The sequence below is a fragment of the Marmota monax genome, unplaced genomic scaffold, assembly GCF_021218885.2.
Source record: "Marmota monax isolate L192 unplaced genomic scaffold, Marmota_monax_Labrador192_F-V1.1 WCK01_AAM20220418_F8-fsc00073, whole genome shotgun sequence".
Taxonomy (NCBI): domain Eukaryota; kingdom Metazoa; phylum Chordata; class Mammalia; order Rodentia; family Sciuridae; genus Marmota; species Marmota monax.
Window position 1 is genome coordinate 8,440,591 of NW_026692846.1, and position 144,179 is coordinate 8,584,769.

A 144,179-nucleotide genomic window follows, 5' to 3' on the forward strand; every position below is an offset into this window, starting at 1 on the left:
CTATAAAGCTCACAGAAGTATTTAAGCACACACCTCCTGGAATTAACAAGTTTGGGTTTGGTGAGTTGGCCGGCTAAAAACGCTATATTTTATTTCATTTAAAAAAAGAAAGCAGGCTAGAAATGGAAGCAAAAGAATAGTTTCAAAAGCTATCAAATACTTTAGAAATAAAATGATCAGAGTGTATGAGACATGTATGAAGAAGCTATAAAATCTTACTGAGGCCATTAAATTGGATCGGAATTAATGGAAAGAGAAATTGTGTTCCTAGTTGAGAATATTGAAAATAATAAAAAAGGTCAGCTCTTCAATACTGATGTATGTATACATTAAGTGAACTGTTAATTAGAATACCTTTGCTTTTGGGAATTACATAAAACAATATCAAAATTTAGATGGAAGTATACTGCCTGAAATTTACAAGAATGTTATCAAAAGAAAATTGGAGAGGGATTCATAGACAGTAGAATACAATGCAGCCAATTCAGCCCCAATAAGTATGAGATTTGGATAGGAACAAATACTTAAGTAAAGTAGAACACAGATTTCAGGATGAAATACCATTAAGGACAGAACACAAGGATCACAAAGGTGACATTTACTACAATAAGGGAGATAGTAGGTCTATTCAGTGAAGAATTTTGACACAATAGGTCATTTATCCAAAAGAAAACTGCCTCCTATCTCTCCCTTTACTGACAAACAAAAGTAGCCATAGATTAAAATATAACTACAAACAAATAAATGGAATTCTCAGCAAATTTCAATATATCCATTAATAGAATAGAAAAGATTTTTAAAAGTCAGAATAGAAAACCCAAAAGCTACAAAATAAATAAATCCTATTAAAATGGAGATGTCAGGGATTAAATCAATAGATGAATTTTTAAAAATTATTTCAAAATAAGATAATTGCCATACATATGACTAATATTATTATGGATGTAAAAATCTTTTCAAATAGATAATTAAAAGACCTGATACAAACATGGGCACTGGATATGAATAAGCAATTCACAAAAGAACGACCTTAATTGTTACTAATGAAATCACGAGAAGCATTGAGCCCATGCACCAACCAGAAGAATACAAATTCGACTCCCCGCAATACAACACTTCCTACTCCTAGCGAGACAAAGACTACAGAAATCAATTTAAACTACTGCTGGTGGAAACACAAGGAAAAAGAAGAGTTCATATTATACATCACTGCTGGCAATGACCCACACTGTGTGTCTCTACCGATCAAAATGGCAACATCTTTTACGAGGCCCCAGTAATCACATTTCTGGGCTCTGTCCCAAATGTGTTAAGACACCAGTTAAGTTTTTAATTGGCAAAGAAATCAAAAACATAGTGTTTGTTCACCAACAGGAGATCTGATTACCATTATACCCATTCCATATGGTGGGGTGGGCGTACTATATAAATTTTCACTGTGGATTCTCTTATAGTTAATTATGAGTTCACCCATGGCAGTTCATATAGACCTAACTCACTGTGCTTAATGACCATGTGTATATACATGTACATACATACATGTGTATACACACGTACATGCACACACTTACATATGACCTATATATGGTCACATATAATTTTAAAATAAAATGGTGATATGTTTTTAAACCTCTGTATACGTGGTAGGGAAAGAGAGAGGGAGGCAGGAGAGAGATGTTATCTGATTATCTGTAAATGGTGGGAAGGAAGGGAAAGAGGTTCTGTCTCTGATAAAATACAGCAATGTAGCAGCAGGCAGCAGGGGGGATTCCTGTTTCATGAAGGTGCTTCATAAACTTTGATGTGTCAAGTTTAAAAAGGAAGTCCTAGGTCCCAAGGAAACATTTTATGGGACAGAAACATTTTATGGGACAGAAAATGAAAAGTCATTGGTTGTGGTGGAAGAAGGATTGGGAGGTCTTGAGGACACTCTACAACCCAGCTGAGGCCCCAAAACAACTCCTGAAGAGGGTTTGCGAAACTGCAGGTTCCCAGAGAACAGTCTTTTCAGACCATTTCTCTCCAAGGCTCCCTGAGGACCCTCAGGACCACAGCTCCCTATCGTGGCTCACAGAGCTCCTGACTCAGTTTAGTTTAAGGAATCAGGATTTGGTGTGTCAGTAAAAGCAAGAGCTGCTATCCAATCAATAGTAGGGACTGCTCATGAGCAACAGCAACAGGAAGCAGACTGCTTCAGTTGAGGGGTTATGTAAAAAAATATAAGAATCGCTCAAGCTCCGAAAATATCAATTTAACACTGCCACTTAAAATTGCTATAAGATATACATAATGTGCATGCATGCTTATTTTAAGAACATGTCATTATGACTGCCTATATGTATATGCACTGCAAAATGTCTTATGAAGTCAAAATAGAAAATTTAAAGAAATAACACTGTGATTTTCCTTGATTAATTTATTCATTAAATTTTTTCTAATGATCAAACACTGCTTAATGATTCTGTTCCTTTCCTTTTGGGGGATAAAAGTCAATTTTTTTCTCATTTATATTACAGTTAAAAATTAACATGAGCACAACAAAGAGCTTACTAGGTCACTGATCATTGCTGCAGAATTTATTATAACAGACAATTGGAAGCCATCCAAACAGTAAAATATGGGGAATATGGGGCACTTGATAAAGGAAATCCTAGTGTCCTCCTTTGATTGTGTAGTATGCACATAAGCACTGATGGTTACCCAGAGTTAGGCTGAAGTGTGGCTTCCCAGCTCTTCAGTAGAGTATACAATAGGAGTACATCAAAAGTCATTAGCTTCTGACTCCCTGCTTATGAAGTCTCTCCCAATCACTGCTGAGTGTTCTAGGAGAATGCGTCCTGCATGTTCACCACAAGTATGGACTTGAAAGTCTGAACTTGAAGCTTACAAGTGGTATTTTCTTTCTGCCTGCTTCCCGTGTTCCTTGAGGTTTGCAGATGTCCACCACCTTCCAACATCCTGCAACCAGGGTTCACTACACCCACATTTAAGTCTGGCCCCAGATGCTTCTGAAACCACAGTTCTCCTGGGTACTAGAGAGGAGCAAAGACCCTAGAGCTCTAAGTCAATGTCTTGTTGTATTTCCTTAAGAAGTGGGGTAAACCTTAACTTTCATGAAGCTCTCCCTTCAAATTTAACTGCAACGTCCTTTAACCCTCAAGTTCAGGACTAAGTCCATGTGGTCCTTCAAGAACATGAGGTTCATGTCACCTCACTATTTTTCTTCTGCCCAAGGAGTCTGGTTTTTATCATCAAAGCAACACATGCAAATATGTATGTGAGGACTCTTTACACCTTCTCTCCCCTGATGCCTGACCCTGCCTGTGGTCCCTGATCAAGTTCAAACCATCCTCTCCTTTACACACCCATGTAAAATTACACTTGGGAGTTACACTAAGCAAAAGGACAGGCTAAGAGATTTCATGCAATCATGTATAAGACGTCACAGTGATTAAATATAGATGACTTGTTTTATGAACTTTTTCAATTTCCCATATTTCCAAAGATGAGCATAAATTACTTCAGTCATAGGGTAAAAATGACAAAAATGTATGAAAGATAAAATAGTTTAATGTATGAATAATAAAATGTATTGTTTATGCATGAGATGCCAGATACACCAGTGTTATTGCATCAAATCCTTGTGCTAAACCTGGAAGGTAACATAGAATTATTCCTGATTCATGGAAGAGAAAACTGAAGTTAGATAGAATCCCCTGGGGGATACAGTAAGTGATGTGAGCATGCATTGTTTCCCTCTGATCCCCCCCCCTATATAATTTTTAAATTTGTTTTATTTATTCTTTTACTGGAACTTCACAATTCTTCTGGTGTTTCCCCCTCCACTCGGCCTATGCGCTATCAGTGCCATTGAGGAGTCCGCCCACCAGGCCACAGTTCATTGGTCCAGGGTGAGCATGTGACATGTGACCCAATCAGACTCTTCCTGAAATGCATGAATGGGTACTGAGGGACGCAGCCAGACCCCTCCATGGTGGTTAGTGTGTGAGCTGTGAGGCTCTGCAGCCCAGGATCCCATTTCCATGGCCCCTGGAAGGATCAGTCCAAACCCAGACCCAGGGAGAAAAGACAAAGGAGAGAGACCAGCAACACTTTCTCTCTGAGTTGCCCTGGAGCTTAATTCTCCAGCGGGGTGTCCCAGGTTTCTCACTCCTCTCCTTGGGTAGTATAAGCTATTTTTCTGATGTTTGAAACATTTGCAACCCCCAAATAATATTAGGACTCTGGGTTAAGTGGAAAGCCAGGACTCAGGCCTACTTCCAAACCTCGTTCTTCATACATATAATTGCCTCCCATGAGACAGGTGCCTCCCAAGAACCCTGGGTGGGTGGGGGACAAAGAGCAAGGGGCATGGTGGCTACAGTTCACAGATGGTCCAGCCAGTACCCCTCCTCCTGGCTCCACTTTAAAGAGATTTAAGCTTCTCAACTTTCATAAGCAGTGATCTCAAACTCGGCTCCCACCCTCAGGATCATCTCAGTTCTCAGATTGACTCTTGTGTTCCTCTGGTCTTCACATTGCCTTGGGCTCAGGGATGTTTCTGACTGCAACAAGCTGCCCTGCAGGAGGGTCGGGCCCTAACAATGCATCACAATTTCTCAAGCCCTGGGAAGCGTCCCTTTGTCTGGAGCAGATCCCTGCCAGGCCTGAGCACTGACCCTTAAGTACAAGGGAAGTCCTGCCCTGACCGGCTCCACCATACACCCTTCCCTTCCATGTCTTTAGATCCCAAACCCTGGAGCCTCCAGGCCAAATGCCAGAGAGTTGAAACTCCCTGAGGGTAAACATGCCTTAAATTGAGAAAAAATGGGCTCGAATTCAGTGACCAATGATTCGACCTTGAACTGACCTGCTTTAGATTTTTTTTTTTCTTTAAGAAAGAGTGCGGTCAAGCTGCTAGGAAAACATCATGGCCTTTGTACTGAAAGACTCCCTTCCCCTCTGTTCATTTGTTTCTGCTTGGAATGTATAAAGTTTTTGACAAATATTTGTAGAGTCCCTGAATATTTCTGTTTGACACTGTCTTGCATGATAATTAAGAGTGCACAGCTCTGACTGTCCCTGAGCTGTATGTTTTGGGGAGGGTGTTTGTTGAGCATATACTATGTGCATCCTTGCTTTTCATCTCTGGATCTCCCATATCACCTCGGATAATATTTGTGATAATGATAATAACTAATGTGCTATAGGAGGAATCCAGGGGCTAGCAGCAGAAAGAAGCTACCCTCTCAGAACACAAAACAACTTGGTTAAATGAAAGGGGGATTTCCTTTCTGAACCCCACAGCTTGTACCTGGACATATTCAGAACCAATCTACCTGGACAGACGCACTGCAGGACATAACCTGCCCTGAAGACCCTTTGCTCTGTGGGCTGCTGTGTGGGGTGCATGAGAAAATGTCCGTTTGATCTCAGCTCACATTAAATTCTCAATTGCTAGGCCATTGTGATTATAATTTCACTATTGTTGCATTTCTAGAACAAGAAGAACATGGTAACCAAGTGAGTAGCAAGTTAATTTAGAACAGCTAAAGTTTTTTCATTCTCCTTTTTTTTTTTCATTCATCTGATTTTTCCTCCCTTCAATTCGGGCTGTTATAGGCTAATTGAGGGTAGGTGTGGAAGATGCTAAATTAACTTTTTAAATGCACAAACCCCCACCTGTTTTAATCGGCCATGTAGGCTCTGAAAGACAGCAGCTGCTCCAGATTCCTCTGTGCTGGAAAGGGGTCAGAAGAGCAGAGCCATGTTTTGCCGAGCCTCTCTTGCTTTGGACGACCTCTACCGACATTTGTCCCCGAGGCTTGACCTCTCGCAGTGCTCAATCAGTAGCACTCCAGATTGCTTTGCAAAGGCCTCATAGGAATTTGAGCTATCAGTTAGGACTGGTGCTCTATGATTTGTGTTACTGTTGGCTTAGAGCTTAGTCTCCTAAGAAAAAACCCTCTGACCTGTGGCCGAATCCCCAGAACTGGAAGTTGTTCAAATAACAAAATCTGTGCTGTGGAAGTCAGACAAGACTGAGCTCCATTCCACCTTGCCTCACGCAGGGTGGGGTCTATGCATGCAGGGCTGGGGGCTCCCCTCCACCTGATAGCAAAGGGGGAGGTTGCTGACCACAACCTGTCCAGAACATTACAGTGGCCTGAGCATGGTGTCTGTTTTAGAATACCCTCTTGCTGATGAGTTCCTCCAGGGAAGAGCTGCTGGGATGCAGAAGTGATCAAAATCATGTTAGAGCAGAAACATTGAAATTGGAACCAATTAGCATAAAGACAATGGTCTGTGAACTTGTTGATGTTTGAAATATCTCAAGGACTGTTAGAGCAAGAACAGTGTGTTCCAAGTGCACCTGGTGTAGGTTTAGGGTAATTAGATAGAAAAACAGGGAAGACATTTGCCTAAGGAGGATTTTCATTCACAGATGCCCAAGAAGGGTTGGGCTGATTCAGGAAGTGAGCTCATCAATGGAAGTGATCACACGTGGTTTATAGTTGCGTACCAGTGGGGTAGACAGGACTTGGCCACCTCTTGAGGATGGGAGTCTTCAGTTCTCTTCCATTCCTTAGTTTCTGTGAGTTTAAAATCTGTTTACTGCCACCCCTTCACCCCAGTTGCCCGCCTATAATTGAGGGGTGAACTTTTGTTGCTCAGCACGTCAGAGGTGTATTCGCTGACTTGTCACAGAAGAGGTGTCTCTGAAGGTCCAAGGAGGTCCCATAGGAAGAAATTCATTGAATCAGTACCATCGGGGTTCTTGGCAGACGCCAGGGGAAAGATTTTCAGCACCTGCTGGTCAGAGGCATAGACAGAGGCGTATCTAGGAAAGCAAACTCACATTCAAGGGTAAAGCAGGCAGTCTCCAGGGAGAGACACTTTGTGGTAAAGCAAGAAATATACATTCCAGGGAGAATGTGGCCATCTTGAAAGTGAAAAATGTGGTTTTGGGGTTCCCAATTCTGCTTTTAAAGGAAACTTGGTGAGGGGTGGTTTGGGAAGGTAAGGAGTGATCTTAGGATGGGTTCTGGTATCTGGGGAGTCTCAGGCCCTTGGTTTGATGTTCTTCATTATCTGATCAATAGATTGGAAAGTTCCTGAAACTACAGGTTCCTCCAGATACCATGTCTCTTTTTGCTTAATTGATTAATTGGGGGTTAACTAAAATGCACAGGTAACTTTACAGCTTTTCAGGAATTTGGAAGTAACAGGACTGGAAGGGAGAAGGGCTTAGGAGGTGACAGGTCTGGAGAAGTGCACAGACCTTCTGGGTTAAAATCTTTTTTCCTTGTCCTTCCTCTCTGCCTCTTTCCTACCTAGTTTTTATTCTTTCTATCCTATCACAGGCTGACTCTACAGACACAGACATAGAAGAAACATGTGTTAACCATAGATGAATGGCAAGAAGCAGATACCCAAGAGGATAGCTGAGGACCTGCGCATCTTGGTAAGCTGGTAGCACTGGCTCGAAATCCAGTTCTAAGCCTCTCTGCCACTTCATTAATTCTCTGAGACCATTCCTTCCATGACCTTTTCTGTCTCTGGTTCCTGGACTCACACCCTCTCTGCCTTTGACCTCTCAAAGCTCAGACACCAAACTTGGCAAAGCATCGCCTTCTACCAAAGGATCCACTGCCCGGAAGAGAATTAGTGATCCGTGTAGACTTATCAAAAATTGGAAGCACATGGGAGTTGGGGGGACTTTCCTTTTCTCCAAAAGATCTCTGGCCACAGCTTATTGGGTGGCCACTGCCACATATGGTCTTTAGGTTCCTCTTTTCTCTTTGACTTTTCCCTAGAAGAGTCAAACTAAACTTTTCTCCATTCATTATGCAAAACACACCCCCCCCCAACGTAGTTACAGCAGCTAACTCCACTAAGTCCTGCCCCTGCAAGGTGGGATTCTGAGCTGGGGACTAGACCCACCTTCTCTTCTATTTATCAAAACCATTTATAAAAGCATTTCTTCCCCACTAAGATAGTACTCTACTTCTCATAAAGTCTCCTAAGTAAGTTGTTCTTCTGCTGCAGGTGTGTGTGTGTGTGTGGGGGGTGTTTGTGCACGTATGCACGTTGGGAAGGTTTACCAAGATTCTTAATGAAGTGAGAAACTCTTTGCTAAAGATCAAGAGGGAACATTATTAACTGAACCCAAACTGACAGCTCCTGAGATCTGAGGAGATTTATTTTGTAGGTAAGCAATCATCTCTTAATAAAATTGTGAATGATGCGTGGGAGAACCGGGCAGGCAGCAGGTAAATGAAGGGAAAGTAAATTTAAAATGTCAAGGGAACATTGAACAGGAAGAAACAAGTGCAAGGCGGGAGGACTTGGAGGAGAAGAATGAAGATGTGCAGATCCAGGATTTTCAAGAAAGAAACAAATCTGAGGATCCAGGGGGAATAGACTGCTTTGACCACCCTAAAAGCAAATTTTGCTCCTTGCTTTTGGGAAAAACTTTAAGAAACTGCAGAAAGCAGAGGAAGAACTAGAGTGCTGGAGTGTTTGGAAGCCCGGTCTTATCAGGGAGCTGAACACCCTGAGCAGGCTGGGTTTGAGGAAGCTCAGGAGAGAGACCGTCCCTTGTTTCAGGGCAGGGTGGGTGACCATGGGAAGGAAGATGGAGACGGTCTGACCTTCCAGAAGCGGGGACAGGAAGGAGATGTCTCAAATGCAGCCTGCAGAGGGGTGTGCCCCTGATGGAAAATGGTGAGGTGGTGCAGGGAATGATGGCATTGTGCATGCTGGGATGGTGGCAGCAGGGTCACATGGGCAAGTAATCTATAGATGCTATCCTAATCAGAAATTGAACTTCATTTATGGCAATGTACAGCTGATTCTCAAATTCATATGGAAACGCAAACAGCAAAAAAGACAAGACAATATTAAGAAAATTGGGGAATTCACTCAATATGTAGCTTCTTCTAAAGCCACATTGGTTAAGGCATTATTGCACTGGTGCAAGGACAGACAAATATAACAGTGGACCAGCGTACAGTCCAGAAACACAGCCTGTCAAATAAGGATACCTCATTATGGTAAAGGTGACACTGCGAAGTGGTGAATAATGAACAGTCTTTCAGTAAATAGTGATGCGTCAACTGAAATTCATGTGGAAAAAAAAAATGAATTTTGACCCCTATTTTGTCCCTTACATAAAAATCAATTCCATGTGGTTTTTACATCTAAATGGAGGAGTTTGAAAAAAAAATAAAACTTCTAATAAATTCAAAATGGATCATAGACCTAAATGTAAAATGCACAGTTATAAAAATTTCTGGAAGAATTCATGGAGAAAATCAGCATGACCTTCAGATGGGCGATGGGTTTTCAGGTACAGCACCAAAAGGTGCTGTAAACTTTAAAGATCGACTCTCTTACAAAAGAAAAGTTAATAAGTTTGAATTCACTAAAATTAACATTTCTTACTTTGTGAAAGACACTGTTAGAAAATGCAAGGAAAAGACACATATTGAACTAAAATATTGAAAATCACGCATTTGATAACAGAATTATATGCAGAATATGCAAAGAAGTCTTAAAACTCAACAATAAGAATAACAACCCAACTGAGAGCAAGGAACAGGTCCCAACAGACAGCTCACTAAAGAGACAGGCAGATGGTGAGCACGTGTGGGAAGAGGCCCATGGCCAATGACCCCTGTGGAAGTGCAAATCATGACAAGGAGGGACTCCACCTCATACCTGTTAGAATGACTAAAATACACAACAAGTTCCGTGAGGCTGTGGAGCAAGGGGACCTCTCAGTCCTTGCTGGGAAATACAATATGGTGCCACCCATTGAGAACACAAGTGGGCAGTTTCTTATAAACATAGACTTACTATGTGACCCAGTAATTGCACTCCTAAGTGTTTACCCAGTGGATTTGAAAAACTTATGCTTACACAAAAAGCTGCATGCAAATGTATTTAGAAGTTTTTATTCATAATCCACAAAACTGGAAACAACCCAGAAACCCTCTGGTAAATGAATGGAGAAGCAAACTGGGGTGTGGCCACGCTGCTGAGTGCTATTCAGGAATCAATCCGAAGGAATATCAATGCACACAGCAACATGGATGAAACTCAACCACATATTGATAAGTGAAAGAAGGCAGTGTGATAAAATTACACACTGTACTCTTCCATTTATATAATATTCTGAAAGACAAAACTTTAAGAGAACGGCTCCTAGTTGCCATGGATATATGGGAGAGGGTTAAGTAAGTGAAGCACAGGGAATGTTTTTTAGGGCTACAAAACTATTTTGTTTGGCTAGATACTGGATACATGACCCTGCATTAGTCAATATCATAGAACTTCACAGCAAGAAGAACAAACCTTCATGTATGCAAATTTTAAAAAAAAATAAGGGGGCAGGAAAGCTCAAGATAGAAGGCAGACTATGGAAAAAGAATCTAAATATATTACAAATGTCTGACATAACCTTTCTGAAGGAAATGGAAGAAAAGAAGTGCTGATCTCTGTAACTTTAGAAAGGAATGGAAGCTGTTAGATAGACCAAGACAAAAGGAATGATACACACACGCTGTGCCTCAGTGGTTCACAAATTTTGCATGGAGGTTAATAGTCCTGACTTCCTAAAAAACATGTAAACAGGTGGTAGATGGTGGAAATCAGATTTCTTGCTGTTGAAAGAGGAGATTACAGACAAGTGGGAAAGCTGGAATAAATCGTATGATATCAGATTAGAGTTGGAGACACCGCTGTGAATGACTGCTGAACTTACATGGCTACTAGGAGACAGGCATAACAACAATTGCAGATATGTGGACACACGTGTGCCTGGCTTTCATGCACACGTGTATTTCTCAGCTCTGTCCTGTGAGAAGGCCTAGGAGCAGTGACACTCTAGTAGCCATAATTGCCCTTTGCACCCAGATCTTGGTTTCTATGTTCCAGTAACAGAAATCAGGGTTCCTTGGAAAAATGCTTAATTCTAGGGCATCTGGAGAAACTTGCTGCGCTAGAAAGGAAAGAAGTGGATCTAAAACAGTAAAAGAGTAGGGTTGGGTCAGAGGAATGCGTGTATTAATGGGAAGAGCCATTGGACAAACCTCAGACAGCGTGAGCAACAAAACAAAATAACCCAAAATTTAAATATTCATGGATGCATATGAACGATTGAATCAATACATGGGGGAAAAGAGAAACCCCCATACAGAAGAGATCCAAATGTACCTGCTCTGAGCACAACTCCTCAGGTAGGCTGCACTTAGACTCCAAAAGCACAGTCTAAAGCAGGGGTCAGGGGCACCTGTGCAGGGGAGACCCCCAGCAGCACTGCCCTATCAGGTATCAAGGTCAGCACAATGAGCCATGTTGTATATCCTGATGTTGTACTTTGAGAAGACACTTTGCTTCTATCACTTTCCTCCAAAGTGAAGCCCTATTCTACACAGGAAAAAAAAAAAAGACTGGTCCAGATTGAAAGGAATTATGCATAATGCTTAACTGACGTTCTTCAGAATTGTCAAAGTCATCAAAAATAGAGAAAATCTGAGGATGCACCTAAGGAAACAAGATAAAATGTATTATGGTATCCAGAATGAAATGCTGGAATGGAAAAAGCATGTTGGAAAAACCTAAGAAAATCCCAATCAATTATGGAGTCAATAATAATGTAAAATAATGGCCCATGATTGGCTCATCAGCAGTACCAAGCTCACCTTGCTAAGGTAAGATGGAGCTTCAGCAGGATGGGCAGAGCTAACAGGCACCCTCTCCATTATCTTTCTAACTTGTCTGGAAATCTAATATTATTCTCACATGCACATTTATTAAATTATAAAAATAAAGCTTCTAGAGGAAAATGGAAATGTATATGACCTAATAACAGGGACATTTCCCACCTGTAAAATGCTTAGAGTTGAATGACATTGAAAGTAGGCATTTCTGTTCATCAAGTGGCATCATTTAGTGAGCAAAAGCAGAAGCCACAGAATGGGAACAAGATGTACCCAGAATAGCCCATTCCTCCTCCCTCTCCCTCTCTCTCCTTCTCCTTCTCTCTCCCTCTCCCTCTCCCTGCCTCTTACACACACACACACACACACACACACACACTCAGAGTTCTATAAATCAATGAAAGTCAGACAACATAATTGGAGAAAAAACAGAAACACTAAACATGATAGTCAATGAACATGAAAATGTGTTCAATATCATCAGGGAAATGTAAATTAAACTCATTGACCAGAATGGCTAAAATATAAAAGACTGAAAATACCAAGAAAGCATTGCATTGGAATTCAGTACTTGACACAAGCATTTTTGTAAAACCTTGGGCAGTGTCTGCTACTCTTGGACATTAACATATTCGCATGCCCTGTCCTTTAGTAATCCCTAAGTCTGTCCCAACTCATGCACAGGTGTGCTTGCTCCAAGACTCATAGGTAGAGCTCAGAGCAGCAGGTCCTGGGCCAGTGGGAGGCCAGGGAGGATCTGGAGTACAAAATGCAAGGGTCATGCTCAGGGTCATCCAAGTACTGACCTCACACTCGTACAACCTTCAGAGTGAGTGCTTCCTTAAATTGTGTGGACCACCTTTCCCAAAGGTACCTGAGAGTTAAGTGTATACCCGTGACCTTGGGTGACCTGGAGTCAGCACTGACTCCTTATAGTTTCAAAGTCCACTTCCTTGCCCAAGGCAAGCCAGACTCTGAGATGGGATTTAAGTCCAGAGCACCCTCCAGGATCACACTGAGACTGGCTTTACTGAACTCAGTCCGTCTTTAGCTTCTCCTGGGCCTGGCCCAAGAGCTTCCTCCCTCCCACTCTGTCCTGCTTCCCTCCCTCCTTACTGGCTTCTGCTAAGAACAGTCCTTTAGCGGATCACACGTACAGGAATTCCTGTCTCTTTCTTTCTAAGGAACAAGACCCAAAGTGATAGCCGCCCAAATGTTTATCATAGGCAATGTGTCAACAAACCCTGTGTCCACATGACACACAGGAGCAAGGCGTTAACATGGCTATGTGGCCACATACTGAAGCCCACGGTCACGTTGTTCAGGGAAGGAGTGGGCACAATGAGGGACCCCTCATGAACACCTAAAGTGAAGCTCTAACCAGCATGACTGCTCTGTGGTTTTTGCAGAGGCCTGTGATTAGTCCTGCAGAGCAGTGGAGCTTCCAGAACCCCAGAATCCCTCTTCTCTGAACCAGGATAGAGGTTAGATGTTCATGCATTGAAGGAAGATAATCTTCCAGTTCCAGTTCAACGAAGGGAAGGGAAAGAAACCTTAGAAAAGATTTATAAAACAGATTCTCTGGGTGTCCTGCAGTGACCCCTTGGTGGTTCCTGGCCATGGCAGCCTGCTTACCCCAGGCTGGGGAGAGCCCCTGTCTTATCTAATCTGAGATATTAGATTCCAGATTAATATCAGATTCCAAGTTAAATAAATTTTACTCCACACCAGGAGAATTTGTCTTGCGAAGGGTTCTAGAAATAGCAGGGTTTCTGTAGAGAGAATAGTGGGAGAACCAAAAGGACAAAGAGAAAACATTTTGAGACATATGGTGTTAAAAAGATCTCATTATCCAAAGCTATAAAGTCTCATTCTGTTTTGAAGGGAAAATGTCAGGTGCCTAGAGGAGAACGGGAGAAGGAGACTGCTTGACATTTTTCCATACCTTGAAGTCACTACAATTCTATTTCGATATTGTAATTAATCATAGTCTCCCCACCACAGGGCCTTGAGCTCAGCTGAAAGGGCAGGACTTTTAGACTCGGCCGGAGCACGGTTCTCTCTCAGCAGCGGGCTCTTCCAGCTCTGTGCTGCTGGAAGCTCACCCAACCTCCCGACCCGCAAGCTTGCTCATCAGAACAGTGGGCACATTTCCATCCTCTACGTGTACAGCCAGGGACAAGCAAGTCACTAGAGGTAGGGAGCCTTGGGCGTCTTGGAGGTCAGCCACAGCAGCGTCTTCGCCTTCGCTTCTGGCAGCACTAGGGAGCATCAGTGTGCTCTGAGCCCAGGCTTCAGGGACTCTGGAGTGTTTTATCCACTCATCCAGCAAATAACTGTGGATTTCTTCCCAAGGCCAGAGGCCTGTCTGGGCCCATGAACACAAAATAAAGGCCCCCATGCCAGAAAATCTACATTGTCTTGGAAGGTGCAGAGACACACGATAGAAAACAGGGAGGTGACGATCAGCATGTGGAGCTAAGAAGGCTCAGAGCACAGGAAGACACGGGCTGGGTGATGTTCTCTACGCCAGGAAGCCAAGGGATCCTGGCATGTGAGGGCGGGCACCATACAGGTCTCAGGTGCTCCAAGCTTGGGGAGTCCTCTCTGCTCTTCGTGAACAGCAGGAACTGTGGCTCACACTTTCGTCCTCTCTTTAAACTTTACAGCCTGTGTCAGTAGCAAGAATAGAGTGGGGAGAGACCAAGACACCATGTGATGGTCCCATGCCTCAGTGTCCCACTGGCTTGGTCCTCAAATCAGAATCCTTTCAAATAACCCCTGGACAGATGGACTTTATAAAGGGGTGTATCCACCAGCAAGGGCCGCGGCCTGGAGGGCAGGGGAAGCTTGGGTTCCTTTCCAGCTTCACACTTCCCAAATGCATGACCTTAGGCCAGTCAGCCTCTCTAAGCCTTGGTTTTCCAAGCTCTAAAATGGGATTATAAAATGTGCCTCACAGGGGTGGGTTTTCATTTTACTGCTGTTTTTTGGTGTGGAAAACCTGTTAGTGTTGGGTATTGGAGACAGCACCCTCTTTGCGGGGCTTACATTTCAATAGAAGAATGTGGACGACACACACACATAGACACACAGACACACACACCCACAAAAACAAACAAATAAATAAATACACCTCCAGAATTTTTAAGGACAGTGTCACAGTGGCGAGAGCTACCCCAGAACTCTCTCCAGCCCTATGAGGGGAGTGATGGGGGCTCTTGTGGAGAGAAGCAGAGCCTTCTGGGCAGGTCTCTCTGTACTGGGCCTGTGAAGAGGGCCAGTTTCAGGGAGGTTGTGGGAATCGGGTACTCAAGGAAAAGCCGACCTCAGGATGGTGTGCAGAGATCAGGAGCGGGGATGGATCCATTGGGAGGGACAGACGGATGCCAGGACACGGAGGACTCATAGGTTCTCTTAAACTGTTTGGGTTTTACCTAAAAACAATGGAAAACCATAAAACGTCCTTATTAGTGGATTATTATGATCTCATTTTATTTAAAAATTCCTCTACTACATGGGCTTAGAAGGAGATCAGGATAAGAACATGGAAGTTCTGTTAGGATTCTCTCCTAGGCAGAAAGAAGGTGTTGACTTAAACTAAGGACAAAGGCTAGTCAAAAGCAGACGAATTTGAGCTTTAGCTTGGAATATAGTCAAAAACCCTTGTTGGCAGATTGCATGCAGGGTCTGGAAAAATGGGAAAGAAAGGGCAAAGATCCTCATGCTCTCAGTTTAAGCAACAGGATGGATTATGTTCACAGGAGAAGGACGTAAAACATCGCACACAGCCTCTCTGCACTACAGGGCTGTAGGACTGAATTCAGGGGTGAGGCAGAGCCCACACTCAAGGTGACCTAACCAAAAGCAGTAGTGACTCACACTGTGGGTGTCAGGTGGCATGCTGCTTGCCTGTGTGGGAGCACCCATGGGCATCAGGCGGCATGCCACTTACCTGCAGAGGCGCACCAGCTGCTCTGCAGACGAGGGCAGAACTCTGTTTCTCCGGCTGCTTGATTTGGTAAGCTGGCTCTTCCCACCTCTGAGGAACAGTGGCTGTGGGTTCTTTCCAGCTTAAGTTCATACAGATGCCACCTAAAGGAAGGGGATCCCTCCTGCTCCAGAGTCCAGGTCCGGGTGCTAGGGAGTGAGCAGGCTTCAGTGTCCCTCGGTTACAGAAGGGAGGGACATGGCATCCTGGGCTTACTCTTGGGAGGTGGGCTGGCTGTGAGTCCTCTCCTCTTGGCATGCCCCTTCTCCTGTGAAGAGCTGTGCCAGTGCCACCCACTCCTTTAAATCTGGATGCCCCTGCAATTAGTTTGAACAGTAGAGCACAGTGGAAGTGATGACCCGCCCTGGGCTTTGGGAGCCTCTGCACCTTGCATTCCCATCCTCTTGGAAGCCAGCTCTGTGTGAAGACTCTTGGGCGGGACCTACTAATGACAAGAGGTCATGTGAGAGAAGCCCAGGCGGTCCCCACCAGTTCACCTTCTTTCCTGAAGCCCCAGACATGGGCATGAGGCCAGGAAGGGTCAGGATGGATGTTCCATTGCTGGGCAAGCTCCCAGCTGTGGCCACACAGGACTGAATGCCCAGTGTACAGAACCCAGTGCAGAGTGAAAACATGGAGCCCTCTGTTTAAAACAAGGCAGAAAAGAAATGCTAACTAGATGTATTAAAATTTAAAGTCTCCTCCCTTTTGTCCATGTGGTGTCTCTCAATTTGTGGCATTTAAAAAAATGGATATTTAATGTTGCTCTAAGTAAAGAAAATTAAAATATTAATTTATTCACATGAATTTTTCCACTCATCTCGTGCAATTCCAGTATTGAGTGCAAAATTCAGGGCATTTAACTCATATACATAAATCACTGAAATTTTGCAATATTGTATTTATGACTCATCTCTGAAGGGTACCTCCAGAGGACTAGAAGCAAAGCTCAGGAGTAGGAAGAGTGGCTCTCCCTAAGGACACTGATGGGAGGGTGCAGACCCTCACGGGCCTCTAGGGAACCTGCCTGTCAACATGGGGTTCTGCATGCTAGCTACTGATTTCCTCTTCCTATGAAATATTAGAATAACGCCCCAGGGAGAAGTCAAGCCAGACATTTTATTGTCCCATGACCTGCCATCCCAACAGCAGTATACAGAGGGTTCCTAAGAGTCCTGCAACTTCCCTACCAGGATGTGCTGGTCACTTGAATTGCACTTGGCAAGAGGCCAATCTTGCAGCCAAATGAGAGATGCCACCAACAGCCCATAGAGCAGAACCACCCTCAAGGCAGACAGTCCACAGAGACACAAACACAGAAAACAAACTGCTGACTAATGTGTTAAGCCACTGAGCCGGGGGCACAGGTGACATACAGCTGCCTAAATGTCAGAGCACTCATGGTTGCTGTGTGCCTCCTCTGTTCCCCTTTGCCCTTTATGAGCAGTCGAATATCCCATGCCGTTATCTGGCCCAGTCTCATCACAGTACACGGAGAGTGTGGTTGGAGATCATTTCTCTCCTAGGTCCGTGCGGCATCTGAAGCGTTATGTTCAGGGAATCACTCCCAAGAAGCTCAATCTGCAGCTGGACTGGATTAGACGACGGGGTTTTGGACTTGGACCCCCAGCCTGATGTCAGGAATGGGTGAACTTGGGATCTTGGGAGGGCCTGAAGGTATTTTGTACACACAAGAGAATTGAATATTTGTAGCCAGGGTGAAGGGTAGTAGACCATCAGCCAAGGGCTCTACCAACATTTCCTCCTCCTGTCTCTGCATACTACTCTCCCCACCAAGAGGTGAGCCCCTATTTTCGTTTTGACCCTGAGCTGGCCTGTGATACAGAATGCAGTGTCAGTGTGCTGTGTGACTTTGGGAATGAGGTCTTACGAGACCTTGCAGCTTCCCCTTGAACCATCCTGGCCACCCCAGCCCCTGATGAAGAATGCAGGCTGGCCCTCCACAGAGAGCAGCAGGAGGACCACCTGGGGTCCAGCTGACCCATAAGTGATGGGTGTAGTAAATTATTATTGTTTATAAGCCAACAAATTATGGGGCCATATGTTAGGCAGCAATTGATAACTGAAGTACCTTGTAACTCTTGGGGGTGGGGCTCTGTGATGGACATCCCCAGGGCAAACATGCAGAAGGAGGAGATAGATTAGTAGACAGAAGGAAAATAGAACCTAGAAATGCTCTCATCACTAGGCTGCCCTGTCCATTCCTGGCCCTTCTTTCCATAAGTTCTGCAGCTATTTTTCTCAAAAAAAAAGAAAAAAAAAAGAGGAGCCTACTATTCCATATATAAGTGGAAATAGACCCGTTTCTTTTGCAGAGATGCTCAAAATTGTTTTCACCTGGTCCCATGGCCACACATCCTTGCTGAATTCTTCTTAGTTCTCAGCAGGTGTATTTTTTCATGGTCTGTCAAACTGTAGATTTTACAACAATTTCAATTCCTCTTGACACACCTGGTATATTATGGTGGAGAAAAAGCAGAGAAAGTTTTTCTCCTTCTAGGAAGAGAGAAGGGAAAGTGGATGGTGTTTGTGAGGCCCTCCTGAGGTCAAGGAGTCCGGTTCAGTTATCTTGGCGGGTCAGGGAGTGTCCTGGTTAGTCAACCTGGCCTGTCCCTTCTGCTCTTCAAAAGGCTTTTCTTTGTCCTCTGCTCTCTGACCAATTTGTGACAGGTGCCAGCAAGGACCCCTTTCCAGACTGGCTGCAGTCTCTTCGCAGTCTGCCTCCTGTTCTCTCTGCGGCCTGGGGAGTTGTGCAACCAGTGGCCCCTGCATCTACCGGGATTAAAGTCCCTTCTGCAGCATCTCCGCTGAGGTCTGAGTCATCTGCTGTTTGGTTAAACTTGTAGAAATACCACTGACTAGTAACCAGCAAGAGAGTTTGGGTCGGATGCTGTGAATTCAGGGACACCCTTGAAATCTCTGTTGCTTATTAATAGGTCCCAAACTCTCCATGTATCTGGATTCCTGGGCTGTGTGTCTTCCTGGAGGGAATTGTTCAGTAGGGGACAGAGCTAATGGGTCCTGGCTGTCAATCACAGTCATCAGAGACGCCATTTTGTGAGGAATAAGAGGGGTTAGATTTCCCTCATCTTCCAGCTCCTTCTGGGTGTGCTACTTTCACTGGGGTAAGGAACTAGGATTTGGCCAATCCACAAGTCTCATGAATCTGATTTTTGGTGACTGGGAGTAGGAAAGACCTCTAAACAAAGTGCCTGCCATTCCTTTCCTTCTCTCAAAAGGGCCAGTCTGGGTTGAAGGTTGCCCGCCCACTATAGCCCCGTAGTGCAGGCTGTACGAGGAAGGAGAAAATTCCTCCTGACATCCTGATATCGACTGCAGCGTCCTGGGAGTGTCAGTCTCAAAAGGCCTCAGGGTCTGAGGTGTAAGATGCAGGTTGTCACAGTTCCCCAGCTGCTCAGTTACTGCTGCAGGGGCAGGACCACCAGGCTCCTGGAGGCCTCAGCCACCTTGACCCAGGGCAGCCCATGTTAGAGACACGGCTTCTGACCTCTGGTTCCTCCATTGAACAGAATTCCTTCCAAAAGCTCAACTAAAAGTAAATCAAGAAGGAAGGGAGGGAGGAAGTGTGGACTTGGGAGGAGACCCCAGGTAGACACTGGCTACAGGCGTGGCCGGATGTAGTGATGCCAACCATCTCTGTTTCTGCCTTTATTTTGTCCAGTTTTCTGAGTGGACTTCATTCTAGACTGGGGATTCCTGAAATAGAGAAGATGTCTCTCTACATCCCACACCCACCCATATTTTTTATAGCTTATGATCCTCAAAAAAACATCATTCACTTTCCCAAATCTATATAATGTTCTTCACAGAAGACGCCTGCTTGGTCTTGGCTGCTTTGCTTTGTTGAGGACCGTGGAACTGTCCAGCACCCAGATTTTATTCTTTTGCCTATACCCAGAGAGGGCAGGAGCAGGTGATGGATGACCAGTCAGAGGAAAAGCTGGTTCCTCTCAAGGAACATGGGTCTGAACAAGCAAACAAATAAATAACTAAACACCATCAACAGTGCCTTCAGTTTCTATTATGGAGGATGACGTGTCTTTGCGTGTTCGACCTGAGGTGGCCCCTGAGGTTTCTGCAGCTGTCTAGTGAAAAGCAATACTCAGGAAAGAGTCCCAACCTTGCACGGCCAGGGATTCCGTGTCTGGAGTTTGCTGAGGGTCCTGCGGCCTGGACGTTCACTCCTCATGCACACGGGCCTCTCAGTGCCTTCCTGCTGTGCCTTTGGGTTCCTGGTATCTGGACCCTCCATGGAACCTGCCAATGGCCAGTGGAAAGCCATCCCCTGATTGCAGCTTAGGTGACACCGTGGTGTTCAACAAAGCTGCTAAGTGCCCAAGTACAGGTGCCTCCACCTGCAGTGGCCCCAGACCCTCCAGGACACTGCTTTGTGTTTCCATGGTCTTGGAGGGTCTTGGGGAGTAGCTTGTCACCCAAAACGCAGGCACAAAGGCAGAGTGAAGAGTTGCAGATGGCTGGTCTCCGTTCAGCCCCAGCTGAACCTGTCACTCTTCCTCTCCAGTTTGGGACCTTTGTCCAGCACCAACTGTGCACGCGGCTGGCTTCTCTTTTAAAAGAAGCCATTGCTCCTTGTCCCTCACGCCCTGGGAGAGAAATCCCACTGCTGGGCTGCCTTCTCGCCCTCTGTTCTGACTCCATTATGAGATGAACAGTTTCTCTCCCGCCTTGGGCTCCAAAGGAAACTATTGTCCATGGTTGTTTTGGTTCCAGGGAATTATTTGGTGGAGTCTGTTTCTTTTTGAAGACTAGAATGTGATCCAGAGTCAACAGCCATGTCAGTGCCCTGGAGCCAGCCCTGGTGAGGTCAGGCAGCAGCCCTGCCCTTCCTTAGAGGCTCTTCCAAATTCAGAGGCCCTGAGGCAAGCTGTGGAGAGAAATCACTTCTTGCTTATGAATACTTTTCCTGGTTTTATTTTTTTAAAATCCACATGTTTAGTACTAGAAATATAGAAAATATATATTTGTCAAGAAGAAAGTCATATCACTCAAATTTTAGAATTAACCGCTCTTAACACTTCAGTGGGCTTCTGACTTAGAGTGACTTGGAAAACAAGTGCACCTCTGGGCCGAAAGTCAACAGGAAAGGTGAGTCCAGGTGCGGGTGGCACAGCTGCCCATTATGGTTACTGCCTTCTGGTCAATGTTCGTTCTGCCCTTGGGGCTGCTTTTCTAATAAGCTGAGGCTGCAGGCTTTGTCCTCCGTCTTCAATGGCAGAGAATGCCCTCCGTCCATGCCCTGGCCGTCCCCTCCCCTGCAGTTCAGATGCACGAAGAGCTGCTGCTGTGGAGGAGGCGGCGGCTCAGGCCACTTTGCTTTGCAGGAGTTTCCTGGGTTTGAAGGGCAGCGTGTGAAACGGCAGTGTGTCCGGCAGTTGCTAACAGTGGGACGCAGTCATGAGCAGGAGCCTGCACTAGCACGGTAGCCGTAGCCGTGGCAGAGTTGACACCTGTGTGTGCTCCACGTTTTCATGCTCCAAGTCAATGTTTCCCTCGATTAACAGGCAAGTATTAACAGAGGTCGGTTATGAGGGGGTTTGATGGCCAGTTAGAGGAACAGAAAAAGAAAGCCCCAACAGGAGAGATGGGAGGAGCAACGGGGAGATAACCAAGGAGACTGAGCCAGTGTTATGTGCAAAGAGCACAGGAACGAGGGAAGGAGGCCCGGAGGTACAGGAGCTCAAGGAGATGTCCCAGCCGTGGACAGGAGAGCCAGAGCAGGTGCAGCATCTGAGCAAGCAGAGGTCCAGGACCAATGCCCATTACCAAATGGACCTCTGAGCGGCTTCCCCAGAAGAGAGCAGAGAAATTTGGAACTGCTTTCAGAAATGACCCTTGGTGGCTAGACTGAGCTGCTCGCCCCGTGACCCCTGCAGGAGCTGGACCACATGAAGACATGGATCATACCTGGTTTGTGCAATCATTTATCTAGGCTCTCTTTTCCCTCAGAAGATAAGATGCCAGAAAGTAGCATAGAACCATCCCCCCAGTAACGTTTAGGGCAGGGCTGTCCTGGGTAGAAATTCATGATTTGCTGAGTTAAATCAGAGTGAAGAGATGGTGAAGAGACTGGATGGAGACTCCAGTGTTTCCAGCACCCACAGTCACCAAGCTCTGCACACACAGCTGAGGGAAGGAGCGCCCAGGGCTGAGGGCCTTGCCGGAGTGTACAATCATAAGCGAGGGGGCCGCGTTCAAGTCCCAGCCGTGGCACTGAGGCTCACGCCTCTAACGTGACTCCAAGTGGTGGGCAAAGAGCTGGAGGAGGGGGAAGGGAGAGTTCCTTGAATCTATGAAGAAAACCAAGAAGGAAGGGAGACAGAGAGGAAGAGAAGGCAGAGGGCAGACAGAGACCAAGAGAAACGGGGACGAGGGCTGGGAGAAGGAGAGATGCAGGAAGAAGAGAATAAGGGTCCAGAGAGTCAGAAGGGAGAGGGAGGGAACTGGCGATGTCAGTGTCTGTTGCACAGCTCCAGTGACAACCTGGTCATCTTGGAGGCCTAAGGGAAGAGCTAGCCTTCCACCTGCAGCATGTGCTGTACGGGCCGGTGGAGGATGGCAAGCCCCTACAGCTACGGAGAGCCGCGAGGTCAGATGCTTCACACTGGACCACCGAGGAGGTCCGCAGTGCGGTGAGCCATGCACCTCCCCTCTGCCAGTGTGCTCCTGGGCTGAGCACTCCTGTCAGCTACGCGCTCGCTCATTCACTCATCGGGGGTGTGTTAGGACCGCACAGCGAGATGGCTGGATCCACTGCTCATGGAAAAGGCCTTCCTGCCCTCCCCCACCAGGAGCAGCGCGCTGGCGTCCTGGGGCAGGGCAGGCAGGGCTCCTGTCCATCCCTCAGGCATGAGCGAGGCTTGCATGACCTGGCAGTCCATGCTCAGCAGATGCTCTGTGCTGTGTAAGGAGAGAGGACATCAGGTACAGAAGCAGAAGGCCATGCCCACAGAGGGCCCAGGCTGGACAATGGCAAAGTGACATGGACGTGCCATTTGAGGCCAGGGACTCCAGCCATTCCCTCTGGGCGAGGAGGGTAGAGGGAGGGTCTGCAGACAGTGGCAGGAAGAGGGCTGGAGAAAACGACAGTGACCAAGGAAGCCGGAGGAGAGGCTGGGTGTGTTTCAGGACAGGGTGGCCCGTGTGGCGGGCAAGGTGGCAGGCCTGGGAAACTCCAGGTAGGAGAGTCCAGATGACCCGGAACCCGCAAGCATTGTCACCAGTGTGAAAGTCGGCATTCCGCATGTTTTGCACAGATCCCTGCAACAAATGTGGAGATGGGAGAGGGGCACCTGTGTTGCAGTTGAGAGACGGGTGCCCTAGGATGCTCACAGTTAGGTTGGGACCAGTCAGCCCCACAGTGGATGCCTGCAGATAGAGCACCAATGCATGGTTGTCAGAGGTGCAGTTGGGTGGGCGGAGAGTTGGGTGGAACTGGGACTGGATTTCCCTGAGCTGCGAGGCTGTGGGCAATTCCCACCAAGCTCCACCGAACTCTTGGACAGTCTGATAGACACCACTCCTCTCCCGACTCCAGGCAAGGGCAGACTGAGCTGGGATGAGCCCTTTGTTGAGTGAGGTGCAACCACTTGCCTGCCCGTGTCTCCGCTTGATGGTGGCCCACTCTGCAGCCCATGAATCGAAGGCAGCACACCTGCAAATGATACGGAGGCAGGGAGGTGGGAAGAGCAGGGTGCAGACAGAAACCCATGCAGCCACTCCTATCTGCACAACTTCAGTCAAGCTGCTTTACGTTTGTGCTCCTCAGTGGAGGGGAAGGAGAGACACCAATTCCCTCTCTCTTACTTAGTAGAGTTCTGAAATCACAGTGCAGCCCCACCCACAGGCAGTGCTCGGAGTGGGTCCCTGCTGCTGCTGCTGCTGCTTTTGGAATGTTGCTACTACTCACGGTGGCGCTGCTGCTTCTATTGCTGATACTGATGCTGCCACTGCTGCAGCCTACTACTCCATCTACTAAGAACTGCTTGGGATGGTGTCCCGGGGACATTCCACCAAGGAAGAGGCGTTCCTAGTGCATATCATTTGGAGCCAGGTTTGAGTTCCAGTGGAGATCGACTACTGCTCTCCACAGAGCAAGGTCTGACCTCTGTTTGCTCCTCTGTAAAGTGGGAATAAAGTGTGGTCCTGCTTAACTATGAGGACCACAGGAGATGGCTGTAATTCAGAACAAAGGCCAAGTGCTTCCTCTTGAGCAGAGCTGGAGACGGGTGGTCGTCTGGCTTACGTCTGAGGAGCTGGTTGGGAAGACGCCTCCTGCACTGCTCTGGGACCAGGTTCCAGTCCCTCTGACCCCTGGCATTGCAGGAGAACTGAGCCGAGCAAGGCCCTCATGTCTTGGGGTTCCAGGCTCCCACAGCCAGCGAGATCTGGGGGGGCAGTACTTAGCACCTGCTCTTCACCTTTCCTCTCTTCCTCTGCTCCATGCTGCTTCTCGCCCTGACCACTGGCTCCAGGGAACAAGCCTGAAGTCTCTGGTGGCCATTGTGAGTGGATTAATGCCAAGATCGTGGGAGTGGCTTCGTATCAGGGGGAAGGCCCCCTGTGAAAGAGAGTTCAGCCCCTCTATGCCATTCTTGCCTTTCCACCCTCCACTATGGACGCTGCGAGAAGGCCCTCGCCAGACCCCAGCCCCTGGCCTTGCACTTCCCAGACTGCAGGACTAAGGAAGTGAATTTCTGTTCTTGACAAACTACCCAGTCTGTGCTCTTCTGTTAAAGCGACACAAAACAGACTAAGATGCCCGTTTATTTGCACTATTAGCACAGCTAATAAGTGGCCAAACCAGCATTGGGATCCTGTTTTACCTGACTCCAAAAACCTCCAGGGCTGGGGTTAAGGGTCCTGCTCCTGGTCTTAAATCTGGTGTTTCCCCCAACATCTTGCAGTGCTGGGTGGAGTCTGGTGCCTTTTTGGAACTCAGAAAGGATGTGTGACCTTCTGGGTGGTGGTGAGGGGAGAATAGGAGGTCACAGTAGAAAGCACTTTGTGACCTGTGAAGTGAGGGGCTCATGAAAGGGCGATTCAATGTCAATGTGAAGGGCTTAGTGACAGGGGCAGAATCTCCTCCTGGGTTGGGGCTAACAGTGACGGTGTGGTTCTCAGCAGAGGTTCCCTGGGAACTGTGGGCCCGGAGGAGCCAGAGCCACATGACCAGTGAGCAGCTCCCTTCTCCTTGCCTTCCACTTCAGACCCTCACAGTAGGGCAGCCATTGTCCCTGGCTGCTCAGGACTGTGATGTCCCCACGTGGAACCCTGTAAGACACCCAGTGGGAATGGCCTCAGCCCATCCTTTGCTTCCGTGATCCTGCGCTTCTGGGGCTTGGATCCAGAATGTCCAGAGGTACTTGTGTTAATATTTTGGTCCCCAACATGTCACCATTAGGAGGCAGTGGAACCCCTCAGGGGTGGGGCCCAGGAGGAAGTCTCCGGGTCAGTGGAGTGTGCCCAGTGGGGGACTGTGGGCCTTGGTGTCTCTCTCGCTCTCTGGCCATGGGGTATTGCTGTAGCACATGCGTCCACCCTGAGGTGCTGCCTCCTCACAGGCCCAAAGCAACAGGGCCAACTGATCATGCGCTCAAACTTGTGAAACTGGAAGCCAAAGCAAACTTTTTCTCTTTATAAATTGATTATCTCAGGTGTTCGTTACAGCAACAGAAAGCTGATAAACACATGTACTTTTTCTTCTTCCTGCAAAAGTCATTCCACCAAACAAAGAGATGGTGGGCTTGGTTCTTCAATGGCTGCAACACAACAATCTCTTGTGAAATAAATAAATCCTTAGGTAGTAACGCTCCCGTGCTCGGGTCTTCTGTTGGCCTCTGAATGCATCCCTCCCTGACACAGGTGAGGAAAAGATGAGACAGGTGATGATGGGGTGGGGGCAGGGCAGGGGGGGCAGGAGAGGAAGCAGCTCAAGGAGCAACCTCATGTGGAGGCAAGACCTGAGCATGCGGGCACCAGAAAGAGCCCTTGCTGGCCCAGCTGGGGGTGCCCTGAACCATCCCCTCAGCTCATACCTGGTTGGGGGCTGGGGGTGCCTGTCAGGTGTGGGCCCAGAGTGGGCACTCATCTGCTCACTGTCAGGTCCGTGGCAGTGACTTAGGAACAAAGCATGAAGCAGCCCGTGAACTCGAAAGAAACATCAATCAGGCGCCGTCAGAAACGCCTGTCAATCACGGGATCTCCTGGCTAACATCTGTCAATCAGCAGGGTCTCCTGACCAATCCTGGGTCTCAGCCAGTTCCCCTGACCAACTCCAGTGGGACAAGGGACTCTAAAAACACTTTTCCTGTCCAAGCCCTTCCCTGCCTGCTGCAATCCTCATAAAATTCCAGTCCCTGTCGAGTCCCCAGGTTTCTCCTCAGACCCTCCTCCTGTCCACTGGGTCTGATGGAGTTCCGCCCAGTGGTGAGTCTCAGATAAAGCCCCGTCCAGCGGCCTGTTAAATCTGCCTCCTTGGTCGCCACCATTGCCTGATCTCACACTCACGTGCAAAGCAGACCCTGAGCGTGAGTCTGCTCTAAACACACTGCTCAGTGTTTCACACGCGGCCTGGTGCAGCCCGCACTGCTGAGATAGCTCTACCTCAGCCCCAGTTTCCAGCTCAGGAAGCCGAGGGCCACAGAGGTACACATGCTGTCTGAAGCTCCTAACCTAAGGCTCAAGCCGGGCCCTCAGTTCCCAGTTCTGGGCTTGAATTCCTGAAAATCACATGTTCACTCCTCTCTGAAACCTGAGTGGAAACAGCCTGGTCCTGCATGTCCACCCCGATCTGTGCATCACGCACCCTCCGCAGATCTGTGAGCACGTCTGTGCCAGGGGCTGGGCATTCTCCAGCTTCATACCCCAGGGCCTAAGGTATTTTCTGAATAAATAACAGTTGGAAAAAGTGAGTCAACTAATTAGCTACAAAGATTCGATTTGGCACAACCAACCAGAGGAGATGAAAGCATAAAATCCAAGTTCTAGCCACAGGAGACAAGAGCAGGGTGAACTCTCTCTCTTTAAAAAAAATAAAATTAAAAAAAAAAAACAACAAAGATGTTGTGTCTGCCGAAAACTGAAAAATAAATATTAAAAAATTCTCTCTCTCTCTCTTAAAAAAAAAAAAGAGCAGAGTGAGCCCGAACCTCCTAATGATTGACATTTCTCCAGGCTTCTGTAATTTCATTATGTAAATTTTAATATTAATGAATTATTAATGTATTAACAATGAAACTGTTTTTATCACATTATGTTGTGTCCATTTTTAAGTGTATCTCCCTTTTTTCATATACTTAGAATCCTTTCCAAGATTTCTTGATGTAGTAAAATCTAGAAGCCTTGCCCTCAACAAGGCTCATGAGGACTCTGTCAGGTCTGAAACGCATCTTCTCTCTCGTTGTGAGAGGCATGCCAAGTGCAGGAAATCATAATTACGCTCTGAAGCAGATGAAGACTGCATCTCTTATTAATAGCTGAGATAAATTGTGTACACCCTCCAAGCTCGGTCGATAACGATTCGTCAAACTTTGTTACCAACATCTTTAAAAGCTGATGTGAGTCACAGGGAGCTATTCTGCACAAGATTTGTCATCTTGATCCGAGCGGGAGACGAATTACTAAATATAAAATGCCATTTTGCTGTGATTCATGGCTTTTTCAAGCTGACAGAAGTCGTAAAGGGATATAATCTTTTCTCTATTTCTAAAAAGTGTAGTCAAAGGGTCTGGGCCTTAGTTTCTTATCAACTGAACAGGGATCAGAAAGAGTGCCTGCAAGTCAACTCAAGGAACAGCTTTGTCACCTCTACTTTCTGGCACTCCTCATGCTGGGAAAAGAGGCCATAATCCATGTGCATCTGTCCAGCAAAATGACAGGTTCAAAATGTAATCACCCTCCCATCTGGACACTGTAACTAGGCTTCTTCCCACCCACAACAGAGACAAAAGAGTAACCTGAAACTCGGACACCCTGCAACCCCTCCTGGCCAGGAACATGTTTCATATGCAGATTTAGGTAAGTCTCCTATTGACCTAAGCATTTTGATTGAGTTCTTGCAAATATCACAAGTGACTTTGGTGAGGGAGAGAGAACCATGAATGTAAAGTCCAAAGGTGCTGGAAATTAGAAAACCAGCGAGCTGGAGGCTACCTGCCAGCAGTGTGTGCTCTCTGCAAATCATGAGCAGAATGCAGGGACATCTGACAAGCACCTGGAGGGAGGTATGTCCCCTGTTTCTAGTGACAGGGTTGTTGCGAGGATCAAATGAGTTATTGTATATGAAGCACTTAGGAGTGGCCTTTGGTTTGAGTGTGTGAGGTTGCTCTGTGCCACCGATCACAGTCCAGGTTCTGTGGATAGAATTTCTGGCTCTGATAATGGACTAGCCTTGAGCAAGTCCAGGCCCTGGGGTGTGCCTGTCTGTTTTATTTGCCCTCCAGGATTATTTAGTATCACTCATGGAACACAAAGGGCACTCAACAAATCTTGGCTCATATTTCTGCCATAAATAAAAGAGATAAATTATTTTACATAACACTCTTGCTATTTCATTAGGAAAAAGTACAATGACTTCTAAGTGTCCTTGAAGCTTTGGTCAGGATCTTGTTCAGCCACTCACCTTTACCTCCTTATATGTGTTTTTTAATCACAAATTTCCCACTGGGAGAATTTCAGGAACAAAAAGCACACGGACGTGGACAGTGGAATGGACCCTCAAAAGCTTGCGATGCCCACTCCTGCTGTCGTCCCCACTCCCACCGTGGAGAGCGGGGATTTGAATCATGGTCTGCCTTCCTCGTGGCTGGGTTGCTCTGGGGACTGCCTGTGAAAAAGTTCAGGTTGAGATGGCCCAGTTGTTATGGTGATGCCGGCCTAAGGAAACTCTGTGAAAAGGTCAGTTTTACCAGTAGAGGCTTACCAACTCCCAGGGCTAGAGGATTCTGAGCAAAACAAGATGCCCCTCATGTCTCAGCAGTCCTGCGTCCTTCAGATCGCCTGCTTTGCTGAAACATTCCCCAAAATGACCTTTTCCTGAAATCTGTATGATAAATGTGCTGCGCTGGCTCTGGGACAAAGTCCATCAGGTTGGCTGTCCACCTGGGCCCACCTTTTACTCTCTATGTGTGTCTGTCTCTATGTGTCTGTCTCTATGTGTGTCTGAATTAACAGCCAGGACTCAGATTGAGATGGGGCCGAGGCACTTCCCGGTTAGACCTGCCACCCCCCCCCCCATTTCTCTGTCCTCCACTCTCTGAGAGCCTCTTTCTCTGCTCATCTTAGTGATTCACAGGATCCTGTCTTACCCCTGATTTTATTTAAGTCTCTCTCTCTATGTGACAAGGTCTCTTTCCTGGCATGCTGACGGGTCCTATCTCTCTCTGCCTGACCTTCTCCTTAGCTTGATCCCTGCACCTCCACCTCTGCTTGGCTGCTCCACTGCCTACCTGCCAGCACCACCAGTCCATGTCCCCTCCTCTCCCACCGCCGACTAGCTCAGGTGGTAGGAGCTTGAAGACCTGGAAGTCATCTGGATCCGATCCTCTCCTTTGGCTGTCACATCTCTCTGGCAGAAAGTCCCATCAATCCTGCCCCTTAAACGTACCTTGAGCTTGTCCCAGCTCCTGGTTCCTGCTGCAGGACCTGGCACTGGTGCCTTGGCCTCCTAACCAGCCCCCCGGGCGTCGTTACCACCCACACACACCTCCTGTCCTGTCTCTTTCCTCCCCTACCCCAATGATCTTTCCACAATGCAGGCCCGACTGTGTCACCGTGGCTACTTTGACCACCTGGCAACCTCCCTTCCTACTGCAGTAGTTCCCCAGCAGCCAAGGAGAAGCGCTGGGCAGAAGCTGCCCAGGGGTGCCATGACTGAGGGCAGTGTTGCCCATGCCCGCCCCACCTCACCTCCAGTGCTGACTGGCTGGCACAGCAAGAGCCTATTGTGTTTTCTTAACCCTAATATTTTCAGGATGTATTCGGTCCTGTGCTTCATAACTGGAGTTTCAGATGCCCTGATACAGAATGTCATGGGAGGATCTGGCAGGATATGCTGGCCTTCTGACACTGCCTGTCCCGCCTCGGCAGCCTCGTGTCTTGTCCATCCCTCTCTATGCTCCAGGCTCCAGACAGCATGTGTGAGCACCGCAGAGGCTACACCTTCCTTACGGCCACTGCTTGACCTGAGCTTGCTAGCAGGTGGAGCTCAGCTGCTCTACAAGAGGCAGCACACGTCAGTGGGCAGCGGGATGCTCTTGAACCAGACACGTGGAGGTCAAGTCTGGGTTGGCAGCTGTGGACAATTTACTTATCTTTTCAGGCTTTCAATTACTGGATTGTAAACTGGAAATGGTAACAGTAAAACCTACTTCCCAGGGTTGTTGCGAGGATCAAATGAGTTATCGTATATGAAGCACTTAAGAGTGGCCTTTGGGGACTGATGACTTCTGCATGCACCTGGATAATTCCATGGCTAAGCAGAAGATACGTAGGAGAGAGGATGTCCCAGCCCCACCCCAGTGTTATGTGAGCTCTTCAGCTGGTTCAGGAGTCAAATTAGCATAAGGAAGATGAATTAGAGAAAATCAAATGAGTTTACGAATTTAACATGCACATGAGAGTCTCAACCAGAAGAAATGGCCAAGGCAATATATTTTTATAACTTAGATAAACAATGGTTGTCAAAAAAGGGATAAGACAAAGGGGTCTCTGGACTAGGAGAGTAAGCTCAAGGGTATCAGGAAGAGAGATGGTGGGATGTGAAGCCACTGGGAGATGAGGGTGACGTCCTCAGGGTCACCACAACTCCAACTGCCAGTCCCTGGTGATGAAGGTCATCTCCTACCATACTGCAGGGAGGACACCCTCCCAAGGGAATCTCAATGGCCTTCTGTGTGAAGGGACAGACAGGCCAAATGGCCCTCTGCAGCCACAGTTCCTGGGTGGTTGCAGCTTGAAATGATCAACACCCAGTTAGGCATACTCAGAAGCAGTGCACCCCAACTCCTTCAGAGGATTGCCACAGAACAGGTGGGGAATGTTCACTGAAAACCAACGCAGCCTGCCTGGAACCTCCCTGTTCTGGCTCCTTCACTGGGTACCCAGCTCCTAAGGGCTCTGACGGACCACAAGAGAGTCTATCCCCCACAGTGTGCCCAAGGTGCTCTCCCTAGAGGCCCCACACTGGGCCTTAGTCCCATCCTCCAGGAGTCATGTGCAAATCCTGCTCAGCCGCCCTCAAGGCCCCCTTCCTAGTACCCAGCTGCTCCTCTGACAAGAGGCAAAGACCCTCCCCATCTGATGACACCGCTCTGGGAACACTCCTGAGTGACAGTTGGAGCCATTGGCAGGTACAGAACTTCCTCACAATCCACCTGTTCCCAACATCAATACTTAGGGTTGACACAGTTGTACATGGTGCAAGTCCATTTGTAAGGTAAGTCCCTAAGTCATTGTTAAAAAAACATACAAAGTACATTAGTTGGTGTTAAGGTCCTATTTAGTGGAAGTTTTCCAAAGGTTTTGAAATAACAGAATATAATGGAACAGAATGGAATGAGAATGGAGGGAAGGAAAGAGAGGGGAAGGGAAGGGAAAGGGAGGTCAGGAAGGCAGAGAGGAGGGAGGAGAGGGGAGGGGAGGAGACCGAGATGAGAGTTGAATGCAATAAGGTTAAGTATCATTGTGTGCCGAATTTCTATATTTAGTTATTTCATATATCTTTGAGAGAAAGAACTTGTGCATATTGGGGCATATGTTTTACTGTAGGTCACAGGACAAGGTAATTTAAAAAGCATTATCCTAAGCCCTTCTCAAACAAGAAATGTTGGAGCCCCACTGGATGGATTTATCCATATCTTTCTCTTTTCTCTCTCTAAAATATGAGAAACGTAGCAAAAAATAAAATGAAAGCCCTCCCCAGCATGTCTCCTCATGAGAACACTTTCAGTGACACCATTTGCAGGGACATAGAAGTTAATTTTTGTCCACCCTTGGGTTGAACCATCTGCTCATAGACTAGAAGACCCGCTACATGAGAACACAAGCTTCTATCTCCAAAGAGACTTCTAGTAACAGAGAGAAGTGCAGAAAAGACCCCCTGGTGGACTGTGGGGGAGTCAGGGAGCCGATGTCCCCTCGGGGATACACGGACACATTAGGCTCTTGGAAAATTGGTGAATGAATTTGCTTTACCGCAGCTGCCAGTCTATAAGTTCACCCCTCCACACACAGAAAAACCCCTTTACAGAGAATTTTACCCCAGTTCCCTTCAGCGCTTTTCTTTCTAGGTCAAGATTTTATAGCATCTTCAGTAACACAAACCTTTGTTTCAAAGGAAATCTTTAAGAAGACCCCAATATATGAAACTGATAAAAAGCAATAAATGGGTTCCTACAGTACTTAAATCTTCACTTTTGGATGGGAAATAATAACTGTAACAGTTGTTTTAAGAACACCTGAAGCCTATGTTCAGGTTGGTTTGAACTTGAGAAACCATGGCGAGTTGGGTAAAGTCCGTCTGAGGGATCCTCGTGGGAGGGATTGCAAGCAGGGTCCCCGCACAGCTCTGCTGATAGTGTTGGTTGAACTTCTCCAGCTGTCCCCCCTCGAGCAAACTACTCGGTTTCTTTAGGGCTCCATTTCCTCATCCATGAATCATTGGGATCAGGCTGGAGGCTCCTCAACTCCTTCAGGCTCCCGTGTCTGCGGAGCTGCTGACGCTGCTGTTCTCAGCACCAAGATGCTGACATTCCCTGGGAAGGGTTTGTGGGGGAGGATCCATCATGGCGGCAGGCCTGCCCAGCCATTCCATCTTAGGATGCATCCCAAGAGTCTCCACATACCGCTCAAGTAATTTCTACAACATTTAACTCTCGGAGCCACGGATAGATTCATTTGAACATGTGTCATTGAGTTCCTATAATAATGACAATCACCATAGCAATTTTTTAAACACTTGAAAATCTGCGAATGCTTATATCCATCATTTCTTTTGATTCTCACAATAGTCCTGTGTCCCTGTTTTATAAATGAGAAGGTAACTGATGTGCTGAAGTTGCCCGGCGAGAAGGCGGGGGCTGAATCAGGGTTGCCAAGCGGCAGGCTACTTGGAAACCCTTGGTATCAGATCAAAGAACCTTCATTTTTATTGGGTCAGCAGCCCAGATACATGAAAGAGACAAGTTACTGAGTCAAAGTGGAGAGAAACTCCAATCCAGCAGGCCAGGTAAGAGGCCCCTGCAGGTTCCTAGAGATCTGATGGCCGCCTCCCTGGGGTGGTGGAAGTGAGGTAAGGGAAAGAGTATTCCACCCTTATCTTTCTTCAGGGAATCCTGAACCCTGCAACCCAAGCCTCTTTTTCTTTTTCTTTCTTTTTCCTTTTAGTTTGTCCCATAAAGAAATGCAAACAAGCTCCAACTAAACCTCAGCCTAGTCTCTCTTGCACGTTAGGTTCAGAGGGCAAAAGTCCCTTCTCTCCTCTTTCTTCAGAGAACCTTTCTCTTGGGGCTCCCTTTCCAGCCTTCTAGGGGTTCTCATGAGTATTAAATACATGAGAGAGTCTCCATTCCCTCCTTCAAGCTGGAAACTGGAATCCAAGAGCCATGAGAAGGGTCAGGGCAGTTTTGTGAAGGTGCCAAATCTGATGAGCCGAAGGTTCATTCTATTTATTTTATGGATTCAGAGGTTCATATTCACTGAACTGTGAAAACTGAACTATTCCCAAGTTATTTGCAAAGACACAAGCTGCATTGTGGACAACAGAATTTAGCCTGAACCTGAAAAAAACAATTAAAGCCATAAAATGATCTTCAATATCTCTGGGTCCTAGAGCAATGAGACAGCAGGTGGGGACTGCGTTCTGACCACGTGATGTGGAGACTGAGGCATAAGACGAGTCTGGGAGTGCCTGGAACAGGCTTCACCATGGTGCATTGCCTCACGCAAATCTGCCACTCACAGCCACCCTCCCACCTCTGGTGCTGCAATGACAGAGACAGATTTCAGTGGCCACTCCACCAGACACCTTCAGTGTGCTGGGTGTTTGAAGCTGCCTGTTTTGCAAGGAATTCAGAGTCCTCGGAGACACCAGGGGGCAGGAGGTCTGACAGTACGTGGGCATTGTATTGAGGGCCATGCAAGATCAAGAAAAGGATAAACAAGTCTGGCAACCATCCTGGAACTTTCAAGAAGGCATCACAGATCAAAGATTAGTGGAACTCAAATGCAAAGGGAGGATTTTAGCCAGTGGCCATGTCAGGGAGGAGACTCCATTTAGAGGACGTGACATGCCAGGTGGACAGAACTGTAGTGAGCTGGACGTGTGTTGTGAGTTCAGGTGGTTCACTAATGTCAATCCTTCACTTGCAGGGATCAGGGGAGAGGACGAAGTAGGTACCTAACCTAGAGCAGGTAGAGGACAGGGGTCTGGCATGGGGGACCAGGGCTGAGCAGGAGGAAGAAGGCACAGGAGACACGGTGGTGCTGGTGAGAAGACCATCTGTGCCTGGAGCATACACAGGGGATTGCTTGGGGCGGAGTGGGGTTAAGATGATGGGAGCTGGCTCCTCAGCGTGGGAGAAGGAAGTGATAAAAACTGAGGGAAACCAGATAAGCCAATCTAGCCCTGCTCCTTCCAAGTAGCACGTGGCGATCTTACTGAGGGCTTCTCTCACTCCGGATGATCATAATTCCTGGGGCTCCCAGAAGCGTTTTTTTTCTGGCTAGACCTTCCTAGTCTTGTCCTGCACAGATGCATTTTAATCCCATCTGACGCCGTGAGGGAGCTGAGGACAGAGGTCTGGAGCCTCTCCTGTGCTTTATCTCACTTTCTGTTATCCTGGCTCTGGCAAGCTTCAAACCCTTCCTCTGCCCGCCGGGCCCTGCAGGCCTGCAGTGCTTGCTGGGGTATACATTCCCCAGTCACGAGTCAGTAGAAGCCACGGACAGAAAGCCAGGGTGATTATGTGATTCACTCTTTCGGGTGCAATCTTTAATCCAAGGTTCTGTGCCAAAGTCTTTCTGGATCAAAAGGGAAAAAGAAGAAAGAAGAAAAAGTGATTCTCACGGCTGTTTTTATCATGATAAACCTCAAGCCCATTTCTCCCTTCCCTCCTGTGTGTCGGAAGCCATTGGTTGGGAAGAGCCAACAGGGAACTTTGAAAGCACATGTGAAGTTGCTTCAAAAGTCATGAGGCAGAGCTGGTATCTCTCCAATAAGCTGAAAGTCCCGGGTTAGAACTACAGCATTTTAGTTTTGTTTACCTGGATTCCATGCATACTTCCCGATTAACGACTGTGTGTCCCAAGCACTGAGCTAGCTGCTGGGGGACAAAGATGAGTGAGGCATGGCCAGGACCCTGTAGGAGTTCATGATAGACAGCGTGCTTCAAAGCAGCTCATGCTGAGATGGAGGGCCACAGAGGAACTGGGGCAGAGGCACAGAGTAGGAGTGATCATTTAGACTAAGAGGTCAGCACAGGCACAGAGGATGCAAAGGAGATGCTGGGGAGAGAAGTACCATGGACGCTGTTTGCAGAAGTGGCTCAGATGCATAGGAGTGGGGGCTTCCCACCCTAGGCAGAAGCTGGCTAGAAGGACAGAGGACCCACCGTTGGGGCAACTGTGGTGAGAACCTCCCACACTGTGTTCTGGCATGCACTGGCTAGAGGAGCAGAGTGCGTGTTGACCCTCAGGTCATGGAGGGTCCTGGGGATCAATGCAATGCACAATGACATACGTTCATCAGTAGCTACTGGAGAGCTCTGCTGGCATTCACACTGATGATCATGGCTTTGAGTTCCATCTTCCCAGAGCCTTTATGAATTTGCAGTCCTGCTTAAACCTTTAAGAGCCCCAGCACTGAAGCAGAGAGAGATGGTGGGAAAGGTAGTGTGTCCTGGCCAAGGCAACTGGGATTGCCCTTCCATTGCTCTTCCACAAGGAAAACCTCTGCACCTTCCTTAGGCTGCTACAGAAAATCCCAGCTAGCCCTGAGCTCCAGGGCCGTTCACTGAAGGGCTTGATTGGCAGGTCTCCAAGTCGGATTCTCTGGGAAGGAGCCCGTGAAGTGGACATATCTTTGCAGAAGGCTCATTGCCACCTTCAGGAATGACACAAGGAAGGCCTATCAGGACAATGGAGGTGCACTGGGCAGAAGATTTCACTATGTAGTCTAAAGGGCCAGTCCCTTGTTCCTCCACCTGAACAGACATTAGACACATTTCCCCAGGGCAAGGAATTTCCCCAGAGGGACCTGCTGATAACTCGCCCCCTCTCTAGGTGACCTGCAGTAGAAAGTTCTGCCCCCAGGAGGAACGGAAATTAGCCTGACTGTTCAGGCTCCAGAAATGACCTGCGACGTGGAGACGCTCCACCAGGCGATGTAGACCACTTGTGACAGGAGGAGACAGCAGAGAAGTTAGCAGAAGGTGAGGGGAATGTTGACCCTGAGGATGGCGGAAGGAACTAGTATGCCTAGAGAAGGGGAGATGGGGAGGGACATGTAGCCCACCTTTAAGTAGCTGAAGGACTAGAATGTGGAAGAAGTTTCCAGCAAGTTCCATGTACCTTAAGGGATGAGGGATGACACTTGTTGGAGAAATCCCACCAGTCAGTGCTGAGGTGCTGCATACTTGGGTCCAGAGCCTCTGCTGGCAGGTGACCGCCAGTGGCAAGTGGCTGTCCTGAAGTGAGTGACACAAGAAGGTTGGAATCCTCTTCCTTCTGCCAGTTCAGGGGACATGGGCATGATGACAGCTAAGGAAGGTGTTCCTATACCTGTCTCCATATTAAAAACTCTAGAGATTAAAAAAAATAAAGGGTGTTCATCCTCAGACAAATCCTCACCTCTTGGGGCTGGGTGGTCCTGTTCATCTAGGGAGGACTCTCTAGATGGATCTGGGATGCACACCAGAGCAAGGTTCATCTTATCAGCTCATCACTGAAGAGGGAGGAAGTGAGACGGGCATTAAAAGGGTAAATGGAAGCACTTCCCAGTGTGTAATGAGACCAATAGGAAATCATTTATCTGCAGGGAGCCAGCCTCAGTAAAGCAGAAAGCCATTTGAGGGCCACCAGCAAGGTTTGTAACACTAATGTCCACTGCCTCACATGTTTTGGCAGGGCGTCCCAGTGCTTTGTTTTGGTGACATGTGGCACAGCTCCATAAAAGAGTGTTTCTCGGGGCTGGGCATGCGGCTCAAGTGGTAACGCGCTCGCCTGGCATGCACAGGGCGCTGGGTTTGATCCTCAGCACCACATAAAAATCAAAAGAAGGTGTTGTGTCCACAAAAAATTGAAAAAATAAATATTTTAAAAATTTTAAAAAAAAGAGTGTTTCTCTAAACTTCTCCTGTGACAGAGGCCGTCCTCATAGAGAGCTTCTGTCCCAGAGGGCTCCAATACACTTCTGGGTTCTAATGTGACAGAAGGAACTTACACATTTGAAGAAAATGTGGGGAACAGAGAAAAATACAAAGGGAAATATAAAAAGCATAAAGAAGAAAGCACGAAGCTTTCCGTGGATCCCGCCACCCCAAGATGGCCATTTCTGCAATTTTTTTTTACCATAAAAAACCAGATCACACACATACCCCCCCACACACACACGCACACGCACACATTTTCAGTGTGTTTGCAGCTGGCCTTCTGTACCCACAGGCTCTGAATCAGCAGATTCAATCAACGGAGGATCAAAAGACTTGAAGAAAAAAACAAGTTGCACTGTACTGATCACGCACAACATTTTCTTGTCATTATTCCAAAAAGAAAAGAAGAGAGAAGAAAAGAAACAGTGTAGCTATTGACATAACATTTACAGTACCACAAATCACAGTTAATCCAGAAGGACAGCAGCTGTGAGCTCCCCACATCACAACACACCTGTCCTGTGGCAGGTGCTGTATTGTATTTTTAACTTTTTACATTTTGACTTTCCTGGAGTCTAAAGTATGCGGGAGGAAGTGCAAAAGTCATATGCAAATATGCCATTTCTAGAAGGAACCTGAGCGTTTGTGGATTTTGGTTTCCCCAAGGGGTCTGGGAACCATCCCTGCAGACACCAAGAGAGGACAGCACACGAATGCGGGTGTGTACATGTGGATGTAGGCGTCTGAGTGCAGGTCAGTGTACAGAGTGCTGTTGATCATTGGAAACTTCAGAAGAGTTCAAAGAGGTGATCTCACCTCAGTGACAGTGTCGCCTACCACGTCAGTCAGATGTAAGGAGGGTTGCGGGGTAGCCGTTATTACCTGCGGAACCCTCAGCACAGCGCTGACCTGCGCTCACCCTCCCAATGCACCAGAGAGAGGAAGAGAACCAGCAAGAGGGGGGAAGAGGGAGGGGGCTGGAGGGCTGGAGGGACCAGAAAAGGCAGGAGGGAGGGAAAGAGCAGAGGGAGGACATCTGCTCATGTCATCGGCGGGGCAGAAGGCAGAGAGACCTGGAGCGGGGCCCCCTAACCTCACCACCAAGGGCTGCTGGGCTGAGATGCCCGTCCTGGGGGCTGCCCTGGATATTAAGATGCTCGGCAGCACCCCTAGTCTAATCAAAGCCGGCAGCGCACACACCCACCAGGCATCAAGATAAAGAGTGTGTCCAGTCACTACAAAATAACCCCGTGGGGGCAGAGTCCCCTCCAGTGGAGAACCATAGACCTGGATCCTTCATGTTCTCAGTCCCGTCCTTTCATGGAATAATAAATGGAAACAAATGCAAGTATGAAAACCCACAACCGGGATCCACACACCGCTGTGCCTGCTGCCTTCCCTTCAAGTCACATCCACCCCACCCCACCCCACCCCACTAAGCCTCTGTCACAAGTGCCCTTAGTGGCTGCCCCACGTTCCAGCCTCTGACCTGCCACTCGCCACTGTCATTTGAACAGCACACACTGTGGGATAGGTTACTTCCACCTTTTACTTGTTAAAAAAACAGACCATCCCCGAATGCCCACCATGAGCCCCGACACACGCAAACATGGATCCTGTCCCCATGTCCACTTGTCTCCCTGGCTGAATTTCTAGAGTTAAAAATACTGGGAAATGAAAGTGATTAAGATCCAGAAGCATCTCCATGCGCAGCATCCAGTGGATTTCCAAAATGGAGGTCCCAGCTCACAGTCGCCAGCCGCTGCTCCGATTGCACCAGGTGTGGGAATTGGCGGTCCTGGTGGGTCCTGACTGGAGGGGGCTCTTACTCTAGCCCTGGAGAAGCCAAAAATAAACACTAAAAGACAAGTAGAGGCGTGGCCCACAGTTGGTCATCCCCAGGCCACGCAGCTGTGCCACACTGAACACGTTGGGCCGAGGAGCATGGTTCCCATGCTAGACGCTTCTCCTCACTCGGGGACAGACGGAAATCTCGAGCCATCGAGAGGAAAATGATTCTCTCATTTCCAGATGGTGGTCATCCCTGCTCAGAGGCACAAGCAGAGGGGCGGGTGGAGCGCAAGAGTGAGGCTGGTGGCTGCGTCAGCTGCGGGTCGAGCTCAAGGGCGACTGACTCAGTGGGCTCTGGGCACAGCCTGAGAGAACCTCGCGGGGACTTTCTGGATGGCCACTGCTGGTTGGTCCTACAACTTGGCTGCCTTAGTTTGGGTCTCTGCTGCAGTCACTGTGAAGGATGAACAAGACACTGTCTCCATCCTCCAAGGACTTACGGTCAAGAAAAGATTGTTAAAAACATACAAGTGCCTAAAATGTGAGGCATAAAGCAAAAAGAGTAAGCCATTCTAAAGCGAGTGTCCAGGGACTTTGTGGCCAGGGGACAAGAACAGCAGTGAGCATTACCTGGCACCTAGAGTGTGCTGAGCACTGTCTAAGGTGCCCTGCAGAGTCAGCTCACAGCGTCCTCTCCGCGCCTCTCTGAAGCTGTGCTCTTTGTGCGAGCTGCCGAGCCCCCACAGCTTGTGAGCAGAGAAGGAGAGAAGACCCCCCTCCTCGCTGGATCCAGAGACCCTGGAGGGAAGACTTGCCTATACTGCTTCCCCCTAAGGGAAGCAAGGTGAGACTCTAAGAGGCAGAAGAAGGCAAATCTCCCAGACAGAAGGACGTGAGTTATACCCAAGAACTCCACCTACAAAAAGGCAATAGGGAGCCAGCAAATGTCCATGAGTGTGAGAAGCATATTGCCAAAACTGAACTTTAAGAAGATGAATCTGGAGGCTCCAGGTAGGAAGCGAGATACCCAGGTGAGGGGTGGTAGTGGAGCTGGCCAGGTCAGCCTTGGGTGCAGCAGTGTGTGACAGCAGGACAGAGGTCACGAGGCAGACAACCAACCTTTATTGATCTGGACACTGTGTTCTGATCCCCACACTGACCTAGAAGGGGGCTGCCACCATCCCAAGTTAACAAAGAGCCAGCGCAGAGGGAGATTCACATGCAGACGCACTGCCCGTACCCATACCATGCTCCACACACACGTGTGCAGGGGCTCCCAGCTTTCTCAGAGGAACCCAGATCAAGCTGAATCTGAACTCCTCATTGTTTTTAGCATTCCCTTGCACCATTTGCTACCCACTCCTGCTCACCGAGGTGGGGCTGGGATAGCCCCACATCAGGCAGCATGAGCCCTGACTGGCTGAGGGCTCTGGCTCCCCTTTTCTCCCACCAGGGTTAACTAGTAGGAAGGATCGTGTGGCTCTGCTCTTCGTTGGCTACAACACAAGTTTCACTTCTATGTGGAGAAAAGTCCCCGAGGACAGCTGCTGGGGACAGAGTTTCAGCCACCTGGAAGGAGTGGGATGTTGCCGTTTGAGGTGGGCCACCTGGGCAGGTTCCTGGGCACTGTCTTCATCTCAGCTCTGAGCCCTGGATACTCCCTCAAAGGCTGAACCTTTGTGTGACTTCCAAAATCACAGGGGAAGCCGACACTGTTGACATAAGAGCAGCGTGGGTGGTGCTGTGGGCGGGACTCCGGGCACAAACACACACTACACATACCCACACCACGCCCCACTCACACGCATGTGCACATGCAGACGCACCGCACATACCCACACCATGCCACACGTGCACACATACTCACACACAGAGGCATTAAACAGAACCCTATCATAGATTTATAAAAACAACTGGAGTCACAACATTCATTCATTCTCTCAGAAAATCATTTTTATTGAGCAGCTAGTATGTATCCGGGTCCTTCACAGTGACATATTCCAGGAGGGTGAGAACATTAAGGAGACTCGCATGGTCATCACCGGTGGCATCCCTCAACTTTGCCATACTCTGGTGTTCGGAAGTGAGTCACAAGCCCTCCCCTACACAAGGGGAGGGGCACACAGGATGTGAACACCAGGAGGAAGGGGCGGGGGCTGCGCTGGATGTGCCCGTCACAGAAGGACAAGGAATGCGCGTGTTAGTGGGGTCTGTGGAGCAGAACCAGCAGGATCTGCTCCACAGTTATCTCTGAATGTGAGAAAGGGTAATTCGAGGAATTGGCTCTTGCAGTGGTGCAGACCCCATCACGAGTCCCCAGCTCTGCATTCAGCAGGATGGGGATCCGAGACTGCAGATGGCCCTGTACTGCCTGGAAGGCTTCAGGTTCGAGACCCGGCAACAGCCCACATTTCATTTCAAGTCTGAAGGCAAGAAAAGGCCAACACCCAGCTCCAGGGTCCAGCAGGAGTTTGCTGTACTTGCCCTAAGCAGCCCTTTGATCCCCTCCAGGTCTTCAACTGGTTGGACAAGCCCCACCCCGCTGGCTAGAGCAATCACTTTAATCAAGCTATCAGCTCAGATGTTAATCTCCTCCCCAAACACCCTCCCAGATGCCCAGAATAACATGTGACTGAATAGGTGAGCACCTTTGACCCACTCCCGGGAACAGGTAAAACTGGCGATCACCATAAGGTCCTCCTGTGAGGGGCACTGGTGATTGGGTGGAGGATGACCTGGGCTGGGGAGAGGCCTGTGAGCACCCAGAGCACAGAATGTAAAGAGGTGCTCGCTCCAGGGTGCAGGGGCAGCACCTGGAGTGAGAGTCTCCTTCAACGGGGCACCTCACAGCCTCACCCAGCCCCAGCCCTGGCACTGGTGTGTGGCTGGAGGGAAGGGACCGTGTGTGCATGCGTGGGACACTCTGTCGGGAGATGGTGATGCCAGTTCCCAGACAGCACGGCCTGGGGGTGCCCTCCACACCCCACAGTGGGAAGGACAGGCGAGGACCCGAGGGTGAGCACCAGCTACCCTGGCCTACACAGCCAAGAGGGAGCTCAGAGCATCACTGTTACAAAGGCAGAGTTTGGTAGCCAGAGAAAAAAGACTTCCTTGCAAAGAGATGGCAATTAGAATGGACCCTCCACCCAGCAGTGGACATCAGGGAAGATGGAGAATCATCTGGAAATGACTGACGACCTAATGGGAAAGATAAGAAATATCAGGTTCACATTGTTTGCACATAGGATGGCAACCTACAGGTGTTCTCACAGAACCCACAGGAGGCTTTCAGACTGCTAAGTATTTCCTACCCCCGGCCCTCGCTGGGCAGCAAGAGGCAGGAGGATGAATGTGGTGGGAGAAAATACAGGCGAGCACCAAAATGGGGAAAATGTACTTAACAACTGATTGCAAGAAATTAACAAAGAACACCGCTTTGTGTTTTAAAGGTGATGGAACTGGAATTAATAACAAGGAAGAGACGGGGAGGTGTAATTATTAAAGTGTCTGAGGTAATTTGTGCATTATGAGGACAATTGAGATAAAGAGTAGATTTGAAATTTATTAGAAAATGATTAGTAGAGTGTGAATATTGGACATGAAGGTTAGCAACAGGAAGAAGAGAGATGCTCACCGCCACGTGGAAGCCTGCGGGCCCTGCACTGTCCTGGGAGGGCCCCCTTCTAGGCACCCCGGGGAGAGAACAGAAGGAAAGTTCTCTTCTCCCGTGGGTCTCACAGAATGTTCTTAAAGAAACCTCTGCTGTTTTGACAACACTGAGAGCCACTTCAGGGATGTCGTTATTTTTCCCCTAGAAATAAGTCATCCATGTAAAACAGATACGGTGTCCAACGGGGAAAGGACCTCTCTGCTTGGGGGCCTCCTGAAGGTCTAGGGTGAACCTTCTTGATGCGATCCCCCATCCCACTGCTTTTAGCAATGAAGATATGGGAAACATGCCACGTGTCTTCATGTCATCAAGGGTCACAAGACACTGGGCTTTAACAAGGGGCACAAAGGAAGGGTGGATTGTGGGAGACGGGCCAGGGAGGTGTGGGTGGGGGGAACCAGGCTCAGAGTGGGCTCCCAGGAGCAGACGTAGGCTCAAGCCCCTTCCTCTTGTTTTGACCTTAAATTCATTCATTACCTTCTCTGTGTCTCAATCTCCCTATCTATAAAATCACCGCGGCGTGCGATTGCTGTGAAAATCTATCTCGTGGTTCTGACCATGATCCCCCTTCTAGCTCCTCACTGAGCAATGACAGCCGTCCAAAGGCGGATCAGAGCCCTTGACGGATTTTCTCGTTTCTCTGAATGTGGCTTAAGCTCTTTGAGAGTGCAGACCAGGTCATATTTATCTTTGCATCCCCTAATATTGTGCTAGAAAGATGGTCATGAGGAATTAGTCCTTCATTGAACAGAACAAACTGAATGAATGAAGCCAGGCTGACTTGACAAGATGCCACCTAAACTCTGTGCAATTAGGAAACCGTGGATGATGGCGGTGCACAGCCATGCATTGGGACTTTTCTAGAAATATCTCAGGAGCTCAGAAAAAAAAAAGGAGTTGAAGTCCTAGACTGAACGAGCATTTGTTGGGGACAAGCATTTATTAAATACCCATCCTGTACCTGACACCATGCCAACCCTTCTCCCAACAGCACACTGAGAAAAGCCTTATTACCTTCATCTTTCAAATAAGAACCCAGAGGATCAGAAATGCACAGTGACCTGTGCTGGGCAGCCTGCGGGCAGTGAGGGCAGGTGAGACGCCAGCTCCCTTCCTCCTCCCTCCCCCTGGGCTCTGGGCGGGCAGCACCACTGGTCTCTCTCGGCCACGTTGGCCGGGCCCCTTCACCGGGCCCCGTTCACCACGCCCTTTTCCAACTACAGCCTGCAAGCCAGGGTTTTGAAAAACACAATTTATTTTTGCAGTCAGACCAAACAGAAGACAAAACTGTGTGTTTAAATACCAATTAACCTTTCTGGGCTCCCTCTTGCGCTCTCCCCCACCCCTCCCTTTGCTTAAAGGAAGACACTCAACTGCAGGACAGGTCTCCTTCAGTTCCTTCCTTGTCCCTCCCCTGGGGAGGACTGCACCATGGCACAGCCCACTGCTGCCTGAGGACTTCTGCACTTGAACTTAAACTCCACGGGAAGAGGAGCAGGCTGTAGTGAGCCTGGTACTGTTCTCCCTGCTTCAAGAGCTCCAAGCCCCACAGCCCTGTCCCTGCTGCGTCCATTGCTGTCATCCCAAGTGACCACACCACTCTGCCCTCCCTAGTGCACAGCCGACCACTGAAGTGCACTTGGCGCCTCTGCCTAATCCTGCGTGAGGCTGTTCCACAGACGGCCACCTGCCTCTTCTGGAATTGCCTCCCGTTGTGGGCTACGCTGTGGCCCCCGCCCCGCCCATCCCCACAGCTCCCCCTCCTGCCTGAGATGCATTCCCAATCTATTTTTTTTTTATTTTATTTTTTTTTATTGTTGGTTGTTCAAAACATTACATAGTTCTTGATATATCATCTTTCACACTTTGCTTCAAGTGAGTTATGAACTCCCATTTTTAGCCCATATACAGATTGCAGAATCACATCAATTACACATCCATTGATTTACATATTGCCATACTAGTGTCTGTAGACCCTTGCGTGGCCTGCATGGCTGTAAAGAGGTCAGCTTTCTAGGGTACCACTGTGTGCCTCGCTCTCCAGTCCAAGGATCCACTCAGAAAGCCCCCCTTTGTTCTTAGCACTATCCTCCGGTGAACCCTAATGGTGCATTTTGTCTTGGACATGTTGAATTTACAACACTGGAGGGGTATTCAAATGGAGATACCAGGGGGCGTGTTGTTACAGACTCCAGAAAGAAAGTCAAGAAGACTAGCCTGGGTATCCTGGGAGGCAGGGAAGAAAGGGATTTCTGGAAGGAAGAAATGGTAAAAGGACTCAAAAGCAGCAGAGTCCAACAGATTAAGCGAGGGATGGATGTATTGGGTTTAGCGAGGAAGAGATCAGTGTTTTTCTCTGTGAGCCATGTCTGTGTGGGGGGGAAGGTGAAGGTTGAAGTGGTTGAGTTGCAACAACTTCAAGAGGGACTGAAAAGGTCCAAGGCTGGGATGGACAAGGCAGATCTTTGTTTCAAAGAGCCTCACATAGGCCAGGCTGCAGTGGGCCCCTGAGGAGAACATTAACGAGTGAAAATGGAGGAAAGAAACTTATCCTGAGAAAATGTCCTGCGGATTTTGCTCTCAAAAGGAGTCCACTTGAGAAAATCAGTATGCAAGTAAAAAGTCCGATTTAACTTCTAAAATGTATACAGTTAAGCAATAAATTAAGGGCCTCGTATTGGGTCTGTGATAACAAGGCTGCTGGTGTACTTCCTACACAACTGAATGGGAGAAGTTCTCCTGGAGGTGTGTGTAGGATCCTGGGCCTGATGGCGGAATTGTTTGGCTAGAGAATGCATTTATCAAGTGCCTTAATGAATGACATCACTCATGTATTCAACAGATATCGATTGAGCTCGTACAGAGTGTAAATCAGATGGTCTATCAGGTGACAATGGCCAGGATGCATGTCTGTGAGGAAGTCAAGAATGTGCACGTCTATTGGCAGAACAACATCTGCTGTCTGAAAACAAAACCTCATCCAATCCATCACCACCAGCCAAGTGCTGCTGCCCATGTGGCCTTGGAGGGAGGGAGTTGTGGGTGATGTCAATGGCCATAGACTTGGAGCAATCGTAGACCAAGTCTCCATTTTTGTACGAGGTTGACTGTCTCTGTTGGCCAGACACTAGTTACCAGGTCCTTATCTGTCTCCCTTGGATATTACTAGACAGAGCACACATCATTCTTGTAGCAATTTCTCTGCAATGCATACGAAAGGCGTACAGATAATGTTGATGAAGCTTGGGGACAATAATCGCCACTGTCCTCCCCACTTAGTTCATAGTAGAGACAAAATAAATATATTTTTGACCATTGAAGGTGCAGCGAGTTCCAGGAGGTGGGCCTGAGATGGAGGCAGATGTCCACTGTGGCTAGTCTTCCTGGTTCCGGCCAGCTTTCCTTGGCTTCCTGCTCCTGGTCTGACCCAACCTGAGCTGAAACGGTCCTTCTCCGGTCCTTCTGTCTGAGCATTCCCCAGAACTCAGGGGAAGGAAGTCCATGTGTGTGTCCAGGGCCCTGAAATAGCTATAATAAGTTCAAATATCAATGAAGAGCTCAGCAGCAGACACTGTCTTTGCCCTCACAGTAAAGATCAATACATGACAGTGATGGTGGTGATAGGTAAACTCCCAACCATCATAGGAGACAGATTCAATATCCTCATGGTCCTCATTTTACAGATGAGAAAACTGAAGTGCAGAGAGAGTCTTGGGCTTGCCTGAGGTGTACGGCGGCCCAGGGTTCAAACCCTGGCTAATTTGACTCTCCACACCTGGTAAATGCCCAATGCACCTAACATTTAATTTCTCTTTAAATTATAGAGGAGGCTCTCGTCTTAAAGTTCCCTTCAATGCTGGCAGTCCCCAGTACAACAAGGTATCTTTCTCCTTAGGGCCTAGCAGGGGTCTTGGAGGGCAGGGCAGGTCCTCAGGTGATGCAGATGAGGACCAGTAGGTGGCGCTAGAGAGCAGAGGGAGCTGGCAGAGGGAGGCTCCTGCCTGGATGTCTGCTGTTCTGGACCACACCAGGTGGCTGCCATCTTCAGACTGCAGATCACTGCTGTGGTGTACTCGTTGGGTGGCGTGGGACACAGTAACTCCCCCCTCTCCTGCCTAAGCTAAACTGGAAATAATATTTGTCAAGGAGAAAACAGTAAAAGAAGCAAAAATACTTCCAGTGTCACAGGTAGTCACAGGATCCTATATGAAGGTACAGCTTGGGTCAAGGTCCAGACGCTCTCCCTCCTGCAGTCTTTTATTTTTTGTAAATTGGGATCCAATTAAGGTTAAGATGTTGATGTTCATTGATATTTGACAACTGTCCCACTTTTTTAGTTTTTTTGATAGGCTACAGATTTTAGAACACTTCAAATGTATAGGAAAATTGAGAATATATCATGCATATCCACGAACGGCACCCCGAGTGTGTTAGCCAGCTGTTCATCACTGTGACCAGAACACCTGAGAGGAACAGCTTAGAGGAGGAAACTGGTATTTGGGGTTATGATTTCAAAGGTTCAGTTTGTGGTTGTCCGACTCCTAGCTCCGGACCTGAGGGAGGCAGAATGTCATGGCTGAAGGACATGTGGCAGAAAGATGCTCTGCTCATAGAGCTGGAGGAGCCGGGGAGGCACACACCCCAGTGACCCACTTCCTCCAGCTGTGCCACAACTGCCTGCAGTTACCACCCAGTAGTCCATTCAGATTACTAATCCATCAAGTGGATTAATCCACTGATTTGGTTATGGCTCTCATAATCTAATATTTCACCTCCTGCATTATCACAGGAGTTTTGGGGGACACCTCATATCCAAACCATCACACCCATTTCCCCTCCTTGCTGTTCATGGCACCCTCTGACCGTGAGCAGATGCTGTCGATGCCTTATCAGCAGTTAAAGCCCTCAGCACATTCACATTTCCTTGGTTCTTAGTAACAATCTCTTTCTATTCCAGGAAACCACATTATACTTGTCCGGTCTCCCTAAGCACCATCTGGCCATTTATCTGTCTTACCTTGTTTGGAGTCACCAACAGTTTTGAGGATTTTTTTTGTAGGTTGTCTCACAACAGGAACTTCTCTGTTTTTCTCATAATTATATTTTATTGGAGGAAGAGATAAAGGGCTATTTCCCTCACACCATATGAAGGGCACATTCAGTCAATGTGGTTTATGACTATTGACACTCAGCCTGGACCACCTGGAGGAGGCGGAGTGTGTCAGCCTTTTCTCCTGTAAAGTTCTTTTCTCCACCTTTCTTTCTTTCTTCCTTCCTTTCTTTCTGTCTTTCTTTCTTTCTTTTCTTTCTCTCTTTCTTTATTTCTCTTTCTTTCTTTCAATTTTTTTAGTTATAGACAGACACAATACCTTTCTTTTATTTATGTGATACTGAGGATCAAAGCCAGTGCCCCACACATGCAAGGCAAGCGCTCTACCACTGAGCCACAATACCAGCCCTTCTCCACCTTTCTAAACTGCACTCTTTGGAAGGAAACCACTATGTGTAGGTGACACCTAAGGAGTAGGGAATCATGCTTCCCCTCTGATATCATTTGGATCTTAAGTGTCCCCCAGAGATGATGTGTTGAAGGCTTGGTCTTGTCTATGGTGCCATTGGCAGATGGTGGGAACTTTAAGAGGCGGAGCCTCATGGGAGGAATTTAGATCATTGTGGGTGTGCCCTGGAAGGGGGCTGGGAGACCCTGGTCTCTTCTCCCTTTTAGACTCAGCCATGAGTTGAATGAACTTCTACTGCCACTTGTTTCCACTATGATGTGCCACTTCAGGACCCAAATAATGGGGTCCATCAGTCATGAACAAAAACCTCCAAAATTGTGAGCCAAAATGAACCTTTCTTCTTTACAAGCTGATCTTGTGTATTTTTTTATAGGAATGAAAACCTGACTAACACCCTCTTTGATGGTAAGTCACATGAAAAAATTTCCAATTTATTTCAATTATTTATATCTGCATGGACTTCTGAATATTTATTTTATACTTTGGGTTTTAATCTAATGCCACTTAATTATGTCCCTCATATTATTCCAGGATTGGCCATTGGGACCTCATTCAGTTGGTTCTTGTGCCCCTGGGACCCACCCTATCAGTGGGGACATGTGATTCCCTCTCCTCCCTCCCACATTTTCTTCCTCCTCCTTCCTTCCTTCTTCCCTTCCTTTTTACTTAAACACACTTTTTCTTTGTGTTCAGAAATCTGAAAAGAATAAGAGTCCCCACCTTCAGGGAGCTGCCAGACAGAGGAGGACACCAACAACCAGAGCCCAAATTCAATACAAAGGGGTAAAATATTTAGAAGGGAAAACACAGGCAGGGGCGTTTGGAAAAGAGCAAGAGTATAGGACTCACTGTCTCTCTGTGACCTTGTCAAGGACATTTCACCTCTCTGGGCCAGAGCTTCCAAGTCATGAAAGGTTGGAGGGGGGGACCTTGGTTGGGGAGAGAGTGGCCTTTTTCTATCTAAGAGTAGACGCTGTGCTGCACATTGTGCTGGGAAATATGTACATTCGTTCCTTCACTCATTGAGAGCATATATGACAGACCAGGCTCTGGGAATGGTGACTTACACTCTGTGACTCACTCAGCGTGTCACTTAGTGAGTATGAATTATGTGTGGATCTCTACTAATTCATGTGTTCCTCACAGAAGGGAAGTGTCATTGTACCTATTGAAGAAGCTGAGTCTCCAAGACTTCAAGCAGCTTACTGAAAATCCACCTGGTCAGTGGAGGGATGAGATCTGAGCCTGAGTTCCCAACTGCAGGGCTTGTCCCAGCTGGGACAGAATTGCTTCCCACGTCTTCTGTGACTGAAGGTGCCTCTCTTGCAGGGACTGGAATACCTCAGCCAAAGCTCTCAGTGCAGAAGGCCCCATCCCAGGAACTGCTCACTAAGTCTTAGTGCTGCTGGTTTGGGTGGTCCATTTCTCTGCAGACTCCAGCCCTGGCCTCTGAGTAATTATCAATGATAGTCCACTTTGCAACATTCCCCAACCTGCCTGCCAGTTCCTTTCCTGGGCAGGTTGCACAGGGATCAGTCATCAGAATGAGATGCAGCCTGCCATGCCCTCATAGGGCAGCAGGCAGGAAGTGCTGCCATCTTGGACAGAGCATTACTCTTTGTGGTAATGGGCATAGTAGATGCACATGGAAAGGTTTTTTGGTGAGTGAGGAGCAATGATATTTGGAGAAAATACAAAAAGTAGTTCTCTGAGGGCAGCACAGGACTGAAGAGGGAACACTTCAGTCCTATTAGAAAGCAGAAAATGGAAATCAAGATAGTTATTGAGCACCAATGGTATTCCAGGCACATGGCACATAGAGAGAAGTGGCTGCTGCCCTCGAGGGGCTGATATCCTGCAAAGCTTGCAGAGCTATAGTATCTGCCACTCGGGGTCCATGAGAAGGGCTCTTTGGAGAAGTGGTGCTATCTTGCAAGGGGCTCCCCTGGCATGCTGTTGTGAATCCCCTTCCTCATGGAAGCAGGAACAGCCTCTGATCGTCACTGTTAACAGATGGTAACGGATATGACAAACACACCCACTACACTAATAAAATTTAATGCTCAAATCAAGCAGGAAGATTGCCTATTCATATGCATTTTTCCATCTTCCCATGTGGCATAAGGAATCATTCCCTAAGAAAAATGTCCTAAGTCGGTGTGCAAATCTGCCCCCATGCCCCCCTTCTCTGTCCATTTATTTTGCTGATGACATCCCAGGGGGACATGGGGAGGAGTGGCAGGTAGCGGTGTGGCTTAGTGGGGGAGCAGATGCCCTGCCTGCCTCCACGAGGATTAACAGGAGCTGCTGGGCAGACTGAGTCACTCTCCCTCGCCTGCTCATAGGCTTGCGCTGTGCCCCAGCTCTCCTTTCTAAGCACTGGCCAGGCCACCGTTTGTATGTGTGTGAACAGAGAGCTCAGGTAGTGCTGTGGCCACACTGAGAGCCGCGGGCATTCCTCGTCAATGGAGACGGACAGGCTGACTGCTCAGTCTTCTCCCCAGGAAGCCCTGGAAGGCAGGAGGACACTACCAAGGTCCACTCAGTGTCTCCATCTTCACAGTGTTGAGATGGAGACAAAGAGAACCTTGGTCAGGCATGAAAATTCCAGGATAGAGTAATTTTGGGGGCCTTTTTTTTGCATAAGTAAAAAAAATTACATAAGTAAAATTCGTATTTTTGTTACTAATCAGAGAAGCAGTTCTTTAATAAAAATGCAGACAATGCCTTGAAGCATTTAAGACAGTTTTCAAATAGCTCAAATGATGAATTAGGTAAATAAAGTCAATGCGGAGCAGGGCAAGAATGCTCTCTGAACTTCTGTTCTTAAAGAAAATAATTCTGGACAAGAGAATATGTGAGACTGAAAGAGGAAGCGGGGGAGGGGACGTGCCTTTGCCTAGAGCAGGACCTCAGCTGTGTCTGTGGGGAAGTGCGCCCCTCTCTGGTTAAACCAGGAAGTCCAGGGAGACAACAGTGCGCCAGTGAATATCCTGAGAAGGGTTTTCAGACTCATTGAGAGTCTGAGGTTTTGCCTGAGTCCTTATATCCAGAAAGTCATCACCAGGGTACCTGAGCTAAGGTGCTCGGTGCAAATGGCTCACCTGCCTGGTCTTAAATTTCCAGGAATGAAGGCAGGCAGCTGGTCCCTTGCAGGCTGGAGTGAGTCAGTGCATCTCCCGGCATGTGCTAAACACTGTCTGTGGTTGACGGTGGCACTTGTAGAGTCCTGGCCTCAAGCTGGACGGGCTCTAGTGAGGGAGATAGCACAAGGTACCTGCATCCTCACTTGAATGTAAGGTTTGCCATAGCAGAGGTAGGTGTTGCACTGTGAGAGCCCAGAGAGAAGTGGCCCTTTAAATCCAGAACCTTAAGAGGTAACTTGGAGCATCTCCTGGTGCCAGACTTTGCATTTCCTCTCAGGAAAAATACACACATTTCTTTATTTTGGTTTGCTACAAACTTCATCCCAACGAGAAGGAAGCCACCCTGAGGCTGTATCTGGAGGATGAGTGAGGGTTTGCAAGCCGGTGGGGAGGATGGTACCCCAGCTTCAGAGCCAGGACACTGGCTGGGCCTTGGGCCATCCCTACTTAAACTCCCGGATGCTTCAGATTTGTGGCATGATTGCTCTGGCCCGTGAGCAGCCTCTCCCTCCTGCTCCCTCCTGTAACTCCCCAGGGGACGAGGACAGGATATGACCATTTTCCTGCTCATTTTCAGTGCACCTTAGATCTCTGCAGGAGGGAAAGAAGTGCTGATGGCTAATTGTGTGCAGTGTGATAAGAGAAGGATTCAGAGCCTAGTCTGGGCATCTGAGAGGAGGAGGCCCATGAGGAGGGCTCCAGGGCCTCCTCAGGCCCCACATCCCCACCATGAGCACCAGAATGCCAGGGGCCTGGGTGTGCACGGAGTGGGGTTGGAGTTGGGGTTGGACCAGGGGCATTGGCCAGGGTGGGTGTGAGGAGCATCATAGTGGCTGGGGTGGCTGATGGTCTCTCTCTGGCTCTACCACTTTCACCTGTGCCCTTTTTGAGGTGGGTGGCAGAAGGTTCTGATCTTCTTGTTGTGCCTCTCTTTTTCTGACTAACACGGAACACAAGTCCACACGGGGCTTGGGCAGAGGCACGGGCCAGCAGCACTCGTCTGAGCTGTAGTTGGCTGACGGGTGATTAGGCTGAGGGAGGAACAGAGAGGTCGACAGAGGCTCAGGTGCACTGTGCATGCTGAGGATGGGGGCAGGTGAGAGATGTTGGGTGAGGAAGGTGTTCAGGAAGGCCTCCAGGTGACGCACAGTTGAAATCATTCTTTCATTGGCCCTTGGTTGAAAAAACACCAGTGAAGGAATGTGTTGCCTTTGAAGACATTTATAGACTGGTGGTTTGGGAAATTTGCCTTCCTAGTGAAGTCAAGTTCTAGATTAGATGGCACAGACTGCTGAGTGTGCCCCACACCCATTCCCATTTCCTTCCAGTGGCAGGCTCCTCACATTGTGGCCAGGAACAGGGCCACCCAGCTGCAAGGACAAGGCTTCCCAGCCTCCATGGCAGCCTGGAAGGGTTATGATCCATGTATGGCCACAGGGTGGGCAGAGGTACTCTGTGCACCATCCAGATTGTGCCCCCAAAGAAAAGGACCAGCCTGCCCTTGTCCTTCCCCCTTCCAGGGAGAGTGGAGCCACTTCTCAGGTGCAGAGATGTAGGCCAGCTCTTGAGGACAGTAGAGTCCTCCAGAACAGGAATACTTAACTCTGCAGGGTTAAGTGGGAGAGAAAGGGACTTGTATAAATTTGCAATACGGAAGGGGATGAGGTAAAAGCAATTGCTGTGGCAACAGCCTTCTCGGAAAAATACCTGCCCCCTCCTGAAAAACATCCTGATCCCGATATATTTGGAAACCTGTGTGCACGTGGTGTGTGTGCACGCGCATGCGTGTGTTACCATTCACCTTGTAGGGTGGTGAGAAGCATGAAACGCAAGGAAGGCACACTTAATAAAAACGTGCAGTTCCAGCAAATGCTGTAAGGTTTGGATGGTGTCAAAACACACTCTTCCGCTTTCCTCTGCAAACGTGGCTTCCTCCCATATGGACGCCATCTCTGTGAACAGACTCTCTGCCTTCTAAGATCTGAGCCCAAACTCCGGCCCCTTCCCTCCACTCACACCAAGTCAAGATGATTTTCTCAGCGTGACCTTCACGACATGTTGCGCCATTCCACTGCAGTCACCCTGCCCTCCCCTCCCTGCCTTCCACTGCAGACGTGCCCTCTGGCCAGTGTCCCTGCTCCCTTCCCCAGCTCCGTCCTCAGAGCAGAAGCCAGAGGAACCCCAAGATAGTGCAGCCTCCCCTGAACCTAGCACTCGGGAGCTCCCTCTCCCTGACCTTCCCCCTTTGCCCTCTCGCCTCCACTCAGTCTCTCTGTGGCCCCTCACTCTGGCCTGCAGGACGCACCACGCCACCCCTGCTCAGCTCTGTGCTCCTCCTCTGCCTCCGCCTGGCTGCCTTCCCTGAGGTCCACAGGGACCCTCAGGGCCTGCCCAACACCGTCTGTGCGGAGCTTCTCCCAGGTGGGGGATGGCAGGAGCTCCGGGCAGTCGGGAGGCCATGCAGAGAGGACTGGCTGCACCTTGAGTGTGAGCAGGAGAGAAGGGGCAGGGGTTTTGATCTGAGCCCTTAAAGCCTGAGGGGCCATTTACAGAGATGGAGAACGTACCTGGAGAAGCCGGTTTTGCAGGGGAAAGAGGAAGAGTTTGACATCATCCAGATATTAAAGAACCTGCTGTTACCAAGAAGCTTCCTTTGGATTGGAGAAGGTGTTTCTTGACCCAAATTGGTTTAAAATATTAACCCTTCACCCAAGTTCTCTATACCTCTGTGTGCACGTATGTGTGTGACTATGTGTGGCTGTGCCAGGGTACATGACCATGTGTGACGTGTATGTGTCCCTCTTTCTACTATCTTTGTCATTCCCGCACACTGTATTTATTTGCTCTTGACTGTGCCCCTCCCTGTGCCATGTAAGCTTCAGGAGGACAGGTTATTTTTTTTTTATTAATTTTATTCACAGCTGCATGTATAAAGACTAGAAAAGTGCCCAGCACATAGTAGGTCCTCAACCCCCATGGGTTCAATGAAGGAGTAAATGCACAGATGAAAGGGAACATGGAGAGCCAGAAAGCAGGTGAGAATGGAGGTGGGGTGCCCCTGTGAGGTGGTCAAGATTACAGTAGCCACAGGGCAGGGACCTGTAGCCATGCAGGCTGCCTCCCAGTGTGAGTGCCAGGCTTGGTGCTGAGGGACAGAGAAGGGGGGAGGAGGAAGAAGAGAGTGCAGGCTCCTGCCAACAGCTGGAGCTTGTCAGGTGCTGGGAATCTACAGATGCAGGTGCAGGGTCAGAGGCTAGCCCATGGGGAGGACAACACAGTGGTGTGATGGGCCACCATGATGCCCACTGTGGGCATGCTACCTGGAACCCTGTGAGCATGTGCAGGAAGCAAGGCCAGGCACACCACACAGCTGTGTGTCCAGATGAGGCTGCTGAAGTGGTGCTGACCACATGGGAGTGGGCACTGGCTTTCTAAAGCCACCAAGTGGGGACACGTGGTCCAGTCACTCCTGTCCTGAACCTGAGTTATTTTTTGGATCTTCCATCTTCTCTACCTTCCTTCCCTCCCTCCTGGCCAAGCTGACACCCAGCTGTGTGTTGAGTGGCCCAGCAGCCCCGTCAGGCCTGCTGGACTGTCCCTGTCTCCCCTTTCCCTGACCCTACCCCAGTGCTGTCTTGGGCACGCTGGTCCCTGCTTGCTCTCCTGGAGGCTCAGAACACAGCCCACCCCAGGGCGCCTCTCCACTGTGCGCGCTGACCTCACGGCCGTGCACTGGCATGACATGGATTAACACCCCTGAAGCCGGATGGGGCGGGCACTGGCTGGCTCTTTCTTCCTCCTTGTCACTGAGGAGCCTGGGGATCCTGCTGAGGGAGGTTCAGAGCACATGGCCTCGCTACCTCCCCATTGCTGGGACAGGAAGGATGCCTAGGCAAATATGCTCCTGTGAGATGGCCTGATGGTCAGAGGAACACTGGCCTAGCCCAGGACCCAGGGAGTGGACCTTGCTGACCTCATGGCCTTGGGAAACTCACTGCCTTGCCCTGCTGCCCTGTCCCCCTGGAGACTGTGAGTCCCATCAGCTAACCTCACAGCAGAGTAGCTGCAGGAGCAAGGGCAGAGCAGGTGGCAGCTCACCTGGTCATTTTCAAGGAACTTTAACTAGCAAGGGGCTTTGTCATTGCTGGTTGTTCCTCATTCATCTAGAATTCCAGCCCAAGACCCCAGGACTCCGCAGGGTGACCAAGGGAAGCCAGAGGCAGGGGCGTCTGCACAGTGCTCTGTGGATCGCCCACCTTCAGGGCTCCTTTCAAGCCTTTTTGTTGATGCTGTGAATTTCTAGGGCCACTGTCAATGAGTGATTGGGAAACGATTTACACTGGTTACTTCCATAGACCTTCGAGTGTTTTCTTCTGTCACCATGACAACCTGTATCCTATGCCTAGAGAGGTGAGGCTCACTGCCATGGGCGAGGGGAGCCTGCAAAGGCAGCCACCTGAGAGACGTGGGCCCTTCATGGATTGTTTTGACTCTCTCACGAGCACCTGGTCCCCTGGTGACATCGGTGGCTTTCTGTGAGCCCTGGATCCCAAAGACATCAGTTGAATTCATCCATATTCTTCCTAAATTTTTATGGCTACAAATGGAACACACGCCAAATTCACACAACTGCCCTAGATCAAGTACAGGAAAATTGTCAACATACGCTCTAAGGGACCAGAGAATGTGTGTCCCCAAGTTCTGCTTCAGGCTCTTGTCCTGGGGGTGAAAGCTAGCATGGTGGTGGGGGACAGAGTGGAAATGTCTAAGACTGGCCCCCTTCCACCAGCCAAAAGAGCCAAACAACAGACAAGAACAACCCTGTCTGGGGAGCAGAGGGGAGGAAGGCCCCCTCTAGGGGTCGGGCAGAGTGGCTCAGCCCCCATCACACCTCCATGGAGCTCCCTAGTGTCCCCTGCAGAAGCCAGACAGGCCTAGAGGGCAGCTCTAGACAACTGCAACTAAGAGGTGGCCCTGAGTGGCCTACGTGCCCTCTACAGCATAGGAACTAGAGCAGACCAACGTCTCGGGTCCTAGCCTGCAGCCATGGACTTGGTAAGGGTGTTCTATTGTGTTCCAGGAAGGAAAGAGGTCACGCCTGGTGTTCACTCATGTGGAATGGACAACAATATGCACTTAGAGCCTGGGCTTAGGCCTGATTTCCCTCTTTCACAGGACTATCACCAGAGAGATAGAGCTTGGGATCCACGGGGTGTGCCTCAGCTGCACTCTGATGCATTCTGACAATGTTATATTGATGGGCCAGATGAATAAGAGGTGGCTGGTGTGCTGGGGACACTGATGACATACATGTGCTCCAGAGCATGAAGGAGAAGCCCTGGACTAGCCCGAGGAACTGAGGAAGGGGGCGGGTACCCCCATCATAGCCTCAAGTCCTACCACATTCATGGCGTTTCTAGGACCCAGTGGCCCAGGGCACGCCTGGCAGCATCTACACAGCACAGGTGTTGTCTCCTTCTGTACCTCCCTCCTTAGATGAGGAAGTGCGGCACCTGGTGGGTATTCTGGGGTTTGTCTTGGAGCACATGCCACATACAGCATACTGCTTTGACTCATAGACCAGGCGACAGGCTCCAGCTTTGAGAGAGGACCATGGGACAAAGGGGTCTGTGGAAAGTCCAGGCTGTGGAGCAAGGAGCCTCACGGACCATGTGACTCGGTAGACCCTATGTTGTTAGAGGTGTCGGTGATGTGAAGGGAGGCCTTATGGGGTATGGGGCAAGTCCCAGTGGGGTGGATCCTAGACAAGCCCTTGGATTTTAGCCAAAGACCATGCCGTCTACCGGGGGGGTCACACGCTAGCTGAAAATCATTCTCTTAGATGTAAGGCAGTCTATCCCCCCAGAGTCAGGCCTGTTCTCAGTGTCTTGGAATTACAAGGGAGCCATTGTTAAAATCATTCATGCCAAGCTTGGTCCTTATCCTTCCTATAGAATCTGAATAGTTAGTTTGTAAAACTTCTGTTTTAACAGAAGAGAAGGGGTGGGGTGAAGAATTTTGAAAGTTTTAATCAAAGAAGCATAACTATTTCAGATCTATATGAAAAGTAGAGAGAGCAAGAAGGAGGAGGAGGAGGAAGGAGGAGGAGGAAGAGGAGGGGGAGGAAAAATAAGAAGAAGAGGAAGAGGAGGAAGTGGAGGAGGAGAGACATAGCTCTTCCTCGTCCTTCTAACCAAACTTTCCTCGCAAAGACAATTCAGAAAGATCGGAATTAACACAATTGAGGAGGCACAAGAAGTCTCAAACCTTCCCAGAGAGAAGGGTGAGCTGAGATTTTGCCATCTCCCTTCAAGGCCTGGGGGCCAGCTCTGGGCTGGCTTCTGCCTGTTGTGCTCTACACTGCTTGGTGACAGACAGAGGCACACCCAGGTGGGCTCCACTGAGCTCCCCACCTGCCTGGCTTTAACTACCTTGTGGAACTTCTCCTCACAACAACCAACGCCTGAGATAATCAGCTTCCAGCAAACATTTATTCAGACTCACAGCTCAAGAGTTCCCAGGCCATGATAGGTCGGCCTGTTGCTTTGGGGTCTGTGGAGATGCAGGGCATTGATGGGCCAGATGAATAAGAGGTGGCTGGTGTGCTGGGGACACTGATGACATACATGTGCTCCAGAGCATGAAGGAGAAGCTCTGGACTAGCCCGAGGAACTGAGGAAGGAGGTGGAGCAAAACCCCTTACCTCATGGCCAGGAAGAGGAAAAGAGGAAGAGAAAGAGTACGGAGTCACAACATTCCCTTCCGGAGCTTGTCTCCAACAGCCTGAAGACCCCTTGGTAGGCCACCTGTTAAAGGTCCCACAATCTCCCAGTAGTGTCACTCGGGCTGCATGACTTTAACACACAGGCCTCTGGGGGATATTTAAGATCCAACCAGAACCTTGCATCTCTGTCACAACTATGGATGCCACCTCTGTGAGCTGGGCCCCTCAACCCTGCACCTCCTCAGGAGTCAGGTGCGTTCAAGGAGTCACTCCCTTCTGTGTGAGTCCCGGCCATTCCCTCCGGAGCCCCAAGAGCTGAATCTAGTCACCTACTCAGGCTCTATCTGGCCAAATGGCTTCGCTTCCCTCCTCACTGCCCTCCCTGAGCAGCTCCCCATTTCTCCCCACGTGTGAGGAGGCTACACCCAGGAGCCAGTCACCTTGCCTGGCAGCTGAGGTTCCAAGGTAGCAACTCAAACACGCACTGGCTTTCTGTATCCTGATTCTCTTGTCTGAAGCCAACGTCCCACAAGATGAGGGGACCTGAGAAGGGGAGGAAATAAAACCATGTTGGCCAAAAAGTAACCACAGGAACTGTTTTGCCTGGAGCAGAGGAACCCTGAGGGATAGAGGTTTTTAAAAGGCTGTTGGGCACAAGATTTAAGGTGCTGCACGGTGGCCCTACGACCACCAGAGAAAGGAAGCCAGCTGTCCTGCCAGACTCAAGAACTTCCACTCCGGCCAGGTGGGCTGGAGAAGAGGAGGCCCCTCCTCCTCACGAGGCCTGTACAAGCGGCTGCTGGCTGCGCAGAGCTGGCTCAACCCTCCACTGCTGGGGTGTGAGCAAGGCTGACTCTGTCCTCAGATTTGGATCCTGGGGATTCTTCCTGATTCTCTGCCACAACCCAGGGGTTGGAAAACTGAGACCCACATTGTGGTTTGGATCTGGAATGTCCCTAAAGGCTCATGAGTCAAAGGCTTGGTCCCCAACTGGTGGTGCTACTACTAGGAGGTGGTAGAAACTTCTGGAAGTGGGGCCCATTTGAGGGAATAGGTTATCTAGGCCCTGGCCCCTGCCTTTCTCTGTCTGCTTCCTGCTTCCCCACAGCCATCACACCCCTCTGCCATAATAGTCTGCCTCGCCACAGGCCACCGCAATGAAGCCAGTTGACAAGAAATGGAAACTTATGAAATCACGAGCCAATAACTTGGTTTTACGGATGTTTTGTCACAATGAAAAGCTTAACACCACCCAGGTGCTACTGCCGTGGCTGTAAGTAGAGTTGTTTGGGAGCATGGTCACACCAGCCGCCCTGTGGGTCATCTGTGGCTGCGTCCACACGATCAAGCAGAGCCGAGGGTGGTGAGGGCGCCCCGTGGCTGACATGCTCACTATGGGGCCTTCACAGAATGAGCTTCCCAGCCTTCCTCAGCTCATTTCTCTGGGACGCTCTCAAATCTTCCGGCTTCCAAAAAGAAAATTGCATTGAGGGCTAGAGCTGTCGAGTGGGGAGCGAGGATTCCCCTGAAAATGATTGGAATACTATTTTTTGAAGAGAAGTGGAGATGGGTGATTATTCTTGTTCCCTCTAATTTAATTCCTCTCCTATTTCTTCTTATTAAATCCTGAACTAGCAGCTCGCCTCATCCTGGCAGATGTTGGCTCAGATACGCACTGAGCTAACCTCTCTGTTTCCTGGAGATTAGACATCGATGTTGTGGTGATTAAAAACATACATATCAAAATAGTGGGAGAATTTAGCTCTAGAGGGAAGAGAGACCCGGAAGTCCAGGCAGCTGGTGTGAGCATGGTGAGCAGACAGAGGCCCAGCCTTGACCAGGTGGTCAGTCCCATGTGGGCTGAGGGTATCAGGAAGACCTGAACTCGTGCGCCCACACAAAGGACCGAGAAGCATTGCCTAACACAGGCCAGTGGGTGCTGTAGGTTGATAAGTCATGTCACCTAAAACAATATGTCACTATCCCAACCCCTCTTTGTGACTGTGACCTCATTAGGAAATAGGGACTTTTCAGATGTAATCAAGTTAGGATGAGATAAGAGTGGATTAACCAAGAGTGATATCTCTATAAAATGTAGAAAATGTGGACCCAGACACCCAAGGAGGAGAATGTCACCTGAAGAGTCAGGGACATACAGAGAAAACAGCCTCATGAAGACAGGCACAGGCGCTGCCACCCCTCCGTATCCATGGGTGACTGAGGCAGGAACTCCCATGAATTAAATAAAATGTCACGATATTTCATATGACCAAGACGTCTTCTCCCATGAACTTTAAACCGCCTCTACATGACTTCTGATTCCTCAAACACTGTCAGGGCTGTGGGAATAGTTGTTATACTGGATTGCTTAGGAGACGATGGCAAGAAAAAAGAATGTGCGTGGTCAGGGCAAGCCCAGTGTGTAGAGACATTTCAATCCACAGTTGGACCCACAGATGAGGAGCCCACGGATGCAGACAGCAGCTGTGTCGTGTGATGCATCTAGAAGCTGGCGAACACCAGGCGTCCTCAGGTCACCAGCAGCTAGGAAGAGGGAGCAGGGCCGGATTCTATCCACCCCTTGAGCCTGGAGATGTGGGAAAGTGCGTTCCTGATGTTTCAAGCCACTCGTTTGAGGTACCTTGCCATGGCAGCCTTACGAAACAAATACAGGAGGTGATTGATAAAGATTGGCTGAGTGATCAACGAAGGGATGAAAACACCAATCCAAGGAGGTTCAGAGCCAAGACTGAAGGTAAGAGCCCATAGGTAAACTGAGGCAGGCAGAAAGCAAGACTGTGGAGGGGCCGAACCTCAGTGTCTGCTGAGCATCTCTAGCACCTACTTGCAATCCTGAAGGAAGGCCAAGGTCAAAGGCCCAGCCATGCAGGTGTTAGAATGTGTGGAGTTTTGGGAACTCAGGGCATGCTATGGGCCAGCAAGGCCAGCCTCTGCGGAAGAAGGTCAGATCCCAGGAAGTGGGGTGGGAGGCAGGGACCAGAGGAGAGATGGGCAAAGATGAGCCTGTGCTGGGAAAATGAGAAAAGAGGACGACGCGCCGGCCTCGGTGGAAATGAGGGTGACCCAGGCACACGAGGGGAGCAGCAGAGACATGCCAGGTAGCACTAGTGGCCACCAGGGCTTCGGCTCCTGGCACCGGCAGAACGCTGTGAGCAGAAGTCTTGACCCTGCTTTCAGACTTAAAGGGCGGAAGCCTGGCCAGTGGAGCCATTCTGAGTCTCTTCGACCTGATGCTAGGCCATGCCACACCCTGTGTCTCAAGCTTCCCTTGGGTCAGAGGATGTGAGCTGCATATGGGGGTGACTGTCTCTCCAGCAAAGGCGCGCTTTCCGGAGGGAGCCTGGGCACTTCACCTCCACCTAAGGAGCCTTTCAGAGGTTTTCCCTAAGCACCACTCCCCATAAATTTGATTTCAAAGTTATGCTCTAGATGTGTTGATGTAAGTATGTGGGTTTGAGCTTTAGACCTAAAAAGAGTGAGGTGTTTTCCTTCCAGAAGAACCACATTGCACCCGCCCCCGCCCGGCTGCATGCTGAGATACATGGATTAGATCTTAATCCTGCCTCTCTGTGCAGTGCTGATCACTCTGACCTTTTGTATTAGAACAGGCTTATGTAATGAGACGGGGAAGCTCTAGTGACCTGGCTAAAAGCTTCCCTGAACTGAGTCAAGGCATGTGACTAGAAGCCACAGCGCTGTTGGAAGTAGGCGGTTTTGAATACTAGTTTTGTCATGTGTGTGTGTACATATGTGTGATCCCAATGCATCTTCTCCACATGGCCGTGTCCTTTATGTAGATGAGAACACTGAGGTCAACTTCTCTGTTCAAGGTCATTCAGCCAATGAGAGAAAAAGACATAATTAGAGCCCAAATCCATGTGATTCAAAGTAGCTCTGGGCCATCACATAATATGTAGAAATCATCGTATGCTGCTGAGTTTCAGTGTCTTTGACTACAAAGCTGAAAATAAAGGCCCCTCCCAGGCCATCAAATGAGATGATGCCCCTGAAGTGACCCTATACTGGAAGTGGGTGCTCCTATTTCCTTACTAATTCTGTGCCTTAGTCACAGCTGGGCACCCAGAGGGATCACATGGACCAAGCTGGGGCCGCCATCGGGCCTTGCTGAGGAATTTGAAGAAAGCCAGCCAGGGCCTGTGTGCAGCTGAGCTGAGTGGCCCTGGAGTAAAGCTCCAGAGTCAGGACTGGTGAGGTGCCCCGGTGGCCGTCCCTCTGAGCCCCCCTTCTCCCTGGGTGGTGCAGGGAGCTGCTCACCCTGCCCCTTGCCAGCCACCTTTGCACAGATTCAAGCAACAGGAAGTGCTTGCAGCAGTCAGGTGGGAAAGAAGGAAGGTCCAGGCACTCCCCACCTGCCCCTCTCCGCTGGCTTCTTCAGCAGTGGCCTGGTCCCTCCCTAGAGCTTCAGTCCCGATGACGAGGAACCCTCTCACCCCAGTGCCCCAGTTCCTAGTCCAGGGGCTCCTCTTCTGATCTGAGCAGCTCCCTCCTGCCTCCGAGGCCTCCTGGAGGGGGTTCCCATCCTGCTGTTGCTAATGTGGGCAACATTGTTGCCCACTGTCTGGATCTTCAGCCATTGGGTCGCATGCAGAACCAGTTCCCAGTATTAAATGCCCTCGGTTTGAAAAACCTAGAATGGATTAATTTTACCTGTCTGGAATCTGACTGTTGTGATTCCACAGGATGACACACTCCTATCCTCATGAGTCTTGGATGTTCTTTTCCTGTTTCCCCAAAGAGCCTTAGTAACCTTTCAGTCGGTGGCCCCTTCCTCCCTCCCCCCTCTCTCAACTAAGCCCATATGGTTTCTGATTTTTGCCACCAACAGAACCTTGACTCATTCAACCAACGCACAACCTAGGCTCTGTAAACTATAAAGAACTGGCAAATGTGCACCTGCCGTGGGAGGTGCTCGGTGGGTGTTTGGAGAGTACTGTGTGCTCATAATCCCGGGCTGATGCAGGATTGAAGTCCTGATGTGAAGTCCGTCACCACGGCAGACAGTTTGCTCATCCACTGAAGCCTGACCTCCTTGCCTCGGCTTCCCTCGGTGGTTGTTAAAAACTGGAGAAACACTAGACACTAGAGTCCCTCCCCTCCCCCGGCTGGAACTGGCATCATGCAGGCTGTTTCCAGGTGGAAGGATATGGAGAGAAGCACCAAGGATCATGCGGTCAGAACCTTTGGACCTGGTTTAGATGGGAATGGGAGAAATCCAGGGAATGGCAGGGATTCCTAGGGACTTGCCAGGAAGGTGGCATATCTAGCTCTTTGTCCAGAGCCACCCACACAGGGAAGGGCCACAGAATGTCCCAGGAGGCTGATCGTGCCACGCCAGTGACATCCTTTCCCAGAGGTCAGGATATGGAGATGGAGAAACCAAACCTCCCGTTCAGAGTTGGAAGTTTTCCCCTTTATTTTGGAGGAGCAGAAACCTCGAGGGGGAAGGGCCTGTAGAAGGTAAAGGGTTGAGTGACCTTGTTTCTTAGGTGAGGGGGCTGAGGCTCAGCCCAAGAGGCTGGCCCGACATCACCGGCCAATTAGCAGCCACGCCGGGCCTCTCTCTCTGCCCTTACCTCAGGATCTGGCGTTATTAAGAGCTTGAAATTTGCCATAATGGGATATGATTAGAGTAATCCAACCCTGTCTTTCAAAACCTCTTGAACTGGCAAGTATTAGTCCCTGAGCCTTGAGAGAGAATTATTTTGTCCAAATTACATTTCTTTTAGCCTTGCTGTGAAGACGGAATCCACCAAGGAGAGAGGGGTAAGCGAGGAGCAGGGGTGCTGTGGGGATAGGCGCTCTGGGTGGGGTCTGATAAGGCCACCAGGACACAGAGCTCTGAGAGACAGCGCAAAGGAGGCCGCAACGGGAAGAACAAAGCAAAACAGAGCCCGACGGGATTCCGAGGCCCTGGGCCCTGGTCCCAGCCTTGCCTTGCACCAGTGATGCCTTTCTGTCCTCTGGAAATTCCCTCCTCCTCTAGGGCTGCTTCCACCGCTGTGTAACGGAGCGGAACTCCCACCATGGCCTCCTGCCCTGATGATGTGAAAACGGCCAGTCATGCAAGGCCCTGGTCTGTCATAGTCATGGGCATGTGCCACAGGCCAGGCTGAGCGGACCTCTCCCTGCCGCCACCTCCGCCCACTGCATGAGGGCCCAGCCTGCAGGGGATGAGGTCTCCCCAGGGAAGAAGGTAAGGCCCAAATAACAAGCCCCTTCAGGCATTCCATTCTCACCCAGGGACTTGCCCAGGGTACCCAGGCACTCCTAGCCAGCTGTGGCCCTTCTGTGACGGAACTGACCTTTCAGCCCGTATACTTTGGAGAACAGAAGGGGCCCATGGGTAAATCAGAGCTCTTGGGGAGATGGGAGGTGCGTTTGTGGCTGAACTTGATCCACAAACCTAACAGCAATAATAAAAATAGAATAAAACTGAAAGAGCCCAGGGTCTGAAAGGCCTGGCTCCCAAGGCAGCCTGGTGAGTCCAGAGAAGCAGCAGCACTTGGGGACCTCCTGCTCTGGGGCAGGCCGGGCCACTGGTCCCAGCTGCGTTTCGTTTTATTTGCTCTTTGGAACAAACTTCTGCATAGATAGTGACCATCACAACTTACAGATGAATAAATCCACACAAACCCTGGTCATGGAATTAGTGACACGGGCAGTTCATTAACTGTGGAACAGAGTGGCACTTAGGACAACAGAGTGGCACAGCCCGTGGGCACCCATCTAAGTAAACCACTGATCCCATGCGGACAGGAAGAAGGTGGGGCTTGCTCTGTCCTCCATCTGTTCAGGCTTCGGACTCTCCGACAGATGGACACGTTTTATTGCTGAGACAACTCAAGCTCACTTCATTCAGACATAGGCCAGGTTCCAAGACAGTGGGCAGCACACCTCATCCCTTTGAGGACCCCAGCTTGTCCTGGATAAGGAAGGAGAGGTGACCAACCAATATGATTTCCTCTCATCGGGAAGAGCAAGCAGGTGCCAAGCTAGACCCACCTGCTGCCCACGCTGCTCTCCGCAGGGCCATCCTCACTCAGGAGGTAGGGGAGGTGAAAGGCTGGCCTTCTGCTCCCTGTGCAAGCAAAGCCCCTCTTGGGTAGAGCCTCCAAACATCCTGCCACTTTTATTGTCCACTCGATGCAGAGACCATTTTCTCGTATCCACAGTTGACAGTTCCCTTTTAAATAGCTAAGATGTTTTCAAAAGCTACAGAAGATTGTGTTGAGACTCGCATTTCTCAACAGCACACCTTCTGTGTCTTTTCTGATCACAGGTTGCCGATTTCCATACGCCAGCCGTGGTTTGCTTAAACCACGCTCTTCTGGAGAATTCCCACCAGCCCTGTTCAATACAAGCGTCTGTGATGATGGAAATGTTCGGTATTTCTGTCGTCAAGGCTGTAGTCCCCAGCCCCATGCGGCTAGGGAGCCCTTGAAATGTGGCTCGCCGACTGAGGAACTAAATTTTTAATTCAATTTTAATTAAATTTAAATAGCCACACGTGACTAATGGCAATGATATTGGGCAGCACAGATCTGGATAATTACTAAGAAAATATCAGCTCACTTGCTTTCGTATACACTTACTTTACTGTAAACACAGAATGATTTCAGTTTGTTTACCCTCTGGGTTTAACTTTTGGCCCCAGTATTTTGCCCTGTGGGGGATTCACAGTTGTGTAAACACTCTATGCATGAAATAAAGTTTTAGAAAGAGGCCATGAGTTTGCCTATTACCATGACACTGTAAAAACACCGAGAGTAATAATTAAAAGATTAAACACTCAGCAATGCAAAGGGTTTGCAAACACTCACTTCCTACCTGCTACCAGGGTGTCAGGTTTAAAAGCAGAAACGTAAATAGCACATTGTGTTCCTCATCTTCACTCCCAGAAACACGCCTGACCGGCTCTGTGTGTGGCTGGGTTACGTATTCTGTCTGACGGAGGTGGCCCTCCTAGCCAGTAAGCTCTCACTGGTCAGTAGTTCTTGCTTTCTTTTTCTCCCTGGTGACAGTGAGTTTTCCATGTCCTGTGTCACCTTCAGCAGGTAGGAATTCCTTCTCAGGATCCTCCTTGGAACACAACCATCCTGACAACTCCCTCTGGCCTTGTGTCCTTTCTAACTCCAGCAAGGGAAATGCCCTGGCCACTCCAGACTTAAAATACACAGATTCCTGAGCTCCATCCAGAGATCTGGGTCGGAATGACCACAGCAAGGCCTGGACAGATGTTTTTTCCTAAGCTCCTCAGGAGACACTGATCTGCTGCCAGATCTGAGGAATGATGATCCAAATCCTCTTCCTTTGACCCCGGCTCTCAGAAGCAGGGCCAGGCGGGAAGGTATGCAGACACAGTCTGATCACCGTCATTATCATCATGGCCATTTACTGACATCCTCCTGCATTTGACGTAAACTAGCCCCTCAATAACCCCAGAGGTGGCTATTTCTAGTCTCACGAATAATCCGAGAATTTAAGACAGTTTCATTCCGCAGCTATTCAACAAATACGTATTATATACCCCATCTGTGCCAGGGCCCTTCTAGGATATGGAGGTGCAGCAGTGAGCAAGGCAGAGATCCTCTGCTCCCAAGAGCTGGCATTGTAACTGGAGGAGACAGACAGTAAACAGACAGGGAAGTCTGTTTGTCACATGGTACAACAGGCAGGGTGAGGGGGACAGAGAACGGCACCAGGGCCAGGTGAGGGGGGTACACAAGCAACCTCCTCTGATGACGTCAGTCAGTCAGTCACCCTTTGAGCAGAGAGAATGTCTGCTGTGAAGACTGTCACCCCCGGCAGCAGAAGAGCCCCAAGGCTCAGAGCCTCAGTCCCACAGGTGACGCAAGGCAGGTCTTTCTGACTCCAATCCAAGGTGTTCCTTTGGCCACATCTTGTCCTCTCGCTGTGTCAGCAATTCTGTTACTAAGGGATGCAGCACAACTAGCTCACCCTCTTCCCCACCTGCAAAGTTAAACCAAAGGGGAGAGTTTGACCATCATGGGAAAAAACATCCACTCTGTGGCCAACAGGGGCTTGTATCCACTGGGACTATTCATTCCTCCGACACTGAGAGGAGGGTGTGGCTTTCACCCCATTTTACAGATGAGGAAACCTAGGCACAGAGAGGGGACTGGCCTGCGCAAGGTCTCCTGGTTACCATGGCCCAGAAGCAGGGTTTGACTCCAGATCTGCTCGGCAGCAGCTGCCTGGACACTCACCCCCACTGGAATGTCCTCTGCTGCTCCCATTTGCTGCCCCCACTAGTGGACTCCAGGGGAGGCGGCCATGTCTGGTTGGGCAAGAGGTCCCAACCCACGGAGTGAGGACCGACAGAATTCACGGGAGCAGGGGCCCTGTTCTTATTACTGCTCTTAAAGGCAGAAAGAAAGGGAGTCTTTCTCTGAGCCCCAGGACAACTGACCCAGAACATCCTGGCTCCAAATTGCAGACTTATTAAGCCCATTAGAGTAACTGTAATCGAGAATTTACTTAAAAGCCCACAGTGGCTTTTGAGATAGCCTTTTGCTGAGTGCCTTCTCTGGCCTCTGTCACACTGCCGCCTCCCTCCCAGACACCGTCTCCTCCAGGAACCCCGAGAGTCTCCACTCTCCCTTCAGCATCCCGAAGCCCACAGGGTCACGGGCGGGATGGCGACATTCCCATGGAAGAAGGCAAACGGACCTCTCCAGGCTCCATTGTTTGAACCACAATTTCCCCCATTTGAGCCATTTTCCTGACCCTTTCGGACAGCAGGAGCCCGAGCTAGGAGCCTGGTGGACACCCCATGCCCAGCTATGAAGACCCCTCTCCAGGCAGGTGACAGTTCACCTCCTGGGCTCCCAGTGCTCCTGTGCATGACCTTGCTCGGGCTTTTTCCTGTTAGATTTATTTTCTCGGTTCACATGTCACTGTCCCTAGGAAGGCCACGTCTTATTCCACTCTCCTGTCCCAGAGTTTAAGATAGTGTCTGACGGTCAGAAGAAGCCTGAAGCGTAACTGCAGGGTACATAAGTAGAGAAGTGAGTGAGGCCGTGCATCTCCTTTCCCAGGAGGACCACTCTGTTCTGAGGTCTATAGGTCTACAGGTGCAGCAGGATCAAGCAGGAGAGTCTCAGCCTCGGGGAGCTTGCAGCCTGGCAGAGGAGGCAGCACAGTGACAACCTCCGACAGTAATGTTTCCTACTGGAAAAAAAAATACATAGGTGAGCAGGACAAAGCCGCAAGGGGAGGAGCAGTGGTGGCAGGGTGGCAGAGGGCATGGCGGAGATCGCAGGCTGCTTACCCAACCATCCACTATTCACTCTTGTATCAGAACCCTGGTTTTATTCTCTCCAGTGATATTCCCAGTAGAGTCCTGTTTCCAGCTTCTCCTGCAGCTGAGGAGACTGTTGTAAGTGTAATATTTAAGAGCCAAACTTCCTAGAAAGCTCCCTAAGAGGAAAAGCAGACAGCTAGAGGGTGGATGCTTTTTAGACTCTTCTTATTTTCTATCTGCCTGGAATGTATGTATGATGGATGGAGCCACAGCAACCTTTCATGAATTTAGGATGAAAATAATCTTCAAATATTGATAGAGAAAACATTGAGAGAGCAAGCCCGGGTCCCTAATGACCTCAATTAGCATCTTTTCCACACCTGTGCTGTCTTTTCTAGATGTCCTTTCAGTGAGTGAATTAACCTTTTGTGCATCTACCAAGGGGGCAGTTGGGCTTCTGTAAGGAGCAGAATGTGGCTTCTAACAGATGCAGAGACTTCTCTGAAGAGGTGACATCTGAGCAGAAGCCTTTCAGGCAGGAAATACCAGGGAAATAGCTATTGGAGGAAAGTGTGCTGTGTCCTGGATGCAGAGAGAGGGCCAGTGTGGCTGGGCCTTGAGGAGGCAGGGCGGTGGCAGAAGATGAAGGGGCCGTGGTGGACCCTCTTCCTCAGTTCCTGAGGCACAGGGGATGCCCCACTCTTTGGAGAAGAGATGGAGGAAGACGTAGGAGGGAAAAGAAGGAGGAGGAGCAGACTCCTCAAGATGGTGAGTTTCCTTGTCCCTGCCTGTCCCTCACTGGCCCCATTCCTGGTGTCCCCACTGGGTGCCACCGACGGAAGGACCCCAGACCTCTTTGATGTGCATGAGGACAAGGTCCTCAGACCTCACCTCCCCGGGACCCTCCTGCTGGGCTCAGAGCCTTGCCCCTTTTCCTGTCGCCGTCAGTGTGGGGAGGCCCTGGGTCCCGCTAGCCTCCCTTGCCACGCGTGACTCGCGTGCTGGTTAAGTGCATGCTGGGAGTTGGCCTGGACCCCAATCGCAGCCCGACTCTGACTCGTCCTGTGTGTGTGCCACAGCTTCCTCGTCTGCAGAGGCCCTTCATCCTGAGGGAGCCGAGGGCCAAGAGGGAGATGCAGGTGGAGCGTGGTGCTCCCCGTGCAGCAGCGGGGAGGAGACCTGGAGCGGCAGGCAAGGCGGAGGGGCACCCCAGACATGCGGAGGGACCCCAAGGGTGACCTCCTTTTGCTCCCACAAACTCATGTTCATTTGACGCCAGCCAGTCCCAGTCTGGCCATCCTGTACCAGCACAGATGTTAATGCAGGAGCCACGGAGGCAGAAATGGACGCCCTGCCATGGCTAATTGCAGAAGGCCCAGCCAGAAAGACATCCAAAGATGACCCCTGATGTGGCCGTCTCCCTGGAGGACACCAACTGACCACCTGTGGCCAGATGATGACCTGGGACCTTTCTGCTCCAAAAAGCAGAGTGGTTAATTTTAGGAATTGGCACATGCTCCAGGTGTGCCTTTGCCTCCTCGGCGTCACTCTCCTGGAGATTCCAGAATGTTCTATTCATCAGCATAAAAGTCCATATAACATTGCATCAAAACAAAAGACACCACTCTACAGCACAGAAGGTGCAGGAGGGAGCCCACCATGGAGGGCCTGCAGCCACAAGTTCTGTGCCATCAGTTCTGCCACGCTGAGATCACAGGAGAGAGTCCACGAGAAGGCCCAGAGATGCCTTCCGGAAACGCGACACAGGGTGGAGCGCCCTGCTCCCGCAAGCAGGATGTTTAGCTCAAAGCCCTTCATAGGAACACAGGGGTCCAGAAATCGAGGACCGGGAGGACGGGCCTTGCCGGCCACTGTTCCCATTGGCTCCTTTCACCCCCTCATCCTGTGCTCTGCAGGTGGTGGTCTTGTTCCCCACAGGGAGAAGACCCCAAGGGAATACAACAGGAGTCACAGTGAGCTATGCACAAGGGCTCCCTGGGCCAAGGACCAGCCAGACGGGGAGCTCAGGGACCTTGACATGGCGACCCAGGGTCTGATCCGCTCGGGCATCTCACAGGGCTCCTTTTCTTCTCTTGGCTGTGAACAGACCAAGTGCAGCAACCTCAACCCGAAATGGGCCAAGGACTCCTCTGAGTCCAAGATCTTGGTCATCCCAGCAGGAGACCAGCAAGCTCCGGCTGAGGGTGGAGGGAACCGAGGACACAGGATGGAGGAGGGAAAGCAGGACTCTCATTTGAAGTCCAGGACAGCTGTGGTGTTGGCCACAGCACTGCCCACCAGGTCCACTTCTCAACTTCGCCAGGAAGAGGGGCCCCGAGGAGCTGCCGCAGGGCCTGCAGGAAGAAATGAGCCCAGGCTGCGCCAGACTTGGCCAGGCCTGGCTGTGGCCTCTGCTGTGAAGAGCAGCTCAGATTGCTCTTGGACTCCAGGTCCCGCCCCCTGCCCAGGCAGGCTCCTGTGTGTACCTTGGAGGCTTGGCCTTGGCTGAAGCAAGCTGCGCCCCCACGGCAGGGGCTCCATCCCAGGGGCAGGACCACACTGTCTCCAGCTCGCTGGGGGCCGGCTGCGGCTGTGGTGGGGAGTCGTCACAGCTCCACAGCTCCCTCTGCCCACCTCTGCTTCCTGCCACTTCTGATTTCAGCATTGTCCCCTGGTAAGTGCCCTGCATGGTGGAGTCCAGGTCAGGGCTTCTCCTGGGGAAGCTGACTCCACGGCTTGCTGCACAGAGAGCTCAGAAAATGCTCAACACCCTTTGCAGTTTGTCAAGTTCATTTTCATTGAAGAATACACATCTAATGCCAAAGGCATCTTTTTGAGCCCTGCTCAGCTAGCGTTCTGTCTGCTGTCTTTATACTTGCAGACGTGGATTAAGGCTCTGCACACCTTGGCACAGAGGAACCCCACCAGAGTGCAGGCCACCCTTGCAGGCCACCTGCCAACTTATCATGGTCTCCTACCTCAGGGCCTTTGCCCTCACTGCTCTCCCAGTCCAGAAGGATTTCTGCAGGCAGACATAGAGCACACCCCTTACCTTGGTGTGGAAGCTCAACATTACCTTGTCAGAGAGGCCTTCCCCTTCACACACAATATTCCCAGCATCCTCCCACTCCTGCGAGCAAAGTCTCCTTAGCCAGCTTTATTTCCCCCATAGTTCTTTTCGTCATATGATTCATGGAGCGTCTGCCCCCTGCCCCTGGACCTGCTCACTGAGGGAGGGATTTTGGAGTTTAGTCGCTGTGCATCCAGTCCTGCTCCAGGGTCCAGCACACAGTGCTGCTCAGCAAATGCTCGTGGAATGAAGGACGGCGTGATCTAGAACGTCCAGGATGTGCTGTTGGCCGGGAGGAATTGCCGAGAGCTCAGCACACCAGGCACACGCCTCCCCAGGAGATGAGCCTGGTTATGTCCGTCTCCCACTGGGGAGGAGAACTCTGCCTCCCCCAGAGGTGAGCCTCCACCTGCCGTCTGACAAGCAGGACTTGAGAGCCTGGTTTTGCATTGAGCTCTAGGCCTGCAGCCCAAGCTGGACGCTGTGTTCCTGGGCTTCAATTCCTTTCCCTGTTGCTACTCCCTGAAGGCCTTGGCTTGCCAGGTTATGTTCGTTTCTCAAATTACCCTGAGTGAGTTTAAACAAGGGAAAAGAAAAAGGGAGTTCTCCCCTGGTCTTATTAAAGAGTGTGTGTGTGTGTGTGTGCGTGTGTGCGCGCATGTGCACGCTCCTAGCACTTTCTCCCAAGCTGTCCCAGGTGAAGCAAGCACCCCTTCCTGAAAGCAGTCACTCTCCTTTGTGCATGTAAAGCCACAACATGGGCCTGTCCTGAGCCGCCTCAGAGGCACCTGCGTCTGTGGACTATCTTGGCTCCAACTCAGTGAGGCCGGCTCTGGACAGCGCTCATCCCCTGCTCTCCCCAGGCCATGTGTGCGAGGAGACGAGTGACGGTGTGAATCGCATCCTGCTGTGAAAACCCTTGGGACACTTGACATTTGATGAGGCTCCAAATGGCCTCCGTCCCTTCCTCCCTGGCCATCACTCTTGGCCACCCCAGGTAGGCCTTCCCTTCTCCTCCTTCTCTCTTGGTTTAATTGCACCGGAGATCGGGGATTTGTGTAAGCCTGACCCTCAGCTGAATGGAGCACAGGGATGGTCCATCCGTCCCTTCAGGAGGCTTGGTTTCTGTTAGGTGCAGTGAAAAGTCTCAAGGGTGAGACACGTGAGCACGTAAGTGTCCACAAACTCAGGTCATCTAAAATGCATGGAGGGCAATGGTTAAGGATGAGATGATTCAAATCATGACATTTTTGGTGGAATTTAACAAGCTGATTATAAAACATTGGTGAAAAGGCAGAGAAGGGAGCCCAGATATCCTGGAGGAAGGACGGCCATCTAACCTGCCAGATCCTTACCGGGACCTGTCACCAGCGGCAGGCATGAAGACAGTGCCCTGTGGGCACAGGGACAGATGCCAGGTGGACAGGAAGCCCAGGGACGGAGCCCCATCAACACGACCTGCACAGACAGAGGGGAACGGATCACTCAGCACGTGACGCTGGGTCACTATCCCATCAGGGTGGTCTTAGCTGGGCCCGTCACCACGTTAGACACAAAAGCCAAGACCCAGAGGCGTGGAGACCTGGAGGTTAGAGGTAAAACTGTAGAACCTTTAGAAGATGACACAGAGAGAGCTTAATGGCCTCAGGCTAGGAATGGATTGATTAAAGACCCCAAAAGCACATACGATAAAGGAAAAAATAGACAAAATTGTCCACATGAAATTTTAAGAGCTTCAATTTATCAAAAGAAACTTCAGGGGGTGTACAGATAAGTCAAAGCTAGAGGGAACTATTTGTGACATAAAATGGACAGGTAATTTCCAAAATGTATGAAGAACTGCAAATCAGTAAGAATAAAACCAAAATTCAATAGAAGAATAAGAAAAACATATTTTACTTAATAGAAGAGAAAATTACCAATCAATATGCCAAGAAGCTCTTTCTTTTTTTTTTTCTTTATTTACACTTTATTTTTCAGTTTGTTCTAATTAGTTATACCTGACAGTAGACGGCGTTTTGACACATTGTACACAAGCGAAGCACACCTTCTCCTCCCTCTGGCTGGACATGCCTTGGAGTCTCACGGGTAGCATAAACATCATACAGGCATATAGGGTGAAAAGGTCCCACTCATTGCCATCCCCACGCCCCTCCACTCCCCTCCCTCCCCTCCCTTTTTATCCATAAGGAAATGCAAAGTAAAGCTGCAAACCGGGCGTGGGGGTGTGCACCTGTCCCCCCAGCTCTGCAGCCAAGGCAGGGGGATCTCCTGAGCTCAGGAGAAGGACCAGCTGGACACAGCAGCGAGAACCCATCTCAACCCAATAAGGGAAGACGGCAGTGAGGTGTGATTTACATCCAGCAGATTAAAAATTAAAGTCTGAGGTTCAGATGATTCACAGAAGTGGAGAACCCCTCCTGAGCCAGGATGCAGTAGGAGTGTGCTCGTATCCGGGCAGACCCCCATTGACTCTGCTAAATAGAATCTGTGACAGCACTTCTACTTGTGAGGATACCCCCTGAAGAATCTGTGTTTGCCCCAAGACCTGTAGAGAGATGGCCATGTCAGCATGATTTTTAAAAGAAAATTTGGAATTAATCAAAATTCCCACCACCTGCAAACGTGCTATCCAACGGGGACCGTAGATAGCAGCGAAGACGAGAGAATCACACCAACACAGACAGCGTGGATGGGTCTCCTGAATGTCACTTTGAGGGGACCTAAACAGGCCACAGAGAGCTTGCAGTGTGATTCTGCTCACACCAGGGCAGAAGCACGCGCAGGCACGTGGTTCATTGTTCAGGGCCGCACAGGAGCCGGGTTAAACCGTAAAGAAGAAAAAAAGACCGAGAAAGCAAAAAACACAGCAGGAGTCAGTTCTGAAGGGAGAGGGACACAAAGATGTCCAGGAGACAGGCAGAGTGCTCGGGGCCATGGTCAGCTTGTGCCTGGACCCTGTAGTGGACACACAGTGTTCCTTTATGTGGCTCTCTTGGGCGGTCATCTGGTGGACAACTTGTACGTGTCCATTGTCCTCTTCTAGAACTTACTACAATTAAACCACTTCGTTCTCTGGTGAGAAAGAAGCAAGGTCAGTGACAAATGGCTGGTGGAGGAGATGGCAGGGCTCCTCCTGATCTGGGTCTTGAAGTTGGAGTAGATTTCAGGAAGCGAGACAAAGAGGGAATAAAACAGAATCAGGCAGACGGAGTGGATTGTGGGGAGACAAAGAGGTACAAACGGGAAGGTGAGCTCAGTGTGTTCACAGTAAAGGTTTTGTAAGGCCCTGGGAGGTCCATGTCATCTTTCAAAGATGTTTTGTGATCAGCAGGGACTATTACATAATTTTTTATCATAATAAAATCAGAAAGACATGAAATTTCTTATTTGAGTCCATGATTCAGTGCCTCTAGGTACACTTGCATTTTGGGACAACCGTCATCACCATCCACCCGCACAATTTTATCATTATACCAAGCCACTAAAGAATTTCTACAAGGTGAGAGTAACATGATCAGATTCTCCTTTTGGGAAAGCATCATAAAAACAAACAAAAATAGGAGGACCAGAAAATCGGGATATGAGTTTGGACAAGTAGACGGACAAAAATTTGAGGTCAAGTTTGGCCCAGGTGAGGCACCTTAATGTGCTGAGGAGCAAGTGGGGTACAAATGTAAGGAAGGCTGCAGGATTCCCGGTCCTTCTAGGAGGGATGCACAGATCGCCATGATCGATTTGTGTGTGGGAGACAGAGACACGTGGAGCCCGGCACACGGACTCCCAGCGGGGTACACGCTGGGATCATTTATGAGAATAAGGTTATAAGAGAAGAAATAGGTTGGTTGGTTCCTTTGTTTTCGTCTGGGAACTTGTGATGGTCACCTATGTGCTACATGTGATAACCCTACCCACGTCCCCCCTCCACCTCACACCCTTCACGGGGATGTGAAACGCTCATTTTGCTCTGGGGTAGTGTGTAAGGGAAAGGCTGGATTCCCATAGTGTTGCACACTTTTTCTGGGGAAGTTCAAGTGAAAACACTCCCCAGGTCACACAAGAAATGATCAGCAGATCAGAACCTAGACCCAGCTCTGCAGAAGCACCCCCTGCCAAGGCAGAGGCCGTACCCAGGGTGGACAGCAAAGGTATTGACCAGAGCTTGGCAAGTCATGGCCTGCGGGCCACGTCCAGCCGTCCATCTGGGCTGTTCAACCTGTGAGCTAAGAATGGTTTTTACAACCTAAATGACTGGGAATGAACCTAAAAAAGAAAACTATTGTGTGAAACATGAAGATGATGTGAAATTCAGACCTCAATGTCATAGAGTTTTGTTGGAACACAGCCGGCTCACTTGCCTATACACTGTGTGTGGTAGAGTTGAACAGTTGCCACACAGACCACAAGGCCAGCAAAGTCTAAAATGTTCACCATCTGGAGCTCACAGAGAGTGATCCCAACCCCCAGTCTGGAGTCGGGGGCCCAGAGCTTCCTGAGCAGGGGGAAACACTGGGTCAGTGGGAGGCCTGAGCCTTGTGCCCAGACCTGCCCAGGGTCCTCTGGGGAGGTCTAGCACCAGAGCTCTGCTCTCTCCCTTTCCCAGCTCAAATCCAGTCCGTGCAAGGCTGGGTGTGCTGCCTCCACCCTCAAGGCAGGTGACATGCTGATTCCTACTCCCAGAGTCCCTCCCTTAGCCCAGGTATGGGTAAGGGACCAGCTCAGAGGAATCCTCCACAGAACCCACACACACCTGTGCCCTAACACACCCGCCTGCTCGTTCACTTCTTCAACAAGCGTTTACTGAACCCGTGTCATGTTCAGTGGTAGGAACGCAGCAGTGGTAAACAATAACAGGACCAGAGAGGCACACCCTGTCCCCACCAGGAGCAGCAGAAGCATTGCCACATGAGATTCAAAACCAATGTCCCACCACGGCTTCCACCTGTGTGACAGAGGACCCCAGCCCAGGGGCTTCCCAGAGAGGGTGACACCACCACGTTGAGGGTGGGAAGGGTGAAGGGACATTCACACAGGCAAAGAGAAGAGAAAGGTGGTCGTGAAACCCTGGAAGGGACAGAGCACAGAGCACCTAAACAAAGGAGGCCAGAGGAGGACCCTGTGCGGCTGGACCTCCATAGCAGCTGGGGCAGCAGATGTGTGGCCAGGGTCACGAGCCAGCAGCTGGTCAGCTCCTCTCCTCTTCCTGCCACTCTCCACTGCTCTCAGAATGAGGAGCTCAACCTGAGCAGAGAACTGAAAAAGTTCCTCTCATTGACGCCGCGGGCGTATTACCCAACCGTCAACGGTCAATCAAGGGGGTTAATTGCATGTAAATCGCCTGAGCTGTGACATCATCCTGTGACCTGAAAGGACCACAAATGGCTTGGCTGGCAGAATCACACCTGTGTCAAGGAGCATGTGTGCATGAGAAACCTTTGCAAGTGCCAGGGACGCCATGGGGTTCACTACATGTCAGCTGACATGATCATCATCACCGTCATTGTCCCTGTCATTTTATTTCATGAGCAAGAAATTAAACCAGGGCTCTGAGGGAATCCAGCCACTAAAAGTGGAGTGGATGGTTTTCTTTGTTTCCAACATTTCCACTTTCAGTTGCAGCTTAAAATCTTGAATTCGTGAGGTTATTGGAGAAAGATCAGACCACACAGCCACTGGTCACGTCTCTGAGCCATGAAGAGAAGCACCAAGAAAAGCACTCTCCCTAGTTGGAGGCAGACACCTGATTGGTCTTGAGAGAGTGTGGGGCAGCCTCACATCTGCAGGGTGGCCCTGCTGGCTGGAAACCGCAGGACAGTGGGAAGACAGGACCTGTCATCCAGCCCTGCCTGAAAGTGCTGTGTCAGCCGTGAGCCATGTAACGTGAGTGCTCACCTGCAGTTGATTAGCCCTGATCTGGAGTTTGCATCAAAGAATAAAGCCCTGTGCCTCTGTCTGAGGCCTCTCTCAGCTTGGACAATGGCAGTGGCCTCATTTGAACTCTTCCCCTGATCTCTGGGTCCCAGCACCATCCCCCATCACCACCACCTGCACAGGCCGCATACCTGGAAAGGCTTCTCCTGCCCCCTGTGCCAGAGCTGCTCTGGCTTTGAGAATAGAACTCCTGGAACTAGTCTCTGTGCCCGGTCTCAGGGGTCATGAGATATTCTACCCTTCAGACCAGAAAAACATCTAGTTCAAGTTCAGAAAAGGACAATGATGATGATAATGCCAACCACAGAAGCAGAGCTATCCTAGTGGCTGTTAATGTGGGCTTTGGGGTCAGGCTGCCTGGTTGAATCTGGCTCTGCCACTCTCCAGCTGTGATGTTGAACAGTGACTTAACCTCTTTGAACCTCATTTTCCTTACCTATAAAATGGAATTGTAGATACATTACTTTATAAGGCTATAGTGAACAGAATATAAAAACTTGAGAATCACTTCAGGTACTGCCCAGCATACAGTAAATTGTTCAATGAAGTTGGCTGTGCTTGCTAGTGACACCTGCCCAAGGTGTACAGCTTGTGTAGTGACACAGGACCCTGTGCTTCGAAGGCCTCAAGGCTCTGTTTAGTATTGTCCCTGAATTGAAACTCATTTTGAACTCCTATTCTCCTTTTGCCCTGGGACCCACAAATCATGCAACTGGTCCTGTGGCTACCCTTTATGGAACCCCCTTGTCCAGGTACTGCCCTAGGCTCTTGACAGACACAGTTTTCCTTCCGACTGTGGCACAAGCCCAATGCCATCCTGTGTTGCTTCTCCCAGGGGCTCACTTAAGAGGCAAGGTGCAGCCAGAGGGCTTTAGCCACAGCCAGACCCCTGTCCCCACTGAGCCCAGTGCTCATGCTTCTCAGCTGCCTCAGCCTTGGCTTCCCTGATGGAGACCCAGAGCCGTCATAGGAGTCCTGGGGTAGCAGAGACAGGTTTGTAAACTTCATCTACAAAACAAACACACACAAATTACCTCTGTTAATTACCACAACAAAATGCTCTCATCAAATTTTAAAATAGTTAACAGCAGAGAAAGCAAAGTGGTAGCTTTCCAGCATGATTCTGCAAACATCTGCATTTTATGGAGTTAGTATAGTTTGCAGGCGCGCGCGTGCGCGCGCACACACACACACACACCCTCTCTTCACATTAGCTGCTGACTCTTGGGAATCTGATATCTAATCCCCAGTGTGTGACTCCTCATGTCTTCTGCAGATCTAGAGACCCCGTGTCTTCACCCCAGCTGTGGACAGGTCAGGGCTGAGAAGCCCTACCCCAAGGAGGGGAGTGCTGTCCAGGTGACCAGCTCCATCCTGTCCATTGGCTGGCATCAGTGCCCTCACTCTTGTGGCATCCTGGCCTCCAACACAAACCCCTTTGGCGGCTACTGGATGCTGCAGGCTCTGGTTTGGACTCAGAAGACAAGGCACCATACAGGGCATGCTGGCCTGGAACCACAGGAGCCATGTGGCCCCAGCCCTGCCAGCACATCAAGAGGCAACTCAGAGAAAAGACTGTAGACTCTGAGCCAGACAGACCATTGGAGGGGACCCCAGAGCCCTCTGCTCAGCTGGGGTACAGCAGGAGAGCTTGTCCACCTCTCTCATTCCTCAAGAGTGGATAGCAGCCCTTGTCCCCTGCCTCTGACTCACCAGGCACCTTCCATTCTTTGTTTCTGATCTTCCTTTTCATCTGCAAAAGGTTATTTCCATACTGGATTTTGGTGGAATCAGATATCAAATGCAGAGCTGAACACAGAGCTCCTGTGTGGAGACCTGTGTCTTGCATGTATTTGGGGACATGAGGGCAGATGCAGCCTGCATTAGGACCCACTGTGGGCAGGGGCTATAGAAGGCTTGACCTAGGAGTGGCTGTGGGCCTGAGGTGGGACAGACAGGTGCATACAGACTGGGACTAGGCTGACTCTCCCTCTATGAATTTCGCGAGAACAGGCCTGAATTTGTTCTGCTGGTGGCTCAGAGCCTCACCAGTTCTGGGCCTCCCCACTGGCAGGAGCAACTGTACAGGCACTTGTCCCACCAACAGTGTGGCTAGGTGAGTGGCAGCAGGCAAAGCAGGACATGCAGGCTCAATGGGCAGAGGCTGGAGGCCAGGAGGCCAGTGCTGGTGGGGATCTGCCTTGCAGGCTCTATAGTGAGGGCTGGGAACACGGTGAGGGGGTGGGGAGCTCATGCTGACTGCTGACCATGTCTGGGCACACCTGTCACTCACAGCCACACAGGGCTCAGAGGGACAGATGGGAACAAGTATGTAGATAATACAGATATGTAGTGTAGGTGTGTATACATGTATATATATGTGCACACATAAGTTTAAGGAGGTGATACATAATGTACACTGAAGCGTTTTCCATGTGTATGATGAATAATGATGGGGATGTACAATGTGCATCTCTGTATATGTGCACAGGCACCTGGGTGAATGCATGTGGATATGCATATATGTTTAGCTTTCATCCCTAGAGCCTGGGAATGTTCATCATATGATGAAAGAGATAAAGCAGCCCTGTGTGTGCTCCCACTTAGGAGGGGCCCGGGGAGAGCTGCAAGTCCTGGACGCTGCCAGGCCGCTGCCCTGTCTGCGCGAGGGGCAGGAGGTTTGGAGTATGAAGTGTTGGATCTGAACGCACAGTTTTGCTCTCTGACTCCCAAACTCTTCCTTCAGTCTCTTTCTCTGGAAACTTTTTGTAAACAAAGCTTCAAGGGGCAAAGAACTAAATCACAGGCATGACTTGGTGGTAATCGCTTCGATGTCCCCCAAACAACAAAATAGCCAAAAGAAGGCGTCTGGACCCTGGTTAGGAACTCTGGGATCTGTGCTTGCTCACCTCCCTCCCCAGTGCCCACTGGGCCACTCCCTCCCACCCTGGAAACTGTCCTCGGAGTGGGGAGAGGAAGGCCACTCACCCACTCAGCAGGGGACTCAGCACAACTGCCTGGTTTTGGTCAGGAGATCCAGACAGTTCTCCAGAATCAGGTTCCCTGGAACCCCAGGAAGCTCTCCTCCCCAGGCTCCAGGAACCAACCACTGGCATTTGGAATGAGGCCACCCCAGCGGGAGCTTCCAGCTGCCAGGGTGGCCTGCGCCAGCCAGCCTTGGATTATCAGCACCGGGATTACAGCTGCCCGAGCCAGTGGCCTGGAACTCGCCTTAAGCACTGCAATTCAAGCACAATAGTCGTTTTATGGGCCACAAGAGACAGAAGCTTTGTCAACTTTTGCCATAGAGTAAGAGCCGACTATGCCAAGTACCTCCCTTCTGTCTCCTCCTCCTTTAAGAAACCCCCCCTTCATTCTTTTCTGTCCACACCACAAAGCTGCAAGCCAGCCAACTAGGGAACTGGAACTCCAGGGAGACCACAAGTCTCACTGCAGCAAGACTTCTGCCAACCCCTGAGATCCAGCTGTAAAATGCAGACTCCAGCCACTGAGGCTTTAATGTCTTAAAAAGTGTGCAAGAGAACCTGCATTTATACATTACATGTGCCCCAAGATGCTGATGCACCCTGAGGGTGAAGACCTCCTGCCTACTCTGTGCAAAACCTGAGAGGAATTCAAGGAAAGATAGCGACAGTTTGTACATTTCCAAAGCACCGCCACGGCGGAGTGGAGGTGGGAAAAGACTTATTAATGCAGTGTCACCTTCTCTGAGGCTGGAGCTCTTGTAAGCACAGGCTTTTACCACCTTGCAAACAATTATGAAGGAGTAAATCCATCTTTCCCATTTTGCAGTTGAAAAAACCTGAGGCTAAGAGAAGTTCAGTGAGTTACTAAAGTCACACAGCCAGTAAGGGGTACAGCTGGGGAATTGAATCCACGAAGTCCTACAAACACCGTTTGGGATCCTCTAAGGTGACCCCCTGATCCACCTGAGAAGCTGACTGGTGCAGGAGGAGGGAGAAGGCCAGGTCCAACGGGTGGCTCAGGAGAGGGCTGTGGTCTGCAGAAAGAATTTGGACTCTAGGGTGCTGTGTAGGTGCGAGAGGAGGTTCTGCTGCCTCACCGCTTGTTAGAGGACCTCTGAGTCCTCGCGTCCTGCGACAGAGTCGTGTAATGGCAGGAGGTGGCCAGGACGCCCAGGGGATTCAGCAGCCGCAGGGGCAGTATCCCTGCACAGAAGGTGACCTGGACTCACGAGCCCAAGCCAACATCTGGGAGCCCCACAAGGTATCATCATGAATAAAATGTGCCAGGCAGGTCCAGCAATGAGCTGCCCACCCACAGCCTCCCCAGGTTTGACCCTGTGCCTTTAAACTCAGGCTGGTGGCACTCATGCCTGGAAAGGAAGCAAAACCTGAAGGCCCTACACCTACCCCTCTCTCTTTCCCTCCTCACCCCTCCTTTCTTTCCTTCTTTTCCTTTATCCTTTCACAGAGAATCTACCAAATGCTAAGCCCTGGGCCAAGAGCTGAGAAGACAGAGGTGGACAGAGTAGGAGGAGAGGCCACCTGCTGGGGTCTCCAGTGAGGGCTGGGCTCCACATGATTCACAAGCTCCAGTCACAGTGGGAGCAGTTGGGGTCTGTTCACAGCAAGAAAACCAGACTCTTTACAAGACTGTGACCAGGGGGCTGGGGCTGGGGCTCAGCGGTAGGGCGCTCATCTGGCATGTGTGAGGCCCTGGGTTCCATCCTCAGCACCACATAAATAAAATAAAGGTATATTAAAAAAAAAAAAAGAGTGTGACCAGTTGCAGGAAGCAAAAATATAGAGGGAGGGTTAGGTTTTGGGTGCTTGGGGACTCGTGTGTGTGTGTGTGTGTGTGTGTGTGTGTGTTCTTTTGTCTATAGAAGGGCTGGGGTTTCCTTGGGCTACTCTCATTTCTTATTAATTGTCCTCTGCAAACTTTGCAGATTTTCATTTCATGATTATCCCAGTTGCTTTTCAGAAGCATTTATGGAGTGTCTACTGTGTGCCTTGTGTTGACACAAGTTGTCTCACCAAATTCCCATTAAAAAAAAAATGACTGAGATTGATGTCCTTATTCTCATTTTAATAAATAAGAAAGTTGAAGTCCCCTCAAATGCATTTCTTGCCTAATGTCTTTAAAGTAAGCTGGTAAGAAAAGCCAGCAACCAGGGACCAAGCACTTTCTAGACACCAACTATGTGACAGGAACCTGGACTCAAGCTGAGGACTCAGAGCCCTGTCCCTGCCCCTTGATGGCACCCGGGAAGCTAGGTGGGGCCTAAGTGACACTGTGTGTTAGGGGATGTCCCTCTGCAGCTTCTGCTCGGGCGTCTGTCTATATGTGCAGGCATTTATTCACCCATTTAATTATTTACTCAATAAATGTTTACTGAATGGCTCTCATGTGTCAGGCGTGATGCCTGTTACTGAGACACGGGTGGCCAGGGACACATCTTGGCCTCCTAGAGATGACGCCTAGAGGGAGAGGCAACATTATCCACTAACTGCACTTGTGGCACCCATGGCCAGAGGGGAGGAGCCAGTCTGTTGGCACCTGACCCCGGGGAGCTGGACTTTCCTAGCCGGCTACAGGAAGGGCTTCCAGGGAAGTGAGGGAGAGCCAGGTCAAGGCTAAGGAAGGGGTAACTGCTAAAGGCGAGGAAGAGCTTCTGGTCTAGAGGGAACCGTGTGTGTGGAGGCCACAGCTGAGAGGACAGTGGCAGCTAGTGGACCAGAGCTAGGACCTTCCCGAGGGGCGGCATCTGAACCTCACCCTGTAGTCCCCAGTCTGGGATTCTGGGGGCATCTCGTTCTTCTCTTTGCTCTCAAATCCTGCTTCTACCAATAACCAAGGCCTTGCCTTCCACCCCCTGTTTCTGGAATGCCCCCCTTTCTCAGTGTCCTCCCCCAAGGCTTTGGTTGGGACTTGGCTCCTTTGCTGGGTCACTAAAACTCCATCCTCCAACCACTTTATGAGTCTTTTGGCTGTGCCCACTCGGGGAGACGTCCTTAGCCCTGGGAGCAGAGTGCGAGGACAAGTCAGGCCTGTTTTGCGGAGAGCTGAAGGGAGAAGCAGACACATCTCCACCTGCCTTTCCCGTCCACCTGGCTGCCCACAGGCCGCTCCTTCTGTCCACACACCACACCCTGCTAAAGTGGTCTACACACAAGGAAACTCTGATGATGCCATTCTCCTGCGGAAAACTGTGGGAAGGGTCCCCATAATGCAGAGGACAAAGGCCAGTCATGTCAGCACATCATGCATGTGATCCGTGATCCACCGTGATGCCATCGCCTGCCACAGACTGTATCTCAAGACACACACTCTCATGAGACATCCTAAAGAGGTACCTAATTTAAGAGCACAGAGTCAGGACTATGAGCCCTTGGGCACTGTTTGTCACCTTCCTCATCTCTACTTGCTTTTCATTGAGTCCTAGAATATGCCATAGAATAACTAGACATTGGAAAGAAATAAAAAAGTGAATTTACATGCGACCTCAAAATAGACCTGTGAATGATGGAATCTCTGCTTGGTGCAGTGCAGGGTCTCTGTGTTTACAATCAAGGCATAGAATTAGCTCCCCTCCACCCTAAGGTTCTGTGGCTGTCCAGCACCTTGGGCTTACAGCTACCGTAGCCCACAGGCAGTGACCCCTAGAACAGCTTCCCTGGCTAGCTCTAATTGCCTTAATGAAAACACTTTATCTTTATCTGCTTTCGGCTAATCTCAGGAAAGGCCTGAGGTCACCTTTTCAGGCATCAAAGCAGCTCTTGAGAGTTGTTCCAAGTCCAGGAACAAAGCATTCAAAGACTTATGAGTGCCCCTGGACTGCTCTAGGACTTTAGATTTTCAAATCAGGACTTCTGTTCTTTAGTTGAGAAATCCTTTTTAGAGATAATTTCAAATTAATTAATTGCTGATCTTGGGTTTTTTTTTTTTAAATACATGCATAATTGTAAAATTTTACTCAGCTCCTGCTGAAGAGGAGACACAAGGCACAGAGTGTACTGATAGATGGAAAGAAAACAGATTGGGATCCGGCAAATCTGGGCTTAAATCTTGGACATATCAGATGCTGGCTCTGTGGCCTTGGGCAAGCGGCTCAGCCTCACTGAGCTCTGGTCATTTGAGTATAAAATGCGAATCACGAGAGCCATCCACGAAGAATGGCTACAGACAAAAGGAGACTTGGGCTCACTCCTGGAAGATCAGGGCCAAGGCCAGAGGGAGACAAAGCCGTTCGTCCCTCTGCAGCCGATGAGCTGATGCCACCACGGCTGGCTGCAGCCGGGGCCCCCTGGCCCGCTTGAGGCCACTTCCTAGTCCTGCACTCCTGGCAGCCACCGCTGCATGGTCACAGAGCTCTTTCCCCCAAGCCAAGGCCAGCCTCAGAATCCTTCCCACATGTCATCTATGCAGGCTCCAGCCTCCCCTCTGCCTTTCCCACGAGACAACACCCAACTAACTCCATGTTGGCCTGGTCCCCCAAGCATGACCTGAAGCCCAGGGAAGCAGGAACCGGCCCTCCACTGCTCAGACTGGGGACCCACAGGTGTCCAGAGCTAAAGCAGACTGTGGTCCAGCTCGGCAGTTCACAGGGGAGACTGAGTGTGCTCTAGCAAGCCTCCTGGCGTGGACACCACCTATAAGCAACTGAATTTACTCCACTGTCCCCTGGGAACAGCCACCTCAGGTCCTTGGGGTGGTGCTCTAGAGCTCTCCAGCAACATGAGAGGGCCCAGAGCCAGTGGACGAAGGCAAGCCTAAGACAAGATTTGGCCCTGTCTGTGGGACCCTGTTCAGCAAGACACACTGCCAGGGCTTTCAGGGGACGTGGGGCAAGGCCAAGGGGGGGAAGATCGAATCACCTCCCCACCCTGGAGGAGCACCAGCCTGGAGTCACACTGTCAAGGTCTCCCTGCTGTGACTTTGAGCAGCCCTGTACGCAGTGTGGACTCTCTCAGCCTCTCCCATCCACTAATGGGGCTGTGACTCCCCGCTCTCTGGGCGCTCAGAGGCCAGACGTCTTGATGGTATGAAAGCAACCAGAATGAACTGCGGCTAGAGCAGGGGTTGTGTTTGTGGGGCATCCTGGGACAGTGGGGTGGAGGTCTACAGCGTTCGTCTGCCTTTGACATTTGGACCTGAGGAAAGGGCTGATCACCATGGTAGGTAGATTTAAAGAGAAAAGGCACCAAGAGTGGATGGGAGAGGGGAGGAGGTGGGGAGACCACAAGCAAGGCAGCGACCTGACACCAGCCCTCCAAGTGGAGTCGTTGTATCTGGGATGCCGTTGGGTAGCAGGAATGGAGTGGCTGGTGACTTAAAGCTACACAGGTGCTGTAGGATCTGTGTCTCCTCGCTTCTCTACCTTGTGGCCACCCCTTCTACAACACACCAAGTCCCAGCCTCCTGGACCACTTGGGGTTCTCCAAACATGATGGCATTCTGCACTCCTGTGCCTTTCCCATGAGTTCAGGGTGCACACCATGCCAACCACAGAGCTGGGGTGGAGTCAGAGATTAAAATATCTCACCCAAACTGGAGTGGGAAGCCCCTGTGTGGGTACTAGTAGAGGTGGTCCAATCTAGCTCTCAGGTCAGACTCAGATCATCAGCAATTGCTCTCCCTACGAGCACTTCACTCCTGAGATGGGGGAGGGTGGGCAGGGGTGGCGCAGTTTTCTCTAATGCTTGGAAGATGCTCTTTGGTCTGTGGAGGCGGCATTCCCTCTGCTCGTGCACAAACCTGTGTCTGCTTCGATAGTGCAGGCTTCACCTTCTCCCAGAGAATCAACCCTCGTGAAACTGCCTTCATTCAGCTCCCCAGGAACTTCTCTAGATGCACAGGTGGTGCCATTTCTATTTTAGATTTCCTTCCTCTTTCCTCATCACCTGAATACTGATGACTCAGGCTTAGGAAGGGCTGATGTGAGAAACCGTGTCATAAGAGGCAGCCAAGGGTCTAGATTAAAAGCCCGGGCTGTGGTGTAAGGTCTACACCAAGGTCCAGCCTTGCCCTACAGTATTGGTTTGGCTCTCTGAGCCTCATGTCCCTCCTGTAAAGGATGGTGAGGTCTGTCCCTCTGGACTCCTGAAGGCAGGACCTGAGATGACAAATTGGTGCTGACACACAGCCTGGCCAGTGGGAGCAACCTTCCATACATAGCAGACATCAAGCTGTGAGCTTCTGGGGAGTTATTGTCCCCAAACTGGCTCTCAGTTTCCCTGTCTGTAAAATAAAGTGTCCAGATTAATGAGCTGTAGAGATCCCACCGTTGCTGGCTGTCTACACTCAGGCCCATCCTGTGCCTCTCCAAGCAGCGTTTCAGGTCTCAGTTGTAAGCAGAGGAGCTGTTATAGCCGAATGTACTGCTCGAGGTTCTAGGCTGCAGATTGGAAAACAAAAGGAAGTCCAGCCAATTGAGGCAGCAAAGAGTGTGTTGAAGACTTGGCTCAGACATAGAGAGGGCTGGAGGTCTGACCTGGATTCTCCACGTTGGGAAAACCATGTGAGAGCAGAGAAGCTCGGCCCCGACTCAGACCCGACTCAGACCCAGGAGAGAACCTCCCTCCCGCATGCACCCTCCCCCTGGGGCTGCGCTTCTCTCCTGAGATGGGAACCAGATGCTAGAAACCGCACCAGGACTGCACCAGGAGGCCAGACACCACGCCAAGAGAGGTCCCTTTGCTGGCACAGGACTGCCACCGCCACTTTCCCCCAACTTCCCCAAATCTCTGGCCAAGCCTGAGTCCCTTCGGAATCCTAAATGAAAGAGTTTAGGGACTGTAGGCTTCTTTAGTTTTGTTCTCTGTTGAGCTTTCTTGCCTTTCTAGGAAGAAAGTGTGGAATAGTCTGGAATGAGCTACCTTTAATGTCTGTCAGTGTATGATTGTTTACTTATAACTGTAATGACAGCTTCAGGGGCCCCTGCCCCATGCTCAGCATCCCAGGGACACCTCCACATAGTGTGGTCAGTGTTGTGCGTCTCACCAGGGGCAAGACCAAAACACAGAGGAATTAAATAATCGGCTGATGTTAAGCAACGTAGACTCAACCCAGGACCACGCTGCCGTGTACAGGGCAAGCAGGAGTTTCCTGGGATTCTTGAGCAGAAGAAACGATCTGGGGCTAGCACAGGGAGACCATCCTTGAGAGCACTCCATCAGAGACAAGTCGAGCTATTTCTGGGATTTACACACTTGGTTGGGGAAGAGTTCCTGAGAAACCTCGAGTGCCAAAATCCTGTAAGCCTTTCATCTGTGCCGCTGGGTTGCCAGCGCAGAGAGGGTCAAGGGTGGACCGTGAGGAAAGTTAACCTGGTGAAGAGCCAAGAACAGAGCAGGCTGTTGCCAGAGGACCGGCAGCTAGAAGAGAAGATCGCCTCCTGGAAAGCACCCCAGCAGGTCCACCCGTATTCAAACAGAATCAAACTTGTAATGTGCACATTGTTGCCATTCATCAAAGATCTCAAAGGACGGTTGCACAGCAAGTTCACTGTCCCTCTCAAACATGGGGACCATTAAGCTGCCTCTAGAACGGGGTAATATTAAGGAGGACATGCTGAGGGTAGAAGAAGCACACCGAAAATGACTCAGGGATCTACCCTTCTGACTTAACCCACAAGCCCAGAGCTTAGGGAAACGGGAAATGCTGAGAGAGGAAGAAACGAACCCCCCACTGCCCTCAGCTTGCTCAGCATCAAACTCGAAGTTTATCCCAAGAACAGTCGCCCAGGTCCAGTTCCTGAGCAGCCTCCACAGAGGGCCAACCAGGCCCTGGCATCTCCACATCCCCCACCTCTTGCCCACAGGGAAGAAGCCAGCCAGAAACACAACAGCAAGTCCTCCTCCCCAGGTCCAGTGGAGATTTCCCTGTTGATGTGACCAGGATTATACCTAAATTCCTAACTGGAACCTACATTGCCTATTGGGCCTGGTTCTCTGGCCAGACCTGAGCCCAATTTCACCCCTGCCCAGCCCCCTCCTGCTGCCCACGAGCTCTAACTCAGGCACAGTGGTCCTTGTCCGGCTCAGTGGACCCCCATGAACGAGCCCAGATCCTCCCTCCCATGCAGCAGCCCTTGGGAATCTGAAGACGGTGGGAGAGGGCCCTGAGCTTGGTGGTCTCCCGGCTGGGGTGAGAGCCAGGCTCAGCACCCCCCAAAAGCTGCCTCGGTGCTCCAGTTGGCCTGCTCCCCGCTGAGGTTGGAGCTGGACCTGGGCCTGGATGTCACACATGCTTCTCACCCGGGGACAGGGTTTGGGCGGGTGTTTTGCAGAGCTGACCTGACCTCCCTCTTCATTCAACCCAGAAGGTTCTTCACAGAGCGGAGCGCTGAGGGGCCTCTGTCCTCAAGTCGGGAATGGGAGGAAGGCTGCCCTAGCTTTCCAGTGCAGACGGGCCAAGCCTGAGAGAAACCCACCTCTGCAGGGGAGCAGACCCCAGTGTCCTGCAGCCGGGACAACCAGACTCCCTCTTGTTTAAAGAGGCGAGGGGCTCAGGTCTTGATCAGGAGAAAAAGAATAGACTGCTGGGGCCAGCTTTGCCTCTGGAACAGGAAGGACACTCATTTCCTGTCCCTGCCCTCCCCAGTTAACCCAGAGTCTCTGCATGTGGGTCACCTCGGCCTTGACAATGGGTAGACACACACACACACACACACACACACACACACACGGGGGAAGCAGCTGCGCCTGGGGTACACCCCGGCACTAGAAGGGCAGAAAGTGCCCTAACACCCCACAGCAAGGGGGTGAGCCTCTCAAACATGCAAACATCCTGCTGAGTGGGAGAGGGCCACACCCAGGGCCACGCTGTGGGTTGTGTGACAACATGCACTGAGGTGTTCAGAAAAGGAAGACCCACAGAGACAGGAAGTGAGCTGCTATTTACCGAGGGAAGAGGTGGGAATGGGGAGTGCCTGTTCATGGAACTTAAATTTCGTTTTAGGGTGACGGGAATGTTCTAAAATTAGAATCTGGTCATGGCAGATGCCTCTGTCAACACACTGAAACACCATGCAGTCATACTTTGTAAGTGGCTGCATTTAACTGCACAAATTACACCTCAAAAACCCTACATTTAGCACATGATTGGCCCTGAACCTGGACAGTGATGTGATGAACTTACCTGGAATTTCCCTCCCTGAGAAGGAGGAATGTGGGGACAGGAACCAAGCCCCTGACTTTGTGTCCAAGCCTCACCCCAGGCGCATGTGTCATGGGGCAGGACCCTGCCATCCTGGAGCCTCCATTTACAATGGACTTGAGAGGTCTCCCCCAGGTTCTTACCTCCCCGCAGCTCCCGGGGCTGGGGAGATCAGGGATCCCTGAGCTGGACTGACTGGGTGTGTGCAAGGTCCTTCCCCGAGCACAAGCTGCTGCTCCCACCGGATTCCCCAAGTGGGCCTGGGGCCCACCCACATCATGAAAACCGGTTTCTGACAAATGCTCCCAAGGGCCCTGCAGACTGCAGAGTCTGGGGCCGCAGCGCTGTTCAAATTGGCTTCGTCTCTGAAATCCGCACTTATTTCCTCTCATTTGCTTGACAGGTGATTTTTATTTTTTCTCTGAAAGGAAGCGTTTATAGAGGAGGGCAGGAGAGACTGGGAATTGCAGCCCATTTACTCACTGGAGAAGAGACAGCCTATTCAACAGACGGTGCAGGCAAAACTGGAAATCCATAGGTAGCAAATGAAATTAAACCTCTATCTCTCACCCTGCACAAAAATGAACTCAAAGTAGATCAAAGACTTAGGCACTAGAACAGAGATCCTGTGCCTAATAGAAGAAAAAATAGGCCCAGATCTTCACCACGTGGGCCTAGGATCTGACTTCCTTAACAAGACCCCTAAAGCATAAGAAGTAAATTGAGAATCAATAAATGGGATAAATTCAAATTAAAAAACTTCTTCTCAGCAAATGAAACTATTAATGATATGAGGAGAGAGCCTACAGACTGGGAGAAAATCTTTACCACATGCACCTCTGATAAAGCAATAATCGCTAGAATATATAAAGAACTCAAAAAACTTAACACCAAAAAACTAAATAACCCAATCAATAAATGAGCTAAGGAACTGAACAGACACTTCTCAGAAGAAGAAATACAACTGATCAACAAATATATGAAAAGGTGTTCAGCATCTCTAGCAATTAGAGAAATACAAATCAAAATACTCTAAGATTTCACCTCACTCCGGTCAGAATGGCAATCATCAAGAATACAGGTAACAATAAATGTTGGTGAGGATGTGGGGGAAAAGGTACACTCATACATTGCTGGTGGGACTGCAAATTGGTGCAACCACTATGGAAAGCAGTATGGAGATTTCTCAGAAAACTTGGAATGGAACCACCATTTGACCCAGCTACCCCACTCTTTGGTTTATAGTCAAAGGACTTAAAATCAGCACACTACAGTAATGCAGCCACGTCAATGTTTATAGCAGCTCAATTCACAATAGCTAGACTATGGAACCAACCTAGGTGTCCTTCAATAGATGAATGGATAAAGAAAATGTGGTATATATACTCAGTGGGATATTACTCAGCTTTAAAGAAGAGTGAAATTATGGCATTTGCCAGTAAATGGTTGGAGTTGGAGAATATCATGCTAAGTGAAACAAGTCAATCCCACAAAACCAAAGGCCAAATGTTTTCTCTAATATGCAGAGGCTAATTCACAATAAGGTGGGGGGCACTAGGGAAGAATGGCATTACCCTAGATTAGGTAGAGGGAAGTGATGGGAGGGGAGGGGAGGGGATGTGGGAGTAAGAAAGAGAGTAGAATGAAGCAGACATGATTACTGTATGTGTATATGTGACTGCATGACCAATATGATTCTACAACATGTACACTCAGAAAAAATGAGAAAGTATATACCATCTATGTATGATATATCAAAGTGCATAAATGCATTCTATTGTCATGTATAATTAATTAAAAGCAAATAAAAAATTAAAACAAAAAACCCAAACCTGAGATACATCAGAGCTTCATAAAATGTCGGAAGTTGACACAGGCCTGCTGGTTAGAAGCAGGGGTGCTCTTCCTACGCCATGACTGTAACGAGGATTCTATCAGAACCTCCTGCAGCAGGATCCCTAGGTGGTGCCTGGCCACCTCTGGGCCTCAAGAAGACTCACAGGAAGACTCAGGCCAACACAGGCAGGTATATCAAGGGAGACACTGAGCCAGTCATTAAACTGAAGCTGGAGAGGAAAGAGGGCAACCTTCTACCTGCTTGGTAGAAAAGGTCTAAAGAAAAACACAGCTCCTGCCCTCCAGGAAAGCGTGGCCTGCTGAGGAGACCCAGTCGCGAGCTCACTGTCGTAACTCCTTGCTCTGTGCTGGGACAGCAAAGATCACAGAGGCCATGGGCCCTCTCAGGAGAACCACACCAGTTTGCACCTCTGATGGGGTCACCAGGTGGGCAGAGCCTGGTGTATATTCCAGCACCCCCCTCCCCACACCTGAGCAGGTCTGTGCCCAGGGCCCAGGGGGCTGACTGGGGGCTTGACCCAGGAAGTAGCAGTAACTGGGGAAGGTGGGTCAGAGAGGATCCAAGCCCACAGGGGAGCATCAGGAGGCATGGAACCTGGAGGCCACAGGCAGTGATTGTGCAGAAGGCATCTTGGCACTGTCCCAGAGGGACGAGGCTGCCAGAGCACTGCTTGCACATCTGCCTCCCTCCCTGGCTGAGGACTGCTCTAAGGGCTGCCACATCTCTGCCATTTCCTACCTGCCCTGGACAGTGGTGAGCAGCTTCCGCTAGAGGAAGCCACAGGCAGAGCAGCTACAGATCAGCTGCGGCGGGCGGGAAGCTTAGCCCCCGCTCACTGCCGCTGCAGGGAACTTGGCAGTGGCCGAGATGAGGGCAAGTTGCACCTCAACAGCAAATGCTGCAGGTGAGGAGGTGCCAGATAGACAGAGGAGGGCATGTAGGATGCTGTCCAGGGAGGAAAGAGCAGGGTGGGGTCCAAGAGGAAGAGAGAGTTAGGTGTGTGGGAGGACCACAGGCCTTTGAGCAAACTCCAGACTATGACCAGGGTGGCCGGCTGCTGGGAGCTGGCCCTGGAGGTAGGTTGGGCCAGTGTCCACCATGATGGAACCAGCCTGCTCCTATTCAGTGTGGGGTTTCTTCTATCTCTTTCTTGGGAAATGTATATAGTGTGTACTGTTCTCAATCAATACCTCAGGACCTCAGCAATCCCAAACATGGTCTTCCTCTCTGCAGAAATGGTTCCCTACTCCTGATTCTTCAGAATCCTCCTAGAAGAAGTGAGGACCAGGCCTTAGCTCACCTGTTTTGGAAGAGGGTCCCTTTCTTAATGGGCTTCATGAAGACCAGGAATGGAGTGGCAGATGGTTTGGCAACAGTTTCCCAAGTCATACCTGTGAATTCCAAAGTGTCAGAGGCCAACTAGCCCAACTCTGTTGTTTTATAAACCGGGAAACTGGCCCAGAGAGGAAGGAAGGGGATAGAATTCATGCATTGATTACATGCTGTAGGACCAGCCCGAAGCCCAGCGCATTCACACGAGAGGGACAGGGTAGAAGTGGGAACCAAGAGGACACTGGCCCAATGTCTCACTAGGCCTCTCCCTGATTATGAGGCTTCAGGGGCATGACTTCACATCTCAGCGCCTCCTCTGTAAAATGACAACCCCCACCTGCTGGTGCTTTGCAAAAGTGAAGTGTGATGGTAAGAAAGTGCTGCTTTTGTGGGCTTCTGCGACACTCAGATCTCCATTCACAGCCTGAACTTCAGGTGACCACAAGCGTGGGTGACAACTCACTGACTGAGCTGGGTCTTGGAGATGACATGGTGTCTTACTGATTTAAATATCCCACCTCTTAATGCTTATACTCTATAGGTGTTCCACCAAAGAGCACTATCCTGTGTCAAACTCGTGGAGAAAGAATGACTATTCCTGAATTAGAAGAAACACAGAAACTCAGGAAAGTGACAACTTAGTCAGGGTCCCCCTGCTTTCATCCCAACCCACACCATTTCCTAAGGTTTTACCCAAATTCACCAGCTCAAGGTCTTTGGGGGTCCCTCTCCCTGGACTCACAGAGTGGCTCCCAGCTCTCATCTCCTGTTATAATTTGGGTTCCACCAAAAGTCATGGTCCATCCAGGTCATTCCATGGCATCCCCCTTGGGGCAGCTCTGCTAAGCATCCTGTAAGTCATACTAACAATCATTACTATGATCTACTCAGCAGTGAATTTGTGCCAGAAGGACCCATGCATTCTTGGTTGCAACTAGAACAAAGTCTAGCCAGATGAGAAGCTCTTGAACGTGCCCAGAGTGGAGCTGGGCCCAAGACTTGTTGAGTGTGAACATGTTGGCAGGTCCGTCACTGCAAGTGGGTGCCGTTGGTAGTTGGTACCCTTGCTGCTATTTTCCCTGCCCTTTTCTCTCAACCTGTGCTTCCTTGGCATGGCTGTTAAGGCTAAAACTGAGTGCTGTTCTGGTGGCACAAGGCCACACATGCAGCACTGCCTGGATCTAGTCTGTCAATCTCCCTGAATTCCAATGGACATGGAGACACAAAGCCTAATAGCAGATAGGAGGAAAAATCCCATTTAATGAATAAGTTGAACCCTTGTCACTCATCGCCAATGCAGAATATGACAGTGACTGCACAGATGGGCTATCTGAGGCCAAGTGGGCCTCCTGCACCTCCTGGAACCTAAAGCTTCAGTCCACCACCTGGGTAAGTTGAAGGGAGATGGAGCCTGGGATGGCTGCAAATTGGTTGGATGGATGCAGTAGACCCTGAATTCACTTCCCCACCAGCTCCATCAAAGAGGGAGGAGGTCAAAGGGAAGTGGGAATGAGGATGCATTTGACCCCTGACTACAAAGATATGTGGAGGAAGAATTGCAGCTGCATGGGTGACCATCACTCCCTCCTTCCTGGGTGAGGAAGGGAGATGGGCAGAGCTGATGGGAGGAGAGGCTGGATAAGTTTCCTTTCCTCCAGAGAATGGGTTTGATGTAGGGAGATAACAAAGTCAGGTTCCCTGGGCAGGATTTCAGAGGTGGACACACTCAGAAAGACTTGGTAAGAAGAGCCGATGTGGCTGTCCTGAGCTTCAGCGTCTCCACCTGTGTGTGGGGAGGCATCAGGACCTCTGCTCAGGGCTTAAGGAGGAAAGCCCCAGAACAGCATTCAGAGAATGCTCCCCACTTCCCTTTGCTTACACCCCACTGCCCAGTGGTGTTTGAAGGCCCCTGGGAATAGCATGTCCTCTTCAGTTGGTAATAAGATTGTCACATTTGCCTGGAGCTTCTGGGTTGAAAACCTTTCCAGAGCCCTGGGTTTATTTATTCCAGAGCCCTTAGTTTATTGCAATACTGGTTCACACCCAGTTCTATTTCCAAAGGCCAAGATGGGGACTTTGAGTAGATGAGTGCCAGCAACTGAATTCAATTGCATTTCAATGTGGGCAAAGAAGCAAACAAAATGGCGGCCCATTGACCATGAACTAGGAATGTCATTGCTCACTAGGCCTCAGGAGGAGTGGGCATGAGGAAGAAGTGCCTGACCTGGAGAAGCTTCTGAGCAGCTGGGAGTCAGCTCTACCAAGTGAAAATCACAGAAGGACAACAGTCAATTTAAAATATCTTGAGGATCTGCACCTGCTGAGGCAAATTTGGGAAGCCCCTCGGGACCAGGAAGCATTCTTAGGGGGATCCACTGCTTCCTTGTATTTTTTATGATGAAATCAACGGAGCAAAATATAATTCATTAAATGCCCAAAACAGAAGGAACTCAAGAGGGATTGATTCCTAATACAAGCTACCTACCTGGTCAGTAGAGCTACCTGCCTGGAGGATTATATACTCAGGGAGTCCTAGTCCTGCATTTGAGGTGGGGCCAATCTTCTAAAAAAAACTCCTCCAGTCCCTTTGGTAAACATCTCTGGTGAGAACCACTGATCTCACCCACTAATCTCATCTGCCATTCTCCTGAAACCCTGCTACAGATGAGCCATGATTTCCTGGAGCAGAAACATCGTGAGAGTGCCGCCCATTCATTCCTTCTAGCCGTCATGACTTCCACGTGGCTAGAGGCGAGTCTGGCCAACACCAGGCTCTGTGCTGGGAGTTCCTGCTCAGCCCTGGGTGAGGCTCCACCTTCGTCCACACACAGCTTCTTCCAAAGAGTAAACAACTCCCAGGGGCAGAGAGGCTTGCTGCCAGGTAAGTCGGAGGAAGCCAAATAGAAGAGGGCCTTTAAGCAGGACATGGGGAATGTCTCAGCTTAGTGAGTCCAGGTGGCCCTTTGGGCAGCAGGTGACCATTCAGGTACAGAATGCAGCAGGAGCATTCTGTGAAATACCTGGGCTGTGGGAGGCATGACCAGTGCAGGGACTCGGTGACTTGTTCTTGACTAGATCCCAACACCTCTGGGCAACTCGGGGCCAAGGGTTCTGAATGAAAGACGGTGCCTTCCCTACTCATCTGTCAGTGGATTCTTAGATGTCTCTCTCCATCTTCCTTCTCTACCTATAATCCTCTTCTCCCTCATCTTGCAGAACCTGAAATCCAGGGTGATGGCCCTTGATGCAGGTACTTCCCACCACTAGAGGCTCTGGCATGTGCCTGCTGAGTAGATGGGCAGGTGTCAATGTCTGAAAAGGAAACAGAAATGTTGACGACATCCCCATGTGTCACATCCCCCATGTTTCCTAGCACCCAGTACAACCGTATAGCTCAAGTCTCAGTCCCACAGTCCTGCGTCTCACCCTCGTGGGCACTGGACATCCTTGCAAATGAGGAAGTTAGAATGAAAACGTCAACATGGGCTGCTTGGACTAGGGGTTGTCAGGCGGCCATATCTGCCCCTGACTCCACAAGCAAAACACGGGGTGCCACCTCAGTCTCAGGGTCCTTGGGCCTGCACACATATTTGAGCTCACCCCAAGAAGAGGACAGCATTATCCACGGTACTGCCTATTCCCTGCCATTTCTGCTAGCATGTGCCTGACCCTGGAGCACAGTAGCACTAACGTGCTTTGTCTTTAGAAATGATGCTCAGGTACTCTCATGGGTTTGAAGTGGAAGCTGTAACTGTTGCTTGTCACCCTAAAATAATTTATTTCACTTACTTGTTTTCATGTCATTTTGTCCCCCAGGACTAAGTGGTATTCCTTGCTCTGTTCCCAGCACCTCACCTGGCCCAGGACTGACAGAGCAAGAGCTCGATACAAGTTTGTTAAATGAACAAGTCAAAGAATGGATGGATGGATGGATGGATGGGTGGATGGATGGATGGATGACACCTAGCATCATCTTCTGTACACAGTATTCCAACTGTTTCCAGCTGTGTGCTGAAATTGCCGTCTATAAGCCTGATTTTTCTCTGCCTGCTAATTTAGACACTTTGCCAACAGATCAATTATAAAAATCTGTGTTAAATAGGAAACACAGCAGGATGCAAATAGCTTTGAAGGCAGACATCCCTGGATCTGAAACTGGGCAGCACTACCGAATTGCTTTGGGCAGATCGCTTGCTCTTCTGACCCTGCTTAGACAGAAGCCTCCAGGGAGCAGGGGTCCTGAGGGGTGCTCATGTTCCCTTGCAGGGTCAAGGCCCTGCTGTTTTATGTTCAAGCAGAGGAATGCCAACTCTTAATAGGCAGAGTGGCTCAGGGGCCAGGGGAGTCTGGAGACTCAAGATTCAGTGGCATTTAACCCAGCTGTTTCCCAGCCAAGCCTTGGCCCTGGCATAGCTGACCCCCTGAGTGGGAGTGTGGCCTCCTCTGGAGGTCAAGAATTCTGACAATTAAGTCCTCAGCCTTCTCTACTCTCCTGCTGCAGGAGATGGAAGCCTCTCTATGTGCTACCTGGGGGTGCCTGAATTCCATGCTAAATTCATACTTGCCAATTAATCACTCTGGCCTTCTCATTTCCATTCTCCTGAGTCTCAGTTGAGCTTCATAATAGCCACTTCAACCTACTGTCCTTATATTTAGTTCTTACCCTATGTTTACAAATGCCTGCTATACTGCACCAGCTAATGAATACCTTCTGCTTGTAACCATCCAGCTCACCACCAAACTGTCCCGGTACACAGAACTGGGGCATCTGGGCTCCACCTCCCACCAGGAATGGAGTCCTCATGGCCAGACAAGCAGTGTTTATCCATTCCCAGAATCTCAACTCAGTATCTTTGATCTCAGACAATTCTTGGAACCAATTGCCACGGGTCAGTCAGTTTCTCCATGAAACTGATGGTAGAAATTTCCAGGCAGGACAGTATCCAAGAGTATTTCTGTAGGACAGAGGGGCAGGATATACAGTGGAGGAGAGGGAGAAATTGAGCTGCTATTCCAAAGCCCAAAGCAGGCCTAGACCAGTCCCAAGGAATTAGAGAGGATCTTGGAGATGCCCCATCTGGGGTAAGAAAGTTCCCCTTCATAGAAGGCATGGCCATAGCAAGGTGGTGCCATAGGGAGCTGTCACCAGCTGAGGTGACATGTTTCCCAAACCTGATGGGGCTCTAGGTAGCACATCAGGAGCCCCGCCCCACAAGCATTTGTTTCCATAGCCTGGTGTGGCTCCCTGCCCACCCCTTCCCAGTAAGGACCCAGGACTGAGTACAGCTGACCCACCACGCCAACCCCTTACCTTCTCCAGAGAAGTCTGGAGTTGGCAAAACCCGGGAATTGGTAGGGAAGTCCGCCCCTGGAGGTATGGGCGTCCACGTAACTTGCCCATCAGGAAGGACAGTCACATCTACCCCAGAAACTGCAGACAGGAAGCCCGTCCACAGAGGAAGGAAAGGGGTAAGACAGCCAAGCAGAGACAGGAGGGAACAAGAGGCAGAGACCTGGAGACTCTCTGGCCTCTGCTTTCAAGCCCCCTCTCAGAAGCTCAGCCAAACCCACAGCCTCAGGTCGCCAGGACTCGCCACGTCCTTGTAGCATTTTATTTCCACGGCTGCACCCCAAAGTCCCGACAACACGTTAGGCACAAAACCAGCCTTCCTGCTGGCTCCTCCTTTCCAGGCGGCTGCTCCTTGCTCCTCTGTTAGCTGTTTCCTTCCTGTAACAATAGCCCCTTCCCCAGATGTTTGTGTCCTTGATGGAGAATCCTTCGAGATTTGGAAAGCTACACAGACGGTGGTCTCAGGTTTTCCTTTGTCCTCATGTGTATCCAGGCTTTTCTTTCAGGAGAGATCATGTGATGGAGTGAAAGCCCATAGCTTTTGGTGTAGGCAGAACTGGGCTTGAATCCCTGCTTCCACTACTAATAAGCAATTTGAACTTGGTCCAGGCACTCAATGTAACAGAACCTCAGCAACTGCAACTGCATGATGCTGATGATGACATCTCTCGTGCGTTGTTAGGAGAGAAGGGAACACTGTTTGTGGAGTGCCTCAGAGCGGGTCAGAGAAGTGTTACTCCCAACCTGATTGTCATTACTCACATAGTTTAGGCATCTCAGATCCTCTGTCTTTGCAGTTGCAAAAGACAGACCCTTTCCCTGCCTGCTTGCTCCATCTTCAACCAGGAGGGGAGTGAAGGATCTATTGTTCACACACGGCTCAGGAATGGCAGGAACCAGGGTCATAAATAAGTCCCTGGGACACAGTTTCTTGACTTTCTTATCTGGTGCCCTCCTCTACAAGATTCTTTTCTGAATAACCTCAGAAGAGACGTTTTCTTCTGTCAGAAATATCTTTGATCATCTTCAAACCAATCCTCCTGATTAGGGTGATTGGCTTTTGACTGAGGCTAATGAATAGGTCAACCTTAAGGGAACTATAGGGGCACACAGAGAAAGGGGAACATTTTCCCAGAAAATCAGTGTGCTCTACTGGAAGAGGGAAGGGATGGGCAGTGTCCACTCTACCCTCTGGCTAAAACAGGGTGACTTCTTTCCGCCCTCAATAGTGTGTCTCCTGCTGCGTGTTTGGTAGAGAGAGTGACTCACATTCCCTCAGTTTCCTTAGTTCCTTCCACAGCTCTGATTCTAGATGAATCCTAGTCAGGCTCCAGGATGCTGTCACATGAGGAGTGAAGGAGTCCACTTTAACTGGGCGACCACCATTTCTCCCCCGTGGTCTTGCCAGGACAGATGAGGGCCACAGTAGTAAGGTGGCAGTGACCCAGCCATATGAGATGAGTCACTTTGGGCCAGACTCTGCACTCCTAGACCATGGTTTGCTCAACAACATATTGGATCCCAGGTCTTTCTGGAAACGACAAAGTCTCTGAAGTGCTCCTCGGTAAAAACACGGGCAAGAACCCTCTGCCATTTTCCTCAGTCTTTTTCTTTTCAGTATTCATCTACAGGGGCATGAACATTGGAGTCCAAAGCATCTTGGAATTCCTCAGATTCGACTCAGAAATGAGAAAACAGAAGCTTAAAACGGTAAAGGGTCTTCCGAGAGCCAAACAGCAAATATCCTTTAGAGAATGGGTTTAGATAAAGAGCCCGGCCCTGCAGGGAGCTCACCATGTGGGTGAGGGGGAAAGAGAGGGAAGGGCTCAACTTCAGAGTCACCTGTCCTGCTGGCCAGCAGGGGGCTTTGTCTTCTGTGCACCTCCCTAAGTGCGCATCTGTCGCCCTTCTCTTGTACTGTGGGTCCTCATTTTCAGAAAAGGCTGGGGCTTTGGAGCCCCATTCACATACTAGGAATCGATGAACAATTTTTTGCCTGGACCAGCTTAGTGAGTGGCAGGACAAGGAATAAGAGTCCTAGTATCTCATGAGAACCTGGATTCAGCTGACACTGAAGACCCCTGGCTTCACCCTGCTGCCATTCCCTGTACCACGTACCGGGTCGCTCACAGAGCCAGGGGAGGAGGCAGCCTTCCATACACATGCAACTTTCTGTCCACATTCCTTTGGCGATGCAGGTATTGATGATGGAGAGAGAGACCTAGAACATTCTGGGTTGAGGAAAAGACTATCGGTGGTGTGAATCTCCCCTTTGGTTTATCTAACTTCTATCCCGGCACGACAGACTCTGGCTGGAGATTCACCACATCCAGCTTCTTCCTGTGCACACGATCAAACTGTAGCTTCTGGAATCTTCAAACACGAGCCACACAACTAGTTCTGAAGAGTGAAACATAGCATCTGTGATCCACACCAGGTCCAGACGTGACCCCCTAAATGTCCAACACAGTTTTCCGTGTCCTTTCCCTTTGGTCATCCCATGGCCGCATGCAGAAGACAGCTGCTAACTGAAAGGCAGCTAGCTAAGTCACTGAGTCACCTGAGCTCGGATCAAAGTCACCCGCCCAACCACATGGGGCTTTGTGTCAAAGGAAAAAATTCTAATTATGTTAAACCACTGAAATCTGGAGGTTATTTGTCGTAGCAACTTAGCATTAATCACCTTGATTAACACAGTCACTCAATCGAAGGCTGTGTTCACACAGTGAGCTTCACCCCAGGGACAACACCTTTCACTGACATCAGGAAAAGCAGCCAAGAGAAGCAGCACACCCAGACAGGGTCCCACTCAGGGAACTGGTCATTCTGCAGGTATTTGGACCAGTGACCGTGGATCAGAAGTCATGGTCTGAACTCAGTCACACCCTCTGAGTCCTTTCAACTCTTCCAGCTCTCCGTCTTCACTGCCCGGCCACTGAACCACGCCACCATCACTGTTTGCCTAGCAGTAATGTCCTCCAGCTCTCCCGGCCTCCAGTCCTCCTCTTCTGACCTCACCCAGCAGCTGCTCTGACCCACCTAAAATTCCTGTATGATCAAGTAAAATCCCTTCAATGTTTTACAAATAAACACGATATCTTAATTCAGCCCTATGTGACTGACCGTCCCCCACTCCTGCAGTCATCGACGACCCCAACACACACGTGTGTGTGCACAAGAACAGGTGCACATGCACAAGTATGTGCTCACACACACACACACACACACACGCATGTAGGTGTGCACACTGGCATGCACGCGCTCCAGCCATGATAGATTTCTGTTATCTGCAGGCACCGTGTTACCTTGTCTCTAGTTACTGGCGAGTTTTTGGCCTTAGACGCTATTTTATCTTTTTACCCTCTTGGTCCTCTTTCCCCTGACCTCACTGGTTTTCTCAGATGTCCCCCCAGCAGACATCTCTGGGGGTCTTCCCTGCTCCCCACTAGGCTGTGTGCTCCTGGAGAGCATTCTCCAGGGCAGCGTGAGGGCCCATTCATTCTTCAAGGGGCTGAGACTCGGCACTGGCACAAGAACACTGGAGTGAAGAGCCAGACACTTTTCCCCCTTGGGCTTCAGTGTGCATGACAGTAAAGACCCCTGGGAACCTGATTGAGGGCTGAAGTAAGAAGGAGACTCACTGGCATCACACAGGTGGAGTACCAGGTATGTTCCGGGTGCTCCACTAAGTTTCACCTGGATCATCTCATTTAACCTTCAAAACAGTCTTGAAGTAGGTATTATTACCCTCACTTCACAGATGCAGAGGTTGAGGCCCAAAGGAGTTAAGTGACTTGCCCAAGGACCCACAAATGTGTGAGAACATCAGTATTTGAATTCAGAGCCGTTCTCTTCAAACCCTGAGCTCTGGCCAGGCATGGTGTGAATGGAATGAGTAGAGACATGTAAACGGACAGAGATGGTATTCCTGTTGTGTATAGACTTAACTGAATTTGTGTGTTTACATATCTGATTCCATCTCCTGGAGAAGGGAGGGCGCCGGTCCCGTTAGTCTCGGGAGCTCCAGTACCTACCCCAGTGTCCAGCATGGATTGGGTGCTTTAGACAAGTTGGTTAAATGAATAGAAGGAAGGGAAGAGAGAAAGGAGAGAGGGAGGGTAGATCAACTCCGTGTGCGGTGGGGCTGGGGTTCGCCTGGTGCCTGTACAATCCCACACTACGATAAAGTCAATCGCAAACCAACCAACAAGCCTCACCTGGGGTTCGAGTAGCTAACAGGGGAACTCTATGGATTTGAGGACTAAAAATCGTTCTTGGTGTAGTTCAATGTTGTACCTGCTGAGGCTATTATTATGGGTTAGAAGGTTAAAAAGCAAAGCTGCTTTTATGTCATTTCGGGAAGCAAAGTATAAAACCAGGCACCCTGGAGGCACCCTGGAGGCACCCTGGACTGCTATGATTGTGGGGGAGAGGGAGAGGTCCAGTCCTGCCAAAGGCCCCGCCCCGACTCCCTGCAGCCTAGCAGCCAGCGGAGGCGCTGGGAGCACCCCCCCCCCCTGAGAGGGCACGGACCTGGGTGGGAGTTGGCAGCCCCAATGAGATCCTGCCTCCTGCTGCCCGGCAGGTCTTAGGGGTCTCCAGCCCTGGCTTTCACCAATATCGCTGACATTCCTGAGTCCAGGCCCAGCGGGTCAGAGCAGCTACCATGTCAGGTGTGACTAGTAAGCAATGCAAGCAATTGTAAAGCTGACACACCAGGACTCGCTTACCCAGATGGGCTTCATGGCTACAAAAATGATGCCCAGGCAGGCGCCACCCTTCTCAGAGAAATTGGTTCTCATTCCTAACGTAAGCACTCTATTGGTCTTCAATATCTCCCCCAAAATGGCAACATTCCCGGCGAGTGCCTGCATTCGTCCAAAAATGTAAAACCAACTTCAAACAATGAAGATGTCATTGCTGAGGACCTCTGAAGGGTGGCCCCAGGCCCCAAGGCTGGGCTGACGTAGGGAGCTATGGGCCACCTGTGGCCGTGGAGACCTGGAGCTAGATACAGGAGAGAAACGAGCGTCTCATTTTCTTTCATTTTAAAGAATTTAACCTTAAATCTAAAAGCTGAAATGGAGAAAAATATTCCCCCATTAATTCAATGTCACCGAAACACTTTTAAGTATGTTTGGAGCCATGTATCAGGTATATGAATCTATTTTTCAACTGCAACTTTTATGAGATCATAGTGTAGATCAAGTGCCGTGGAAATTTAGCCTCCAGTTGAGAAGCATCACGAGTGTAAAACACACACTGCACGTCACGGGCTTAATGCAAAGGGAAGGATGTAAACTACTGCACTGGGAGTTTTATACTGATTGTATATTGAAATGATAATAATTGTACTATTTGGAATGGGAAAATATGAGTAAAATTATTTTCATCTGCTTCTTTTCACTTTTTAAAAACGAGGCTACCAGGAAATTTCAAAGAACATATGTAACTCACAATATATTTCTACCAGACAGCCTTTCTGCAAAGGGTGTTTCCAAATGAGGCTGATCATGTTTCCATCAATAGTCGTTTTGTTAGAATAAATCTTTAACTTCCTGGAAGTTAAAAAAGTGAAATTGTTCAGTTGGATGCAAAGCCAAAAGGTGTCTTGGAAAGGCTTCTGGAAGATAGAGGTTGACTGAACCCAGAAAGCACCTTGGAGCAGCTTTCAACTGGGTGGTGACCACCCACCCCCACCACCCCACCACCATTCCACCACGGGTAACTCCAGCTGTGACAACATGACAGCCTCACCCTTCATTCAAACCATCTAAACAATTTCAGAGGGAAGATGAGTCCCTTTCATGGCTAAGAAAATTGAATCTCCAGGAGAACAGGCTTCATGATGGAACTCAGAAGAGAAGGAGCTGGATCTGAGGCCAAGGACCATGTTCTTCCCACAACTCTCCTGGCAAAGTCTTCCAAGAAGATTAAATAAACTAATGTAAGATTTTTTAAAAAGGCAAACTACACCCATAATGGTGGCTGTTTAGGCCAATCTCCTGCCTTCCCCACACCCAGTAGACCCAGAGAGGCGTAGGGATTGTTTATGAGCCATGGCAAACAGGGAGCTCCCACCCAGGGCACAGACTGTGCCAGGACACTCCCTGCCACACCAGGAGGCTTCTCCTGGGCCAAGGAAAGGCAGATGAAGGGCACATCAAAGCCAGTCATGGTGCGATGGCATGGAGGTGAGATGCCACCTGTAGTTGGCAGTGGGCGAGTAGTAGGGACCCTTCTGATGGAGTGTGTCCTCTGTGGGCACACTGAGCCGTGGGGTAACTCTTGACGAGATGTGCCCTGTGTGTTCCATCTGTGCATTTCACACTACAGCTGTGCACTCGCAATGTGCTGCCAGGGACAGACTGAGAGAGCAGAGCTGGCCTGGGCGTCACAACATTACCATTGTCACCATCAACGTCAACGAGAGCAATGACAACCATGATGATTCTTTGAGACCATAAAGTACAGCCAACACTGTGATTGGTTCTTCATCCTCCGCCTCCCTTGATCTCCATCTCCAGGCTGGGACAGCGGCTCTCCTTCCTGCCTTCCAATGGTACTCGCTGCCTTTTAAATTGCGTGTTTATGTGGTGAGACTATAAGTAGGACAGAGAGGGGCCTGTCTGGGACACAGGCAGTAGACCTTGCAAGGATGTTTGTTACTGAAGTGACTTTAAGGGCAATGGTGCCAGGGGTGGGGTTGCCTGGATTCCACAGCTGGACTTGGTCCTGAGTCTCCTGACACCCTGGCCTGGGTTCCTTCCAACCTACCAACAAGAGCTGACCATCTGCTTCTGGGTGTGACCCTGGGCACTCCATGGCCTGTGTAAACTGCTTTCTTCCTCTAGCCCAAGACTCTCACAGGTTTCACCAGCCACACCTGCACTTTGGGAGGTGTCAAGTAAGTGGCTGCAAAAGAACAGGAAGGTTTCTGAGTCACAGGAGGCTGTGAAAAGGCACCTGACCCTGGTGTAATCCAGACTGTGGTTCCAGTTATGTGGGGAGTCCAAGAATCTCCAAGAAGAAGAGACCTGAGAGTCAGAAGGACAGACTCCTAACCATCCCAGTGCAGATTTCGTACTGAATACAGAGTGCAAATTAATCCATTATTCTCTCCCCTTCTCCCTTCTATGGCCTGGGCCCTGTATCTGAGGAGCAATTCTGGGTTCATTCTGCACCCCCACCTTTGGTCCTGGCGGAGGCCCCTCGATGGTGGACCTGGGTGAGGGAGCCTTCAGCCGACCTGCTCATGCCCCTCCACCCCGACCCCACAGGCTTTCTCTCCACGTTTAGAAACCCAGGCTAGTACCTCACACCCATCAGGATGGCCACTACCTAAGTAAACTTAAAAATAAATAAATGAATGAACATAACAAGTGTGGGTGAGGACGTGGAGAGATCAGGAGCCCTGTGCCTGCTGGCGAGCGTGTACCCAGTGCAGTTACCATGGAAAACAACATGGCAGCTTCTCAAAAACTTAAATGTAGAATCATGCACTTACAGATGGTCCATCGGTCGGTTCTACTTCTGGGTACATACATGAAAGAATTGCAGCAGGATCCCCAGGAGATGCTTGAACAGCCGTGTTCACAGCAGCATTTCCACAATTGCCAAAAGGTGGAGGAAGCTCACCATCTATTAACTGAATGGATAAAAATGGTAGTATATGCACACAAAGGAATACGACTGATTTCTGAAAAGGAAGGAAATTCTGAGATATGCTACTACACGGCTGAAACTTGAGGACATTGTGCTGAGAGAAACAATACGGTCACAAAAAGATAAATGCGGTCTGCGTCCGCGGAGGTGCGGTACCTGGAGGAGGAGAACTCACAGACAGAAAGAGGAACAGTGGCTGCCAAGGGCGGGAGGAGGGGGAACAGGAGATGCTTAATGGGCGCCAGGTTTCATCTCTACAAGGTGAGAAGAGGTCTGGGATGATGGTGTGAGGGTGGCAGGACAGCCCCTTCCTCCACTGGTGACGCCTGCTGGGGCCACGCACGCTCCAGTCCTGCCCATGGGACGAGGCCTCTGAAGCCCACACGTGGCAGTGCATCTTTACCCTCGGGCCGAGCCTGCCTCTGCCCCTCCCTCCCTGGTAGGTGCCATTTGAGAGAGAGAGCAGTTGCCAGCAAAGTCCTGAGTCACAGAGCCACACACTCTGGACACGGGGCTGGGTGTGGAGGATTTGCTTTCCATTGTCTGACTGTGTCAACTTGTCTCGACATGATTTGCATTGAACCAAGTGACAGGGAACAGGACAGACCAAGAGCAGCTGGGACATGGAAACCAGGTAGACAGAACCCAAGTGAATTGGAGCAGGTGCTGGGACAATCCTAGCTCTGGTCACACAATTAGTGAAGCTGGCAGGAGCTCTGTGTCCTCTGCAAGTGTTCATCCTCCAGAGGGAGAGGAAGGCTCAGCTGGCCCTGCTCACTCACATGACAGTCAGGACCCAGCAAAACCAACTAGTTGAACATTTGCTTTAGACATGGGCTTCGATTCCTCCTCATTCCCTTAGGACAAAGCTAATAATGAAGTTAAGAATAATGAAGTTCATCGAGGCACGGTGGTACATACCTATAATCCCAGTGACTAGGGAGGCTGAGGCCGGAGGATCTCTACTTCAAACCCAGCTTTAGCAATTTAGGGAGGCCCTAAGCAACTCAGTGAGACTCTGTTCTAATAAAATATATAAAAGGGCTGGTGTGTTTGAGTGTTTTAATATGAATTACAAAAAAACAATTGTTTATCTTTTTGTACCTTTACCCTATGTTCAAAGTTGTTATTATTTTATGACTTCAGCTAATCAATTCTTTATCTCTAATTCCATGATAACTTCAAACACATTGTGAGAAGAAAATCCTGGCTTGGTGGTTAAGAGACCTTGGGTTCAATCCCTGGTACCCTGCCCCCCCCCCAAAAAAAAATAGTGAAGTTCACTCTCTCAGGCAGAGCCAAGGGACCTAGAATTGAAAGACACTCCCTCTGTTTTGCATCCAGTAGCATGAAGAGTTCCTGAATAAGGAGTGCAAAGTTCCATCCAGGGTAGCAGGAGGGAGAGAAGCGGCAGAGCAGGCTGTACGTAGCTAACCAGCACACACGACTGCTTTACGCCCATGCAGAAACCCGAGAGAATGCTCTTCCAGTGCATGCTCAGGCACACATGCATGTGACCACACGTGCAAATCAGATACGTCTGTGCAAAAACCTGCACCCGTACACTCACAGCAGAGTTGCTCTGTGCACGAGTTCCTTTAGGTACAAGCCTACATCCTCATACCAACACATGGAACACACTTATTTGAAGGTGAACTTGCATTTGCTTCTAAGTGTGCACCTGCACCTGCCCCCACATAGTGAGGCTCTGTCCTGACTCCTGGGCTCAGGCCTCATCCATCTCCTGGGTTTCCTCTTTTCGCTTCCAGAAAGGGAAAGCGTCAGAAAGAAATGGAACATGTTTCCTCCACATGGGGATCCTGGAAAATGTATTTCTGGGGATGGGGGAGATTTTTGTGTTATGATTAGAATTTCTGGTGTTAGAGCCTGTCCTGGATCAGTTCAGGTGCCTCCCTGGCCACGCTCAGCTGTGCCTTCCTGTTGTTACCAAAAAATATTCAAGGAAATCTCTGCAATCCATAAAACCCTATACCTTTAGAAAGCAGGTTCTGGTTTTATTAAAAACAGAGCCAAGTGTTCTCTTGCCGTCTTGGGGACTGGTCCATTCCCAGACTGGTGCTCCTTCTCTCCACCTGGCCATGCTGGCTGGTTGGCTGACCTGGACCCCTGGATGCTTGTGCCAAGAGTATCTTGCCCGACGTGTCCTGTGTCTCTCCCATCCTGGCCTGTGCCTTTCTCCCTGGGGAGGTCAGATGCCCCTGGTTTTGCTACCCATAGCCAGGACATCCTGCATGTCCAGGAAGGCAGGTGGGGGGTTGCTGCTATGCTCCCATTGGCTTCCTGAGAGAATGACCCCATAGGCATTTTGGAACTAGCTTCTCCAAAGACTGACAGAGGATGCCTGCAGATGTCCACAGCCTTTGAAAGTTGACTAACAAACAAGGAGCTAAGGAAGAAACTCTTCTCCCTTCCCTGCCATGGTCCCTAACCTTCATATGGCTTCTCTGAAGCTGTGTCACTATGTAAGGAGTAATGGCGAAGTCACCATCCACTGATGTGAATTTTATTTCTCTCCTCTCCTGCCTCACTTCCCTTTCTCCATCCGTCTTGCTTCCCTGGAACTGCACAAATAAAAAAAGAAGTGCTGTGCTAGGCTTTTCCTCAGACTCTCTTTTCTGGAAAATGCAGGCCAGGAGAATCTTCCATCACGTTGAGTTCCTGACTCTGAAGCGGTGGAAAGTGATTTGCATCCTCTGAGTGTACGTTGGCTGGCCTATAGGACAGGGCTCATTGATTGACCTTCTCCACTTCTGAGTTAAGATTAGTTGAGATGATGTATGTGGAAATATTTTATCTTTCCCAATAACAAAAGCAGGTAGAATATTTAAGTGATCTTCTCCCAACTTTGCAAATCTCACATTGGGAATTCTCTCTCTCGTGGGCAGCGATCAGAGTCTTTTGCTGTGTAATTGACCATGGACCTTCTCTGAGTAGTCCACAAGGGCTGAGCCCTGCCCATGACACTGTCCTGTCCTAGACTCCGGACATGTATTAACTTGTGGAATTCCCACAAGGTGTGTGATAGGTAATATGTATCATAGAGAGGGCATGTGTCTTGACCTAGACACACAGCCAGCAGGGAAAAATGGGGGACCAGAATTCAAACAGGCCCCTCCAGAATCCATGCTTTTCCAACATAATGAGCTGCCGGAGACAGGATGTAGTGTGTATCTTGGTTGTTGGATCACAGCAGCCTCTGCACTGGTGAAAAAGACTTTTGGCTTTTTTATTGGGTGCATACCATGTTGGCCCTTTGTGTGTGTCATCTTAAGTCATCCTGGTCAGTAACATGCGTGGACCTCAGCCGGTGTGTCCTGCAGCCTTTCACTTCTTCAGTAATAGCGTTCTGAGCTGCTGGTAGGAAAACCACTCTTCCATCCTCAGGGTCTATGTCATTCAGCAAGGTGACCTCACTGCTGCTCCCAGTGGAGAAGCAATCAAAGCAAAAGCCCATCCAATACAGCACGTCCCACTGGCCCCAGGGACTGGATCACCAGTGAGCCCAGGACCAGATTCAGAGCAAGGAAAATGAGGCCCCAGACCTGTGTTCCCACTGCAAGAAAGGGAGTAGCTTTCTTTCCTACAAGGTTTGAATCTGGGAAGGGGAAGAAAGCCTGAAACTATTGGTAGATTTTTGTGCTATGGAAAATAGGACTCATCCAACATTCAAAAATAATGTTTTGCTATTACAAGAATTGTATTTTAGGAAGGAAGGGGAGTAGAGCATTGTTTCATAATATACCATCATCCTCAGCTTCATAAAATAACTAACAAAAGTAACACATCCCCAAGACATGCCTCCAACAATTACCTTTTTTAGCTGTTGTTTGTATGATTTTATTATCTACCAAATATAAATGGCCATGGGAGACGGGAAAAACAAAGGGTTTCCAGATGTAAGTTTCTTAATTTTTTAATGAATAAGTTAGAATGGGGTATAATCACATTATCAATGTAACAGCTTCACTAATCTGGGCTAATTTTTCTCACATTTTTATGTATCCAACAGTTATCTTGAGTTATCAAGGGCAAAAGGGTCTCACAGAACTCAGAAGAGGGAGAAGAGACCTAGAGGAGCCACAAGAGGAGAGGAAAATTGCCACCCACAAGGACATAAGCAAAGAACCTTCAAGGATGGGGACTTCAGAGCTGTACTAATGACATGCCCTTGAAAGGGTAATAAGTAGATTGGGGTCTCCAGAGGAGGAGAACCAAAGGCTTTATAGAGATACACAGGATGGGTCACCATAGGCCATCTGCAAGCTGATTGGATGGCCTGAGAACCCAGAGGCCTGACGTCCAAGGGCAGAGAAGATGGGTGTTCCAGCTCCAGGGGAGAGTTTATCCTTCCTCCACTTTCTTATTCTACCTGGGCCTTCAATGGAGGGGAGGAAGCCCACCCACTTTAGAGACCATGCTTTTCTTTACTAAGTGATTCAAATGCAAATTATTTCCTGAGATTCCATCGCCCATATACCAAGGAAGAACTTCACCAGCTATCCGGGCAGCCCTTTGCCCAGTCAAGTTGACATAAAATTAACCATCACAAAAGGGATCACAGCATCTGCCCAGGAGAGTGAAGCCCTGAAGACCTGGAAGAAGATCCCCCTTTGCTCCAGGGAGTGAAACACAGTGACCCCTGGGTAGCTGGCTTGACTTACTGCAAAGCATCCATCCATCAGCCCACCTTGCTACTTGGTATGTGACATGAGGTCCCATATGGGATGGAGGTTGAGTCCCTCACTTGCCCACATGCTGCTTCTGAGAGCAAAGCCATCCCCCAGAAAGGAGGGGTAAGAGATGGAGAAAAACTGGATTGTAGCAAACTCCCTGGTGCTCCTGGACCAATCCACACCCAGGCATTTTGGTTACGTGAGCCAATATGTCCCCATTTTGCCCAAGTCCTTTGGAGTGGGGTTTTCTGACTCTTGTAATCAAAGGAGTCTGTCTGATGCAGTTGGCATGGCTACCCTTGTATTACAGAGAGAGGAACAGAGTTCTGAGGGCTTCCACCCCCTGCCCAGGAGCACATATAGGATGCCTGGCAGGGTGGGACCTGCCCTGGATTGCCTGACTGTGAAGCATTCATTCCTCAGCAAGGCCTGCTGCCCAGAAGGTGCCTTCTCCCCTGCTGCCCGGGAGGCTCCATTCAGAGCTCCCTTCTGTCTCTGATCCCTTCCCTTCTGCCAGGCACCCTACTCATGTACTGGGGCATCATTCATTCATCATCCATTTATCACAGGTTTAATATGGACTGGACATTAACGTGGGGTTTGTAAAAGAAGCAAATAAGACACAGTCAGTCCCTTAGAACAGTCCATCGGCCCCTGTCTTGCCTCTGATTTGAGGTCAACCCTGCAACCAGGCACACCCCTACCTTCTCACACTCTCGAGTGCTATAGCCTTTTAAGGTCTCTGTGGGTCACCCTTCCTTTCTTCCCGGTGCTGCTCCTTCTTGTTCCCACGTGACCAAGTCCTACTCATCCTCCAAGTCCTGGCTCTCTGACTGTCCTCACTCCATCGGCCAGAATGGCCCTGTATCTCTTAGACAGCTCTGTTAGCTTCTCTGTTCACATCTGTTTTTCCCATGAGACTGGGCCACTGGAGAGCAGGGGCTGCCTAGTGACCTCCTGTCCTTACAGGAACACGACACTCCCAGGAAGTGCAATAGAAGTTTGTTGGACCCCAGCTGCAGTCGGCTGGCTAGATGACCCTGCAGATGCTTTCACTTCACCCTTTCTCCTTATGATTAAATTAGGCCGGGTGGAGTTTTAATGCTCAATTTAGAAGCAATAACGCAACATGACTCTAAGAAAACCTTCTTAAATCTCACTTGGTGCTAGTTCAGTCTGACTCTTCCGGGGCAGGTGGTCCCTAGGGTGAGGGGCCTCTGGTGGCAGTTTCCTGGGACCCAGAGCTGGGGGTTATTTTCACCAGCTCCCATTTCTGACAATGCTCTCTAGGTGCACTCGGGGTCCTTTAGAAGTCTGGCTTCCTCACCCTTGTCTATGAGGTCCCTCTTTCCTACTGCCCCTGGTGTGACAGGATCCTGGGCTGCTGGAGAAACCAAATCAGTGCCTCTGGGTGGCACGTTGGTCCCTACAGTCCACAGTGCCTCTGATGTTTTACTTAATTTTCCATCACTGTGTTAAACTTGGAAAATCAACTGTACTTCAAAACTAGAAGAATGACGGTTTGGTTTGTGAAATGGAAGAGATCCTTTTTCCCCTGATGAGAATCTACTCTGTAATTCCGTACCCTGGAAGATTCAAACGCAAATTGTCATTTACTAAAACCAGGAACTGGGAGGTGCCCAACCCTGTTCATTTTTGCAACCTCAGGCAGGCTTCTGGCCACAGAGTCTTGGGGTCCTCTCACAGTGAGGCCAGGCTTGGGCAAGTCACCCTCTCTTCTGCCACTCACCAGGCATTCCCACAGAATCCCTAAGAAGGGGACATAATTATGCAAATGAAGAAACTGAGGCTTGAGGAGTTAAGTAGCTCTTTCTTGAATTTTTGAATATTTTATTTAAATTAATTTTAACTGATTCATAAAACCATAGAATTTGTTCATATTTATGGGGTTCCATGAGATATTTTAATACATTTGTACACTGTGTGATGTTCAAATCAGGTTAACCTTATCTATTTCCTCAAACATTTATCATTTATGATGAACACATTCAAACTCCTTTCTTCGAGCTTTTTAAAAGGCACAGTGTGCACTAGCACCCCAGAACTTCTTATCGCCACCTAACTGTAACTTAGTACCCACTGATCCAGTCTATCATTTGTGACTCCCACCCCTGGTGCCAATATCCCAGTGGCCAACATCCTAATCTCAGATGCTGTGAGGTCAACCTGTGTTAGATTCCACCCAGGAGTGAGATGATGCTGTGCTCGTCTTTCTAGGTCTGGCTTATTTCACGTAACATGATGATCTCCTGTTCTATCCGTGCTGTCAAAATCACAGGATTTCACTCTTTTTCTGTGAATGAATTGTATTCTGTGGTGTATCTGTACCACATTTTCCTTATTCACTCATCAGCTGATGGACACATAGGTTGTTTATATTTCTTGGCTACTATAAACAATGCTGCAAAAAGCCCAGGAATGCAGGTGTCTCTTTTCCATACCGATTTCATTTCCTTTAATTATATACATGACAGTGGTATAGCTGGACCATGTGGTGACTCCATTTTCAATGTTTTGAGGAACATCTGTATTGTTTTCCATAATGGCTTTACTAATTTACATTTTCACCCAACAGTGTGCAAGGGTTCCCTTTTCTCACGTTGAAATAATTTTCTTTGGGTGACTTCTATTATAAATCGCAGAACTACAATTTAAACCCAGGCACACTCAATACCACATCTAAGTTAACCACACCCAACAAAAAGAGCTAAAATTGTGCTACCTCAGAGCTGTATAGCTTCATTGCAGAGGGAAGTAATGTCCCTCCCAGTTCCTTTACCATTTGAACTCATTATTATAGCATTCTTTAAAATGACTCTTTAAAAAACAATCAGCCTCATTCAAACATTAATGTTTTAATGTTTAATGTCTCACTTATCTCTGAGTACCCAGGAGTTTTTCAAAGACCCCAAGTATGTTGATAACTTCATAAATACAATATCATTAGAAAGAAAAGGACCTATTATGATTTAGATATGAGATACCCCCTCAAAAGCTCATATGTGAGACAATGCAAGAAAGTCAGGAGGTTAAATATTTGGGTTACAAGAGCCTAAATGTAATCATCATATTAATCCACTGACAGGGATTTAACTGGGTGGTAACTATAGGCCAGTAAGGTGTCTGGAGGAGATGGGTCATTGGGTCATGACTTTGGGGTATATAGTTTGTCCATGGGGAGGGAAGTCTCCTTCTGCTTCCTGGAAGCCATGCGCTGAGCCTGTTTCCTCCACCACAATACCACCGTGATGTTCTGCCACACCTCAGACCCAGAGCAATGGAGCTGGCTGTCTATGGTGGAGGATTCTGAAACCATGAGCTTCCAGATAAATTAATCGTCTTCTAAAATGGTTTTTGTTAGACCGCCCACACCAGCCCACGTGGGACCCAGGCCCAGGTGCACCCCTCCACTGGCAGGCACCGGCCAGAGCCCAGCCTCCAGCACAGGACTCATCTTCTGACCAGCAGATACCACAGGAGTCCAGTCCGGTCCAGATCTGTCCACACCAACTTGCGCAGGACCCAGGTCCAGGGTAGGTCCGAGTTTGTCCCCCCCACTCCCCATCTGGGAGCCTGAGCTAACCCATTTCCATCTTGGGACACTGCAGACATAGCCATAGCCTTCCCAAGCAGTAGCCCCTAACTTTTTGACGACAGACAGGGCCTAGAAGCAGCTGCATCTCAGAGCAGGCATCCCAAAGGGAGTGTGAGGCCCACTCTTTCATCCCCATCTCTGTAACACATTGCTTCCATCTTGGGGCACCAACACTGTTATCTCAAGTTACCTCTGCTATTGCCGCCACCAACCTTAGATGCAATAGCATACAGTGAGGGACACCAGCAAGTTCTGGGAGCACAACATCAAGATGAGGTACAGACAATCTGCACAGGTACCACAAGAATATAGGGAAGACACTGTAATATCTCAGATTCACACTGCAAGAAAGGAAGGCACACAGACAACATGAAAATCATTGCTAACTGTACGCGTTGCAACACCTTTGAGCCACTTGTTCACCTTTCCAACCTCTCATCCTGGCACCCCACACAGACCCTCACTCTCCTCCTGACCTAGCTCAGCGACCATAGTCCACGTCTCAACCACTTCCTTGAAAATGCTCTGAGCTCTTTGCACTCCTCCACCCGCCACCACCCATCACTCACCTCTGATCCAGGCCCGATCCTCACTAACTCACTTCTTTGTCCATGCAGTGGCCTGTACCTCAGGAGTATGGGAGGAAAACACACCATTTTGCAGGTTGCCCTGACTTTCAGCCCAGGGTGACAGATCTCAAACTGCATGAAAAACGTTTCTACAATCCTATCGTCCTTTGTCCTTTACAGAATGACGGCTTCACATCTTCTCTCGTAGGGAGGGCCTACATTCTCTTCTCCACACCTGCACGTTGTTCTCAGCTTATGATTTTGGTTGCTACTTCACACCAGCCACCCACAACAACCACTTCCACCCATACCAACTACCACCCTATGTCCTCTCTATATTTCTTCATTTTATGAAAAAGTGACTCTAATCCATATCAGCAAGGTCCCCACTTGTTTGTATAGATCTCATTCAACCTCATCTCTAAGGACATTACTTCTGCATTCTCTCCTGCCCCGCTGCCTCCTCAGTTGTCTCCTCTCTCCTGATTATCTCTGTTAACACACCAAATGCTCTAGTATCTCTATGATCTAGAACAAAGTCCCTCACACCGTGTCCCCCTCCCTTGCTCACCTGGGATTCTCTCCTCAGTCATGTGTTTGGGTTCCTGCCTCAAACTAACCAAGACTGTCCTTGCAGGGTGCCGGCAACCGGCCAGCAGGTTTTCCTGCAGCGGAACACCTCCTCCTTCTTGAGTCACTTCCTTCTCTTGGCTGCCGCAACTCCACAACTCTCAAGTTTCCCTCCTAATTCACGGACTGCTTCTCCCCAGCCCTCTCCCTCTTGCTCTTCTCTTGACTTGGGAAAGTTGAAAACTCCAAGGGTCCTTCCTTTCCATTTAACCCTCTCTTTTCTGGTTGTAAATATCTGATTACTCACCACACCCAGGTCCCTGCTTCCAGCACTTTCCTCTCCCTCACCCTTTGACTATTTGTGTGTGTGTATATATATATATATATATCTGCTTGGCATCCCAATTGAATTTCAGTGAATGTCAAGGTTAATGTCATTGAAATGGTATTATTGATTCCTGTCTCCCTAGCGTCCCTGGTATTTTTCACTATGGTACGGGGATCCATTTGCTCAAGTCAAAACACTAGAAATTATCTGAGATTCTCTTTTGCACAAACCCCACACACAGTCTTTCAACAGCTTTGTGGTCCTTGCTCCAAAACCTATTCTAAGCCATGTGTCTGCTCACGCACACCTCTACAGGCCAGGCAAGCCACCTCCTCTCCTCTCCTCTCCTGCAGGCGAAGACCAGGTCTGCAGCTGCATCTTCTGCGTCCACTCTAGTGCCTTGCAGCTCTTTCTTCTCCTCTGCAGAGAGGTCAGTTTAAGACATAAGTAGAGAAGGCTACTGCCTGCTTAAAACCCACCACTGTCTGTCTTCTCTTCATCTTTGGAATAAAGTCCAAACTCCTGGATTGTGAAGATCAACCCAAAAGATCCTAAACTGGGCACCAGGCGTAGGGAAATCTGCCTTCGAGTTGGCAGGAGTGAGTCGGCAGAAACTGCTGGAGAGACACCAGCCTCTGCTTCCCATCTGAGGCATTGGGGGACTAGCATCTTGGGCTCGTGGCTGGGTCCAGGAATAAGAGGTGGCCCAGCAGAAGACACAGCGCTTCATCCCACTGGCTTGGAAGCTGTGGGAGCGATCATTCTTCTCTGAAGCACGTTTATCAGTGAAGCCTTTGTCAACTGGAAATATCCAAACTCTTTTTGCTATTGATCAAAAAACATCTCTTCAGTCTGGCCCCCACCCTGTCTCGAGACTCATGCACCTGCTCTCCCCGTCCCCCAGGACCCTCAGCCTGGTCTTGTTTCGTTTCCCATCTTCCACTAACTGCTCCCTCTGCCAGGAAGGCATGGCCCGGCTCCCCCCCTGGCTGCCCCCTTTCTTTATTCCGCTCTCAGTGCCACGTCACTGATACACGGAGAAGTTAACTAACTGGTCAACCATCAGTCATTCACATCGCTCTGGTTTCTATCTTTTTAAAATCTAGCATATGTTCTGGAATATATATTATATGCAAATTCAAAAAGTTTTATGGGGAAAATAAAGAAACAACACTTTTTCTGCTCCTTTTCCCAGCCATTCCAGATACCCCGGAGGTAACAGTCTTGCTTGCTCCTGCAGGGTTTCCCGCCTACTTTATGCCATAAGGACACATATATTCTCTTCTCTGATTTTTCCCATAATCGAGGGAAACAGACTCTCTCACAATTTGCTATTTTACTAGATGCCAGAGCATCCTAGACGACATCTCATCGTTCTGTCTGTTCCACTGAACTCTTTTAAATAGCTTCAAACTGCTTTCCTTCACGGACACTCTATTCTCTGTTCATAGGCATTTGGTACTTCCACTTTTTGACCAGTCTAATGATGCAGCGAGCCTTCTTGTACACATCTCAGTTGATTTGCCTACATGCTAACACATTTCTGGGATAAATTACCTAGGAGTCGAACTGCTGTATCAAAGTGAATGCAATTTTAAGTTTCGATCCCTGCTGCCCATTTGCCCTCCACAGAGCTCGCCCCATGCAAACTGACTCCAGCTCACTTTAATCCTCTGCAGAGCAATCACCACTTTTCAGGACTGTTTGCTGGTTGCTTATCTACCCCCAGGGTGGAAACCGTTCACTGCTGCTGGACTCCCATGGCATAGATTATTGTCTGGTGAGCTTTCAATGAATGGATTTGGAGTAAATGAATAAATAACTCAAAATGGGTACAGGGAAAGAGGCTTGGCATCCAAATCACTTCAGGTTCTCATCCTGGGTCTGTCCCAACTGTGTGGTCTGGGGTAAGTTACTCAATCACTCTGAGTCCTATTTCCTTACCCAGTAAACAGAGATAATAATAATCCCCAGTTTGAAGACTGACTGTCTCAACCAAACAAGACTATCCCTGTCTCAAAGCCTTTATATCCAGAGACAGACCCAGACCCCGGAGAGTTACCAAGAGCTGCCTAGTGGGAAACTGTCACCAGCTAAAAGTAAACCCTAAACCAACATGGCCCTTAACCTCTGTCATGGCACTCGTTGAACCCCACAGACTTCCCATTAAAACTGTGCAGACCCCAGGGTGGTTTGGTCCTCAGGGCTTCTGCTTGCTGGTGCTGATTGACGAGGAGACCCACTTGCCAGGAAGTACTCCCTTCAGAGAAGCAGGTGTCTGGGCCCCAGGATGAAGGAGCAGCCACTCCGCCTAGCAGTCTGTCAACCACCAGCACTAATTTTCAAGTCCATTTGAAGAGACGTCTGACAGTTGGGTTGAAGTGGGGCAGGAGTGGAAGGGTGTGCAAGGGTCAGGGGAGACAGCTTGTCTCTCGGTCACAGGGTTCTTTCCCAAAGTAGAGAGCAGCCCCAGAGGGTTCACAAATGAAGATTTAACAGCTCCTGTGGGAACCAGCCAGAATTAGCTGTAATTAGGACTCGCAGGCCTTCGCATGAACTGCATGCTGAGAATGTGAGTGTCTTATTGGGGAGAAGAGCTGGCTGGTTTCCAGAAACCGGGAGGCATGAGACGGCCCTGTGGTCTCTGTTTTAGATGGCTATTGACCACTTAAGAGCTGCCCAAATTGAGATGCGCTGGCCTGACAGAACCATTGCAGGCACTGCCTGCAGCCTGCTCCCCAGGAGCTGGTGATTGACAGAGAACTCCTTACGGAGGACAGCGCCTAGGAGCAAGCCGGGAGTCTGCACCCACCGACACAGCCCAGAGGGTCCTGGGAGCAGACGCCGCGTGGGGAGCGTTACAGAAGAACAGAGGAAAGCGAGGGTTTAGAAAGTCTTTGTGCCCAAAGCCCAAACAAGGGTGATCTAATTGGGATATTGATGATCACCTTCCTAATCAAATTAGCTTCTGCTTCACATTTTCCAGGTGTCAGGGAGCATTCTAAGAGTGTTAAAAGTGTATTAACCAGTTCAATTCTCGTGACAATCCCCTGCTGCGTTACAGATGAGGAGGCCAAGGAGGAGGCTTTAGGAGACTAACAAGGTCACTCAGCCAGGGGCTGCCAGGTCTTCCCTGGGCCTGGGCACTCTGACTCTGGAGCACACGCTGTGGCACTGCAGGGTTCCACTTGGGAAAGCCTGTAAAGTGGCAAATATTTACTATCTGGCACCTGACAGAGAGTTTGCCCACATCTGTTCCTGCACAGGAGTTGGGGGAAGTGGAGGAAAGAGCAGGAGGAGGAGGAGGAGTGGGAGAGGTCCCCTTTCTCCTCCTTTATCCCTTTCACTAAGTAAAAGTTCCTGCTTTACTCTGATTGGACCAACCTGAGCCAATCATTGTGGTCAGTGGTGAGACCACCCCTTGGCCAGTACTGAACCAATCACTGCCCACCTTTCACTAATCAGAAGCACTACTTAGAAGGAGGTGGAGTCCTGGGGAGGGGGAGCCCAAGTCCTCTCCCCACTTCACTCCAGGGCAGGGGCCATCACCCACCACCTGCAGACCAGGTTCTACTCCTGCCTGGTTTTTAAATAAAGTTTTGTTGGAACACAGCCATGCCCCTTTGTTTAACATGGTGGTCTATTGCTCTTTTGGCACTGCAGGGTTCCACTTGAGAAAGTCTGTAAAGTGGCAAATATTTACTATCTGGCGCCTTACAGAGAGTTTGCCCACATCCGCACTCCAGAGAACCCCGAATGCTGCTGCTCAGGTCTTGCAAATCTCTCCAGCCCCTTTGCCATAGGCATCTCTGTTGTTCAACTTCCTGACTCTGAGCTGGCCAGGGACCTTCTGGTAAATCAACATTTTAGGCTTAGCTAAGAAAACTGAGTCTGTTTATATTGCAAACCATCCAAAAAACTTCAGATGCAGAGCTCCAGCCCCCACACCTTTGAACACACACACACACTCTTAGGTGTGTCTCACACTGTCCTCCTGGGGAGGCCCCCACAGTTACCCAGCATGAGACTGGGACAGAAAACAAGCCCCTTTCAGACCCAACCTTGAAGTCCTAGTTCCCAAGGGAAGAATGTGTGCAAACGGCTTCCTGCCAACGCCTGTGGGGCCAAATATCTCTAAACACCACTAACCCAGGACACATTGGCATTCCCAGCACACGCTCCCCCCCCCCGCCCCGTGCTTTCACACCCCCTGGCACCAGCCTGTGCCCAACCATGAGAGACGATTCCTGACTGCCCCACATCACCTCTCCCTGGGGTGTCTTGTTGCCTTACAGCCTCAGTTTAACATCATGGTTTCCCAGGAGGCCCCAGCAGCTCTCGGGGAAGTGTGAGCTACCAGGCCGCAGAGCCACACGGGTGTGCCTGGCCATCCAGGGGAGATGGGAGTTTGTAGACACCCCAACGCCAGAGTATTAGTGCAGTGTTGGGGGCATTCAGGCTCCTCGGGCAGTGCACATGGGGTACCCAGAAGTCCCCAAGCTGGGTGCAGAGCGGGACAGCTGGACACCAGCTACAGAGGCCTCTTCAGTCAGTGATTTTCATAGATGACTCAGGCTTTGGGTGCGACCCAGGCTGAGTGGAGAGGCACTGCTGAGGGTGGGGGGCAGGGCAGGAAGATGGGCTACAGGACGTCCAGGCTGGGAACACACAGGGCACCGGAAGGGCACACTCAGATTGTGATCATCACTGACGGACAATGCTGTGTGGTTCACACGTGTGCGATGGGGTTTTGAGAGCTTTGCATATATCTGTTGGTGGGATCCCAAAGGTGAGTTCTATTATCTTCCTCAAGGTCATGCACAAAAATGGCAGAAATGGGAGTCAACAAGTGACCTTCTGTATGGAAGGCAATGCTGGGTGTCTTCACATCCACTGTCTCATGTAATTCCCACAGAAAACTATAGAGGAGATATGTGGTGCCTCACTGCAGAAAGAGAAAAATAACTCAGAGAGGTTATGTAACTACCCTATAGTCACACAGCTAATGTGATGCCAGGTTAACATATTTAGGTTTCTGGCCCTGGCTTTGAGACATGGCTCCTCCATCTAAAATGCTAACAGTTGGAAAAAACATGAAAGATGACTGAAAGAACAAGACTGAAGGAGATTTAGTCTTAGAATTCCAGAAACTTAGAGTTAAAATAGAATGCAGAGTACACCTCTCCCCAACCTTGATATGCTTGTAGACAGCTGGTGCACAGCCGGCCTTGGGGAGATCTTCATGCACAGGAGCTGAGGACCCCAAACTCAGAGTAGCCTCCCCTAGCTGGGCACGGGTCCTCGGGCAGCTCACGTTGCTGACCCTGACTCACCTATAGCTGTTCCTTCTTAAGGGCATCTTTAGAAGGGCAGAGAAAGATCATGTGTCTCCAAATATTCTTTCAAATGAACTCCAGGTAAAGACCACAGCCTAGGAGCCCTGGGTGCCAGGGGACCAGGGTGCCAGACCCCTCCTTACATCCTCACAGTTGGTTGGCGAAGGCTGATGTCAAGAACCAGTGCTCTGGCTCGGGGCTTTGTGGCCAGAGAACTTGGAAAGCCATTGTTAAAAGGCCGAGTGGATGAGCCGAGTCCCCAGGCCGAACAGAGGGTTCTCAATACAGAATGGTGTGACCTGCGGTCCTATGGTTCTAGGGGACTTTTTTAGGAGTCCAGATGTGTTCGGAAACAGGTTTTTTGTTTTCCTCTTGTTGTGTTGTGGTACCGGGTGTCAAACCCCGGGCTTCATGAACAGCAGGCGAGTGCTCTACTACTGAGCGACAGCCCCTGGCCACTCATACCCGACCTCTGCAGCCTGGGTGGCAGGTGACCAGGAACAGGGTGGTGAGCAAGGAGGGTGTGGCTCCTTCTCTCAGGAGGCTTCTGATCTGGGGAATTGGAGGGCTGTTTCCACCTGTCCAGTCATTTAACACACACTGACTTAAACTCCTCTCTAAGTGGTCATGGGAGGCACACGGGGAAGGCTTTGGTCCCTCCTTCACTGAAGTGCATAGAGACACAGAGGCGAGCAGACGAGCTTAATAGAGGGCTTAGGAACACACAAGAGCAGGATACCATGGGAACCCAACAGAGGGACCTGGGAGGAGCCGGGGGCTGCTGGGAATCAGAACACCACAGGAGAGAAGTGCCTTCAAAGGCATGGAGGCTCTCCGCCATCCACCGCCCCAGCGCCCGCCCACCAGGCATCCAGCAAATACTGACCCGCTCCCCCATCCGCCCCCTTGCTCGGGCCTGCTTGACGCCTAAGAGCTCTCCCCTCGGCCAGTTCAGCTCCCGCCCCCTGGCCGCTGCCTGGTGGTCTCACTATTGCATCCTGTGCCTGCTCCTCACCCAGCCTCCAAGCTGCCACAGCGAGCTGTCAGGAAGGCAGATTTGAAGGTGCCCCTCCCCTCCCCAAGCCCTTCAGTGGCTCCCAAGGGCCCCTGAGGGAGCTGACCACAGGGCCCGACAGTGCCAGCCTCAGAGGGGCCTCACCTCACATCCCCCGCCACAGGCCTGCCTGGCCCCTACCTGTGCCCTGACCCTCTGCTCCAGCTGCCAGACCGGCTCTGCCCTCTGCTTGCAGCATATGCCCATCCCCTTGCCCTGCTGGTGCCCAGGAAGCGTCTGCAGACAACCCCTCCCCAAAATCTCTTGGGGGCCCCTCTTTGTGCATCCGCAGCTCCCTGGGATCTCTAATTCAAGCATTTCCTGTGTTGTAAGAGCCTTCCTGCCCCCCACTAGAGGGTGAGTACAACCCCAGAGGGGGGGTCTCTGCTCCCATCCACCCCTTACCACCTGGAACATGGGAGGATTCTATCCTAGATAATTTCCCTACATTTTTTACTTTTTAGAACTTCATTCCTATATTTCGAATCGTAGGAGAGCAGACATAACCTACAACTTACTTAGCACTTTAACTAGGTCCAAGTGCCCAGTTCAGATGTACCAGGTACATGCCCATTGTCACAAAATTGCCACCGCCAGACTTCCTGGGAACTCTTCATCCTGCCTGAAACCTGTGCCCGTGTTAACAATAACTCCTGCGCGCCCAGCCCGGGCCACCGTCCTTCCACGCTACACATTTAAATTGAATAACACACCTGGGGCTTAGAAGAACTCAGACTTACTCTCCAACCTTGTTTCTTATCTGGGCAGCTGGGAAAACTCTGTGTCTGACATTTTGTTTATTTATTTACCTTAGTACTTTGGAATTCGTAAAGAAGATTGGCACATGCTTTATCACGTGACACTCAAAAAACTTCAGAGAGACACGTGGGGTTACAATGTCCCTTATGCAAAATCCTTGGGACTGGAACTATTTTCAGAGTTGGGGATATCTGCATATACATAATGAGATATCATAGAGATGGAATCTGAGTCTAAACAAAAATCCATTTGTTTATATGCACTTTATATGCATGGCCTGAAGGTAGTGTTACGCAATGTCTTTAGTGCACCTGAGTCTTCACCGTGACTGTCACTGGAGGTCAGGTGTGAAATTTTCCACTTGTCTTATGTCAGCACTCCAAAAGTTTCGAGTTTTAGAGCATTTTGGATTTGGGATTTTAGGATTGGGGTGCTCAACCTATATTACCCCCCTCACAAAATAAAGAGCCTGACTCCAAATCTTATAAACATGAGTTTTGTCTGTGCTCAGCCAAGTCCATCTGAATGGTGGCAGGAGATGGCCTGTGTCCAGTGCACTGGGGGAAGCCTTTCTCTGAAGCCCGAGGATGCGTGCCCCACAGTGGATGGACATTTGTGACATAACAAACATGAGTTCCCAGCTTATGATTCATGGGGCCCTGGGGGAATGAAGATAAACAGACAAAGGTAAGCGTGGCTCATGACCCAGAGGAGAAGTACCTATTCCATACCAGTGTCCCAGGCTTGCTCCTCGGCACGTCAGGAGCATTCGCTCCAATGCCGACTCCGTACATGGTGAAGGCGAGGGGCTGAGAGGTGAAGAAGGGAGGGAGGGAGGGTCTTCCTGAGATCCAACAGCCCCAGGTGGGAAGGAGAGATCTAAAGCCAGGTCACCTACTCTGAGCCCACCTCAGCTGCTGACCTACCCACAGCAGGTCCTGGGCTGAGAAAGGAAGGGCTTGGGCAGGGGGCAGGGGCAACATGTCTCTGCTTGGCCAAGTGACATGAGCACAGCAATAGGAGATTCCCCCTGGACCCTGGACAATGTAGGGACTCCTCACAGAGGCGACCTTCGTGGCCTGAGCTCTCGGTCCATTCATATTTTCCTATTGATCCCCAGGGACTAAGGGACTCTCCTTGATCACAATTATGACCTAAGCAATCCTTTTACACTGAGAGGAAGAAAAAGCCCAGATTCCATCACTGAGGTGTGTGGCTGTAGGAGCTGGAAAGTCACATTTATTCATTCAACAAACAGTTAGCATCTACCATGTTCTAAGGATTGTGCAGATTGCTAAGGTAAAACCATGAGAAAAGGAAGACCACACAGAATAAGCAATCTAGCTTTTAACACTATCCCACAAAAATAATGCAAGTCACTCACATAATTTTTAATTTTCTAGGAGCCACATTGGAAAAGTAAAAAGGAAACAAGTGAAAGTCATTTTAATATAAATTTATACTCAACATGTTGGACATAACTCTCGGGTCAACGGGTCTTGGCTGCCAAATCCATCCGTGAGGCGTTCCGTGTCCTCTTCTTTCCCTCACTGGGTCTTTCAATCCCCGTGTGCCCAACTCCCCTGGCACAGCTCAATTTGGACTAGAAACATTTCAGACTCTCGGTGCACCTGTGGCTGCTGCTTACTGCGTTGGATCCTGTAAGTCTAATTAGACAGGACAGAACCAAGCAATGTTGTTGGCTGTGGTGTCTCAGGAGAGGAAGGACCCAGCCCTGTGAGGTGAGTGGGTGGCACTAGCTGGGGTTGCTCTGGGTTTGTTGTCCTCCCAGACGTTCCTCTAACAAACTGGGTGACTGTGAAAATTAATCTGCTCTCTAAGTCTCAGTGTTCTTATCTGTGAAATAAATGGGACTTGCAAGATGAGCTGCCAGTAGAAATAAATAGGTATCCAGGAATGCATCCATTTAAGATCCAAAGATGTCTTAGAGGAACGCATGTGCGCTTGTGTACTGGTGCGTGTGCGCCGTGAGCCCGGGTGTAGATGGCAGAGATAAAGCAGTTAGTGGAAATTGGAAGGCTTCTTTGGGGAAGGAAGACTCAACTTGGAGTCTCACTTCATAATCAGCATCAAATACCCTCCAGGTAGATTTTGAAAAGTCAATATGAGAAATTAAAAATAAAAATCTATTTTTGACACTAGATGTTCCTCCTGCAAATTCTGTATAAATCGGAGAACATTCTAAATCATAAAGTTTTGAAGGAATCTCATTTGAAAAGATCAATAGATACAAATGTGCAAAAGGTGTTCATATCTTTTGTGAAAATAAATGCTTAGCTATTAAAAAAAAAAAAAACAATGAGAAAGTGTGGGGTGGGGGTGGGTGGTTACAACTATAGTCTTCATTTGTGTAGTTCTCGGTGCTATCCCTCTGTAAGTTGGTAAGAAGAATATACCTGAGACCACAAGGTACAAATGAGCCACTAGCAGAAATGAATTATTTCTAAAAATGTTCACTTGCCCCAGATTAACTAAAGAAGTACCAATTTACTCCCATTAAATCAATATTTAAAACTAAGAATTTGCTCTGCTGTTGCGGGGCCCCCCCAGGGGTGGTAAGATCCAGGAGGAAAGTGGACACGGGGGAATCGTCTTCATCATGAAGCCGCCTCGTTAGAGCTCAGACTCGGCCGACCTCTGAAGGTCAATGAACGGCTGAGACGCCTGTTCCTCTGTCCCTTGGTTCTGCTGACATCGTCCTCTCTGCTGCCTTCTGAGTTGGGATGAAAGAAAGCAAAACTCCTCCCCGGTGGCCTCTGAGGAAGAGCCCTGTAGTGATAAAGCAGAGGCACACAGGAGGGCGGGGACATCCCCGGGGACTCCTCCAAACACTCAGCTTTCTCTAATGAAGACCTTGCCGTGCGCTTTCCAGGGCCCCAGGGCAGCAGAGATGGGAGCTGAGGCCCGAGGAGAGGGGCTAGGCCACAAGGGTGCAGTGGGGGACTGGGGGAGTTGGCTCACTCGGGGGGACGTGGTTGTTTATAAAAGGCGGTTCTCCCGCCCCTTTTCACCCATTAGCTTTATCTCTTCCTTCCATCGTTCAACAGCACAGCAAGAGGGGCCTGGACGGACCCTGGCCCCTTGAATTGGACTTCTAGCCTCCAGAAGCGTCAGTCAGTAAGTCTCTGCCCATCAAGAGAGACCCAGGCTGTGGTGTTCTGTTGTAGCTGCCCAAAATGAACCGAGACACCCTGAGGCCCTCAAAAGCATGGTGAGAATTTATTAATTTACTCCCCGAGCCGTGGTGGACAGCGGGAGGGAGCCTGGTGAAGGAGTGTGAGCAGAGGCCCTTCAGCCTCCGTTCCTGGGGAGCAGGGAGCCCCTCTGAGGTGGCATCCCCATCCCTTTCCTGGGAACTTTCTTGGCCTCTCAGAAGCCTCAGTTCTCTGATCTCCACAAGACAGCCCTGGATGCACACAGCGGGGACCCCCAGGGAAGAGCCCTGGATGGCTATCTTCAATGGCCTACGATGCATCCCCTGACATCCCCTCCTCCTGTGGGGTCACGGCACTAGATGCACAAGAGGCCCCACGTCATATGCAGACTCATGTCACCAGGTGGAAACAGGTGTTCTCTAAATGAACCGAGCTGATTTGGCAGCCAGCTGGCCTCTGAATAAGGGTGAGGGCTGGGGATATAGCTCAGTTGGCAGAGTGCTCGCTGCGCAAGCCCAAGGCTCTGGGTTCGATCCCCAGCACCATAAATAAATAAATAAATGTGAGCTCGCTGCCCCATGACACATCCACTGGACACCATGTCACAGAACTGTGATGAATTCTGTTCACTCACAGAGACACACACGTACACATGTAAATACATATCTATATAAAATGTTTACAGGGTATAGCTAAAAAAAAGACAGCTCACAAATATCCCATTAAAAGGTTTCATATATATATATATATATATATATCTCCGTCTATGTGCTATACTAAAGGGCGATTGGTAGACAGTGACATCACAGGTGATCAGTATTTGCTCTTTCCTAGTCTATTCTGTTCTATAATGAACATGCATGCCTTCTGCAGTAAGAGAAAATGAATTTTTAAAAAGAAACAACCAGATACATCAAGTAAACAAATGGACGGTGGCACTAGACCCAAAGTTAGAGTATTCGCAGCCGTCACTCAGCACCACTTTGCTTCCCTTTGGCAAAGACCCTCGAATGGACTTGCTCGGGCCTCACAGTAGCTCTGAGAGATGGGGAGGTCCCCCCACGTCAGGGCTGAAGCCAGGACCTCAGCGGGTTTAGTGACCCCCCCAGGCCCACGCTGCTGGTGAGTGCATCTGGGAGTCACAGTCAGCCCTGAGTGCCGTAACTTCTCTCTCTCTCTGATTGCTTTTTGATCCTGTCTCCTAAAAAGGTGACAACTCCCAGGATTTCTCCAGCAGGTCTAACTTCTGCCAGCTACATCACCATGGGTTGAGGGGCTCTGGACTGCCCTCCTTGTCCAGCCATCGTTAGGCTGATGGGGCTGGTTCTGTAACTGCCATGCTGTCAGGGCAAGCTGGGCCCTGGAGGTGGCTGCAGAAGGCCAGCCGGAGTTCTGTGCTCTACATGACACATGCACACTCACTCCGTTAGCCCGTAGGATGGCACTGGTCCTTACCACGGAAAAATGAGGAAAGCGAGGCTCAGAAACACCCCATGCAGGGCTGGAGAGTGACCCCCAGAACTCATGTTCAGCCACAACCTTAGGAGGTACCTTATTTAGAAATAGAACATTTGCAGATGTGAGTGGTTAGGATGGTCCCAAATTTCAGTGACTGATGTTCTTGAAGAGGGGATATGAAGAGGAGGGGCAGATGTTGGATTGGTGCATACATAAGCCAGGGGAGGTCAAGGATTTGCAGCAGCCTCAAGATGCTAGCAAGAATCCTCCCCTCGAGTCTCCAGAGAGATCATGGCCTTGCTGAATCCTTAACTTCTCCCTCTGGCCCCCACGACTGTGAGAGAATCATCCTCTGCTGTTTTAAGCGACCCAGTTCATGGTAATTTGTCACAGAAGCTACAGGAAGCAAACACACCCACATTTCTCTGGAGGGGCTGAGCCTGAGGGGCATCTGGCCACCTGGCCCCAGGGCCACCCCTTCAAACTGCAGGCAGCTGTTGTGAAAATTAAAAGAGTAAATTGAGCAGAGCCCTTGGCCCCGCGCCGGGGCATTGTGAGCACTGGGCAAATGGTAACTATTAGTAGTCTTTAATGATGTGGAAAATGCTCAGTGCCTAATTTTAAGGGAAAAAGAGCATGATTTAAAATTGAATATGGGGTATGATCTCAACCAGGATTCATACATACCACAGAGAAAACTGAGAGTGAGCCAAAGGTGGCTGACAGTGAGCTGTGGAGTTACAAATGCTTGTTTTCTTCTTGAGATTTGGCTGATAGGGTTCCATCTTTTTCTTTTCAGTGAATAGGCATTACCTTTCCTCTTTTTTTATCAGCTTTTTAAAACTCTAAAAAAGTAAGGCAAAGGCAACTAACCAACCTCCAATGCAGCCAAGAAGCCATTAGAAACCGCTCTCGTGGCACCAGTCGGGCCACGCCAGGGTTTACCCCTGCAGCCAGGGAAACTTAGTCGCAGGAGGTAATCCATTTGAAAACTTCTCTGCAGTAGGAGCTGCCGGGGCTGCTGCCTGCTGCAGGGGCTGGTGCTGGAGCTGCCCCAGGAATTCTCACCAGCAGCTTCTCCAGGGACAGGGCCCCCTGGGGCAAAGACTGAGGGAGCCTCAGCCCAGTGCAGGGCCGCTGATATAGCACCCCTGGGCAGATGCTGAGGGCATGCACACGGTGCAGTCCCTGTCATGCCCTCTGCACAGCCACAGCAGTGACAAACGGACTCAAAGCCCTGCGCAGCTGGGGCTCACATGCTCCTAGGGGAGTCAGCAGGCAAACAGCTAGAACTCCCATGGCGTCCAGGGCAGGCGGTGCTGACAGAGGGAGGCTGGGGAAGGCCCCTCGGGCAAGATGCTGAGTTAGAGCTGAGTTACAGGAGGAGAGCCACGCCAGGAAAAGCACATCCCTTTAGAGGGAACAGACACTGCAGAGGCCTGGAGGACTGGTGAGAACCGTGGGTAGACGCGGAAGAGAGAGCTGACAAGTCATTAACAGACTGTGGTGGGAGTGTGAGAGACAGAGGGGTCTCCATCCTCCTGTCCAGTCACCCCCCCCCGCCCCGCAAGGCCCACCCGACACCAGCACTTGGAGGTTAGGATTGCAACGTAGGAATGTTAGGGGGACACACTGAGGCCATGGCATCTCACCGTGACCCTCGAGGGCTCCTCAGCAAGTCAGTAGCTGGAAAGGGATCACCCCACCCTCCTGCCTCTCAGCCAGCGCCCTTTCCGGGACCCACACTTTCTTCCTGACCTTGAGTGATCAAGAGAAAGGGGTGTGGCCAAGTGACTTCTCCTCTGCACTGGGCACGCGCTGGAGGCTCCAGAACCACCGTTTTAAAACCGTAGACCATGTGACCTTTTAAATCGACATCTAAAAGCTCTGTCTTGTGTCTATTTTGTTCCGAGGGACATATTTTCTGAAGCAGCAGTGTCCAATGGGAATGCAATGAAAGCATCAAGCGCCATTTCAAATGTTCTAGGGCCACAACTGAAAGAGTAAAAGAGGAACAGTGAGATTGATCTTAATAGTGTATCTCATTTCACTCAAGATGTTCATAACACGATCATTTCAACAGGCAGCCGATGTAAAAACATCACTGAGAGACCTCATTCTCTTTTTTTCATACTAAGTTTTTGGGATCTGTGTGGTTTACAACTTCAGCACAGCCCAGTTTGGACTAGCCACGGGTCAAGGACTCTGCGGGCCCATGTACTTGTACCTGTCATATGGCACACTGCAGTTCTGGGTCATTGAACGAGCACCTCCATTTTTCCTGGCCAAAACCTTGGAGCTCAGACTTAACTCATTTAATTTATGGAAAAAAAAAATGTCAGCTCTGTAAGTTAATTGGCAAAGCAATTCCTTAATGTAAAACCCATCAGCCAAATCTAATTTACTACCTGACAGGAAAATCTGACTTTATTTTTTAAAGTTTAAGTAGAAGTGTTCATTTGCAGGCTCCTTTAACCTTCTCATTCTTGAAATCAAATTTGAAGGGAGATGAATGATTGGCTATGGGGGTGGATGGATGGATGGATAGATGGAGAGAAGGTAGGAGAGGAAGAGGATAGATGGGTAGATGGATAGGCAGATAGAAGAATAGATAGATAGATAGATAGATGAAGAGAGAGAGAAGCAGAACTGACTACACCTCGCCTCACATGTGTTTGATATCAGGAAAACATAGGATACTGACACCTTCAATGTCCCTCAGGGCAGCTCCTTCTCTTGGGACCACAGAATTCCTCCCTTTGTTCAAAGCCCAGGAATGAGGTTCAGAGTGAAGGAGAAACTGGCTTTCTTTTATGAAGTGCCACAAAAGTACCGCCAAGGCGAGGCGGGAGAGGAAAGCCGCCCCAGCACAGAGGCAGGCAGACGGGCTTCTCTGCAGGGAGCCCCGTACAGACCCCGAGACACGCAGAGCTCGGTGTCTCTGAGCCTCCAGGGGCCACAGGAGCCGGCCCAGTGTGCAGACTGCTCTGCAGCCACAGCCTTCAGGGCCCTGGGGCTGCCCAAACCCCCGACAGAGGACGGAAGGACACGCTTCTGCCAAGGTCTGCTGAGAAGCCAGAGCCCTGCACGAGGTCCCAGGAGCTGAGGACAAGGGCTCAGCTCTGCCACCAACTGGAGGTGCCAGTGTGGGCAAGAGGCCTCACCTCTGCCCCCCACTCTCCCACCCACAGACGCGGCACCTGTGCGAGGAACGAGTAAGAACACTGAGCGCTCCAGGCCTGCGCTCCGGAGCGCACTGGCAACGCCAGGTCCCTTCCCACGGTCCCACTTCAAATCAGAACACAGGAACGTGGAGAGACTTGGAGCTGCTCTGGACTTCGCCAGCTGGAAGGAGCAGGTGTGAGGAGAGGTGACTCTGTTCTTCTAACTCTATCATTCACCCTCACGGTGTGATAAATGAAGGACGCAGAGTCTCAGGACTGTGCATCTTTCAGGAACCAGAGAGTATTCAGGGAGAATTAGCTCACTGTCACATTCAGCACCCCCACCTGTGGAAGTAGATCCTATCGTCCCCATTTTTCAGATGGATAAGTGGAGGCACTGGGAATTATGCTGTTGTGTTTTCTCCCCCTAGGTGGATTCAGGTGGCTGTGACGGGACAGAGGAGGCTTATTTCTGTCTTGTCTTGTTCTGTGGTGCGGCTGTAACAGGACACCACAGTCAGTAACTTAGAAGGAGCAGAATGTGATTTCTCACAGTTCTGAATGCTGAGAAGTCCTGGCTGTGGTAAGGCTTGGTGTCTGGTGAGGGCTGCCCTCTACTTCCAAGATGACACCCTGAGGGACACGTCCTCCAGAGGGGAGGAAGCCTGTGTCCGCACATGGCCAAAGCGGAAGGGTTGAACTCCCTCCCTTGAGCCTTTAATGAGGCACCTCATCCCATGGACAAAGGCGCGGCCCTCATGATTCAATCACCCCCTGAAAGCCATACTTCCTGGCGCTGCGGCTTTGAGGATTAAGATTCAACATGAATTTTGAAAGAGACACAAATACCAAACCACAGCAATTCCTTACCATCTATTTTGCTTTTGAGTTTGAAGTTACAGAACCTCACTTCTACGCACCGTGTACATCACATTAACCTGGGAGGAAGTTTTTTTTTGGTAGATGAAAATAAAGCTACTCAAAGAAGAAAGGAGAAAGGAAATGTGCCCAGGTTCATATCCAGTTGGCAATACTTTTGTTTCCAAAAGTATGTGTGTGGGAAGAGACCACAGGTCCCGGCATTCTTTGGCTGGGTCCCAAGGCAGTTGTCTGTCTATAGCAGCTCCTGAGTTGGCAATAGCCTTCAGACTAGCCACTCCCAGCCCTCTTCCTCCAGCCCCAGACCTCAGGTTCCCAAGCCCAGCAGAAGCTTCTAGATACATGAGGGTGACCAAGAAAGTAGAAAATGCAATTTTCTGTGTAAATAAACCAGCTGCCATGCTGGGCCTGGGCCTGGCTTAAGCTCCCTGCTCAGGGAGGAGATGCCCTGCTCCACTGATAACCACCAGCCTCTGGAGACTCACAGAGCTGCAGCCTCAGAGTTGCCTGGGGACGGATCATCCAGTCCTGCTGGGAGCTGGCACTGCCCAGGCCTGAGACTGGCGAGGATGGCATCACTGATAGCTTTGCCAGGGGCTCCAAAAGAAAGGGTCTCCTCGCCTTGTTTTTTTCTATGCAAACTAAAAAACAAAAATCTGCGAATCATGAGAGCTGGGGACAGCTCATCTCAGCTAAGGAGTCTGCTACTACCTGCCTAAGAATGAACAAGGCAAGCGTAAGGTCACAATTAAAACAAAATAATAACAGCAGCAATAATAGCCATGCCAGTGGATTAGTTCTTGTATGTTTTCATTTTAGCAAATTAGAACTCCAAAGTCCAGACAGATGCAGCAAGTGCGGACACCACATCAGAGCTGGTGCAACTCAGGTTTGAGTGGGTCTGTCCAACTCAGGTCGGTGCTTTTGACCTCCTGGGACTCTCACTCTAAGCACCAACATCATGCTGGGAGTGCAGGGCAGGCTTTGCAGGGGACCAGTGCAGAGCAGAAGCAGCCTTGACTGTCCCAGCAGGACAGGGTAGGTGATCACAGCAATTAACACTGAGCCGGTTGGTCCCAGGCCAGGGGCAAACCCTAGTGTAGGTCATTTCTCCTGTGAGAAGAGGATTTCAACACACCCAAAAACTCAGGTGGCCCTTCTTCTAAGAGTTTCTCCAACCTTCTGCTCCCATGGCTCAGACACCCCACCAATGTCATAACCCCCTCCCTGAGGTTCCCTTTGCCCAACTGACCCTGCCCCAGTGTGTTTGCACTTGGTCCATCTCCGTCACCAGCTCCTGGCTCCAGCCCACCAGCATCACCCAGCATGCTGAATCACGAAAGGGCTTCTCACAAGGCAGCAAGGGCTTCACAGGAAGGCCTCCTCTGCTTGAGCTGGCCATTCCACACGAGGACCTCGCTTCAGCCCTATGGCACCCCACACCAGGCCACACGAGATCCAGGCAAGCTTCTACATCCTTCTCTCATCTCCATTCTGCCCTTCCTGGCTTCCTGAATCTCCTCTTCTGCAAATCTTACCTTCCCTGCAGGCACACAGTGTGCCCCAAATGCTTCCCTTACATGTGTGCATGTGCATCGAGTCCTACTGTGTGTCAGGCTCCACTCCTAGTACTGGGATTTGGCAGGTACCGACCGTGTGTTCCCTGGCCCCAGATATCTTCTGCTCAGATGGGAGAGAGACAATGAATTGAGAAGGTGGGTCCTCTGGGGGGCTGTGGGAAAGGACTGCAGAGGCAGTTGGGATGTTAAGTAGGAACAGCAGGGACTGTGGGTCACGCAGGAGCTCACTAAGCTGGCTGATGGCTTACAGTGAACTTGAGAATCCTACGCCACCTGAGGGGTGTCCCACTCCACCTGATAGCATTGGGTGGGACCTGAGATTCAGTTCTTTCATTTGCTGCCAGACTAGGTTCTACTGCAAGACCAGGGTTGCTAGCCTGGCAAGAGTGCTTCACTAGGAGCAGAGCTACGGTGAGCCTGGCTCCTTGCAGGCCCTGTGAACTAAGGCCCAGAACTAAGCTGCTCTGTGAGGTGAGCCCTGGTTTCACCTCATTGCACAAATGAAGGTCAAGAGGATAAGAAAGTTCAAACAGGTTGCTCAGCTGTACAGGGTCAGAGCTAGGACTGTACAAAAGCCCAGACCACCTTCACGGAGTCCCCTCACCCCTCTCTGGCCACACTCTTCTGCAGTGTACCCTCAGCTTCCCCGGAGGGGCACACCATGTGGGGCACACACTGCGGGATCTAGAGCCAGCAGGACCTTGGTCAAATCCAACTCCGACATTCCCTGCCCTCAGAACTTTAGGCAAGACCTTGGTTCCTCCTGTCCTCTGTTAGCCCACGTGTAAGAACAGGTGATGGCACTCAGTTCTGGGAAATGTCTTGTTCCACCCACTGTATGGTTAGCTGTGTTCTAAACACTCACAGTGCCTGACAGGTGGCACTCATTACGATCTGGATGTGTGACTGTCAAGAACTGTGAAGGGTCTGTGGTGCACCTTATTTGTAATCTAGGTTACCCTGCTACCCTGGCTTAGTTTTCTGGATGCTGCAGAAGACGGGCACCCTATTCATTACTCAGGAAATAGGCATGTGATATGTTGGCACCAAACTCCCAAACCTGGATTCCTACAGGGTGAAGTGAAGACAGACAGGTGACGCCTTTTCCCACGGCATGCTTGTTCCTATAGAGGAAGCCCAGATGTAAGGAGCCTGAACTTTTATAATAGTCACTAAGTCCTCCTTGTGTTACTCTAGAGAGAGACACTCTGTCTCTCCAAGGCTGTTTGTTACACAGATGTCCTCAAAATGGCACTCCAGAGCAAAGGGCAGCCCATGGTGAGCTATGCAGAAGTGCCAGAGAGCCCAGCAGAGCCATTTCCCAACAATGGCCCTTTCCTGACACTCCTGTCTCTTCTTTCCCATCTGGTACCCGTGTGGGTACAACCATCTGCAGTAAGCGTCGGCCACAGCGAGGTCTCATCCTGCGGCTGCTCTGGGCTTGCCCATTTTGAGAGTTTCCTCTATAACCAATGCGGCGGGTGCTGGTATTCTTCCTTCTTGTGGTTTTACTCTCCTTTCTCTCTTCACCCCACTTCTACCTGGTGCAGAAAGTTCAGTAAATCCTGGATTCCTCAGTCATGCTGAGCTAAAGCTCGGTTGCTTTCAGGAACTCCCTCCTGCCCCGCGTTGTTTGAGTCTGCTCGTGTGGCCCATAAAAGCTAATCATTAAATTTTCAGGAAATTCGCAAGCTGGAACTGACCTTGACATCCTGGAAGGTGGCAAACTCTAGAATTTGGTTTTCATCATGGACAGCTGGCTTACCGGGGCACCAGCACTCCCCACCGCTTTCCTTAGAGCAGATGCTAAGCTCGGGGTGTTTACACAGTGACATTGAGGTGACGGTGCTCAGGTTATGTCTATGTCCCATCTTTGAGCTCTCAGGCCCTTTTATGGTCCCCTTTGGCACAGGAGCATCCTTCCACCCAGTGTTTAATTAAGTCTGGCCTCTTCCCTTCTCCTGGGATCTGCTGAGAGCCATGATCTCAACTGACGCCCAACAGGATGAGGATTTGAGATCTGCTGATGTCACCTGCTCACCCTCCCTGCTCACTTCCTGTTGAATACGCTCCTGCTTAGAGAGAGCTTTATACCCTCAACTTCCTGAGTGGCCCTGCCTGGGGAGCTGCACCCTCACATCTCACTCTTGGTTACCCTCCACACTCCCCATTCGGTTACAGGTTTCCATGGACTTTTCCACAGAAGGCTCATGGGAAGCCCCAGGGTCCACCATCCCACCTCCTCTCGACCCAAAGTCCACTTTCTCATGTCAGCCTGGAACTATGCTCCCGAGCACGCCCGGCCACGGCTGTAATGACACGGTAGGCGATCACATCTGTGCCTGCCATGGAAAGAGAGGTAATTTGTCACTCTATTTTGGTTCTCTTTGTGGCCCAGAGCCAATTCCAAAATGGCAGCACTCTGAGAGGAAAGTCACTTAGCCAAAGTCACACGGCTTCTGATTGATGGAGCCAGGAATAGAACTCCAGGGCGCTGCATTCAAGGTCAGTGCCATGGTCAACCCTGCCCCTACACCCAGGTTCTCAGGCACTTTCCTGTCCCAACAGCCCACAGGCCCTTCCTCTCCTCTTTCCCTCCCTCCCTCCTTTCTCCATCTCCCCTGCTCCCTCTTTCCCATAGCATCCATTGAATATTTGCTATATGCTAGACCCTGCTGAGAGGGCAGATATGGTGCCTGTGCTGCTGATGACCACAGCCACGGCTCTCTTAGCAGCAGCAGCCTCCTAAATCAGAACTGGGATGAGAGCATTCTCTTCGAAGATGACTCCCCTTCAGCCCATTCACTACTGATAAAATAACATCGCCCTGTCCTTCCAAGATGCTTTGAGAATCAGAATTCTCCACGTGTCCCTGGAGAGAAGGACCTTCATGGACCATACCAGAGTGATTGGCAAGCAGCATCTCAAAAACAGTGGGGGTTGCTGTCTACAGGGGCAAAGGAGGGCATATTTGACGAGGTCTGATTTGATGGACAGGTCAGGGCCCTTTCCCAAGGCAAACACTGTCCACGGAGGAGCTCCCCACTTGTGCTCCAGGTGCAAAGCTTCCTGGTGGCAAGTGGTCGCTGTTGGAAGCACTTGGTCTTTCTTCTTGTTTGAGAGTCTCCAAAAGAGTCTTGGCAGAGAATGTTTGTTTCTATAACAAGAATGTTCTAGCAGAATCCTTGGTGTTTTTTTTCTTTTTTCTCATTTCAAATAGTTCACAAAATTATAACCCTGCAAAGTTAAATTAACATCACTGTCACCGTTATTACTAGTATTAGTGTATAAAGACCTGGGAAAGATCACTCAGATAGTCCGGGAAGAGCTGTCTCAGGGCCTGGGATTCCTCCCACCCAGCCAGGTTGTCTCTGTAGCCACTCATTTCCCACAACCAATTATTCAGTGCACTAGCCTGGATTCCTTTATAATGTGAATAATCAGCCTCATTGATCTGTTTCCTCAAATGGCATTGTCTCAGAGGGTGACACATGCCATCTACATTTGTACTGTGCCAGGAATCAATAACCCTGGTAACGTCCAGGAACTCTTGAGAGCTGGACAGGGGAACGGGGTGGGTGCTGCATTGGTATAAAGTAAACCTTGGGATGTGTTAGATTACATTGTGGTCACCTGAAGCAAAAGAAAGGTGATTTCCACATTAAGCTACACATTTCATTTCTGCTGTTATTGTTTAACTAGGGGATGGGTGACCACCTGCCATATGCCTAGCACATTGCTAAATGTTTACAAAAGGGACCTTGTGGGACATTGTAAAGGAGGCATATGGATCTTGCCAGCATTCAACTGTGTGTTCTTGGGCAAGTCATCTCCCTCCCTGTGCCTCTGTAGGTCCAGGACGGTGCGCATTTATTGGCCTTTGACCTGGGGCACTGAGCCACGTGAAGGCCTCATGTCCTCCTGACACCCTTCCCGTGCTCCCTCCAGCTCACTGAGGGTCCCTCATCCATTGACTCAGGACCAGGTAGATAGGGGACCTGCTGCCTGCAGCAGAAATCTCAGCACACCAGAGAGAACAAATGCGAGTTATGCGTCTGCCAGCACAGGGAGCCCAGTGGTGGGGAGATGAGGACTGTGCAGGTTCTAGTTGATACCTGCGGGGACACAGGCTCCATCCCTCCTAGGCCCTGCCCGCCCAGTGAGTGGACTGGGTTCCTCTCTCAGGCGAGGTGGCTCCTGTGTGTGCACATGAGGCAGGATTTCAGTGTTAACAAGCAAGAAGAGAGGAACAGGGAGGAGAGGCAATCCTTTTCTCAAGAGTTTACTCTTCCACTCATGAACGGTCACATTTCCTGGGCCTTCTTCCAACAGCAGGTATTTTACCACTCCCGGCTATTATGGACGCTGGGAAATATTTGACTTTCTAGACTCTACAAGAGAAAGCCAGGAGGGTGGGGATGTAGCTCAGTGACAGAGTGCTTTCCTGGCAGGCCTGAGGCCCAGGGTTGAATTCCCAGCAAGAGAAAGGGGCGGGGGGACACAGAGAGAGAAGGCCAGGGAGAACGTTAGAATGGGTGGTTTGAGCCAGTCTCCAAGGGTCCAAAGGCCTCCGTGGCTCAGGCCTGGGCTAGGAGGCAGTGACAAACTAGGGACATGTCTCCCCTGGAGCTCCAGGTAAATGAGAGGTACAGGCACCCGATGACTCAGATACAAGATGCCAAGCAGCGGTTAGAAGTAGGAAGTGTGGTGCAGACATGGGTATGTGAGGAGGGTCGGGGGGCTAGGAATGGAAGTGTCGGAGCTCAGATCTCTAAATTGGGTCAGGAAGGAAACGATATCTGGCTTAGTCAGGGATTCTCTAAAAAAATGCTTTAGACTGAGCAGTTTATGAAAAATAGACATTGATTTCTCTATAGGTCTGCAGGCTGGGAAGCTCTGGTATCTGATAGGCATTCCTAATGGGGAACTGGACTGGTGGCCACTGTCTTGCCATGTCCTCTCGTGGTAGAAGGGTGGTAGAAGGATGAGAATCCTCTGGGACCCCTTTCATAAGGGCATGAATCTCATCTCTGAGGGCCCTTCCCTCATGACCAACGTGCCCCCAATACTCTCATGTTAGGGGTTAGGTTTCAGCACGCATCTGGGAAGACCCTTTCAGTTGATAGCAGGGCCATATTGAAATTTTGTAGCCTGGACATGGAGAAGTCTTAAATTCTTATTCTATAGTCCCAGCTGTCTTAAGGAATGGTATGTGGCCAAGAAAGTTTCCATAATATGACCTTTAAAAATTTGCAATTCTTTTCTTATCATAAAATTTTTAAAAATTAATAAAATACTTCTAAAAATACAGAAAAAATAGAACATGAAAATAAGTGTAAACTTGTCTTAGTCACGCCTTGGTATTGGGGGTTTCCGCTCCCCTCCCATAGCAAAATCCACAGGTGCTCAAGTCTCTTGTGTGAATGGCACCGTATCTACACCCAACCTACACACCTAAATTAGTGTGTGTGAAATCATCTCTAGATTATTCATAATTGTATATAATATAAATATCATATACATAGTCATTACAATTCATTGTTTAGGAAATCATGACTATTATGTACATGTTCAGTGTAGATGAATTTTTTAAAACATTTTGGGCTTGCAGTTGGTTGAATCTGTAAACCCACGGACACAGAGAGCTGAATTTTGATCTCTTTCTCCCAGTTTTCATTTCATATGATAAAATCAACTTTTTTGATTAAAATATTCACAAATCAAAAAAAAACAAAATGTGTTAGCTGATGGGTCTGAGGGGTCCAGGGTGAGGGGTGGTCTCAGCCCTGGCTGGTCCCCATCATAAGGACCCGTGTGTCCTTTCCCTCTCTCAGTTCTACTGCCCTCCTCTGCCTTCTTCTCAGACGAGGGCTTTACAAGATGCATGACATACGCATGTGTGTGATCCCAAATGAAGGCATGTCCTGCCTAAAGATCGTCCAAAACGGTCTTTGATTGCCCCTGGAGGAAATTCTCGCCATAACTGTGAGGTGGATGGTGGGGGGATCTGCAGGTCTGCAAGGACAGGGTGCCTCCTGGAGAACATGTCTCTCCTCTTTGAAATCAGAATTCAGAGCACATATGGTAACACTGGCTCAACGAATGAGTTCAGTTCACCTTCCCGAGCCCCCGCCCCCATCACCTCTGATGAATGCAGAAGCCCAGGTCAGCGGCAGCCTCCTTGTGGAGCAGTGGCCAGAGAGAGCTCGGTACGCGGAGGGACCACTGGGTAAAATGAGCCTTGGCCGTTGTGGTTTTCAGCAGTGTTCTCAGCAGTGACAGTGTTAACACACTCCTGGCTCACTGTTTGGCTAAAGTCCTGTTAAGCTGCCTGTGAAATCTCACAGCTGCTGGTGGACTTCCAGGCCCTGGGGCACTATTCCCGTGTGGCAAGCTGGCATTTGGGCACCCTCTGCTCACAGTGCACAGGTGAAGGCATCTCCACCTGCTTAAGAGTCCAACTCATAAATTCTTTCAAACCTGTTCAGCCTTAATCTTAAAAACAAAAGCCCTTCACACTAGGCAAAATCCCAGATGTCCAAGGAGGTTCAGGGTAGGTGGGAACCTACCACCACCAACAGAATTCATTCTTCAAGACGCCAACAAATTTTGTAAGTAATGTTTGTTTTCTAAAATTGTGAGCAATACATGCTTATTGTAAAATTTTGGAAAGAAACATAAAAAATATGGAAAAGTAAACATCACATATAACTCTCACTCCTAGAAAACAACCATTATTAACATTTCATTTGATTTCCTTAATGTTTATTTTATTTCTTTCTTATGCATACGTCAATATGTTTTAATTTTCTCTTCCTCAAACTCTTCTGAGTGAATCAAATTTTCACTACCTCATATAAATATTTATTGCCTCTCTCAAAATTATTTATTATTCAATCTTCTAAGACAGTGAGCATATCCGAGAAGCATCCTTTGATACATTGACATGGAGAACTCCATAATTTCAGATGAAATTCTTTTTGTGCAGAGTCTATTACTATTTCATAGGATATTAAGCCTTAAAACATAAACTTTTCACAGTTTCCTCCTTTATTTAATAAGGAATCGGGAGGCAGAAGCAAGTCTGCTTCTTGTTTCCACTTTTCATTTTGAAAGCGTGGTGCACAGAGAACTCAGCACTGGAAATAAATGGAGAGCTCGATCATCTGTTTTGCAGGGTGGGAAGGGAGTCCCGGGAGGCTGCGTGCACAGCCTGTTTCTCGCTCTTCTCTGAGTGGACTGAATTTCAGGTGGGTACATCTGTTTCTTGTATTAGCCAGAGATCTTTGGGGCAAGAGTCACATCTTAACCATCGCAGGATTCGTGGACTTCTAAGATGCCCGTCCCGTGGAAGCTGCTTGGGAAATGGTGGCCGAAGCATCTCAGGTGGCGGAGGGTTCCACCAGGCTGCTGGGGACCCCAGGGCACGAAGGTGGGCCCAGCTGGTGTTTTTCAATGAATGTGTAATAGATAATGAATGGAGAAAACATGAAGGAAAAGAAAGAGGGAAAGAGGGAGGGAAAGAGGGAGGAAGAGCCTTCCCAGGCAGTGCATGGAGAGCGTGGGAAGCCAGAGTCAGCAGACCTAGTCCTTCTCAGCAGCTCTTCATTTTCTGTGGTGACCTCTGAGCCTGGGTTTCCTCCTCTGCACAGGAGGTCACGCTGCCAGGTCTCAGTGTCCTGGGAAACACCAGGGACTCAATCTTCATGCTCCTGGCACAGAGCCAGCCTCCCATCCCAAGTGTGATCACAGCATGATCCCCTGAATGAAATACAGCCCGGCAGGGAGGCTGGCTGCCTCCTCTGAGAGACCAGGTCGGGGGTACCTGTCAGTCCCCTGCTGGATGAACAGCCCGGGGAACCAGAGCCCCGAGCCGGCGCTGTCCAGCTCTTTGACCCGCAGGCAGTGGGCGCTGCTTCCTCTCTCCACGCTCTGTGGGTCAGTGCTGGTGCGAGGGAATGCAGACCTCGCCATGTTGGTCTTATAGCCAGCAGCCTCATGAGGCGGCCTAGACCTCTCCCGAGCTTCATCAGCCACCCCTGCTCCTCAGTCAGTCCTGAGCTCCAAGGAAACTCAGCTCTGCAAAGATGCAGCTTCCTCACGCGGAGCAGGGGTGGGGCCTTCCTGCACCTTGAATGGCCCTAAGGACCCGTCACCCTGGAAAACTACTAAAAGGAGGGTGTCCCTCTCCTTCAAAAGTTCCCATGTGGCCCTGATGGGCCCTTGTCCTATGGCCAGGGTTCCTTCTAGACTTTGTTCAAATGGCCCCAAATCTACAGAGATTTCCAAACAACCCTCATCCCCAAATCTACATCCAGAAAAGATGCCTCCAGGCCACCTCTGAGGGTTCCACTTGCCTTTGGACAAAGCTTCCCATGACATCCCCGCCCCCAGGGTTAATGCATCTTCCCCTCCCACCGACCACAACTCCATGGAGGGCACCAGCTGAGCCTTGTCCACTTTCCCTCTTCGTGTTCTGTGTGTGTCCCAGCGTGTGGCGGGAGCTCAAAACCACTGGGCAGCATTGGCACGGGCAGGCACCCTGTCTGAGAAAACCCTGCATCGGCCCCTTTCTGGGGCAGGATTTCATTATCTGGTTCTCCCAAGACAAGCACTAGAACTTCCAAGGCATTATTTGGTGTGAAGCTAATCAATCATACCCCGACCCCCTAGGGACTTCATTTCCTTAGGACTTCAGACAACATCCGGGCCATCACAAACCAGCCCCTTGAGATCCTATGCACCATTCACACAGAAGAACACTATCCCAACCTCCTTTGAGAAAGGCCATTTGCAGAGCTCCTTAGGAAGAGACCTACCGGGTGGGTAACAGAGACGCATGTGGGGGTGGTAACCACAGAGTGAGCCACAGCCTGGGAGAAGGAGGGAGGACTATGACCAGACCCATGTCCACACCTGCAGGGGGGTGGCAGAGCATGTCACATGCTGGTGACCTTAATCCTCAGAGGGAGCAGAGACTGGACACTGCAGAGTCACAGATGCACAGCTACAGGCTTTGCAGGGACATGGTAGAACCAGAAAGGAGAGATCTTCAGCATGAGCTTCAGGCCACATGGCCAGCCAGCTCTGCCCCTCAGGCAGGTCCCTGCCTCCCAGATGCCCCTCAACAGCCTCCTTCTCTGGCTGATCCACCCTAAAGGCAGGTGCTGGCACTGGCACCGCTGGCCAAGCTGGAAGTCAACCATCTGATCCTATTTCTCCCTCCAGCCTCACCCTGTTCGTCCCATGGCCAGGCCCAGTAAGGCCTGTGTGTCCACCTGCAGTCTCTTCTCTCCTTTCCCTCTGAACCAGGACAGCCAGCTCCTTACCTCTCACTGCCTCCAGCACCAACCTCTGTAATCGTTCCACAGAGTGGACAGGAGGAACATCCTAGAGCATCACCTGTAGAGGGTCAAATGCTGCCGAGGCCTCTTGAAACCGTCAAGAGTGTGGGTACCGAGTCAAGCCAGTGACTTGGGCCCATACCCACTCTTCCTATGATGTTGAACACCATGCCTCAGTTTCCCCTCCTGGGTGAGGAATGAGACGTGCCACCATTGCTATTAGAAATAGGCCACTGAAGTCATTTAGTGACCTCTCGTGTATAGAAAGTGCTCAAGAAACTCCAGCTGCTATGAAGACGTGACCCAGCAGCCTGGACTCTGTCCTCCACCCCCGGACACCCTGACTTTGGTGTCTGTTTTCTGTTTCACAATGCAGCACCTGGGCCACCTCTCCAGTCCTCTCATTCCATTCCTCCTCTTGAACACGGGAGCAGCACTTGCCTTTCTGGAAATTCTTGCTCCCCTTCATGCCTGGCTCCTGCCCCCTCTCAGCTGAGTCCCTACCGCATCATCACACAGTGCTTCACTTTACCTTTACCTCCAACCTGGTGCCAACAACATCAGATTAAACAAGATTTACTTATCTGCTTCCTCACTTGACTTTGAACTCCTTGAAGAAAGAAAGTTTGCTCTTATTTATTTGACTATCCAACCTCCAGAAAGGTAGCTGGCAGGGAGCTTGGCATGGATGATGAGACTTTCCTGAATCAGTGTAGACCGGCAAGTGTATTAGCATGTCTTTGTATCCTGATGATTAACATCTGAGCCCTTGCTGGGACAGTAGTGCCCCCTTATTTCTGATGGATATGTTCTAGGACCCCCAGTGGATGCCTGAAAGTCCAAGACATAGGACAGCAGCAAATCTATGCACAAGCGCTGTGATACCATGACAGTGACTATGATAACTAAGATGGCTACTAAGTGATTGACAGTCGGGCAGCATATTCAACACGACACACTGGACAACAGGATAACTCCTGTCCTGGGTGGGAGGGAGCAGAACAGTATGAGTTACTGCATTACTTAGAATGGTACATAACTTAAAACGTATGCATCTCTATTTCTGGAATTTTCCATTTAACACTTTTGACCATAGCTGACTGCAGTTAACTGAGAGTGTGAAGAGTGAAACTATAGATGAGGTGTGGGTGACGGTACTGACCACACTGTCTCTAGGGATGAGCTGACCAATGCCTGGACTATAAATGGCCACACAGAACAACACATGCAGAGCCCAGACTCCCCCTACACACCACTCCTCTGCTGGGCTGTCACTTAGGCCTTGATTCCTAGTCATCCTAGGACAGGAACCAGGCAGCTAAGGACAGGGCCTTCTGAAATCACTCACATTGGCCAGTCCTGAGCCTGCCCAGCCAGTCCTTCCCATAGAAACCCTGGTGCTAACTCTCCTCCTCTGCCCTCTGCCTGCTTCCCCAGGTTTCCCTGTGCCCCCTGCATGGTGTGGCCCCTCTTCTTGGGGACTGCAACAACTCTCCTTTTAGTGATGGTCACTCTCTGACCAATGGCCTCACCACACCTAAATCATAATAAACCCAACAGTGAAACACATTACAACCTCAGGCATTACGGAGTCTCCTCAGCTGTAAGCAGGAGAGCAGGATCTGCTTATGGGATGGTCATGAGGCTCTGGTGAGCTGAGCATGTGAAACCACTGGAATTATGCTGCCCACCGGTGGGCCGTCCAGGCCTGTGTTCTTCCAGCCATTCTTGTTTTCACAGCATGAGAGGACGTGACCCAATGAGCCAGGAGGGGGAGAAGGGCTGGTGCAGCTCAGAATGGAGAGTCCTGGGGTGAGCGCTGTGTCACCCCTGGGGCGAGCGCTGTGTCCCCCCGGGGCAGCTCCAGGAACCCTCTGCAGACCCAACCTCCAGTGTGCACCATCCCTCAGCCACGGGGCTCCAACGGCAGATGGAAGCAATGGAGTCCAGAGAGCAGGGGCTTCTTGCCCAAGGTCAGCAGCTGGTGAGGAGCAGAGCGGA

General features: G+C 49.7%; 1 long non-coding RNA gene across 1 annotated transcript; it reads right to left on the minus strand.

Moving 5' to 3' along the window:
- Window positions 1–64,811: 64,811 nt before the first annotated feature.
- LOC124095859 (uncharacterized) lies at window positions 64,812–115,255 on the minus strand. The gene is made up of 3 exons (XR_006852658.2): window positions 114,531–115,255; window positions 105,494–105,634; window positions 64,812–68,228 (listed from the first exon to the last, which is right to left on the minus strand). It is a non-coding gene; the product is annotated as an uncharacterized LOC124095859 (long non-coding RNA).
- Between the last annotated feature and the right edge of the window lie 28,924 nt (window positions 115,256–144,179).